The sequence below is a fragment of the Eretmochelys imbricata genome, chromosome 12 (genome assembly GCF_965152235.1).
Source record: "Eretmochelys imbricata isolate rEreImb1 chromosome 12, rEreImb1.hap1, whole genome shotgun sequence".
In the NCBI taxonomy this organism is placed as follows: domain Eukaryota; kingdom Metazoa; phylum Chordata; order Testudines; family Cheloniidae; genus Eretmochelys; species Eretmochelys imbricata.
This window is the reverse complement of record NC_135583.1, coordinates 26,068,145-26,189,930: the sequence shown is the minus strand read 5'-3', so window position 1 is coordinate 26,189,930 and position 121,786 is coordinate 26,068,145. Positions and strand designations below refer to the sequence as shown.

General features: G+C 40.5%; 2 protein-coding genes across 6 annotated transcripts; both read right to left on the bottom strand.

Annotated features, from left to right (window-relative positions):
* Positions 1-295: 295 nt before the first annotated feature.
* Positions 296-55,430, bottom strand: CMTM4 (CKLF like MARVEL transmembrane domain containing 4). 2 transcript variants are annotated; one of them, XR_013347602.1, is made up of 5 exons: positions 54,765-55,430; positions 26,511-26,687; positions 12,237-12,335; positions 10,062-10,998; positions 296-9,396 (listed from the first exon to the last, which is right to left on the bottom strand). XR_013347602.1 is itself a non-coding variant. In XM_077830776.1 (4 exons), the coding sequence occupies exons 1-4, from the start codon at positions 54,948-54,950 to the stop codon at positions 10,825-10,827; spliced, it is 636 nt and encodes a 211-aa protein (XP_077686902.1). In that variant the 5' UTR covers positions 54,951-55,430; the 3' UTR covers positions 296-10,824. The 2 variants fall into 2 exon arrangements, 1 of the variants encoding a protein (XP_077686902.1); XM_077830776.1 differs by having other exon boundaries at positions 296-10,998.
* Positions 55,431-73,434: 18,004 nt separating this feature from the next.
* DYNC1LI2 (dynein cytoplasmic 1 light intermediate chain 2) lies at positions 73,435-121,165 on the bottom strand. Of its 4 annotated transcripts, none has more exons than XR_013347605.1 (14): positions 120,954-121,165; positions 119,943-120,016; positions 119,462-119,554; positions 119,017-119,133; positions 112,689-112,919; positions 91,960-92,129; positions 90,603-90,696; positions 89,880-90,015; positions 88,901-89,012; positions 85,123-85,182; positions 83,950-83,991; positions 83,314-83,403; positions 80,525-80,641; positions 73,435-76,466 (listed from the first exon to the last, which is right to left on the bottom strand). XR_013347605.1 is itself a non-coding variant. In XM_077830794.1 (14 exons), exons 1-14 carry the CDS (start codon positions 121,046-121,048, stop codon positions 76,363-76,365), a joined length of 1,563 nt encoding a protein of 520 aa, XP_077686920.1. In that variant the 5' UTR covers positions 121,049-121,165; the 3' UTR covers positions 73,435-76,362. The 4 variants fall into 4 exon arrangements, 3 of the variants coding, with proteins under 3 accessions (XP_077686920.1, XP_077686922.1, XP_077686921.1); XM_077830794.1 differs by having other exon boundaries at positions 83,286-83,403; XM_077830796.1 differs by having other exon boundaries at positions 83,286-83,403; positions 119,541-119,554; positions 120,954-121,002.
* Between the last annotated feature and the right edge of the window lie 621 nt (positions 121,166-121,786).

Below are 121,786 nucleotides of genomic sequence, written 5' to 3'. Positions count from 1 at the left end.
CCTTGGCAACTAGGCTGTTTGAGCTTTCTGCTACATGGAATTTACAGGGACTACTTACGTGTTTGTTTGTGTTTTAACAACTCTCTTATCCACAAAGAATCTCTTTCCTGGTGCTTTATCGTCCTCACCAATTGAATCACAACAATTTTCTTTAAGCATCCAACTAATAAACCAGTTTACACCTGCTGTAGTGGTAGATGGCAATTTCAGATAATCATCAGCAAAGATGATAAAAAACCAGCCAGGATACCTAATACTGAATTTATACATTACATTTACAGATGACAACAAAATGTTTTAAACACTTTAACATGTCCATTTATTAAACAAGAAATCCTTCACAAATGATTCCGTACTATACTGATCAGAAATTAGTGTTCAGAAAACTATTTTCCCTACATACAAAAATACAGATTTTACCACTAGGAAGACATAATCAGAAGAGTACCATGAAAATCTGGAGAGCTCATTATCTATCAAAAGAACAAAGGGAAAAGCTAGCCAAGAGACAACAGCGACCTCAAAAGGCAGCACAAATACTACATTTTAAATTGGAAAATTAAAAAAAATTACTGTGCCCATATACAAAACACTGAATAAGCAAAATGACATTTAAAACGGATAAAATACACCATTTAAGCTGTGTTATAAAGGCATGTGTTTTAAAAACATATAGACAAGATCAAACAGCAAGTTAGAGATTGCCTTCTATATCACATTAGTAAATTTATTACAATCCTTCAACTTTTGTTTATACTAGAACATTAATTAAAAAAGAAAAGAAGTGCATAACATAAAAGAATATCAATTGCCTCTATAAAACAAGTTTAGGAAGCGTTTGTTCGTGTATAATTTTCTTGCCTTTAAAGTTGTCCAGAGCATCAATAGAATTTCTTTGCATGAAAAGCCTGACAGCTACTACACTTACTGTATCAGGTGAAATTAGTTATTGATACTGTGAAGAAGGTGACACCAGTTTGGATTAGAGGGTAAGTACCTGTGCTAGAAACTTTCAATATTGTTTGTTGACCATCTTACTTGTGGTTTTTTGCTGATCTAAAAGAGATATAAGAGCACCGACCAAAAATACAGTTAAATTGTATCAGATTGTAAATGAACTTTAAACATAACATTTTGCTTGAATGCAATTTTCTTAAAACTAAGAATTCATTTGTCAGAACGTGCTTTTATACATGAAGGCGAGATAATCACATGGGGGCCCGAGCCTACGGTCCTTGAAGTCAATGGGGAGTTTTGCCTGAGTAAGGGCTGCAGAATCAGCCCTGAATTTGGAGTGGCACATACGAAAATGCTTAAAGTATTTTCCTTGGCAGAAAATTACAATTTCCTTATCCAAAAGGGGAAACACACAAGGGTATCACACAGGGGAGTTTTGCGAATATTAAAAGGAAAAGTGGACCAACTTTGCCCAACCCAGTAGTCTGCAAGTTCAAAGACAGATAGTTTTAACTCTGATTTAACTTACACACAGATTTGAAAATTAAAAAAAAAAAAAAATATTCTAAATGGAAATTTCAGAACCTCCTGCTGTTCATATTTACAACTATGGTAGCATAGGAATGGATTTCCTGTCACTTAAAGTCTTTCAGCCAAGACAAGATATTTCTTTTTAAAATTTATATTCTAGCTTAAGTAGTGGTCTAGATGCAGGAATGTTTGGATCAACCTCAGTTGGGGCTCAGATTCAGCATCAGGGTTGCATATGCATCCCACAAATGGGGATCTCTTCAGGCATGTCTTAAAAGGGGGGAGAGAAGTATTTTCAAATATATTTCTCCGTTAGTCTGAGTTGTTTTCACTTTTCAGGTTAACAGTTTTGGGCACAGCAGAGCAAAATAGGTACAATTTTCCTGTTCCACCTTGAACTCAGAACTTTACTATTAGTGTACAAAAGGAAAAAATGGCTGTGGTTACCATTAAGGCTACTGTTAGTGACAATAAAACACAAAGCTGGAAATGTGTTAGTAAGGCATGTTACAAAAATAGTGTTTACTGGTTTAATACATTACATTTCTGTCTTTATGACTGATAAAGTACTTATACCAAACATGGAAGGCACCCTAGGTGAAGTAGTTTTTCCAATATTTGTTTACAAGTATGTGAAAAGACATAACAAATGTCAACTTTTCAAATCAAAACTGAGCAATAAAGTGAGTAATAAATACATACTTTACTATTTTATTCTGGGTTCCTGAACCCTTACAAACTTCAACATATACAAACAGTTTCAATGGACACTAATGTAGAAGAGGAGAAACCTGGCCAACAGAACACCTTTCAAGTAGCTATATCATTCATTCTAGGATGTCCTAAGTGTTGTATTTTAAATATAGCAATTATTTTAAAATGCATTAAATTGATCACAATACAAATAAAAAGTACTCTCTCACTATAGGTCTGCAATGTGATTTAAAGCTGCATGAATGGTAGCGATAAGATGCACTATCCCTCCACAATATCCAATCACTAGGAACCAGTAAACATTCAAGATCTAAAGTATAAAAAGAAGAAAATTGAAGATAGCCAATTTTCAAAATACAAGATGCTAGCCGGAACCACTTTAAACCTATAGACTTCAGGAACAATATAGCATTGCTAAAATATTTAGACTATTATACTTTTGGGATTAAAAGATTACTAAATGTACTAAAATCAAACTAGTTATAGATATTTCCTTTCAAATGTGAAGCTTTCAACTAAATATGTCTATTCAGACATTTGTCTAAAAAACAACACCCTGAAATTTACCATGTTCTGGATACTCATCAGGTCCTTGCAAGTCAAAAGAAGCAGATGTTTATATTTCATCCTGTTCCCTCAGTATTTCACATTCAGAAGTTATTAATATAGTTGAAGGGACCAGCCCCAACAAAACCCCAAAAACCTGTTTACAAGATCTGGACACTGCCTTTTCAAATGCTCTTAAGTCTTCATTATGAATTTATGACTATTTCCATATCCTTCACTATATGTTAATTAGCTTTTACTTAGCTCATGAAATCTATGGGACTGAAAACCTTTATAGTCAGTTCAAAGCTCTGTGTTATAAATTTGTCAATCAAGGTAACTGCCTATATTCTATATAAAAACAAAATTAAATATTTTCTTTGCCAACACCTGTGACTAGTTATAAAAAAAATATTTATTAGCCCATAGCTACTAAAAAGACAAATTTTCACTAGATCATTCATCCAGCAGAGCTGAAAGAGTTCCAGTGGGATTGTGAATAGGTAACTATAGCGTGTGGCTGCGCAAGATGTACTTCATCACATTTTTGGAGAGAAATGGGTGACTTTCACTTAGAGGCATAAAGAAGAACACTTTTGAAACCTGCATGTCCCTAAACAAACTTGACCTGTGTTATCGATTCTAATCAAAGCATATCATAAAATCACAGCCTGAGTAGATTTTCTTTTAAAAGTGTGTTTCATGAACATCAATGGCTACATTAGGGACAAAGATATTTTTCTTTTAACTTTACACAAAAAATAAACTTTAGGGCTAGACTGTATCCTCCTACTCTCCCAGTCAAATTTGAAACCTCTCTGCTCCTGTGAGTGGATGATGGGTACTATGGCGATAGTAAAGACAGTGCTAATAAGAAAAATTCTAATGAAGTATCCAACCAATTCTTGAATAAGGAGAAATAATTCGTAAAGAGCGATTTAACTTAATCCTGCTTCTGAGTCTTGGTAATTTCCCCTACTGAAAGGAAGAACTCTCTACCACTTTTATTAGCAGTTTTCAAATACAATTTCTTTCCAGATCCTTACTTTGACAAACATTACAGCATTCTGCTATTTTCGTACATATTTCAGTTTCCTTTCAAAATGATATTTTTATGACCATGAGGCCTAAAATGGGTTTAAACACAATAGTTAAAAAACAACCTTCTATCTCTGCATAATGTGTCTGATCCTTAGTTGACTCTAAGGCAATCCCAGCAGTGCACCACATTATGCATAGGGCTCGTAGCGAGGGACTAAGTATCCTGATCTTGCAGAGACCTACACACTTGCTCAACTTTACACAATGTAAATAGCTTTGATTTCAATAGGACTACGCAGTGTGTAAAACTTTGCCAGATCAGTGCCTAACATGGGGCACATTCACCCTTCTGGTGAAAGCAGTACTTGCATTCTGTAGTGACTCCTTTGACCAACCACTGGCTTTTAACTGAGTTATTCGATAACCACACTGACTGATATAACAACACAGCTCTGACACAGATTTTAAAGTATACTGTTCACAAGCACAGAATCTCTCTGATTTAGTATCTTATTTCCTGATTAGTGATGGGATGTGACCTAGGGGTTGGGAACAAAAAAATCCAGATTTCCAAACCTGTTTCTACCATTGACTCACTCTCTGTCTCCTCTTCTGTGAAATGCAGAAAACACCACCCTTCTTCTTCCCAAGGGCATTGAGGATTATTAATTTCACACATCACTTGGAAAATAAAGAGTTATGTAAAAGCATTAACAGATTTTTCTTAGGTTCATGGTCAGATTCTACCAGACTATTTATTTGTCCTAAATATCAAAGACCTTTGGCTCTAGAGGTTATCATGTTTATGCTATTTAGACTTGAAAAACTGTTTAGTCTTTACATCACATCTGAAGGAGGATGGCTGATGCTATTTTTAATAGTGTTTGAAATGCAGCGTGCCTCAGGCTTTTTGTGACGGGTGCTCAAGAACCACTGTAATATTAATTACCACCCCCAGAAAGGAAATGGATGAAAGAATGTTTATTAAAAAGAGAGTCAGAAAAGAAGATACTAGGCACAGTGGTGGGGAGATTTAAGACCGGAAAAAGATTCCCTGTTGAAAAACAAAGTTGGTATTGATAAAATTATGTGATGTGGGTAAATTAAGCACCACTTGCACTGTCTCAAACCAACGTAACAGAAGGGATAAGTAGCATAAGGGAAAATCTTCACTTGTTTAGGGAGGCCAAACTGGACATTTCATTGAAAACTTTAGTGATTAATTCTATAATCCAGTTGCACAGGACTACCTGGGTCCGTTGTCTAGAACAGCAACTCTCAAACTGTAGTCCAGACCACAGAGCTCTATCTAGTAGTATGAATGAGAGTATTGTAAGACCCAGTGGATCTTGCAGTAACAGGGCAGGACCATGCCAGGATCTTTATCTTACAAAGCAGTCCCCAGAAAGAAGAGTTGAGACAATCACTGATTTAGAAGAGACTGAAGATAGCCAGCTGTCCATCTCTCCCCACTTCCCACCAAAATTAACTATCAGGTACAAGCAGAGAGAATAAAAATGGTCCAGACCATTTTAAGTGATGGGCTACGGAACTAAGCTATGTGATACAAAACCTAAAAGGAAGAGTAGTTCCCTTGTTAATGGAAAGTTAATTTCAAACAGAGCTTTATCTGCCAATCCTGATGGAACACTAAGGCTCTTTAAAGCTCCTTTCTGATGTCATTCACGTCTTTGCCTAACAGACAATCTACCACCAAGAAACAAGAGAGTAATAAACTTTGCTACCACAGCCAACCAAGCTATAACTTGTATTCAAAAGGCTACAAGGACTGGATGGATAGCACAGACATTGTGGGACCAGGGTCACTGTTTCAGAACCATCAAGTGCTAGAGAGCTTGGGGTCCTCTGAAGCATTGGCATGAAATCTCACAGCTAGTTGTCTCTCTCTCTGGAAAAGAGAAAGGATCTTCAATTCTTTTCACCTCTGTGCCAGTGCTTCTGACAGAAGACATGATTTACAGGAGAAACACAACTAGGCAGGGACTTGGGTACACCACACAGCTTCCAAATTTCTGGAGGGAGCAAAAAACACCAAATTAATCTCAAAGGGAAGCACTTAACTAAATAAAGAGAAAGTGCTGGACAATCTGCCCTCATCTTCCTAAAGGCAGAGCCAAACCCCATTTAGTTTGGTGGGGAGGGAAAACAAAAACTTCCCTAGTGAAACAAGATAATTATTAGGTGATTTCCATGGGGGGGGGGAGAGGAGGCAAGAAGAACCACCTTCGCTACTAGGCAAGTAAATTACCAAATACTCTGTTCCTACTAGCTTTCTTGCAACATTATTTCTATGGTAGAGAGTGGTTTCCATGTTGCTATAGTTACAGAGAATGTGACAAGATGAGCAAGTGGCCAGGCTGACAAAATTGAATATGGTATTGAGAGAAAGCCGTGTAAGGAACTATTTAAAACAAACAAACAAACCAAACCAGAAGTCCGCACGTGTAGCTGCTACCATTAGTTGTCTATTTCATTCATTTTCTCTTATGGGTCGAACCCTACCAAATTTACAGCTGTGAAAAACATGTCACAGACCGTGAAATCAGACCTTTCCAGTGAAATGTAGCTATTGGAGGGGAGGGAAGACGAGCAGGGCTGGGGGAGCCTCGGCGGGGGGTTCCTACCATGCACTGGGCTCCTGCTGATAGTCCGGGTGATGACGGACAGGACTTCCTCTTCCCCTGCACAGCTGATCTTGGGAGGAGATCAGACCCACCTCTAGGTACCTCTCCCGGCTCCAGAAAGATCCATTGCCATGCTGCCCTCAGAGCCCAAACAGCAGCCACCAAGCTTCCTGCAGCCTAAGGAGGTTCCTGGAGATGGAGGTGGGTCTGATCTCCCCTGTGCTGCTGGGACCGCCCTGGCCAGGGGCTCCTAGCTGCTAATCCCAGCTGGTCTGGGGAGGGACAAGACATCCTCTTCCCCTGCATAGCAGCTTTGGAGAGGGAAGAGGGAGCGATCAGACCCACCTCTGGGTGCCTCCCCCAGCTGAAGGAAGCTCCACAGAGCCCAGCTCTGAAGGCAGCGCAGAAGTAAGGGTGGGAATCCTACGACCCCTCCACAGCAGCTTTGCAACCCCCCAAATCTCATTTTGGGTCAGGGACCTTAACAGTTTCAACACTGTGAAATCTCAGACGTAAACATCTGAAAAGGTGAAGCTGACCTATTTTAAACCCGCCCCCAGCCATGAAATTTACCAGAACGGACCGTGAATTTGGTAGGGCACTACTTATGGGATGTGCACAGATGTGGCAAATTTTCCCTTCAGCTACACATACACACTGAAATACATTGGAATAGCATATCTGAGGACAGGATTTGCCTCGGAAAGAATGCCCAGATGCCTAAGACAATTTCAAGCACTACATTTCCACATCGTTGGGAAATGGTTTAATGGTCTGGTTTTAATTTGAGCTCTATTTACAATGTTGTGGATCCCTTTGTGGAGCAAAGTAGCTCTCTTGTGACCGAAGGGAAGTGGTCCCTTTATGTTTAACAAACGGTTCAAAGTGAGACTAACCAGTAGTAAAGCAAAACCATAATCTGATAGGGGGAAGCACTTTAACATGAGTTTCCTGTTCAAGTTTCACAAAAGTTAAACTTTCTGCCCCATTTTTCACATAGAGGCCAATATCAGTATTTGCATTTTGGTTATTAGTTTTTTTAAATGTGTTGGCAAGATGCTGATATTTCATTATGCCACAGTACAAAATCCAGTCTGGAAAAACCAAATCACTGTGTACATACTGTAGGATATCGATATATGAATTTTAATTTTCTATCATAAGCCAAATGAATGCATCCCCTTCAAATTACATGACATTCATAAATAACGTTTTCCTAGACTAACAAATCTCTAACTTACACTTTTTTTTAAAACTATCTATACAACACTAAAATCATCTTTGGCCCCGAAAGTAATAAGGAAGTTACATCTATTTTTCAGTTTGTTTACAGTTATTTAAAATTTGTGTTCAGAAAGCAGGTTTTTAAAATTTTTATTCTGTCCTAGCTCATCTCAAAAACTTTATATCTTCTTCCATAATTGTGCTGACCATGTAATCATGGTGTAAATAATAAATAATGATATTTTGTACTCAGCACATCAAAGCCATTGTATCTCATGCGTAACCATATCATACATTTGCTATTTGATTGTACAATATACTATACTAGAGACCATTACATCAGATTACTGGGGAAAAAAAGTAATTCACATTAACTAGCCAGACCAAGCATGCACTTTAACAGAAACCTTCTGTGATCTAACTGACAAAGTGCTATGCAGTTTTCCCTCCTTTCCCATGCAGTAAAATGCACATAATGTTAAAAGATACCAAGAAAGTACATAAAATTGTAAATGGATCACTCTCTAGATCTCCAAGTAACCAGAACATTACTTAGGGTCAGAAATTAGCTAGAAAAGCACAAGGGGACTGTATAATATATCATTTCATTCCTTTTACTGATCAGCTAACAGGATACACTTTTGCTATGTTGAAAAGTCTGTTGTTATACCATACACTGGATTCCTCTATTACTTGTCTTCAGCAGAAGTATTAATATGGTGCTGGATAATGCATCCTCCGAATCCCTTTTTTGAGGGTTTTGATAACATTTCAGTATATTCCTTTAAACTAAGCTGCAAGTCTACCCTAAAGATCACTGTGTTTAGTTTTTAAGGTTTATGGATATTCTTTTTTTTTTCTTAAACCACAGCATCTACAAACTACCCCAATTATATCATCCCTCCAACAGTTGGCACAGCATGCTGAAAAACAGCTTACCTAATGGGCACTGTGCACACCACCATTCAGCACTGCTAACCATACTGAGTTATGGGTCGGTTTTCATGTGACACCCCATTAAAGCTGGCCTTCACCAGAATTAATTAATAAAATGGCTATGTTCTTAACCACTCTAGAGGATCATTAGAACTTGAACTATTAGACTCTAAACTCAGCACTCCCTTCAGTTACAACTGTCAGTGAAATGTAAAATCTAACATTAAATATGGTAATATGATAAAAAGACCACTATCAGATTTTAAAAAACCCATCAATTTCCTCTAATCTAATTATTAAAACAGAATTTTAGAAAAATCTAGTTTATGTGGAATGATTGCAAAGAGCAAACACGTTGGAGAATGACAAAAGAGAAACAGTTTCACTTTCTTGTTTTCATGCATCAGCACAAGTCTTGCTTTGCCTGAGAAATGAACAGTGCAGAATGTTCAGATCTAGAGCCTTGCCTGTTTCGTTTGGAATTCCAAAAATAAAGTTTCATGTAAACATTTCTATTAACATTAGGACTGGTAAAACTCTGTTAGGAAAAAAAAAATCTCCATTTTTCACTTAAAATTGACTTAATAGTGTCTTATATTTATGATTCCAACTATGTATTTGGTGTAAACATCAACCCATATTGGGAATAGTTACACATGAATACAATGCTAAAAGTCTGTGGAATGAACTCAGATCTGGTGTGAGTGTATACAACTTCACTGACTTCCATGAAGATTTTACTCATGTACATCAGGTTTATATCTTGACTCCACTAGGGGGTGGCGTGGTATTGTGTTCCCATCTACAATAAATGAGAAAGCTGTTGTAAACACATGTCCATATGCCAACCCATTATTACATGGGACACACATGAATCACAGAGCATATAAGATATTGGTGAAGTTTCCCTAATAAAATTATGACTGAGGTTCTAGACATATTATTGCAGAATTCAAGTTCTCTAACCAGAGAATACAGTCTTCTCTTCACTGAAAGTTCAATGGAAGTGAGAAAATTTGAGCTAGGAAAATGGTCTGTAAACATGAGAAGCAAACAGAGAAAAACAATAGGTTCAACCACCCATACGTCCTCATTACCTAAAATTAGCTTCAAAGGAACATTATAAAAATGTTTTATAGCTATGCCCAATTTAGGCATTAAACCAAATTATTTTATCTACTACCAACCAATTTTAATTTAACAGAACAACCAATCTAAAACCAGAATATGCCATAAAATGTATTTATCCTACACAAAACACAACTCTGTAGTCTTGGAATACCCTACAATATATACATCATGCATTTTTGGTGGCTCCCGATTTCCTTAAAATTCCCAGATGACAAAACCTCGGAACAAAAATTGAACCATGTTTGGGGTGTAGAGTCTATTACTTGACAAACCCCCCAAAAGTATTTAGTGAATGAAAATCATGTAATACATATTCAAACACGAGTAGATACCTACATACTAGTGTTGGGCTGTGTTGACTGTGCAGCAGGTGAAAGAGCTAGTCTTTTACAGGTAGGAGCCCCATTTCAAAATCTGGTTGAGGTCATACATGAAATGAGTTTGGTGGTTTTGGTATAGTCCATAGTGTGTCTGTCCATATCACCAATCCACCAGCCCAAATATCTGACGTGATTGCCTGTCTCAGCTACAAAATGCACCAAGGATGGAACTGTGGGAGGTCTTGCAGGTGAGAAGTGAATTGCATTGGCAAAGCTGCATGAGGAAGTGTATAAAGTGTTTGTGTATGCTAAAGCTGGCTTATGTTATTGCTATTTGTCCCTCAATTTCTTTTCATATGCAATAAAATGTACTTAAGTTTTGGAGGATTTCTTTCTTTTAACAGAACAATATAGTGTTGATCATAACATTCCTACTGGGTGATGAAATAGTGGCAGAGTACACATGTCTCTCTAGAGCTGATACCTGGAAAGAAGTACTATACAGATGTTTAATCTAAAATATTAACATACATCAGATATATATGTAATCATTGTATATAGATCATGTTTTTGAATGACCAATAATTATAGCCTTCAAGCCAATAGCTGAATAAATGTAGATTGACCTCTCTCTCTGTACATATAAATGGTCAGCTTATCTCTGCCAAGACTCTTCCTAAAAAATGAAAACTTCAAACTATATAAACTTCACTTGATGAGACAAAATAAAACGTTGATGGTTTCTATCCCCTCTTTGCAGTCCCACTCAGCTGTAGTTTTCACACATCCAGACGCTGAATCTCAGGGTGGTGATCTACTTCTCTTGATTCTGTCCGAGCACGAATGTAATCACTTGTCTGCCGGCTGTTCTGCTGTCTGCTGTTCATTCGCCATTTTTTAACAGCTAAATACATATTCACAGCATACACTATCATCGCCAAGAAACCAAATATCTAAAAGAAACAGCAGCAAAACTTTGTCAAAGGCAATCTTCCAAATCAAAAATGGAAACAGTTTCACAACAAAACCCTTAGAGCTTGATGTTGTACTTAGCATTGACACGTGGTTGTGGCCTATAAAAATCAGCTCCAATGCTTTTTATTTTAAAAGAATTTTACCATTTGTGAAAGGTACTGGATTAATTATCTTAAAGATTGAAGGTCTCTAGCCACAGAACACCCTTGACATTGGCAATACAAGACAATGTTCATGTCAAAGGGACCTCTAAACAAGACAGAATAGTTCTTTCCCCATTAAATCCTCGACTTTTCTGCTGGATTTAACAAGGATGCCAAACACAGATTGTGGATCTTGTGAAACTGAGTGAGAGAGAAGCTACCAACTTATTGCTTATACAAACACTCAGCAAATGGTAGTGATTTTGATCACTATAGAGCTAACCTGGCCTCAAGACAGTGATGCAAACATAAATGACCTAGTGCCACAATGAGAATTCCACTCTCACTTATCTACTATGCTGTGAAGCAATGAAAGTTAAATAATGCTACTCTACCATATGGCACTGAATGGCAAGGAGGGAAGAGATCATTGTCCCAAGTTCAGGCCTCTCAAAGCACAGGAAATAAGGAGTTAATTTTTACTTTTCCTCAACTTCATCCCTGCAAAATTCTGTGGAGTAATTATTATACCCAGCCTTGCAAAACTCATTAACATTTGCCAGTTCAGGCACAAATCGATTCACTTGCCCTTATGATGGTTGTGGTAATAAAAAATGAATACTCTTTTACTCACCCATAAAAGAAAAACTTACTAAAGAGTATGCAAGGAGAATTTTGCAAGACTTTCTGTAACAACTTTAAAATGAACCTGATTTCATGCATAGCTGTAACCTTTTATTAAAAGTAATAAATAACGTATTTACAAATGACCATTCAAAGTTATAGAATATCTGAACAACTAAGCCTAAAACTTAGTTTCTTTGGCTCTTACCATTAAAACTTTTGGGGGGAGAGTCTGGGGGAGGGTTCATCCAATATCACCTCATGTCATAGAGGGAGAGCGGATTTCCTTGAAATCAAAACATCGCTACTAGCCAAAAATATGTAGACGATAACCATTAAAAGTGTATAGAGATATGTGAGCAAGGGTGAGGGAAATATCCAATGGGGTTCAGGAAAAAGTCACCCTTTACTTCTGATGAAAAATAAAGACATTTGAATTGTTTTCTTACCACAGCAGCAATTTCTGCTCCAGTTTTATGGTTCAAAGCAGCAAGTACTACAGATGCAATGAAAAAGAAGAAAGTGCTGAGTCCAGTGTTGACAAGATCCTATAAAAATAAAGTTATTAGAATTACACACAATCATCCTTTTTTGTTTTACTCTGAATGGACGAAACACAGAGGAAGATCAGAACAGAATCTGCATTAATACTTCCCCCAACTTTTACGTAGTTTATCCTTTTGCAAAAAAGGCAATGATACCTGTCCAGGAAGCACATTACACTCAATACATACACGTACACACAAATATATATATACATGCTATGTGAGCTCAATTTGCAAATCACTGCAGATTCAGAATATGTTACACCAGTTTCTACTCAGAGTGAGTATTTAGAAGCAAAAAAGCACAGCTCGTACAAACAGTGAATACCACTATTTTACTACAGCTGACATTAAAGAAATCTGCAGCATTCCAACTGCTTAACCTTAATGCAGCTCTCATGTGCGACTCAAACTACTGCTCTCTTTCAAGCCACTGGAGCCAGACAGCGTCTTATTTTTAAAAGTACTCCACACTTTATGGCACTATATGAACAGTGCAGAATGTCTGTATTACATGCTCTCTCTCTCTCACCCACACACACTCTTATTAATATAAATGTATTGGATAGGCAAGTATGTAATATTCACACACTATTTATCTATATTGGTCCATAAACACACACCTATTTATATAGGTATTGGACAGGCGTGTATGTAATATCCAGACATTATTTATATATGTCCATAAAAAAAACCCACATACTCTCTCCAAGAGGTTACCAGGATTGGAAAGAAATCTGTTTCTTTTTTAAATGTAGAAACACTTGCAGCAGCAACATATACAATTCAACTAACTAGACTATGTGTTGCTTAGCAATGAAGTAATCGTGCGGCTAAGCTTCCAGCATTCCAAATCAGGTCATTAACATACTGCTGTGGACACTACAAATTCTAAACCACCAGCTATTGACAAGAGGGCTATTTTCTTCAATACTGCATTCAATTGCCAACAGTTAAAAATCACAAAAGCAAGAGATAAAGTACCAAAAGAACAGAGTGGTAGAATCATTTAATTTATACAGAATCCCTAGTGTGTTATTTAGGGCACCCTCCTGCATCATTTTAAGGGAAAGAAGCCGTTAGTGTTGCCTTGGAATCTAGCTGCTCAGACAGCTAGTTACCACCAGTTCTCCAAGACAAGCAGAGTGCAATTATGAAGGTAACAGAAAAAGGTGAGGGAGATAGGGGCAAGGAATAGTGTTGAATGCAGCAGCTGAGGACAGGGCAAGGTAGGTAAACTGAAGGAACATGAAGTAATTAGGGGAAGGGAATAACAGAGTAACTGAAGGGACAGAAGGATCAGCTTTGTACAACCAAGGCTGCAGTGCAAACCATAGTTTCAAATTCAAATGTGGCAACTGATACTTCCAAAACGTTTTATACTGTAGTTATTTCAAACGTGCCCACCACTGTATTATCTGTAATTAAAATGCACAGAGTTGTCCATAGTGGCCTCTGCTGTTAGTCTTTCCTACATTCAGCTGCTTTGCTTACTGCCAATTCCCACTCTCCATCATTTATTGCAGCAACATTTTTGCAAAAAAGCAAGTCTCGTTCAGTGCTGTAAAAATGGTTATGCTTGGACTCAGACATATTTCTTCAAGTGGGGCTTTCCATGGACAAGGGCCCTTGACTAAGCTCCAGGAACCTCAAACTTTGACCTGGCCACAGTTAGCTACACTATGAAAGCAGCTGTCACTGTGGGTTGTGAAAAGATGTGGCAAGGCCCCAAACCCGTTTCTGCCTGAAAGGCCAAAGATTTGAAAAGAGCATTGGAAGGAGACATTATAGAGGGTGCAAATCACTGTCACATGCGCAAATCACATGATATATGTGCTCAGCTGGAAAAATTTCTGAGAACATGGGCTACTACTTTCTGTACAAACTGGGGTTTGTGTTTTCTTCACTTTCAGCCCAGGTACAGTAAATTACAATGAGGTGAATACAAGGATCGCTATGGCCAGATCCTCGTCTAAAAGGAAGAGACAGTTTCCTGACACGTTGGAGGAAACACCATTGTTCACTACCGTTGCAACCTGTATCCAGAATCAGTGATGACTGCAGTAAGACTGCCAGGCTACCTGGACAAATGGAGGGACAGGTCAGTGACCAAAGATATCAAAATGCTTGCATGTGACTAACACCTGTCTAAAGAGTAGCTACCTCAAAGTATACCCAGGCAAGCCTGAAGTGATAGTGGTTATATTTGCCAAGGAGTATTACAACCAAGATCAGGAGCCTAGGCATAGATGCTGAACAAGTATACATGAAGGCACAGTTCCTATCTTGAAGACTTTACCATCCAAAAAATAAAGATGTCCACTTACTGCTTTCAGGGAGCAAGCAGCATTTCACAACCTCTCCAAGTGGAGGAGAAAACAGACACTACTGATCCCTAGTATGAGAGCTGCTCAGTACTAGTCTTTGGGTCCTGTTTGAGGGGAATGACTCAAGTCATCATAGTGTTGCACTGTCCACTTCAGCTAAGTTTTGTAAAGAGGTCAGTAACACCTAAGCCTGATGCTATTCAACATTTTCATCAGTGATCTGGAGGTAAATATAAAATCACTTCTGATAAAGTTTGCAGATGACAAAGATCAATGGAGTGGCAAATAACGATATGGGTAGGGCAATCGCTCAGAACAATCTGGATCGCTCAGTGAACTGGGCCCAATCAAACAACATTCATTTTAATATTACCAAACGTAGAGTTTAGCTTTTTTTTTTTTTTTAAAAAAAAGGAAAAACAACAAACAACTGAGAGGTGACTTGATTACAGCAGATAAGTAGCCACACAGAGAGAAGGTACTAAGAGTCTCTTTAATTTAGTGCAGTATTTCCCAAACAGTGGGTCGTGATTGGGATGGCTGTAGATAGTTTGTGGGCCCAGTGCAGAGGCCCAGCTGGTTGGGTGCAGTGGGGGTGGTTTGGAGTTTGAGAGAAAGTCCACCCTACAACGGTGGCTCCTGACCTTTTCGGGTGTCGTGACCTGGTTCAGAGATTCTAAGGCCAGAAGGAACCATTGTGATCACCTAAGTCTTACCACCTGCAAAATGCAAGGCCACAGAACTACCTCAAAATAATTCCTAGACCATATTTGTTAGAAACACATCCAGTCTTGATATGAAAATTGCCAGTGATGGAATATCCACCATGATCCTTGGTTAATTGTTCCAATGATAAATTATTCTTTGTATTCAAAATGTACACCTTATTTTCAGTCTGAATTTGTCTAGCTTCAATTTCCAGCCATTGGATTGTTGTTGTACCTTTATCTGCTAGATTGAAGAACCCATCATACCTTTCTCTGCTGGAGTGAAGAGCCTGGCTCTTTGCTCTGGGCACTGAGACCTAGCATACGAGGCCTCAGCATCACTAACTCAAATTTGGTGCAGCCACTCCTCCGTCATGATGGATAGAGCGGGGACAGGCCAAAATACCCAGAGCACAGCCCTACAGGATGAGCTTGCTCTCACCCAGGCTCTCCTCCACTCCAGGCTGTAATTAAGATTGTAGTGTCGCGGCAGAGATGCTGCTGCAAGTGGTTGGTGCCAGTATGGGCATAGTGGTTGGTCATCACAGAAGGATGAGGACATTGGTCTATGATTTTGTGCCCCCCCGCCAATTCCTCATGAAGTTGGATCTCGGTGGGTCACAAAAAAAAAAAAAAAAAAAGCATTTGGTGGGTCGCCTTAGTAAAGAGTTTGGGAACCACTAACTCATGTACAAAGGCATAACCAGAACCAAGGGCTGAAAGCTGAAGCCAGACAAATTCAAATTAGAATTAAGGCACACATTTTTAAACAGTGAGGGTGATTAATCACTGGAATACACTGCCAAGGGAAATGGTAGGATATCCATCTCTTGATGTCTTCAAATCAAAACTGGATGTCTTTCGGGAAGGTATGCTTTAGCCAAACAAGTTATTAGGCTCAACACAGGGGTAACTGGGTGAAATTTAATGGCCTGTGGTATACAGGAGATGAGGCTAGATGATCGATCTCTTGTGACCTTAAACTCTGTACCTGAACATCCAAGTAAAAGGATACGGAGTAGCACAGGCAAGGAGTTCTGCCCTGCCCATAAACAGAAAGACCAGTCAGTGCCTCAAGACCAATCGCCATGTCATAGGCTAGTCTGAAGTCTGACTGTGAGAGGTCTAGGACAGAATGTGAAATGCTGCTGAAGTTTGGCTGTCCCTACATTTCTCCATGAGTTTTCCTAGGAAGGAGAGCTTGGAGGCAGGGTGGTAGTTGGAGAGACTGTCTAAACGGAAGAAAGTATTTGTTATCATATTCTATTGAATTTTTCAAGGAAGTTATCAAGTTTCTCCCTCTGAAAAAAGCAGTGCTTCTCATTTCAAATGAAAAACATGACAGCCTCAAACTTTAAATGCTAAAATCTGGTTTGAAAAAGCTAAAGCCCAAAGGAAGAGAGGAAGCTATGGTGAGGATTCTAGAAGCAAAAGATGTTTTGTAAAAAAAAAAAAAAAAAAATTATATAGTAAGATGACAAAATGAGTAACCATAACAATAAAAAAGAATAAACTAATTGAAAAAAGATGTAGTTTCAAATCCGGCCACGATGTAACTGAAGTTTTTACCATTGTATTTATAGACAAAGTAAAACCACATCACACAGATAGAAGAATTTCAGCTGAAATTACAGCAAACTCATGAGACAGCAAGTTGCGCCATAAAATGGTGTTCAAAGCTGCTGTCCATAACAGAATAAACCCTAGGATCTGAGTCAAATCCACTCTAGTCTGCTACTGCTCCTTTACTCTCTCAGGAATAATTTAATGACAGATTGATTTGCTGTTGCTTGCTCATGATTTGTTATCTAATGGTCAGATTAACTGTCCTAATCAAAATGAAAGAAGCATCTAAAATTTGTTAGATAGTGACACTTTCAATGTAGTATCCACGGGGCAGGTATTTGACTAACAACAGTAGGTCCACAGGGCTTATTTTCAAAAGTCTGATCCCCATTGTATGCTACATATTTAGCACTGTGTCACATTTTTTGTGCCCACAACTGACAGAAAGTACACATATTAGTAACTAGGTGGCAAACTACCTGATGTGGATGGGTATTGGTCTGGCTCAAAAATCTCAGCAATGCTGAATGGCAGAGCAGGAGACAAGAGCGGGGGAGCGATCTGGAGTTATTATTTGTAGTACTACAGTACCTAGGAGACTAAGTCACGGATCATGATCCCAGGTGCTGTACAAACAGAACAAAAAGACAGTCTCTGCACCAAACAGCTTACAATATAAGACAAGGACAACAGATGGATACAGACCAAAGGGGGGAGTTCAAAGAAACAAGTCAGTATTTGTCACCATGATAAACAGTGGTCTCAGAACGCCAGCAGCCGGTTGTCATTTTTTTTAAATAGGCATCGTAGAAAAGGAGAGTTTTGGGAAGGTTGTGAAAGACAGTAACGAGTTAGTTTTGCAGATGTTTACGGAGGTATTGCCTTAGAACAAATTATACTCTTCCAGGCAACTGTACAAGCAGGAAATTACAATAGCGGCTGCGCAGATAAAGGTCTCATTAAAAAATGTTGTGATCCAATCTTCAGTCACACTAAATTTAACTGTGTGAGACCTACATTACCACCCATTTTTTCAACTGTGAAATTAAGACAAGGTTTTACTTTAATTGCATTTTTGAGTCTTCAGACTTCTTCAGACTTCCTGAGGGAGGGCTGAATGACATAAGCAGCAGAGCAGGGCACAACAAAGCAGTGTCCAGGCACTGACAAGATGCTCTAATGTGCTATTTAATCATCCCATAGTCTTTCACGTTTAAGAGTCAAGCATGGACAAGCAGAGGGAACCAGAGGCCTAACTGGAGTGGAGAGACTGAACAGAGGCTGTGAATTTGAAGAAGTCTGTTGCTGCTGATAGGCAGGAAGTAACTTCTGAAGAGCTGCAAAGGAACGGATAGGGAAAGAGCCTTTCCATTAAACACTCCAGATTGGGTCCATTGCCAGGAGCTGGCTCTCTTGCCAGTGGTGGGAGCGGCAGCGGCAGCCACGTGCCCTCACCCACTCATCTCCAAACCTGAACACATGTAATTTTCCAGGAGAAATTCTGGATGAAAACAGTTAGACTGCACAAGCCATCAGAAGCTATGTAAAGGCAAATCACGTATTTTTAAAATTCATTTACAAGGATACTTATTTTATAGGGGCGTTTTTACAGAATCCTTCTCTTTGCCATTCAATTCTTGAAATCCAAAAAGCTTACATTTAACTATTTTAACTTCCATCTAAATGTATATAATCTGGAAAAGAAACCTGCATTTCAGTGGAATGAGTTTGTCAAAAACCTGTTATAGAAGTTTGAGGTCTACCACTCTCCAAGTTAGTTTCTGCAAAATAGGGAGCTAAAACTAACATTTCCTTTTAGCTTCATTTTCATTGTCCAATGTCTCTAATTCTTTCCCCAAACCATCACTTTACTTTACAAGGTTTGGACTGTTTTCTCCTTGTTCCTGTGTGTAGCTATCAATTTGACGTTTATACGCATACCAGTCAGTCTGCTGAACACACTCTCCCTGATCACCCCATAATTTTACTGCGTAGTCATGTTATTAAACATCATATGATCACTTGCAGTGCAGTTACTAATGGAAACATGGTTTTCAAAGTAAAAATAAATCGTATAAAGAAACAACCAAATTAATGGTGTTAGAATCCAATTCCCACCCCTCTCACCTCCGTATTAATTTATTTTTACCCATGCAACAAAGAATGTATTCAAATACTGCAACTAAAAGAATTCAGGATTCATGTTAGAAATTTGTCCAAATGGGATGGGGTCCCACCCCTGGCAAGACAGTCAACAGCCAACATTTTCAGAAATGACTAATGATTTTGGGAGTTCACCACTTTCTGAAAATCAGGCCACTTTAAAGATATCTCAAATTGGGCAAATAGAAAAATTAGGTATCCGAAAAATCACTAGTTGCATCTGAAAATCTTGGCTAGTATTTTAAGGGACAAGACATGATTTTGTGCCATTGGAAGAGGCGATCAGGGTCCGATGATATCGTCCTTATATAGCTCTCGCCATTTCTGGGTGTTTGCATACGCTTTGCAGGAAGCAGTGTTTCTTGTATAAGAGTGACAAATTGTGCCGTTTCACTGGCTTTGTTGTACACATCACTAGCAATAGAAGCCAAGTGCTAGTAGTACTCCTTGCATTTAAGCTAAAGTTTTACTAGGGCATCCTTAGCAGAAGAACGCACCACCCATGACAATTAGAAAATTGTGAAACATCTAATGGGGATGGTGCACCTAGAACACAAGCCTACAGCATATAATAAACCCTGACAATGGCTCATAAATTAAGAGCATGAAAATGATGTATCTTCTTAAAGGACATCGCTGTGACAGATATGGCAATTTCCTGCAGTATCCTGGATAAACTTTACTGAATTAAGTTAAACTTTACTCAATAAAGTTTATATATCATTTTGGGCCAGGGATTGTATGTAATTCCATAGGGGAGGAGGACTACAGCTCTCCAACAACTAAAAATAGTGAGCAGCGATTAGTCAAATTAACTCAGATTGTAACACCTCACAAGAGGTACCACTTCCTGGTGAGATTTGCATATCCTGATTCAAACTGGATTCTCTAGCAAACCAACAAAGAAAGGACTTTTGGATAAACAGCCTGAGTTTAAACTGACTCAGCGCCTGATCGCGCAAATGGACAGGACCTTCTATCCAAAGCACTGTACCAATCCTTCCTGGAAAGGGTTGGAAGAACTTGACCTATTGATGGGTGTGCTTGTTCTGAGCCCAGGTGGTTATGAACTTGTAACTGCAGAAAAACCCCTTGGTGGGTTTGAAGAATTGATCACCAGTCAGAGCCATTTTTGGAGCTGGGGTGATTTATGGTAAGCTTACTAGCATGAGTGCAGGTTATTTTATTGTTTTTAATATGTTTTCTCCATAATGCTTTCACCGTAAGAATAAGTGAGCTTGCTTAGGAAAAGCTTATACCTATGGGCAATTATGCTGTTTATAGCCTTTGAAGAGAAGGCAAAGCAGACCAGCTGAAGCACTCTGACTTGCTGGGGAATTCCCAATGTAGGCAGCAAACTGTGCAGTCTGGAAATACCCCACTCAGGTGGGAGAGAGAGACCCATGTCTCTGCCCAAGAGAGGTATGAATGGGGAGCCCAAATCCTAAGAACAGGTGCCTCTGCAGGACCATGGAGGCAGAATACAGGTATAGTTGCCCTGAACTGTGACAACCTCTTTCTTGGCAGAAATAAAGATTAAAGACAACTTTTGCAGGTTCCCATTCAATATCTAAAAGTAGAAAAAGTCTGGTGTTCTTTAAAAGTCTCCTCTGTGATGCTCTTTAACCTACAACTTTGTAATTGAGATATTTAAAGCCAAGACTGATATAATAAAACAGTTTCTTCAGAGCAACATCACTTATTTTGCTGTCACCTACTTGGACATTTGATCCCATTGTTCCCCTCTGCAGCTTTTCTAAAAAACTCTACAAACCTGCTGAAGCATGTTTTCAAGCAACATGAATATCCAGTGCTCAATCTTCATGTTCAATGAACCTGTGTTTGTTAACTGGTATCGGACACAGAATTGAGGGAAACAAGAGCCAACATTGCAATCCAGGCAGATTTGATGTTAAAAACCCTAATACATGCTGATCTTCTAATATGCTTGAAAATTGCTGGCCTTGTGTTTGTTTTAGATATAAACAAATCACTGACTAACATGAATAGATATAACCAAAGTCAGATACTCAACAGTATAATAAACATTCTAGTTGGAGCAACTAGTTATGTAAGCAGAAATTAAATGTGACATACTAAGTCACAAAAAAGTCCATTTTATTAATAGAATAACTAAAGATCTGTATCTGCAACAACTCTGCTTATATCCCCTCATCCAAGAGATTGCTGAACTTTAGCATGCTGGACTGCCTGCTACAGCAATTAATGATGATCTGCAAACTCACCACCCCCATCTTTACTGAGGAAGTTTTGATTTCTCTTAGTTCTGACAGAGACATTGTGGCTTTGGGAAATTATTGTAAAACTACTGCAGATCTCTGTAGTAACAATCGTCCTCTATGGCAACATAGGACAAGATTCTAATACTGAGACTATATACCTGGTAACCCAGGTGCAGGGCTTTCAAAACTTCTAGATTTTATGTTCTTTTGTTACATTTTCCACTCTTGGTCCTAACTAGTCATACAATCCTTGTTTGTGTTCCATGTCACTGTGTGTTTCAACATAGTTCTGCCAAACTATGACCCTCTGTATGCAAACCCACAACAAATTCCACTTGTACCTCACTTATGTATTTCACCCTGTCCAAGTAGCTTATGATTCAAATAATAAACAGATAATGAACACACTTTGCGAAATGTAGTTATACTAACCACTTTGTTATGAGTAATTTGTTTGAAACATTTCTAAGCAGTTACAATGCCTATGGGATATCTGGAACATGTGTAGAAGCATACATCACATTCCTTGATGCTACGTTCAAGTATCCTTGCAAAATAGCATGAACATCTCAGCTGTGTATCACTGAGGGAAATGGAAATTTCCATGGTCATTTCCCCCAAGTCCTCACATCTCATGGTAATGTTGATAATCCTACGCAGTACAGAGGAATGACTGATCCATTTTTTATCTCACTGTCACAGATATACAATTTTTAGCTCTTTCCAGAGAAGTTTCTTTCCTAGCTCCAGAAATCCCACGTTCCTTTCATAGACTGCATCTCAGTAACATTTAGGTGGCAGTTGCATTTCTAATTAGGATGAAAACAAAACACTGTTGCTGAAATGGCTGAAAATGTAAGAGCCACAAAATGATGTATTTTGTAATATTTGCGTATCTATGCTAGATGTTAGCAGACTGGTGCATTTTTACCATAGACAGAGGAGCATTTTTTCTTATTGTAGCAAACACTGGTGTTGCTAGTAAGGATTACTGTCACTAACAGGCTGGCCTAGTTATGGATAAGACTGGTGTAAGGGCACAGATGCAAATTTGCTCCCCAAAGAAAACACGATATTTGTATGCTGTACTCTTATGCTGTAGGCTATGGGTTTCAAGTACTATTTCAATGAACAGATAGAATGGGGGTTAAAACGAAGACAGAGTCTCAATGTTTCCGGATATTAAATGAAAAAAGGTTATTTACTGAAAATCTGCATAATCTCAGTTTGCTACACCCAACCAGCAGCAGCTGATGCATCTTTGCTGGCACAGATGCCCAGTTTGCTACCATCTATGGCCCATGGTAAAATGCTGGGGCATTGATCAACTGATCCATAAAGAAAGACCAATTTTTACAACATACTACAGGGCCCATGGGAGTGGACTAGATGACCTAATTATTTTCTTCTTTAATTTCTAGGTTTATTGAGGATAAACTGTTTGCACAGGAAGTTTGTTATACAGATGGCTGCATCTCAGATAAGGTTAGGAAAGAGTCATAACACTACAAATTACTCAAAAGGCTAAAAATAATGTGGCATGTTTGAACCTCTGTACTGCCAGAGCAGCCTCTGTAACTATGTTACATTAAACTTCAAAAACCTTCAGTTAGTCTTTAGATAAGGAAACACCATCCTGAAATTGATGATTAACTGAACAGGTACTGAAACTAATGAAACTTTAAATAGATAGGAATATGCATGGGCTCCTGAACACTGTTGAGAAATGATGAAGGTTGTCATTATTGAAAATGCTTTTAGTAGATTGTGTCAAACATGAAAGGTGGCATAATTCCTAAAATAACTGTCAGATTATAGAAAAAGCACCACAATATTTTCTCTGAGAAAAAAATGTAAAGCACACAATCTGCCACATGAACAAAATACGGTTAATGTGTGTGTACAGCCTATATTAGAAACACCAAACATATTTCATCTGAAATTGCTGAATTGCATAAGACAAAATCAACGTAGCCAGAAAGCACAGATAAAATTCTTCTTGTACTACAGGGGCATCCTAACTTTGCCCAACTGTGCCAGGAGCTTGAAGGCCTCAATTTGCATGCATACCAGAGCAGCCAGGAGCTATCCTAATTATTAAGATTGCAGCGTAGAATTCTCCAGATCACAGGTCCCAACAAACTATCCTGCAGGTGCTTACCTCAACATGGAGAGCTGGGGAACAAGGATGGTCTTGGATTACTGGGAGTCAGCAATTTCCAGGTCTATTTGCAGCTCTGCCACAGACTTCCTATATAACCTTGGAAAATTTGCATCTGTGCCCTTACACCAGTCTTTAACCCTTCTGAGGACTTGTCTACACTTGCAGCACTGTGCTGTAGTGCTTAGTGAAGATGCTACCTATGCCAACGGGAGAGCTTCACCCATCTGCATAGGTATTCCACATCCCCAAGAGTGATGTAGTTATCCTAACATAAATTGGTAGTGTAGACCAAGCCACAGTCTCAGTTATTATGTGGGTTATAAAAAGTACTTATCTCACAAGAGTAGTAGTGCAAAGTTTACTTGGTGTTTGTAAAACACACTGAAATACTTGAACAGAAAGTGCTATAGAAATGCTACTGAAGTATTACTGTATGTCTCTGTTGACCACACCTAGGTAGTGAAGCAAGGGCATCTGCAATCCACTCCATTTGTGGCCTTCAGGCTGCGCTCTGGCCACTCAATACAGTACTGTATACCTTATACTTCACTAAAATAGTACCTATGGGCAGACAGACTTCAGCATAGTGTTTTAAGACAAGACATAGAAATTTGGTCAAAATACCCTAGTCAAATCAGTTGAATACTAATAGTCTATCACAATTTCATACAAGGTAGGTCCATGCACTACACTGTCAGGTATTGCTACAAGCTCTCCCATGTCAAACACTACTGTGTATGTATGCAAATGTAGGGGAAGTATCTTCAGTAAGAATTCTTACTAAATCCAGTACTACAGATCATAACTACAATATAACTGAGATTATACCTTTTAGTTTGGGCAAATGGAATAAAGCCCTAAAATAAACCTTCAGTTCACTATTAGAACAGCAATACAACAAACTGAAAACCCAAACAAAACGCTCTATTTTTAGTTAATAGATTTTAAATCCCTTCTTTTCAAAGATCTCTATCAGAGTCTTATGCTAGAGATGGATTTCTCATTCTGAGTACAACTATATTTGTCATCACTTGACTATTCAAACCAGTAAGTACCAAGAGTGGTTGAAAGGACCTTGTACTTAAACAGTTCACATTTACTGCATTATTGGAGGGGGTTGGGGAGGGGCCTCAGGTCGACCTTCTCTACCCAAGTGCATTCATGATCCAGTCAAAATCCTCTTGCAAGCAGTAAAAGCACTAACTAACATGCAGGGCCAAATCCCACCATTATTTATGCTTATCTATACAAAACCACTGAGGTCAATGGAGTTACGTGGCTGTACACGAGGGCAGTTCTGATCCACACATGCGGATTTATTTCTATCAGAAATTTTTTAAAAAAAAATAGATGTTCGGGCTTCTTCAAGAAGCAGTCTTTAGCTGAGTCATGAATACTATCTGTATTACCCAGCAATCATTGTCAGGCTTGCTTCAGAGTAATACGCATGAAATCTAGTATTTACGCTACATCCTAGGCAATAATGAGGTCATCATAAGCAGAGCTGCCAAGTCTTATTTATCACACATGACTTTCTCGTGCACTTGGCAGCGCTACCCGACATTCCCACCTCACAGTGGAGACATCATGCATCCAGTTGGGCTACAAGAATGGCCTGCCATTGTTACTGTTGATTGTCAGGGGCCACTGTGGTACAAGCAGCCAGCCATCTCCCCTCTCCTTGCTGAATCATGGGTAGGAGCAGGCAGACCAGAATGGAGACAGAAGATGAGGGGCCCTGACACAAGCCCCATGTTTCCCCAACTTCCTTTCCTCCCAAAACTCATTCAGCTTACTACCCAGACACTATTCACCCTTATCCACCTTCCGACCCAGTCACTTCCTCAGCACCCCCTAGTATCCCCAGCCACTTTCCCCCATGCAGCTATGCATCCCCCAATTGCCAGTTTTTGTGCATCTCCATTTCCTACCACTAGCATGGTTCAGAACTGGATGTGTTGATGTTTATGGATATATGAAAGTTGTTTGCAAATATGCAAATTGTCTGTTAAGTAATTTGGAAAAAATGTCACACACTGAGCAGCAAAAATCTGGCAGCTTTGCTAAGGTTAGGGATGGCTGATCCACTGGGACTGCAGGCCTAAATGTACAACTGCAACAGCAACTTATAGTAGATTACTACAGTGCTGGTGATAAGACAGAACAGAGGCCAGAACAAAGGAGCCTATAGACTCATTTCCTCAGATGAGCTGCAAACAGATATGTCCAAAAGTTAATACAGATGTAGGTGCTCAGTGGATCTACATGCTGACATACGTGCTCATTTCAGGCAACCACGTCTGAAAGTTAGGCTCATAGCAAGCAAGAAAATGAAGATACACATTCATTCTGGGTGTGTTTCTGGCAATTTTTTCCCCACCCCCAAATTTCTTGTATTTGTGAACATGAAGACTGCTAGTCTGTTTCTTATAGTCTCTAGGTATGTAACCAAGTTAACTCAGTTGACTTCTTGCTGACAGTGCAATTTCCCCCCATAACAACACAATGCTTGCATTCATGTTTACAAGCGATTTAGCATATACCCTCACTCAGAGTGTCAAAAAACAGCAGCAGGTTATTACAAACGTATTTGCCATACATTTCAACAACTTTTTGTATTGATTTACAGATCTAATAAAATGGATTTCTAATTATTTTTTGGACAGCATTTCTCAAAGTTATACTGTTTAAGAGTATTTTTTCCCACCTCAGACATAAATAATAAATGTTGGGACCGCTAAAAAGGCTCTCTTTCAGAGGAGGAGAAATTGCTAGAAGACAATTCCAGATTTATTTAATTTAACATCCCATAATCTCATTACATTTTCAAAGACTCACTACGCCGTGGGTGTTCATATTGGACACAAGTAAGATATATATTTTACTCAGTATACATAGCATTTATTCAGGATCTTAAATTTCAGTAAAAGACGGGCAGAGTTTAAAGAACAAACTTAAAATGTTTATTCAGCTATTTTTACAATATGAAGATTTGGATGAGAACTTACTGTAAGATTCCAGTTGATCTGTGGTATTCTTGTGTGAAGATTTAGACTGAACATAAGCAATAAAGCTCCAGTAACTACAAATGCGCTACAGCTCACAAACTCAAAGAAATAAAGGCCTTGGCAAGGGGAGCATTCCATGATGGTCTCTATGCAGATGAATGCAATCAGTGCCAAAACCTAGGGAAAAAAACAAATGGAAAAAATATAAATAGATTTCCACATTTTGAAAATAGCCACAAGTATTCCTGAAATTTCCATTGGGAACATGATCAGTTTACTCTCAAGAATGTACAATTTTAGTTTAGAATAGGGCACTACTTGAAAGCAAGAATAAATGGAATTAGGGCAAGACTTTTTGGGTACTTCGTGTATTACAAAACTTGTAGTAACAAAATTATACTGATCTAAAGTCAACGAAGCCACTGGTCCTGGGCTATCGAAAAAAGAACTCTCTTTTCTAAGCCCAACAGTATAAAGTGTAAACGATAAAGCAAACATTTTATTTCCTTTTTAAATTCTTCATATGTCTTTTCAGAATTTGTCTTTTAAATTCTTCATATGTCTTTTCAGAAAATATCCAACTGATTTTGCTTATTAGTACCAACAACATCCGGATCAATACCATTTTAAAATGCCTTTTCCCATTACGTTTATTTCAAGGGTCAGTCAACTTAAAAATCTAGTCAGTTTAAATAAAAATTTTAGAATAGCTTCAAATGTTCTCCACGAACCTCACCCTATCGTTATGATTTGAAATTCCCTACTTCTGCAAATACTTAATTTCCCTCCCCCCCCCCCCCGATCCTTTGTTGTTGAGTTACAGCCTCACATAAAGAAAAAAAGAGTCTAAAGTCCTGATCCTGCAAATGCTTACACTCTTTAAAGTTTGTGCAGGGAACAATCCCATTGAATTCAATGAAGGTGTAAAGTTAAGGACATGCATAAGTCCTAAGTGTTTGCAAGACTGGTGCTTAGCTGACTATGCAGAGGATAGAGTGAAATATACTCCGTAAAATGAACAAAACTAAAATATTAGAAAAAAGGAATCTCTCAGATATAGTAGTCTTAACCATAATAGGTATAATTCAGGCATAAATGCAATTTTCATGTTGACAATTCCCCTTTAAAAATAACTTGTGGAAAAAAAATTGGGCAGGTGCCTTCTTGGTTCTTTGTATGTTGTGAAAATTTGGGAACTTTATCTGTTCAGAGTAAGAATCCTGGTTTTACTATGAAATTATTAGAAAATTGCTTTATCAGGGAAAGCCTCTAGGTTGGAATCCATCCCTTACTGACAAGGACTGAGTACCAACAAGGCACAATGGAGAGTCATTAACCTTAACAACTGCACTCTGACTGAACCACTGGTATGCTAAGGAGGGCGGCTGGAGCAGGGAGAAGTTATTTCCTTCAGCTTGTCTGCAGTGGGCTGAAGAAGCGAAGATGGAGAACACCAGCAGCAGAACAAAGGAACCAGGTGTTGGTAGGGGGCCGCAACAAACTTGAGAGACTCTCTGAGGCAGGGACAGGAACTTTGGGCAGGAGAGGGGAAAGAGAGAAGCAGGTTTTCATACCAGGGAAAGCTGTTTAACTGCAACTGGCCAGTCAGAGAAAGCTGACCTAGAGGGAGGCTCCGTGTCTTTGAAGGGAAGTCATAAGCTGGAGAGGAAGGATTGTAGTCACCCCAGAGGATTCTTCCCAAGCCCAAAGAACACTTCAGAGCTGTGAAAAACCTGAGGCAGGGAAATGCCTAGAGGTGTGTTTATTATTTTACATGGATCTGTGTTTCTCATGCTATTAGGTAAAGAATAATGGTGTTTTAGAATCCTGTGCCAAGTCTATCTGTGTCTGTTCACTTCACTATCACATGCCCCTGAAGAGGTAAACTGTAAACCCAGGGTTCCAACATGGCTGGAGTTCTGGGAGAGAATATGTTTAAACTGCGATGGAGTCTAAGGGGCCAGCACGGTCCCAGGGGCTAGGCAGTTGGTCTGTGGGGTCTCCGTTCTCAGAATGGGATGCTAGACAGAATCTGTATCCCAATAGCATGCCGAGAGACCCCACACCAGGGACAGTGTCTGGACTCCATTCCGACTCTGGAGGCTTAAAGCACAAGGGGCCCAGTGAGGTGGATCCCCTCATAGCAGTCGAGTGAGTGTCCAACAGGAGTTGAACCAGATCTGTGTCATATATAACGGCCTGAAAGGATGTTTGATTTTGATTACCCACCTCACTCCAAAAAAAAGGTGTTCCCTCCCCCGCTTCTCAGAAATTCTGTTTAGCCTGGAAGATCCTACAGTGACTAGAGAACTAGCAAGATAACATCACTAGAGTCCTAAGAGATGAAAATTAAGCAACTATGGGGAGGTGGGAGTTTTTAGTCAGACTGTTTAAACTCTATTTCTGTGTTAGTTTCTAAATGTAAAACACTAGGAGAAATATAACTTTCAAGCCTTCTTTATATATCAAACAGCAAAGAGTACCAAAAGACTATTGGACCCATAAGAGAAGGGGAAATTCTATCCCCACTGAACTTAATTGCAAAACTTCCAGAGACTTCAATGGGGCAATGCTGTGCATACAATTCTCTTCCCATATTCTTACCCTAGACTCTAAACACTGAGTCAGTAATTACAACTTTGGCAAACACTATATAACTCTATTCCAAGCACACACTTTTCTCCTCTGGCCTGCCTCAAGGCTAGTATCACCAGTTTCATCAGCTCAGTCAGGCATGATCAGGACTTAATCAGACTAGCACTTTTTGAAGTGCTCTCCCATTTCAGCTCTCACAACAATTTCTGTGAGGTCCTCACATCTGTTGTAGTTAGAAATGTTAAGTTAACCAGGGCAAGTCAGCTATGGGATCGTAGGACTTCTGCCAAAAGGAATGAGTTGGTGAAAACAGAATTGTTCATGTCCAATATCCCTTCCTACACTGGTTTTAGATATCCTAGATGATTTTCTGTAATTACTGCCTAATGCCTTTAGAGATTTTAAAAAAAGAAAAACATGAATATTTTATGTTCTGTTCTTTGTTCTCCCTCTATAACTTCTCTAAAACATGATCCTTGATTAAGGCAGAGACTCACCTCTCCTCATCTGAGAAACCCTATTGTGAGAGGAAAGATGGTCCAGTGCTTAGGGCACTAGCCCGGGACTCAGGAGACATGGGCTCAATTTTCTGCTTTGCCACAGACTTCCTGTGTGAACTTGGGCAAGTCTCTGGTTCCCAGTTCCCCATCTAAAACAGAAATAATAGGACTTCTCTCCCTCAAATGGATGTCCAGGGTAAACACATTAAAACTTGTATGATACTAATGTAATGGGGGGCATATAAGCACTTGCAGGACACGTATAAAACTGAAGAATTAAAGTTAGCCTAAGTTTAATTAAGAAAATAACATTTTCTTATAGTTCGTGGCCAGGAGGGAAAAGGTCCTAATCAGCAGGTCAATGAAGGCTGTGAGAATAGTAAGTATTACCTGTAGTATGGGAAGGACATATGGTTCCAAAAGTAAAAGAACTGCAGTAACAAGACAAAGAAAAACAATCTTAAATAAACAAGCTCAAACCTTTACCACTGTTCTGCTGGTAAGCAAGGAGGGAGGAAGAAGATAAGAAAGGAAAGGCCTTGGGAAGAAAGGAGGCTGTGAATCTTATCTAGATTAACACTAGACAAAAGGGTAAATTGTCTCAAATTGGTTTTTAGCTGAAGTCACTACAGTAATTGGCAATGCCATCACTTGTTTGTGAAAGGGTATAAAAAGCAAACTCTTAAAGGGGTCCATTGCTAATACCTGCCTGACCACGTTGGAGCCAACCAACATGGGTCTAAGCACCCCAGGTTTAGCCTGTTTGTAAGTATCTTGATCAAATGCTTATAAATGTTTTGTTACTGTTTTGATGTAGTAAATTGCTTATTATTTAGGCTTTTTAGGTATGTTTACAGCTGTTGTATAAGTACCATTTGGCTTTTGGATTTAATGAAGGAATTATTTAATTTAAATTTAATTTATGGTTAAATTAGTGTTTGATGGTTTCTGTATCAATATCAATAATTTCAAGGAAATTCATATTATGTCTTGTTTCTGTCTACTTCTTCATTGTGGTGTGACTATATGTTTAGATTTAAAGAACAACATAGGCACTTACTAAGACTCAACTCAATCCAACCCTTACGAACACAATCTCTCCATCACTACTACAAAAAACACCTAAGCAAAAAAGTCCAGTCACAAAAAGTCACAATCAATTTCTGCTAGCTCAGGTATGTCTACACATGTTGCAATCACAGGTATGTCTAAACAATATTCTAGAACTGAGCACAGTGTAAACAAACATGTTAAAACACTGAATATAACTGCAAGGTTTGGGTCCAACCTTGAGGTTAAATAGCAGAAAGAAAACCTGTCAATCACAGTGGCTATATACAAAAGTCAAACTTTGATGTGAAGAGTCTGCTAAACTAAAAGCAGAATAGTCTGCCGGGAGGTGGCCTGATCTTGCATTATGAACACATAATAAAGTCTAACATTACTGTAAATAGCTGCCTCACAATTGACACTAATTTGAATTACTAACTTCAAAGGAAGAGAGCGCTTTTATGAACCTTCAATTTATTCATGAGCATTAATATCAAGCTTTTGCAACTAAACTTGAGCTGTTAATTGGCTAAATTTTAAACTCTTTTAGAAGTTCCATTGAACAGCCTCACACATCATGATTTATATAACTGCAGTCGAAAAACAGCTCCAAGAGCCTTTTTAAAATGCTTTCAAGTGTTTTATATTATAATAAATGTTTTTTACAACATTCTCTAGATAGATTACAGTACATGATTCTGTGCAAGTCTAACCCCATTCCTAAAGTATACACAATACATAATTGTGCCACAGTAACCAAAAAAATTCGATAGGAGGGGCTAAAAACTGGGTCAGATTGATCATTACAACCGGCAACTACCGTGCAGCATATGGAGTCTTTTTGTTCTGCTGATGAACTAATTTTCCCATATGTATTCATCTCAACAGTAAGCTTAAAAGGAAACCATCGCCTTTATACAAAATTAGAGACAAACATATGGTAAAAGACACCTAGGATGATGAATTTTGCACGAAATGTGTTAATTTCCTAGTCCTGAGTTATGACGTATAAGAAAGTACTAAAACTTGAGCAATTATTACTTGTAGACTGCACTTTATTAGGAGAAAGGGCATTTACATGTGACACACACTCTTTTAAGTAAAGTGCTATACCTATATAAATGGACTGAAAACAAAATCATGTGGTGTTAGCATAATCATTTAAGCAAAATGTTATTGCATTAACTTGGAATTATGCATGTTTTCTTAGTGGGCCAACATTGATCTTTCTTGGAGGAAAAACAGGATTAAAAATTGATAAAAAGGAATTGCAGCTGCTTCATCTTAGGGTACAAACATTGAAAGTAAAGTTAAAGGTGAGACTTTCAAAAGCATTCAAATGTTGGCATAACTCTGCTCCCACTTAATGGAATTTTACCACTGCCTTTAATGGAAGAAGAGTTAGGCCAACACCTAACCTGTGAAAAATTGGAGTATCCCTATTCTCAGATCCAGTGCATGGCCTAAAGCAGTCAGGTTCACCCATTACAGAGAAAGTCCTTCTGAGCCCCTGTACCCTTCAGCTGGACCATGCTCAATCACTTGAGATGATGCACGTGCAATTTGGTCAGCACAAGGAGCTGCAAGAGGCTTGCACATGTTAAGTGAGAATGGAATCTTTCAAAATTTTAGCTGCTGAAAGTCAAAGAAGTCTCTAATGAGCACATGGAAACTGCAGCTTTTCAAAGCCTTAAAACTTGGCCAAATTGGGCAAATTTTCATAGGGATGGCAAAAGGCACAACCCTAAAAATAAATAAATAAATAAATAAATAAAAAGTCATTCCCTGCCAAATTTCAAGTTTCTGCTCCAAAGCATGGGGTATTAGAGCAGTTCAAAGAAAAAGGTCACAGGAATATATATTTTAAACCATGGGCAAAACAGTATTTCCCCCCAGTCTTGTTTTCAGAAACAGCTGAACCATTTTGCCTAAAATTTAAATACATAAATAAATAAAATAAATTAAAATTCTGCCAAACATGAAAAATTTAAGTTCAAACTGTTAAAGATTAGCAAAGTTAAAAGCAACTGAAAAACAGCACTGTATAATGGGATATGTCAGACAACGCTAATAGTTAGTGCTACTAGCCCAGCCTGAAATAAGGAAAACAGGAGTATAAAATGTCTTCAGACACTTAGTTTTATAGAGAAGTTATTGGAGAATAAAAATGTAAGGATTAAGCTACAAAGAAAGTGGAGAGGAAAATTTTAAAGAAAAGTACGTTAGTGGGCAGAGGGTTCTTTCAAGCTTCCTCTACCTGTTGCAGGCAGAAATCTTATGTTTTTCAGTAGAGGGCCAGAGGATTTTGAAGCTATGTTAGTCTATGGGCAGGTCTACACTACAGCCGGGATTGACTCTCTGAGATTGATCCACCAGCGGTTGATTTAGCGGGTCGAGCAAAGACCCACAAATCGACAGCAGATCGCTCTCCAGTTGACCCCTGTACTCTACCCCCGACGAGAAGAGTAAGGTAAGTTGACAGGAGATTTTCTTCCATCAACTCCCTGTGGTGTAGACCCCATGGTAACTCAACCTAAGGTATGGTGACTCCAGCTACTTTATTCACGTAGCTAGAGTCGTGTAGCATAGGTTGACTTACCGTGGTAGTGTAGACATAGCACATGACTGCCAGACTGGCTGCACAGTGCTCAACTCTGCCCTACACTAAGACTGGTTGCTGCAATAAACTGCAGCTTTCATTCTATTTTGCAGTGGATTTCAATATGTGGGGTTTTTAAAATGCTGGACTCTCAGCATAGAAGAAAATTACTCTTGCAAAGGAGTCAAATGCCCTTGGCCAAGTAAATGGATTACAGTTGCATCAGTTACACATACAATAATTTATTTTGTCTTAAGTGAAATAATAAAACCTGTAGCAACAGACACCAAACTTGAACAGGAGCTTTTTGAAGATTATTAGTGGCACATTTCCCTATCAATGATAAAATTTACTGTGTGCTTTATTTTTGCGTATCAAACAACTTAAGCACTAAAAATAAAGGGTGGTTCTGTAACGAAAACAAAGTAAAAAGCGCGTTTTCCTGTTTATCTAAAAGCACCACAGAAAGCCTTATTGTCTGGTTAAATGACATAATTGCACATGATTTCAGAAAAACCACAAAATGGCCAGCATTTTTTCTGCCTGAAAAATACCCACAAAATTTTAGTAATACTGTCACACTACCAAGACATTTTTTATTTCCAGACTGTTTAGATTAGTGGTACAGTACAATACATATATACAGTATACAAGGAATAAATTGCTTTTACAAAACATTTAAAAAATCTAAAAAAAATAAACTTTTTCTTGCATTCAAATACAGATAAATTGTTTTCATTTTACTTGACCCAGTGGTCCTAACTCAATGTATGAAATCAAGTCTCACGCCTTGTAAAGCACATGCATTTCCCACATTTAAAACAGCTGGTACAAACATGAATATTTTGGATATTATGACTAACACAGTACTGCTTCTCCAGCAAAAAAAACACCTTTTACCCTAAGCAGAAGTATGATTGATTTCCTGCCCACTCCTACTCTGTATCACTAAGGGTATGTCTACACTATGAAATTAGGTTGATTTTATAGAAGTCAATTTTTAGAATTCGATTTTATACAGTCGATTGCATATGTCCACACTAAGCGCATTAAGATAGTGGAGTGCATCCTCACTACCATGGCTAGCATCAACTTACAGAGCAGTGCACTGTGGGTAGCTATCCCACAGTTCCCGCAGTCTCTGCTGTCCATTGGAATCCTGGGTTAAGCTCCCAATACCTGATGGGGCAAAAACATTGTTGCGGGTGGTTTTGGGTACGTCGTCAGTCGCCCCCGTCTTCGTGAAAGCAATGGCAGACAATCGTTTCCACCTTTTTTCCTGGGTTACCCATGCAGATGCCATACCACAGCAAGCATGGAACCTGCTCAGCTCACCATCACAGTTGCTGTTGTGGGCAAGTCTCCTGCGGGGGCTGCTGTGATCTAAGTAGCCACTGCAATCATTGCCGTTCTGTTATCAAGGGTAGAGACTCTGGGAAATGTGCGGGCCTTTTTAGATTTTAGGTGCATCATATTCCTGTCCTTTGTCGCTGATGAAGAAGTCTTGCAGCCATACAGTCCAGTCCGGTTGGTGCTGTAACACCCAATAGCACTTCTGTGTTTGACACATGTAACAGCTTCAGGGCTCTTGCTCTTTTGCCTGGGCCGAGGTACTTTGCCCTACCAGGATCTCCAAGCATTCGACACAGAAGCACCTGCAGCAGCTGGCATTGCTACCCAGCAGCAGTGTGGGTGCCTTCGCAGCAGATGGTGCAGTAGGACTGCTCGCAGTCCTCGTCCATGGTGTACGGCTCCACCGCTTCTGCTGCAACTCTGCTCTCCTGCGCTCCTTGCTCCCATGGTTCATGAAGCCTGGACAGTAGTAAGGAACAGTTCAACTATAGGCTGAACAAGTGCAGAATAGTGGTAGAATGTGCCTTTGAATGTTTAAAAGCTCGCTGGCGCTGTTGGTCAAACCTGAGCTGTAGCTCACGAAAGCTCATGCTCAAATAAATTGGTTAGTCTCTAAGGTGCCACAAGTACTCCTTTTCTTTTTGCGAATACAGACTAACACGGCTGTTACTCTGAAACCTACCATTCCCATTGTTATTGCTGCTTGCTGTGTGCTCCATAATATCTGTGAGAGTAAGAGGGAGACATTTATGGCGGGGTGGGAGGTTCAGGCAAATCGCCTGGCGTCTGATTTTGAGCAGCCAGACACCAGGGCGATTAGAAGAGCACAGCAAGGCACGATGCACATCAGAAAGGCTTTGAAAACCAGTTTCATGACTGACCAGGCTTCGGTGTGACAGTTGTGTGCATTTCTCCTTGATGCAAACCTGCCCCCTTTGTTGATTTTAATTCCCTGTAAGCCAACCACCCTCCCCCCTTCGAAATAAAGTAACTATTGTTTTGAAACCAAGGTTTTCTCTTTATTAATTAAAAAAAAAAAGAGATAACGGACAAGGTAGCCTGGGTGGGGTGGAGGAGGAGGGAAGGACAAGGCCACATTGCTTATTGTAGTCACACTAAAAATCAAACTGTTTAAATGACAGGCTTCTGTTGCTTGGGCCGTCCCCTGGAATGGAGTGGCTGGGTGCCCGAAGCCTCCCTCACCACGTTCTTGGGCGTCTGGGTGAGGAGGCTATGGAACATGTGGAGGAGGGCAGGTGGTTATACAGTGGATGCAGCGGGGGTCTGTGCTCTTGTTGGCTTTCCTGCAGCTCCAACACATGCTTCATCGTCCGTTTGCTCCCCCAACAGATGCTTCATCATGTCCGTTTGCTCCCCCATTAGCCTCAGCATCACGTCCTGCCTCCACTCTTCGCTCTCACTCAATTCTTTCCTGGCTTCTGCCACTGAATGCCTCCATGCTCTCCCCACAGTCATTCTCTCACTCATTTTCAGATGGCTGGCTCAGGGGGTTGGGATGTGGGAGGGGGTGAGGGCTCCGTCTGGGAATGCGGGCTCCAGGGTGGGCCAGAAATGAGGAGTTCAGGCTGTGGGAGAGGGCTCTGGGCTGGGGGTGCAGCAGGGTGCTCCAGGCTGGGATCGAGGGGTTTGGAGGGCAGGAGGGGATCACGGCGGGGGCAGGTGGTTGGAGTGCAGGGGAGATGAGGCGTCCGGCTGGGGCATGCAGGCTCTGGGGTGCAGGAAGGGGCTCCGGGTTTGGGGGGAGGCTCAGGGCTGGGGCAGGGGCCTGAGTTTACCTTGGGAAGCTCCCAGGTAGAGGGGCTAAGGCAGGCTCCCTGCCTGTCCTGGCTCCACGCTGTGCCCCGGAAGTGGCCAGCAGGTCCAGTTCCTAGGCGGGAGGGGGGGCCAGGAGGCTCTGCGTGCTGCTCTCACCTACAGGCACTGTCCCCCCAGCTCCCATTGGCCAAGGTTCCCGGCCAATGGGAGTGTGGAGCCAGTGCTCAGAGCGCAGGCTCTGCACAGAGCCCCGTGGACCCCCCACCTAGAGCCAGACCTGCTGGACGCTTCCGGGGTGCAGCATGGAGCCAGGACAGGTAGGGACAAGCCTGCCTTAGACCCACAGCACCACCGACTGGACTTTTAACAGCCCGGTCTGCAGTGATGATCGGAGCTGCCAGAGTCCCTTTTCGACCAGGCATTCTGGTTGAAAACCAGATACCTGGCAACGCCTAGATGGGCTTTGAAGAAATAGACACTTTCCAGAAGCATGACAAACAAACCCAGAGGGACTGAGGGACAGAGGAACAAAGACATGGTTTCATAGAAGGGGTGTCGTTTTCTAAATGTGGGACCAGCTGAGGAAGATGCAAAGGATGCTCAAGAGTGGTGAGGAACCTGAAGCAGGGATGGCAAACAGGTGTTTTATCTAGGTTTGTACATCTCTTGTGCTATCTAAAGTAAACAGAAATTGATTTGGGAATCTTTTGCAAAGTCTGTATGTTACATGCTTAATCTACATTTCACTTGTCCCTGAACTGTAACCAAAATGCTCACAAAGGTTGGAACTATGGTAAAGGGTGTTGGTAAGCACCTGCGGTGTTTATGGTGGTCAGCACTGATTCCGGGGGCAGGTCCATTAAGATAAATTTGGGGTGATCATGTTCTTGGGTCCCCATCCCCTCCCATTTCTTTATTTACACAGACATTACAAATGTTTGGCGGAGCCCTGAGCCTCACGGCCCTAGAACAGGGCCCTGCTCTCACCCTCCACCCCCCATTTCCACTTTCTCGTCAGCCCTGACTGGGGGTATAAGTATAAATGAGGTCCCATTTCCATGGAGGGGAAGCAGACAGAGAGCACATGCCCAGGATGTGTGCCAGAGAGCCTACTCAGACTCAGGAAGTTTAAAGCACACAGGTCTAGCCTGATGGGACCCAAACACAGCAGCCTGGTGAAAGTCTGGCTGGAGGAGCTTTGCCAGGGCTGTGACACTGACATTAATCCAAGTGTCTTATTTTAGCAGGACTCAAAAAAAGATTCTTGACTGAGGTGGAAACAGATTACTTTTAAAAATGTAAATCACCAATACAACTGGAAAGAAAAAAGTGCCCAGGTGCAGAAATGAGTTAGTTTCTGTTAAACAGTGTTCTGCATACGGTTTGGAAGCTTCTCAGTTCTGAATGTCCTTGTTTTTCCTTCACTGGCAGACTTGTTCCATTTTAAATAGTATTCATAAAATAGTATTGTGCTATAAGGGAATATTTAACTTCCCTAGTGGCCTAATGTCAGGGAAATTTTTAATGTACAGACACAGCTGTTTCCTTCATCATGAACCCAAATAACTTCCCTAAACTTTTGGCATGTTACAATTGTACATTATTCTAAGTAAATCCTCTAACATTGTATACAATAAGTTGTGATTTTTAACATCACAACTGTCTGCATGTGGAAGGCTACAGGTTTATACTATTGCTGCATGCCTTCGGCCTTTTGGAGCTGTCACCATTTAGTTCAATGCCTAAGACCAGAACTTTGAACCAACAGCCTCTGTGGCTAATGTACCTATTGGAATTCACCTCCATCACTATATTTGGACCTTCGGGTCATCCATCTCTGCAATCATGATGATCTGTATTAGGATCTTGAATCCATAGTTACCTGCCATCACCCATACTGTTGTCTACAGCAACAAAGATGCTGATATTTCTCCTTTGAAATTTCAGGAGGTGCTACATTTCACTCACAATTGTTCTTGCACAACTCATATCATTTTGCTCAGAAGACCAAAGTTTTGTCTTGTCTTGTTTTGCTTAGTTAAGCCCCACCTAAAATCAACCATTTGTCCGAGTAAAGTTAAAGTCACTCTCCCATTAACTCAAATTTTACTTTGTACCAGTTCTGCCTGCAGTTTAACCATTGAAAACTATTCAAATTTTTTGCCACAATTTGAATAACATTGGTCTACACGTCCCTCAAACACACACAAACGCTAGATACAAATTTGTCACAAGGGTGTTCATACATTGCTTCAGTGTTGCATTACATATTGTCACAGTTATGCTGATTCATTCCCTTGTCTCTTCTTCACTCATGTCCAGCTGTAAGAGCTATGACATCTGAAGAATAAAATGTTTTATCAGAAGTCCTATTGCACTAGGCATTACCGAAAAATAAGAGACAGATATATGGGATTGGAGAGTATTTTTATTAATGATCACATACATTCCCTGCTAAATAATAAGTTTTGAAAGTTTGAATACTGTAGTTCTGAAATAGTATGAAATAATCGACTATCATAAAGTAAGTCTAAATAATTGGCTTCTTCCAGGATTCTTTTGAAACAAACGATAGTATCTCTTCATAGTGATCAAATTAGTACAGCTTTACTTTGCCATTTAAATCTGAGTTACCACTTGGAATTAAGACTCTAGGCCCTAGGCTGATGAAGAATGTGTACATAATGGTGCAGACTCAGTCTTTCAATAAGAAGAGGTGGCCAATTGCTCTATTCCTTGATGTCAGCTGCCAACCAGCCTGAAAAAAGTAGCGGTACTGGTTTCTGAAGGAGCTACCTACCTGCATGCCAGCTTTATTGAAGTAATAGGGTATGATAACAATTGACCACAGGACGGAGAGAGTGGAAAAATGCAGTCTACAAGACTGAATTAAAAACACGTTACCATTAACACTCTTTTTTACAGTATTAGGAGACACAAGGATGGTTCCTATGTAAAGCTTCAGACTAATTGTGATTTTATCATCAACTGCCCTGTCTTTACATCTTCTATATTAACTAGGAAAGATGGGCAGCTTCCAGGAATAAACGGTCAATATGACCCTTGCTGATGATTAACAGAATCTATAAACTTCAGAAATAATATCGGTGTCTGAACTAAAGCCCTGTGATGTCCATGGCAGTCTTTAATCAGTTCTAAAATGAAGAAAACATTTTAAAATCTCAATATTCTTCTGGACAAATTAGATCATAGCAATATAACTTCATTTATATTATGAATTATTGCCTGCACTCTGTTTTATCATTTAATTTGGAACCCGTTTATAACACAATATTGTTTTCTCCATATATTAAAAAACAGAGGTATAGGCACAATACAGTTTTTCATTAGATACTGCTAAAGGCAAACAGTTTAAAATAGGTATCCTCATCCTCAACACTTCTGCTGTGTACTCAATTTCATGATCCAAATAAATTCTACATTCAGTTTAGTATAGAACATTCAAAAAGCAACATAGGACAATTCTTCTGCGGGAAACAACTCTACAACAGCAGTAAATGCACTCGATCTCCATCTCCATTCCCACACCACCTCAACCCAAACTTCTCTTCACAGCATCACAATATTAACTCTGAAGAATGCACTTTTTCCCCTTTTCAAAATTATTAGACCAACTGTTTAACATCCAGATTTGATTTGTAGATTAAGAAAAGGAAATTCAAGAGGGCTGTGGGGATCAGAAGATTGTTAAATGGATATTACAGCCATCCACCAGTCTGCAGCAACCAAAAGTTGCAACTATCTGAAGGTCATTTTAGTAGCCAAGGAACTGATCCAGAGCCCAGTAAAGTCAAAGGAAGTCTTTCCATTTACTTTAATGTGCTTTGAAAATGATTAAGTGCCTGGTATCACAAAAATGACTAGTCCCACCGATAATTAATACATAAAAATTAACTAAATGTTGTTTCGTAATGATACTGAAAATTGTAAACGCTTTTTCTTGGAAAAATATACAGAAATAAAAATCCACTAGGGGCCACAAACTACAAGGACTGAGTTAGCATAATTCCCACTGCTTTCAATGAAAATTGTGTGAGGAGGGCTCACAGGACGAGGCCCTGTGAGAAACTCAGCAAGTTGCAAAAATATGCATTCGATGAGCACACTATACGAAAAGAACTAGCGTATAACCATTTCCTTTTAATGGTACTACAGTTAACGGGAATTTCTTTACATTTCTTTCCCTGTTTTTGATTAAGCAGCTATGAGAAATAATTTAAATCAACAGATGTTGGTAAACAGACATTTCAGCAGACACACTGAAATCGATGAAAAAATATACATTAATTACAGTCAGTGAGTGCAGCCTCCCTCCAAGGAACTTGCATCTGGAGGGATCAAGTGCCACCGGTCCTGCAGCCAAGCAGAAAGCCCTATGCAGCCCTGCTGTCATAGGAGTGAGTCAGAGGGGCTGTGACAGCAGAGGGCTCTCTGTGTGGCTGGTAACATTCAAGTCCTGCAGGAGCAAGGGAAGCTGCAGTCATCGTGGGGTGGAGCAGAGACTCCCAGCTAGGAGCAAGAGGAGAAGGACAAGCCCCTGGCCTTGGGGGAGGCCATTCTGCTGCTTCCTAGGGATAGAGCCATTCAGCAGTGGGGAAGGGGGGTTTTCCCCCACAGCTAGGGGCTTATCCTTCTCACAGTCCTGGCCGTGGTTGTCTCTGCTCAGCCATGCCAGGACCTTACTCTTCCCCAAACTTTGCACCTACAGGGATCAGGCATCACCAGCCAATGGCAGCAAAGGTTAGGTTGATCACTGTGGGGTAGGGATTGTATTCTATGCCACGAAGGTTAACAGCAGCTCCTCCAGGAACTAAAAACAGCACAGGTAAACTGCTCCAGAGAAGTACCACCTCTGGGATGGTTTACATATACTGGCTCAAAAATGTCCCAGATGCCCAAGGAGACAAAGAAAGGGCTATTGGTACAAAAGGAGTTTAATCTGACAGAGAGGCCTTCTTTTTGACTCAAACACATGATCTTTTGCCAAAGCAGGGACTCCGCTCTGCTGAAGGACTGGAGGCACAGGATCCTGCTGGGGTCTCCATAGGACTGACAGGGAGCTACTGTTAAAGCATTTAGATCTTTTTAATGTTTCATATGTTTTTTTTCTGCAGGTTTTTGTCCTTAAATAAATGTATTCTGCTTTGATAGACCTGCATGCTGGCATACGTGATTCACAGCGCTTAGAGAGAAAGCTAAGTGCAAGGGCTGGACTCTTGGTCAGATCAGCTAGGAGAGTCACACTGAATTTCAGGAGAGCTGTAGCCTAATCCCCCAGTCAGAAGGGAGAGGGGTGAGAGGCCCTGCCCAGGGAGAGGTGACAGCTAGAACCTTAATAGACAGTCCCTGAGCAGACCATGAGGGAGAGGTGTGGGTGTGAAAGGGGCAGTTACCCTGAAACTCTGACAACACACATACACTGTTGGAACATAGTAAATAAATTTGCGCTTGTGTGATTGTTAACAGAGTATATGATGTCAATCACTCATTCATTCATGGAATCCTGAAGTCAGTGCCTAGAGGGAGCAGAATATGTGTCTTCTCAATTAATTTAAACCAAAAAGCATTCTCTATTTTGTTCTTTAACTCTGAAGCCCAGAGCAGGTGAAACTGACTTTCAATGATTTTGTTTTAAAATGTATATTTTTAATGTTTAAATAATGTATGTTTCTGTTTAATCAGGAATAACAATGTTTAGTTAAAAACAAAATGTAAAAGCTTTGCAACTCACTTCTCAACAAACCAAAGAACTCTTTTAAAGCACCATTTAAAACTAACAGAATCACTTTAATCTCTTTAAAAGTCTTGTTTAAGATTAGTCATGAGTGAATATCAAGCATCCATCCTACCAATGCTATACTAAGAAAAGATTTTAATGGATAAACAATCAAGAACATAAAGTAGTCCAAAAATGGATCCATTAAAGCAAGAATTTTAACAATAAAAAGGAAATGGTGCAAAATGTACTTGTAATCCCAAGCATCCTAAAACTGCAATCTGATGGCCCCCTCAGATGCCATGCCTTAAAAGGCTAAACAAGTCTAGACACACTGGTAAAACAGAACATTAAAAAATAGATGTAGGCCACAACATTAAAGAGCACTGCCAGCTGTGATGGGAATGCTTAAGGCCTTCAAGCTTGCCCTGCCTCTTACACAGCTGTACAACAGAATTAGTTTGGATGAGAAAGCACTATATGACAGGAAAGACAATCTTATCTTATAGCCAGTAAATCACAGTGCTGCCAATTCCTGATTTTATCACAAGTCTCACGAGAGTTGGTGTTTCTCTTAAAGCCTTAGCTCCAGAAGGCACTTGTTAGATAAGAATCTCAGATTTCATTACAAAAATTAAAAGTAAGTTTCTACTCACAGAGTTGCAGAGAAAAGCTTGAAAATGTGACCCAAATGCACCCTTAAAGACTTAAAAACCAGAAGGCAAATAGAAAATCCAAAATGGTGTTTGTTTTTTTAAAAAAACATCTCTGATTTTTGAATGCTTGGAATTGGGAATATTGAAATTGAAATGACAATTAAATGTCCATGAACATTCACCTACCAAAAATTAGATGAAGGTTTCTAACTACAGAAGAACATCAAAGATACGAACAGCAGAGTTATGGACTGACTGGTCAACCGGATACCAGGTGAAACTGGAAGTAACCAATCAGGCAACAGCGGAGACAAAAAATAAAAAAAGCAAATACTGTACTATGCCTATATTGCATCTTAAAGGTAGGCACATCTGGGCTGCCTGTTCCCAATCCTACCCCTATCGCCACCCCTACGCATGGGGTACCCACTTACTGCTAGGAGTTGAAGATGCTGAGATTCGCAGGCAAAGCTCTGAGCCCCCACTGCCAGCCCAAGGCAGCCGGGGCCCTGCATAAAATGTGGGGGAGCTGCAGCACCCTCCTCGCACCCACAGTTCCCCGCCTATGCTGTGAAGTCCTTAACGGTTAAACGTTTAACCAATACAATTTTAATACTTTAACCGGTTACTTTTTTTAAAACGCTATTTACATCCCTAAAATAAATGTACAGTTCTTTGTAGAGGCTGACAGGTCACTGAAGTCATAGCCCTTGGGAGAGAGCAGAGCAACAAGGACTGGAGTAACATCAGACTTGTGGGGATAAGTACAGTAAACAGAAGAGGGACTGCAAGCCTAGAACACCGGTCTGATGTAAGACTATACAAATCTGGTTTGCTTTTTCCTCATGCAAGTGACCATTTCAGTTATTGGTATCAAAATATTTGTTTTTACATGTTGGGAAAACAGACATTACACTTCCTTACAGGATTTTAGACTGAGTTTTGATCTGCAGTTTTTCTAAGTATTTGAAAATCAACAAAACTTACGTTGTTAGTGATCTTCTCATCCGATATTGCAGCTTAAAAATGTGAATAATGAAAATTTCTAGTATGAAAAAGCTTGTAGCTGGTTCATAAAATAATATGCCAGTAGAGAAATTGCCAGAACATCACGAGGGAACAGTTTACACTAAACAGTCTAATTTTCTAGCACTATAAATTTGACAGGATATAGCAATACCAGTACTAAAGTCACATAGAGGCAGTACTTCATGCAATTCCAGATGTAAGTATGGGATGCATTTTCATATATTGGATAAATTGTCACTATGCTTTTAAGCTGTTCCTTAATGAAGGGTACTAAACAAAATAAAGTTAATCTTCAATTTAGACTATATGAAGTTTAGCTCACTTGTAAGCTGAACAAATGCATGAAAATATACACTTTATATTTCAATTAAGCTGTAAAACCTCACATACAAGCTTTAGCATCTGAATATCATTTCACAAATAAAAAAGTTCTTTTTGAGTACATATCAAAACCTATGAGTAAAACCTCACAGGAATGTTGTAATTGTCTAACAAATACTTTTTTAAAACTCCAAGCATTAGAAACACAGGGTACTCAGAGGATTAAACCTAGCAGAAATGTTTAACAACAATGGACCTAAGACACCAGAACAACCTTAACTCTGCCCCTGTCGTGGTGCCCTGAAGAAAAAGAATCCTCTGGGACAATTTTATCTATCCATAAACTGCTTCATCTAAATCAGTTATTCTTCATCCTATGTTACAGCTTCACTCTTAGTCCTATTATGGTTGGATATACTCCAGCTTTTGTTCATCTGTATTTTACAAATATGCCTGATTCGACAAACAACATACTGCAGGCCATCATTCTACAGGCTTTATTAAGACCTATATCCTAGTTATACATGTATCTGTAAACAGGTAGAGCTAGGTTATCTACATATGCAAATATTGTAGGCACATGAAAAGAGCAAATGTTAGTGTGGTATCAATGCATACACTTAACTGGCATCATAAATACAAGTCTGTACAAACTGTACAGAATAATCTCCAAATTTATGATTCACCCTCCAGAGATAAAAGCATTTATTTAAAAAAGATGTTAACGGGAAATGGACCAATGGCAAATCACTAGAAAAGAGTGAGGGGGAATTCGATAGCAGCCTTCAACTACCTGAAGGGGAGTTCCAAAGAGGATGGAGCTAGGCTGTTCTCAGTGGTGACAGATGACAGAATAAGGAGCAATGGTCTCAAGTTGCAGTGGGGGAGGTCTACATTGGATATTAGGAAAAACTATTTCACTAGGAGGGTGGTGAAGAACTGGAATGGGTTACCTAGGGAGGTGGTGGAATCTCCATCCATACAAGTTTTTAAGGCCCAGCTTAACAAAGCCCTGGCTGGGATGATTTAGTTGGGGTTGGTCCTGCTTTGAGCAGGTGGTTGGACTAGATGACCTCCTGAGGTCTCTTCCAACCCTAATCTTCTATGATTCTACGACTATGAGTACTGAGACTTCGAAACTTAAAATGTTCATAAGTCTTTCACTTTAAAGACTTTTGCATGAAGGATTTTTTCTAAAACATCTTACAATGCTGGGTTCTAATCCAGCAAACAAACTGTGTGATTAAGAGTTCTTAAAATGAGACCCTAGCTAAGAAAGAAACAAAGAAGGAAAGACAAGAGGCTGATGTAACCACGGGAACAAAGTTATGGTTGTGTATGCACAGTGACTGTGCATTTCCATACCGTCAAGTCTCTGCACTTCATAAATACCATCTCAACTCAAATTATCTTTATTTTTTATTCCCCCTCCCCTTAAAAAAAGTTACTGATATGTACTCTCAGACTTATTTCAACTTGATGATATTTTTGCTTGAGAGTTTACTTAGTTTTCCAGAAGTGGAGGCTTTCATCTAAAAAGTCAAGTAGATAATATAAATATTTATATCTAGTTTAACACGGCACACACATACACTTCTATCTTCAATATTCTTGCAAGTCAAAAGGACAAAAGTTGAGTGACTTACCACTCAATTAACCTGGATACAATACTTTAAGCTTCTCCAATTTACACCCCAAGGGAACCAGCTTCACATATATAAATTAACACCGAAATTCTGGGGCCAAAATCTAACAAACATCTGAGTGGAACTTCTACAGACGTCAAGGGGAGTTCCATCTGTACTAAAAGGCAAAATTTGGTCCCATATTTTGAACACTTTATCAGACATGTGGATACTAAGCAGTAAAGGCAAAGGAAGGTTAAAAACGTTCTCTCACTTTCAGACTATATTCCAAAATCATCTTTCATTCCAAAAATTTTCCCTTCTTATTTGGAATCAACCTATTGCCACCATGAATTCTTACCTATATCCTGCCTGTGCTGAAATCCTTATGTTTGTGTCTTAATCACACTCCATCTGCAAATCTTGCTCCTAAAATTTTTCTAGATCACTATTCTAGGTCCCTTAGCTAGACAAACTCCTACTCCAAGAAGTGGAACCATATAAATTTCATATCCTCTACCCTGCTGCTCCATAGTTAATTCAGAGATTCTGAATGCAATTCAAAGATTCATTCCTGATAACTAGAGGTCTCCAAGGTCTTGGCTTCATCCAATCTCATCAAGTCCATAGCTCATTATTACTTCCCCTGGAGTCATGTGCTTGCTCATCCAGTCTCAATATTTTAATCACAGTTTGCCTCTTATCCAAGTCCTTGTTTTTGCAGAATTGTCACTATGCATCCTATTTTCTTACAGGCAGTTACATTCAAAAGTAAGTTAAATTAACACCCATAAATTAGGCGCTTGATTCTCTAGTTTATACTTCTAAGTTTAAGTTGCATAGGCTTATGGATTTTTTTTAAAAAACTCCTTATTTTTGAGAGTTGCTATCTGTACCTGAAACCATATTTCAGCCTCAGTACCATTCCATTAAAAATACTACAGTGCAACTTTGGATCTCATATTATGGGTATTTGCTGTTTCTAAATAGAGAATGATTAACATGAGATGATAAACAGAAATAATGAAAACCTATAAATTTGCAACTGGAAGGCTTTTCAAACACATGGTTTCTACGTTTTTCTTCAGAATCTTTTAGCATTACACTTGTATGTAAAATGGAATAAAGTAGCTGTCAGAGAGATTACTGTTCTTTCACTGCAGTAATCATCACTTCAGAGTAATAATAATTTATTGTTTTTAAGTACATCCAGCATCAGCAGGTACAAGAAAAAATATAAACAGTTTGTCCATCTAGATGCGTCGTTGTTACTAACCCACCTCCTTCACTAAGGAACAAGAGTAAACATTAAACCCTATGCACCGCATTTGTACCAGAAATAACCTAACCTCCACCCATTGGTGGAGATTGCAGCATTAGAAGCAACTGCCTGCACTTGCCATATGAAAAAATTCAAAAGTGAGTCATTATCAGAATATCAAAAGAGAAAGTACAATCCTCTGTTCAGTTACAATCTAATAGCAATGGCTGCTATTATGAAGTGTCAGCAACTCCATATAGCTGAGTTTCCATTGTATGTCTAATTTTATCTCCACAAATAAAAGCCAGTTTTATTGACCCCAAATTATTAGTTAAGACCCAACAGTAAGCTAGACTTTTTTAAAGAAAACTTGAAGTGAACTGGACACAACTATGACATTAAGAGTAGCCTTGTGACATTCAACTTGCTGCTATGGAGAAGAAAAAAAGGGGCGGGGGGAAGGGAACATAAAACCTACCATAAATCTCTAATCTTTTTCCTTATAGAGATAGATCTCAAAATATAACTAAGTCACTAAGAAGGCTCATCAACGAAAAATAATTTTTCCACCAGAAGTCTTACAAAGGGAACCAAGAGAGTAACTTTTCAGAATACAGTCTTACTTTAACCACACTCTTCACTATGGTAATATCCATTAATCCTAGTAGTAAATCTATTTATAGGAAAAAAATATAATAGCAACCTCAGCCAAAGAAAATAATTTCTTCAGAGACGTAGGTTTTAAAATGACAGACATTTAATATACAGTAGGTTGGAGCGTATCTATCACCATATTCCAAAAACAGACAGAATATTTTACAGCCAAAGGCTGACATTTATTCTGTATTGTTGCTAGGTGGCAAGAATGTCTGGCAAAGCAGAAGGAGAGACTCAATCACCCCTCTCCAAAAGCTTCTCTTTTCTAGCTGCGATCAGGAGCTTTTAAAAAAATAAAAAAAACTTGTAAAGAGTGTTATTTTGTCTTTCCTTCTCCTTGACTAACTTCTATGGTAAATATGAACGTAAAAATCTTATTGTATGTTAAAGTGGGCTCAAAACCTTAAAAAGGTTTTTTCCCCAAAGGGAAATTGTCAAAAGAATTTCAACGAAATGAAAGAGATGTGATTTATCCCAGTAGGATTACTAAATGTGTTTACAACAGAGATATTTTTTATCTGTTAAAAAAAAGACTACTGAAATCTCACCTCAAAGAGACCATTTATAAGACTGACGTCACAAATGCAACCAATATTTAGGATAAGTGTTGAGCATATCCTATACTAAACAATAAAATATCAGCTCTAGGGAACCATTACTATTTTTACAGTGCCAAAACTGGACTAGGCACCTTACAGGTAAGGTGACACTGTCCCTGCCCAAAGAGCTTACACTCTAAATAGAGTAAAAAGCTATACTTATGAAAATTGAAAGTAATATCTAATAACTGAAATTAAAATTAGAAGCAAAACCAAAGTAGGAATACAAGAACTGTCAACTCCAAGGTCCAACTAATCCAGTATCACATCTGCAATAGTAGAATCGGATGTTCCAGGGGAAGGTGTAAGAACCCCATAGTAGGCAAATGTGGAATAATCTTCCCCCGCATTAGACCTCATCATAATCTTTAATAATTAAAGACTGATTTAAGCCCTGATTCATGAGGTTTAATATCCATTCCGACATTTTTATTATTATGTATGACAACTCTAGACACTCTTGATCTCCATATAGTGTCCAATCTCTTATTGAATATTGCTAGTTTCTTGTCCTCAATGATTTCCTGTGACAATGAGTTCCATAATCTAATTACATGATGGTGTGAAAAAGTATTTCCTTTTATGAGTTTTGAATTTTCCACTGTCTAGTTTAATTGAATGTTCCCTTGTTCTTGTGTTATGAACCAGGGATAATGGAAGATACCAGTTTACCTTCTCTATATCATGATAAAAATAAATAAAATAATGTCCCCTCTTATTACCTTCCTTTCTAAATAGCCTTGGGCTGCATTGGTAATGATGGTAACCCCTGTAACAAATCTCTCCTACGTTGAACAACCAGCAGAATGGTTAAGATAAAGTAGATGTAACAGGAACAAAGATGGAACGTTGTAAAAAATTTAAATCCACCTGAAGAGAAGGGCGCTCTCACTGCATCAAGGTGTGAATTACTGACTCACCTGTCTTTCGTTTAGAAATTAAAGTCATTTTTCTCCAGAGTGTAATTACTGATTTCTCAGATAGCAATTAGCTTTAGTAAATGGTAAAAAGGTTCAGGGGATACCACAAGATTATATGATGGTGTAGGAGGATTCAGGTTCTCAATACTTAGATAAAAATTCACAGTCATCAAGTCATAAGAAACGAACACCATAATGCTGCTCCGGTGGCCACATTCAGTTCCAGCACTGCAGTAAAACTACACCCACTGATATAGCTCTGATGTTGACAAAAGTGCTTCGGGGTTGAGGTAGCTTCCATCATTCAGGGAGATGGTGTTCCTACACCAATGGAAAAACTCTTCTGTTGGTGTAGTCAGCATTTACACTATGGAGTTACGTTGACATAATACACCAATGTAGCTAAACTGATGTAGTCCCCATAGTGCAAACATACCAACTACAGTATTTGGGTGATGGGAAAAGAAATTTAGGCTGCACATAAAGAAAAATGTCTTAATTGGGAGATCTGTTCAATGGTGAAATAGTCTCTAGGGAAAGTGGAAATCCCCAACTGCTTGAGAAATGTATAAGGAGACCAGAGAAAGCACTGAAAATAACCACTAAGGAACACTTCTGCAATAGTCCCCAAGGATGACTGCATGAAGTCTTAAGCCTGATAAAGAAGTATTCCACTGAAAAGTCACCAGGGAGATTTTTTTCTTCTGAATTTTAATTTCACAGAAGGAAAAACGTGTTATAAGCACATAGAATTAGACTGGCTTCTCCTTGCCTTTAACTTCAAGTTTAAACTCTTTGTCCTCCCTCAACTTCGATGGTCTCTAGAACTCAGCATCTGCCGTCCTCTTCATTCCCTCTCTGTAAGGTCACATAATTAACTGTTCCCTTCATATTTATCACTCTTTCTTCACCTTTTCTTCCTTACAGCTCTCTCTGCTTGAAATTTCCTTCCTTACACAGACCAACACCTCCAACTCACATTGTGATGTTCGGGGGGGAGGGAGGGGAAAAATGGTGTTCTCTTTGCTCTCACACTAGTGTAGAAACAAAAGAACATTAAAGATGCAATTTGGATAATATAGCCATCTGTGAGAGATTTTTTGGAGGGCGGGATAGGGATTAAATCCTGTTTGTATGGAATTGTGAGAATTTAAATATGATTGAAATGAATTATTAGTTAAATATGATTGAAAAACCTAATTCTTAAACACTTATTTCTCTCTATATATAAAAAAAAGTTTTTAATCTTTATCTGGCTCCTTTTTTTTACTTTTTCTCTAGTTTTACAGGTATATTAATTCATGATTAAACAGATCAATCAGAGTTAAACATCAATAAAAAATGCCAATGGTATCAAAATAAGATTTCCCGTGGTTATACACTCAATTTAGAAACTAGCAAAACTGCAGTAATTCTAACCTTTTTATTTTTTTTTTTTTTGGGGGGGGGGGGAAGAGGGTCAGGGTAAGGAAAAAGTTATAAAACATGAATCACATCACCAAATCCACCATTAATACAGCAGTTTGTGGTATATGCATTGATGTATTAAATTGAAGATTTTAAGAAGTTATAAGACCTTAAAAATATTCCCTGATTTATTAACAAAAAATTAAAATATTCTACCTGCCTTAAATGTCACACTCCTGTTTCATCAATGACATTCAATTACCTAACAATATTCTGAATCGATTCAGACTTCTTTTGAGGAAAAAACAATAAAGTTCTAGAACTATGTGTACTATTTTCTTCAGTCACATTTCCTTCCCTTCCCTGTCCTGCTTTTCTTTTGACAAACAAAAATTTACATTTGATGAGCAATCATTTCAGCAGTAATGCCAGAGTTAAAACCCATGTTTGCTCTGGGTCTCTGAGTTATTAATATGAATTAAATAAATTCTCTTTTATTTGCAAATATCCAGAAGCCAAATATGCCAGGCCATGGTAAAGCATCAATATGCTTCAGACCCATGTCAACAATCTCTGTGTGTCTTGGTAAATTCTGGCCCACTGTACATGACAAACAGACGACTATCAAAAACACACAAAGCATTTTTTTAGTTCCACTAAGGTTAGTCCACACACACCTTTTCCTCAACAATGGACTAAATGAAGCAAAATATTTGCTAAGCAGATAAGAAACCTCTTACGTTTGTAACTTAAGTACAATGTGTTCTTCCTATTTCTTTCCTACTGGGATTTTTTTTTAAGTTCTTTTATTAAACATACTGATTATGCCTCTGGGGCTTGCTCTTTCAAACAAAATCAGAATTTAGAAACCTATTTATAGTCTTCAAATCTTCATTTAAATTTCAAATATTTAATATGACATAAAAAAAAAGTCTATTGCAGTAACTGCAGGAAGAGCAAATAGTAGATCAGAGAAACAACAAGATTATTCCAGCATGTTAGAAAACACCACCCCCATCACTTCTTCTTCCAATCCCTCCCCCCCCCCCCTTCTGTAGCTAACAATTCAAAACAGGTGGATGTTGCACACTGATGACAGTTTCTTAGGGCCCAAACCAACACACACATCACTAGTCCCATTAATTCCAACGGGGGGCTACTCTCAGTGGTAAAGCTAAGCAGTGTTTCAGTGTTTACAGGGCATGGGGCTTCAGATGCTCATGGCCACCTCCTACAGAACATGATGTATTTGAGGGGGAGGTGAAAAGGGAGAATATATTAAGTGTTCTTCTTTATTCAAATATTCGATCTTGTAACCTATTTGTAGAAGTATTCTAGAAGCAACATATTTTACAATCATTTAATTCAAACCTCTGATTTGAAAAATTAACACCTGCCTGACATTGAAGCAAAAATACTCTGAATATTTTAAACTAAGCCTGAAAATATAAGCTCTCTGCTGTATTATATTTTTATATTTCATATGCATACTATAATTTCTGAACCTCCTGCCAACAATGTGCCAGTATGGACTCCAAATTACACAAGTAGCCACTAAAGTGCTTCCTCTCTCAGTGAGATAAGAGAGAAAGGAAGAAGGAAAAAATACTTCAGAACAGATCTCTTCCCTGATGCACTGCTCAAACAGTGACAAGAAATTGTAAAAGCAATTTCTAATTCATTGATTAGCATCTCCAGGAAGATTGCGGAAAAAAATCTCTAAATTTAAATTTGCAATTATCAGAAACAGAACTGGCAAAATAAGTCCCACTAATGAAGTAAAGCACATGGAAAAGATGAACAGTAGAATCCCAGGCACGCGCGCGTGCGCACACACACAAAAAAAATTGGAAATCACCTAGAAAATCACGAAAGAGACACCATCATCTTAATCACACTTCTGTTCAAAAATATTGAACAAACAATTGTTAATACATGAAGTTTGTTATCTAAGAGAAATTAGAAAATTATTTCTCTATTTCTTCAATTTGTTTTCTTTATGCATTTGACACCACTTCAGTCAGTTAGGGCCTGAACCTGCAAGCACAAAAGTGAGTAACATGTATTCAGGCAAGCAGTGCCCATTGGAACTACTCCTGTGAATGAAGTTATTCACCTGTATGTTTGCAAGGTGCAACCTTTCATTAGTGTCCTCTGCTTGTGTGTGTCTTCCACAAACAAACAAGGAGAGAAAAACAGTTAAAAACTAAAGCGTATAAAACTACAAGAATTAGGACTTCTTACTGGTACAATTTATTGGATTTACAGTTACTTTATCCTTCCCCCCCTTTCTTCTCCTGCTGTTTATTTTCTCTACCTGTTGAATTCTGCCAGAACAAAAGTCCCAATCCTGCAAAGATGTAGGCACGTGCTTTAATTTATATGCTGCAAGTAGTCATAGAATATCAGGGTTGGAAGGGACCTCAGGAGGTCATCTAGTCCAACCCCCTGCTCAAAGCAGGGCCAATCCCCAATTTTTGCCCCAGTTCCCTAAATGGCCCCCTCAAGGATTGAACTCACAACCCTGGGTTTAGCAGGCCAATGCTCAAACCACTGAGCTATCCCTCCCCCATAAAAGTCCCACTAAAGTCAAGGGAACTACTCATGCATGTGCTAACTTTACACAGAGTCTGCGTACGATTGCGTAGATTGTCAAGTCTGAGCAGAGCCTGTCCTTTTACTGCACATCTATACAATGTGTAGCACAATGGGTGACTGATCCTTGATTAGTCACCATCTGGTCCTGCAAATCAAATAAAAAAAACAGTTCAGCAGTGGGATTAAAGGGCAGGTGTAGGACTTAAAGGTTCTGAAATTCATTTATTCACCTGACTAGAGTTCCAGTTGCAGTGCTGCCTTAAGTCAAGTAGGAGTACAACCCATATAACAGAGCAAAATTTGGGCCTTTACACAGCCAGCTATACAACTCCTTCAATAATCAACAAAAGAGATACCAGGATGGTACAGGTATGCAGGTGTACAAATCCTACCTCTCTTCAGTCGTATTTAAATAAAAAATAATATTCTTCTTAAATTAAAAAATTTCAGGTTAACTCGTTACCTTCATAAATTAGACAAACACTTGCAACAACATAAAATGCTATGTACTGGCTGGTAACAAATCTGTACACATACAGTTTGTGCTGAATCCACTCTCAAGCAATTCAGGAAAGTGAAAAAATGGGATCTGAATGGCATTTAGGAAAACAGATCGTTTTAAAAATGGAGTTTGTGGCCTAAACACATTTTAATAAAACTTTCTAATATACAAGAGATGACAGCATTAATATCATCCTTCCACTTGACCTGAACCACTGTTCTTGGGGTCCCACCTCTACTATATAGAGCTCTAACACGCAAAGTGGTATGTTGTGAGTTTATACACCTTGACAACCAAAAGTACACTAACAACTGAGTATCACATGTACACATAGGTGAATCCAAGCTAGTCTGGAGTTAGTGAATACACCTATAAAACATCAAAAACACCCTCTCACACACACCTTTGATTCAGCTAGCCAGAAACAATGGGCGAATTGTTACCAGATGATGGATCTATGGGAGGCAGAAAAGGGACTCACAAACTTGCCCCTCACCTGCTGCCTCATATGTCAAAAGATCAAAAATCCCAGGTCTCTCTCAAAAATAAGACCATCAAGTAACCATTAGCAAAAGTAAAACTACCCCACACCACGAAAGGGGGGTGGAATTTCTTACCAACGCCGAAGGGATTTAGAACACCCAACACCAACTTGTTACAGGTTTCTTTGAACTTCCCAGACTAAGGTGACCTAAAGGAGGGGGCAGCGCTAGTACTTAGCAGCAGGACCATGCAAGCAGAAACCTTGCGTGGAGGCAGGGCGGGATGAAGGGCAGGAAGGTTAAATTCTCACCTAAGGAATGAAGCGCTGCAGAGCTCGTCCTCCCCCTCCACCTGTGAGCCGCCTGGACTGGAGAGAGCTCGGGGCCGGGAAAGGAACAAGAAACTGACTCCTCTGACCGTAAACCCTCCCGCCCCCGACACATACACCCTGCTCGCCCCACAGCGGATGGAGGCGCCTGGGCAGTGCGGAGAGGAACAATGCCCCCGGGGGGTAAGGATCCGGAGACCACTGCCCTCCTCACGGATGCCGCGGCCCGTCCCGGCCTGCCCGAGGCGCTGTACCTACCACCTCGGTGATCTTGATCTTGCCGAAGGCGCCCCGCAGATAGTCCAGGTCGCAGCGGAGGCCGCCCAGCCCGTGGCGCTGGCTGACGGGCTCGGTGGTGGGCTGGTAGGGGCTGCTGGCCCCGGAGATCATGGAGGTGCTGGACGCCTCGCCATCGAAGCCTTCCAAGTCCTCGCCGTTCCTCATGGTGCCGCCGCCCGAGCGCTCGGAGGGCGGCGCAACGATCCCTGCCCGTCAGGTCCCGAGCCGCCGCGGGAGCCGGGCTCGCCTAGCGGAGCGCCGGCAGCATGGCAGCGCGGGGAGCTGGCGCGGGCTCCCTGCCCTTAGGCGGACGGGCGCAGGGAGAGCGGGGGCAGCATGGTGCGGCGCCCGGCCCCGCTGCTCTAGCCCCGCCAGGGGACGCCCCGAACCCCGCCTCGGGCACCGCAATCCCCTGGGACGGCGTTCAGCTCCCGGGGCGCCGCGGTCCTGGAGAGAGGAGCCGCCTCCCCGCTAGTGCCGGGGCCGGGAGGGGCGGGGGGCGCCCCAGGCCCTAGCTGGACGGAGCCTCCCCGCGCTCCCTAGGCCGGCCGGGCGCGAGCTGCCCTGCGGAGCTCCCCTCGTTGTCCTACGCAGGGGCAGCTCCGGCCGGAGAAGCGGTGGTTGCTGCTGCTCGCTGCTGCTGCTGCTAGCGCCGCCTGCTCCTCCCCCTGCCGCTGAGCGGAAAGGGCGGAGAGAGCCCGCCCTGAGGCGCGCCGGGGCCAGGAGGCGCCTGCCCCGAGCGGGAGCGGTTACCTGAGCCGCGGGCCTGGTGGGGAACAGCCCCTGTCCAGAGAAAGGGCCGGGAGCGCGGGCACCACCGGGAGGGTCGACCCCCTCCTCAGAAAACGGGTCAGGTATGGCCACCGCCCGGGGAACAGCCTGCTCCCCCCACTCCCTTCCCACAGGGACTCCTGGCCCCCGAGAAAGGGCTGGGCACAGGCACCAAGCCTGGGGGAGGCCACTTAAGGACAGCGCGTTGAAAGAAGCAAAATAAATGTGGTTCCGAGTAGTCCACGTCGGTATCGTCCGGGAAGAACGATTCGTGCCACAGGTGTGGATGAAAAGGAGAGAAACCTGGGAGGCAGAAGATGATCCTGGGGTGAAGACAAGCCCCTGCCTTTCCTTAGTGCTCCCCACCAAATACCCCCAAGCACCTCACAGACATAAGGGCCTCAATGTCTCTAGGAGAACAGCTGGTGGGATGATCCCACTTCTACAGATGGGGCAGCCAAGATATAGGATGCCCAAGGTGACCCAGGAATCACCTGGCAGAGCTGGGCAAAAAAACTCAGCTCTACTCACTGACTCCCACTTTGTCTTGCACCACACAGCAGGCCAGCTTTCCTCTGAATAGGAGAGCAGACTGCAAATCACACACTATTTTATAAAGTGATGTGATGTTAATATTTCAAACAAAACCTCAAAGCAATAATGGGTCACAGACTGTATGTGCAGGGGTCACATGAAGGAAGAAAGCTTTTTATACAGCTCTAGGGTGACCACAGCTGAAATACTGTGTGGTCAGTTCTAGATACTTTCTTAGTGAATAGGAATATGAAGAAGAGTAACAGGAATTAAGAAGCTGGAAGGACTTATTTATAGAGAATTAAGACCCCAATCCTACAATGAGAACTGCGAAGAGAATGGGATGCACACACAGTATTCATTGCAGGGTTGGGGCCTAAACATTATTGTTAGTTCAGTGATGTCCTATTTTACTAAAAGGTTGTTGTTATTCTTATTTGGCTTATGCAATTTGGTCAAGCCAAGCCACAGTGTTCTTATCAACGATGTTCAAGGCACGAAGAATTCCTGGAAGCTGCCATTTGCAGTCCTCAACAATGTGTCGTGGTTTGTGGCAGCCCACATAGACATAGTGGACTATCTCTAAAATGCCACCGAAATTCTGCTGCTGTACAAATTCCATGTCCGGTACGAAACTGGTTCAGAAGGCTTCATTGCCTTTGTGTAAATCAAACCTGGGCTGACATTGAGTGGGATCCAAGACAAGGTAATAATTTGTCACTTACTTTGCGAACCATGAAACTCATTTTGTGTCCTCTACCATAAATTCTTCACCCAGTAAATTTATCCCCAGCGGGCAATGTGAGGGCAGACGACCATGTGATGGATTAAACAAGTCTTTAATTAACGGAACTGTCATAAATATAAAGGGAAGGGTAAACCCCTTTGAAATCCCTCCTGGCCAGGGGAAAGCTCCTCTCACCTGTAAAGGGTTAAGAAGCTAAAGGTAACCTCGCTGGCACCTGACCAAAATGACCAATGAGGAGACAAGATACTTTCAAAAGCTGGGAGGAGGGAGAGAAACAAAGGGTCTGTGTCTGTCTGTATGCTGGTCTTGGCCAGGGATAGACCAGGAATGGAGTCTTAGAACTTTTAGTAAGTAGTCTAGCTAGGTATGTGTTAGATTATGATTTCTTTAAATGGCTGAGAAAAGAATTGTGCTGAATAGAATAACTATTTCTGTCTGTGTATCTTTTTTGTAACTTAAGGTTTTGCCTAGAGGGGTTCTCTATGTTTTTTTTAATCTAATTACCCTGTAAGATATCTACCATCCTGATTTTACAGGGGGGATTTCTTTATTTCTATTTACTTCTATTTTCTATTAAAAGTCTTCTTGTAAAAAAATGAATGCTTTTTCATTGTTCTCAGATCTAAGGGTTTGGGTCTGTGGTCACCTATGCAAATTGGTGAGGCTTTTTATCCAACATTTCCCAGGAAAGGGGGGGTGCAAGTGTTGGGAGGATTGTTCATTGTTCTTAAGATCCGAGGGTCTGGGTCTGTAGTCACCTAGGCAAATTGGTGAGGCTTTTTACCAAACCTTGTCCAGGAAGTGGGGTGCAGGGTTTTGGGAAGTATTTTGGGGGGAAAGACGCGTCCAAACAGCTCTTCCCCAGTAACCAGTATTAGTTTGGTGGTGGTAGCGGCCATTCCAAGGACAACGGGTGGAATACTTTGTACCTTGGGGAAGTTTTGACCTAAGCTGGTAAAGATAAGCTTAGGAGGTTTTTCATGCAGGTCCCCACATCTGTACCCTAGAGTTCAGAGTGGGGGAGGAACCTTGACAGGAACATATGGCATATCATGCAATTTCGTCATGAGCTCTGCAACACTTTCGTCTCTGCGAACACTGGGCAGAGCAATATTGCAGAGAACTGGTAACCAAGGTAGAGAAGATTTAAGTGTGCCTGAAATGATATGCATGGTGGAATTAAGTTGTAAATTGATCATCTTTGTCCGAGATGAGCGAGCCCATACTGGGCCGCAGTACTCCGCCGCTGAATAACAGAGAGCCAAGGCCTAAGCGCATAACATTTGGGTGTTGATGCCGCATGTCGGTCTGGCCAGTTTTCTGAGCAGGTTGTTGTGCATTTTGACCTTAGTCGTTGTCTTGTCTAAGAGATGAAGGGGGAGGATTATGAGATCAGTTTGCAAATATTTACGAAGGGTAAACAAGAAGGAAAAACAGGAACTATTTATGGTAGTAGATGGCAGTATAACCAAGGCGCTATCTACTCTGTGGTACGGCAGATCAGAAAACAAATCATAATGAACTGTAGATAAAAAATGGGAAAACATCTCACAGTGTTTTTTCTTTTTTCCAGACTCCCCTACTCTGTGACAAGCTAAACTTCAATTCTGCAATAGTCTGGCACAGCAAACTGGCAGTTTTACAATATCATTTAAGTTAAAAAGATTAAAGATTTAGGGTGGGATTGTCCCAAAAAAAGTGAAAAACTGGAAAATCAGTGGAAACTGAGGTCCAGATCCTCTGAAAGTACTTAACTTCCTTTGGGCAGTTTTGAAAAATCTCACCCTTCAATAAAGATTTAAAACTTCAATTTAAGTGTACATGTATTAAATACAAAATTTAATACAAATATATGAAGTCAGTATAGTGGCCTATGTGTTGTTTTGCTACTAAATTCGACTTATTTTGTGCTGTCCCCTCCACACTTTCAATTTTCATTTTGCCATAATCTTTTGTTTGGTAATACATAATAGTGCAATAAATTTCAGTTGGCTATTACAACCATTTGGGAGGAGACTTTTGGCATCCCGGGCAGGATCAGAGGCAATTAAGTTGTGTGGGATAACCAGATTTGTTGGATATTTTACTGCTGATCAGCAGTGATATTTAACAAGGTTGAAAATTTTCTCAGTTTTCTTTAGGTTTCAAAGTTGATCCATTGAGATTACAGGGCAGTTTAAACCTCTTAGAACTACAGTTACAGAATGTCTGTAAACTAAAGAAGACACCACTGCATTAGTTTGTACTCTGAACATTTTCAGCAATATCTTCTGTGAGGGCTAGAAATATTTTTAAGTGAAATTTTAAAGTGGGAAACGCAGTTCAAAGGCAAGGGGTAGATTTCACAGCCACAAAAATCACTGTCTATGTATGGACTTAGGAGAGAGAACACATTCCATTTTTTCTATAATGTACACAAAAATTCTGTCATATCCAAGGAGAGAGATGCAACCTAATCTGCCAAATAAATGTATATAAATGCAGCTGCAGATATTTTCTAAAATCTTATATATTCAGAGAGTGTGTGCACATTGATAGTACTGTCAGAGTGACTGAACTGAGAATTCAAATGTGGAGGGGCTAAAACCCTTACATGGCCTCTCCTATGCAAAATATATATTTGCAATTGATACCATCAGGTATATTCCAAAAGCAAATATTTGCTCTTCTGATATCTTTATTATCCAGAGATTTGAGTTTTCATTGGCAGTTAGTGATGTTTTAGCAGTAGCCAGAGAAGGCTGGGCAATCCCCCTTCTAATTCCCCACTTTCACTTTTAACACCTGTACAGCAAAGTTCTTGTTTTTTTTCGTGAAAAGAGATAATGAGTGTACACCGGATATGTGATCCATAGAAGGCTTGATTTCTAGAAAGCAGGCAAACTCATTTAGGTATCCATCCCATGCAGAGGAAGGGGCAAGAAAGTATGTATTGAGGAGAGAGGGAATGATCCTACAACAACTCACTCAGAGTCCACTACAGAAATATGAACATGGGCAGGAAATAACACAACAAAATAGCCATAATTAATAATAAGAAACCCGGTAGAAACTAGGAAACCGCACTAATATACTACAGTAACCAGAGTAGACAACTAGCAATATTAATACTGTTACTCAAAAGAGTCTGTTTTCTCCAATGTCTGCAAAGGAACAATAATCAAATACAGAACTTAAAATAAAATTATCCTAGAAGTTACCTTTTTCTAGCCTTCCTTTCCTTACCCTTCCCATCTCTCACTCGTTCTCTGCCTTCTCACCATTTTTTCTCATTCACATTTCTATACAGTGTATACTCTTATATTTATTAGTCGTTTCAGGATTTCACCTTCTGTAGGACTCTCTCACTCCACCATCATCTGTCAGCTGTCTTCTTCCCTTGACCCACTTGGATTTCCACACTTAGGATTTCCTTCTTTGCCACCTTTGTTCCTTCCCCTGTCCCCCAGGATTTTCCCCCCACTCCACCCTGGGATTCTCCCCTCCCCTCTTTTGGATTCCCCTTTATCCTCTCTTTCCTTCACTCCCATGGGATTCTCTCCACCATCCCCTCCATTACTTTTCTGGAATTTTCTTCTCCCCTTTTGTCACTCCTTACAAGGCCCCAAGAAGCAGGACCACAGTGATAGAAGAAGAGAGATGGCAAGAGGCTGGGGACCCTCCAAGGCAACAGGTAAGTCTGTCTTACTCTTCATGCCTTACTCTCCTTCGCTGCAGGGTTAGCAATGTGAGGAGGAAGAGACTGATGCTGACAGGCCAGTGGGGGTTGCAATATGGCTCCTCTGCACTCTACGGTGGTGCTGGAAGTGGCTTGAAAAACAGCTTTTCTGCCTCCTCCCAAATGCTGGATAAACTGGGAGGCAACAGGACCACAGGAATAAATGCAGAGCTGTCCTACAAGACTGTTAGATCATAGAATTGTCTCACAAAGGAAATAAGAACATAAGAATGGCCCTATTGGGTCAGACCAAAGGTCCATCTAGCCCAGTATCCTGTCATCCGACAGTGGACAGTACCAAGTGCCCCAGAGGGAATGAACAGAACAGGTAATCATCAAGTGATCCATGCCCTGTCACTTATTTTCAGCTTCTGGCAAACAGAGGCTAGGGATGCCATTCCTGCCCATCCTGGCTAATACTCATTGATGGACCTAACAATAGTGGGATTCCCATTGCCTGGGACATACATGCCAAGCATGGCAATGTGCTAGTTAAAATCCTGCACTGGCAGGGACTGGACATGATGGACTAATAGGTCTTTTCCAGCTCTAATTTCAATATTTCTATGAGTCCACAGGGAGATCCAAATAGATCTCACAAAGCTCCTTTGCTTGTGGGAAACATCAGAGCTAAGTGGTTGCCGCTGCATGGTAGCTTCATTCTGAATTCTGTTTAACATAAATAGGTTCCACAGCTGCTCCTGAAACACTGCGGCTTTCACAGCTCAAAGGGACATTGTTAATGCCACATTTATAATTTGTTAAGGAGTGTGTGGAGTGGAATATTTACAAAATTGCCATGAACAGAATGGTTTAAAGCAAAACATTTACAAAATCAATTAACATTATTTTGAATGATCCCTTGTCATTTCAGTCAGGACATAATAGCATGCTGCAGGAGAACCCGCCGCCCGCTGCTGTTGGGGAATGTGAGTAAAACACAAGTGGGAGGCCACAGCCTTCCTGTGTGGCGTTGGACCAGTCACTTAACTCCTCCATACTATCGCTCTGTGAAATGGGGAGCAGGGGGATAGGGAAACTTCATAGTTATAGAGCATTTTGGGAGCCGTGGATGAAAGCACTGAAGTGCCCAGTATTATTTATGATCAAAAGTGAGCAAACATAGGGAGAAGAAAGCATGGTTAATATTCTTTCCATTCTGGTAATCTCTGGTTATTTCTAACAGTGGTGAGGAATGTTTCCTAACAAGCTATGTTGACAGTGTCCTTCTAACCCATGGTTTAACAGACTGGGCACCAGCATGCACACCAAACCCTGCTTGGTACCACGATCAGTACAGTACAGTGTGCTTCCTGGATTGCCGTAGAGGGCATGGAGTCAATACTGAGCCATACTGGGGGGGATTCCTTGGCATTCTTATGGAAAGGCGGGTGAGCTGGCTTCCCTGGACCAACTTGGCAAATGTGGGTTTTGCCGACATTTAACAAAGGAATCCTTGCCTGACACAGAAATTTTGCTATATAGTGTTTGAAGACGCATACATATGTATTAAATGTATAAAATACATTTCATATATTGATCCAGGGTAAAATTTATTGCGTTCATCCAAAGCAGATTTTGTTACTTTAAGATAACTTTTTAAAAGAAGATTGTGACCTCTTTGGGGCAGAGTCTGATTTCAGTGTGTGTGTTACATACATAAAGGAGTTAGCACAGTGAGACTCTGATCTATGACTGGGGCTTCTAGACACTACCACAATACAAATACTAAATAAATAATAATAAGACCACTGCATCTTTCCAGTATGATTTGACATCCGGATGGAATTTAGCAATACCTTAGTAGGAAACAAATAATAATGCGGGAGAGGGGAAAGAGGGACGGAATTTGATGCATGGATCTACAACCAATGGATAAGACTGAAAAACTGAAGGGCAGTTATCGTTCCAGGAGAATAAAAGTTATAAAGGAGAGAATGCTGAGATCAGGCACCGACCCTGGTCAAAGATTCATATGAGCACAGAATAGATAATCCAGCCTTGGACAGAATTAACTGTTACCTATCAGAAAGTATCTCCAGTACTATGGCTATAGCTTAAAGCCAATCAATAATCCAGTCACAAAGAGCAGAGGGAAGAGAATCCATAACTGTATGTTCCGTACCCTTATAACTGAACAAAATAGCTCTTGTGTACCAGCTGTTCATATATAAGATTTACAGCCTTTGGTAAACATGTGGACAACTTCAGATTAATAGAAACCTATATAAAAATGAAGCAAATATTAAATATATTGAACATCACAATAATTACATTAATTACGTTTTTAACATTTTCAGAGCTAAAATATTTGATTCAGTTATAATTAAATACAAATGTCAACCTAAAAACTAATTTTAAAAGTTGTATTTTTTGGTGTTAATGCATTTGAAATATTTTAATGATTACATATAAAATGCTGTAGATGTGAATAGTGCTTATTTCAGGGAAAATGAAATTTGATTTCTGAAGCAGTTAGAACCCAATTCAAACAGGAAAGTAGCATCCATGTAAGTACTTGAAAAGAGCTGAGAGTTTCTTTAAGAAAACATGCTAGTATTTCCACATGACCTACTGAAGGGAAGGAGCACTGGTACGCTGCCAAATTCCAAGAGAGCTGAGCAGTGATTAGAGTTTAACTTCAGCATAGGAGAGAAATGTTTTCCTTTGATATCCCAACTCTAAAAAATTCCACAGCCCTCTCACTTCTCAAGTTCAAAAACATCCAGTAAATACCAGTAAAGGAATTTCACTTGGGAGAAACTTCCAGTGTATTTCAATTTCTTAATTCAGCAAAACTTCCAATAATTTTTCACGCCATGCAGACACATAGCATGCCAATTTATGTGTGTGTGTGTGTGTGTAATTCTGTAACCCTGAGCAGCATGGGAGCCCGGCTGATTTTTTTGCTAAATCAGATTTAGAGATTACTACAGTATAGTGGTAAGGACAAAGGCCCCCATCCTGCTCTCACTGAAAGTTTTGGCACTGACCTTCCATGGAAGCAGAACTGAACCATGGATGGAGGCTGGTGCAGCAATCCAGGATTAACTTGCAGGGGAAGAGTGCAGCTCACAGCTCACAGCTCTAGCTCAGTCTCAGTTTGCTAGGGCTGTGGAAGTAGCAGACAGAACCCCCAGGGTGGGGGCAATGCTGTGTGTCACTTGGTGCTGATCCCTCTGGCCAACTCAGGAGCAGTTTTGATGGACCCTGTAGAGAACTGAGTTCAGTCCTCAGCTAAAGGGCTAGGCAGGTTGACAAGGGCAGGGGAAAGAAAGTACTGTGGGGGAAAAGAAGGATCCAATGAGGATCCTTGAAAGGCTCAGACCTGGTTGAAAATTAAATGCTCTTTTCTCAGACCTACAGGTCTGCCTAACTTACCTTGGATATGTACTGAACAGCTTTCCAAGGATATAGAATAACAGACGGCGTTCACCAGTGTCTGACAGGCTCTTTGGCCAGATAGCCTCATCAGAGGTTGCACATGTGACTTGTGCCTGAAGGTTCTGCCAAATATAGGCCTTAAAGGAAAACTGCATTTAATTAGTTCATCCCACCTTTTACAAGTTCACATGGTAAGCAGACCTGTTCTCAGTGCATAAATAAGTGAGGGGCTCAGCTGCAAAACATGAATCTGGATTTAGATGTAGATTCCTTACCCAAACAAATGAAAAGGCCTGAGAGGTTTGGTTCTCTCTATGAAAATGCTATTGGTCAGTTACAATAATCATTGTTTTACACATTTGTATTGATTTCAATATTTTACAACGCACTCATGTTAGAGTATAAAGAGAGGCTACCGACTAGGAAAGACAAAGGCAAACATCCCCAATGGAGTTGCCATAAAGTCACATACAAAAATTATTCTCAATGGGTCAAAAAGTTCAATAGATGTTCTACTCACAAGACAAAAACATTTAATTTTAGGAATAAATCCCAGGATCTTCAAATAAATTCAGGAATAATACGTTGTGCAAGTGCAGATCCCCTAATAGAGAGAGCTAGTCAATCCTATTCATTGTCATACTCTATACGCTGAATCAGCTATAACCCCTCTACCTGTATAATTTGAAAAGAGCTCTTCACCTTTGTTTCAGCCCGTCTGAGCTGAGTAAAGGGCCAGAGCAGCATAAAGGGGACCTAAAATCCCTCTGTGCAGCTGGGGGCGGAGTTCCCCAATGCAGGCACTGGGGGAGAACAGCTGCCCTCCCAGGACCCCCTCACAAGCCCTGGCGTGTATGGAGTATGCTGGGGAGGGGGGCTGTAGTACCAGTACAGCAGAGATTTCAGGCCGTGCTTTGGCTCAAAGGGCACATGGGATGCTGCTGTAACATAGCCAGTCCCCTAGAGCTGTCTAAATTATGCCAGGGGCCTCTGCAACTCCCAGAACTGCCCAGGGTCAGGAAGGCCCATGAGTGGCTTCAAGCCACCATAGGCCCCTCCCGTTCTGGGCTGCAAGTTCTGTGCTGCACCTGTTAAAGCAGGGGTGGGAAAACCTTTTGGCCTGAGGGCCTCATCTGGGTATGGAAATTGTGTGGCGGGCCATGAATGCTCATGAAATTGGGGGTTGGGGTGCAGAAGGTGGTGAGGGCACCAGCTAGGGGTGTGGGCTCTGGGGTAGGTCCAGAAATGAGGGGTTGAGGGTGTGGCAGGGGGCTCCAGGCTGGGGCAGAGGGTTAAGGTTGAGGGGGTGAGGGCTCCAGCTGGGGGTACAGGCGCTGGGGTGGGGCTAGGGATGAGGGGTTTGGGGTGCAGGAGGATGCTCCAGGCTGGGACTGAGGGGTTTGGAGGGCAGGAAGGGAATCAGGGCTGGGGCGCAGGAGGTCAGGGGTGCAGGCTCTGGGCATCGCTTACCTCAAGCAGCTCCCGGAAGCAGCGGCATGTCCCCCCTCCGGCTCCTACCCGGAGGCGCAGCACTGGCCAGGTGGCTCTGCGCACTACCCCATCCACAGGTGCCGCCCCTGCAGCTCCCATTGGCCGTGGTTCCCGGCCAATTGGAGCTGTAGGGGTGGTGCTTGGGGTGGCAGCAGCATGCGGAGCTCCCTGGCTGCCCCTATGCGTAGGAGCCGTAGGGTGGACATGCTGCTGCTTCCAGGAGCCACGCGGTGCCATGCCACGTGTGGAGCGGGGCAAGCTCCTGACCCCATTCTCTGGCTGGAGCGCCGGAGCGGGTCAAGTGGGAGCCTGAGGGCCGGATTAAAATGTCTGATGGGCTGGACGCGGCCTGTGGGCCATAGTTTGCCCACCCGTGTTAAAGGAACAGCAAAGAATCTCACCTATGTGTTTTAAGTAATGGTAGAAGATTCAGAGCTTTTGGGGATGCCTTTTTATCCTTTATCAGTAACTGTCCAGAAGTTCCAATATCTTTTGAGCACATCTAGCTGCCTCCCCTTCAAAAAAAAAAAAAAAAAAGCAGCACCACAATTAGTTAATTGGATTAGTTAGGACCTGATTCTGCAAAGATTTACAGATATGCCTAATTTTATACACTGTTAGCACTGGAACTAGTCACAGTGTGTAAATCTTCGCAGGATCAGGGCTTTCTTTTGTATAGAGCTTGGCAAAGCAGGGCAAAGGGAGAGAAATCTACTACAAAAGAGTTACATTTGAAAGTGTTTCAATAGAGTTCAATGGGTCTGACACTTCCCCACTGACACTGTCATTCATTATCACCCTGAAAAGGTATAATAAATATTTGAAACAAATATAGCTCCTTTCATCTCCAAGGACTGCAAAGCACTTGCAAACTATACACACTGTTATTCACACGCCTCTGGGGTGAAGGCAGCAGACAAGTGAACAGCTACACAACCATGAGGGGAAAAGACAAAGACAGTTGAGGAAAAAATTCCTACTCTTATGAAAAGTGCCATGGGTCCTTTAATGGTGCTGGAGAGCAGGCAAGACCTTGGGTTAGAATGTTTCCTCTGAAAGAGTCCAACAAAATAAAGTGTGTTGAAAAAATAAGTATATTCAATAGCTTTCTAAAAGTGGGTTGGGAAAGGCTGCAATGCTTAGTTTATTCCTGGCAACCAGTGCCTCTTACCTTGGGAAAATATGTACCATTGGGTAGAGAAAAAAGGTAGTTTTCCTTGAACAGTCACATGAAAACACAGGCAGGAAGGGCAAGGTCAGAAAGCAGTATGAGTGCAGTCATGCTCTCCATGTGATGTGTAGTATTTTTATAGTGAGAGAATGAAAAAAGTATATAGGATACAACCAAGCTTTTGGAATAAAAGTTCTTTGGCGGGGGGCGGCGGGGGTGTAAAAGGTGGGGGGAGTTGATGGGAGGAAGCAAAATTATGTAAACCATTTTATAAGCTGTCAGAGTTTTAAAGGCTCCATAGCAGGTTTGAAGAAGGATGAGGTTCATTTACTACATTCTTTCTTTCCATAGACAAAAGGGGCCAGTGAAAATGATTGACTGCAACTGTTTTGTAAGAGGTTGGTGTTATGTAACAAATCCAATTCGTTCACTGCTCAGATGGAGAAATGCAAATATTTGTTTATTTTTAATGGGACTGCTGTTAACTTCAACATCATTCTTCTGTCTCAATGTATTTTAGCTACTATTGTTACAAATGACACCTAGGATTACCGTAACTGAAACAGACTAGAGAAAAAATATTTCCTTGTTTTTTCTGTGTGTTTAATTTCTACATTTGACAGTAATTTTTGTACAGTTTGGCTGTTTCCCCGGTATAGTAATTTATGTTGTTTATGTGAGTCTTTCACACAGCAATGGGGAGAGGGGAACATTTAAACAAATAGGAAAATAGCAGCAAAACTGGCTGAGAGAGACTGAGGCAGGTGTAGGACCTGAAATCTAGTCAAATTAAAAATGAAAATAAAAGTAGTTTAAAGTTAGCAGAAATCTTTAAATGTGCGTGCACTGTATTAGTTTGCCATTCAAATTCAGAGGTGGTTTGAGGAGGATTGGTAGCCTTTTGCTTTCACCCCCAATAAGTGGCATTTGCATTGTTGCCAAGAGAGCGCTCCTGCTGACAATGCGCTGTTCACACTGGCACTTGTCTCAGCAAAACTTGTGTCTTTCGGGGTGGGGTTGGAGTTAACACCTCTGAAAGACAAAAGTTTTGTCGTTCAATTGCCAGTAGACCTCCTCCCTATCTACTGCCTTCCGGGGTGTGTGGATTACTCAGACTGCCAGGAAAATCCCTCCTGTCTGCTTGTCTCTTTCTCTGCATGTGGGCATAGCAGGAGCCTGCTCTCTCACTCCAGCCAACCATCAGAAAGTGGAGTGTCTTCAGTGTGTTGTGAGTACATAGCCATCATTTGAAGAAAGTGAATCAGTAATTAGGAACCAGGGCAAATCCTATGTTCTTCAAATGTGTAAATAGCTGGTTGCTTGCTTTGTATGCCTCCCTCCCTCCATCACTGTGGTGCTTACCTCACTCTCCCTGCCTCCATGATTATCTCCATCCTTCCCTTCAGGGATTCCTAGTTTTCCTTTCTTTTCCTCCTCCATTGTCCTATTAACTCACCCCCTTCTATCACTTCCCCTCACTCCACATAAAAAAGCCTCTGCTTCTGGGGGTGCTATGGATCTAACAAACTGAGTGCCAGTCACCCTGAACCCTTTGCTTGTATGTTCTATCCCTTTCCCAAAGAGTTTACAATCTCATGCCACACTCCTGTGAACATTTATGCAACTGGATATCTTTATACCGACATAAGTAATTTTACTGAGTTAATGGGATCGCACACAAGGAGGTTTCTAAGACCAGCCATACTGGGTCAAATCCATAGTCCATCTAGCCCAGTATCTTGTCTCTGGGAGTGGCCAGCGCCAGAGCTTCAGGGGCTGCCTACAGAACAGGGCAAGTTGGAAAGTTCCAGAAGTCTTCCCCTCCCAGCTTCTGGCAGCCAGAGGTTTAGGGTCACCTCCAAGCATGGGGTTACGTCCTACGTTCCCTGTAAGTTGCGTGGCCATGCAGCAGCTCTCAAGGGCAGTGCAGGCGCCCCTCCTTCGGCCCAGCCCAGGCCCACCGGAGCTGCCGGGGACAGGAGCCCCTCCTTTGGCCTGGCCCAGGCCCACCGGAGCAGTTGCAGCCGGGGAGAGGCGCCTGTCACCCAGCCCTGAGCTGCTGCGGTGAGAGAGAGGGCTGGGGGAGTCCTCTCTTCCCACTGCAGCCTGCATCCCACACCCCTCATCCACGGCCCCACACCAGAGCCTGCACCCCAATCCTCTGCCCCAGCCCTGAGCCCCCTTCACACCCCAAGCCCCTCATCCCTGGCAACACCCCAGATCCTTCACCGCTACCCGGAGCCCTCACCCCCTGCACCCAACCGTCCTGCACCCTAAACCCCTCATCCCCAGCCCCACACCCCCAGCCAGAACCCTGGCCCCCCACACCCCAGCCCTATGGCCTACCCTGAGACCCCTCCTGCACCCCAATCCCCTTATCCCCAGCCCCACCCCAGAGCCTTCACCCCTAGCAGGAGTTCTCACCCTCTGCACCAGCCCTGAGTCCCCTCATGCCCCCCCCAAACCCCGCACTCCCAGCCAGAGCCCTCATCCTCATTGATAGATAAGTTCATGACAGAGAGTCTAAGGGTATGTCTACACTACTCAGCTTTTATAGAACCCAAACCACCAAAAAAGAAAATCAACCTTCGCTGGTGGCATCTGACACAGATGATAAAAATGAACATGTGTCAGTCGGCACTGCTTTGGATTGTTGTGGCAGAACCCATCATCAACATGGATGCATGTCCCCTGGAATGGTGGTTGAAGCATAAAGGCACATACAAACCTTTAGTGCATCTGGCATGTAAATATCTTGCGACGCCTGCTACAACAGTGCCATGAGAACTCCTGTTCTCACTTTCAGGTGACATTGTAAACAAGAAGTGGGCAGCATTGTCTCCTGCAAATGTAAACAAACTTGTTTGTCTGAGCGATTGGCTGAACAAGAAGTAGGACTGAGTGGACTTGTGGGCTCTATAATTTTACACTGTTTTATTTTTGAATGCAGTTTTTCTGTACATAATTCTACATTTGTAAGTTCAACTTTCATGATAAAGAGATTGCACTACAGGACTTGTATTAGGTGAATTGAAATATACTATATTTTTTTACAGTGCAAATACTTGTAATCAAAAATAAATACAAAGTGAGCACTGTACACTTTGTATTCTGTGTTGTAATTGAAAATTAATGTATCTGAAAACATAGACAACATCCAAAAATATTTAAATAAATGGTATTCTATTATTAACAGTGCGATTAATCATGCAATTAATTTTTTAATCACTTGACAGCCGTAAAATATAGGAACTGAATTACAGCAATGTATTAAGCGGTGTTAAGTTTGGTTACACCATGTTCTGAGTGCCTCCCCTCTAGATTTCATTATGTGACCCTTCTTCCCTGCTGTCTTTTAGACTGTAAGCAATTTAGGTCAATGGCTATCTGCATTATATTCTTGCATCATGTTCAGTGCCAAACATTTCTATGCTACAAGGTTCTTTTTAGAATGTCAAATTTTCTATCAAATAAAATTATATAAAGGATAATATAAATCTGATGTTTGCCCCTCAATATACAATGTCAGTTTTTAAAAGTGCATATTTAAGGGTGGATAATAAATCTGGTAAGCTTTACACTTTAGATATCATTGCAATTTCCCTTCAACAAATACTCATTTCTCATATTAAACAGGTTATATTCAAGAATGAGTTAAAGCTGCTAAAATAAGTAAAACTAAAAGCAAAAGTCAGAGCCAGCCTTATGCACATGCAAAGCTAGCAGCTGCTGGGAGTTTCAAGTCCCGTGTATGATATGCAGAGATCTCCTGCAGCAGGAGGAGGCAGCTCCTCACTGCTTCTATACTCTTGGCTGTATAGTAGCCCAAGTTTAATGATGGGCTTGAGCAACACTGTCAGATAGCCAGCTCACAGAGCTGATTCTCCTCCTGTACAGCTAATATTGACTGCAATAATGTTTTGACTGCCAAACCCCACATTCGCTGATGAATGCCTTATTTGTTCTAAAAAAAATATGAACTGAAACCTTAATCTGAATGTAATTTTTCAGTTGTCTTTTGGGGTCTGTCAAAGTGTTTCTTCATTAATTTGATGGTTATTTAAAATTTTGCCTATTTCCAGCTACATTCTCTAGCAAACAATGTTATTCCCTGGAGACGTTTTTCCTATGATCACCAAGAAAAAAAATCAGTAAGTGAACATGAATTAGAGTAAATGTTTACTAAGATTTTTAATGTATTAGATGGAGGAAGTAAAAACATTTAAGTTTGGCTTTGTCTGGATGAGAATACAGGAGTTAAAACAGACAGGAGTCTGGAGTAGTGTTCAGTAGTAGTCACTACTCCTGTGTATGAACTGAAGAGAGACACTGGATTTATGGCTTATTACAACAATCTGTAACCTGCTTAGCCCCTCCCCCTAGCTTTTTTTCTCTTTTCTTTTCCCCCTCTGACTGGAGGGGTGTTTACGGACCATTTCACCTTTGAAATGTGTTAACTGCTTATGCTAAGCAATCTGTTCCACCTTCCATTAGCTGGTTTCAGAGTAACAGCCGTGTTAGTCTGTATTCGCAAAAAGAAAAGGAGGACTTGTGGCACCTTAGAGACTAACCAATTTATTTGAGCATGAGCTTTCGTGAGCTACAGCTCACTTCATCGGTGAAGTGAGCTGTAGCTCACGAAAGCTCATGCTCAAATAAATTGGTTAGTCTCTAAGGTGCCACAAGTACTCCTTTTCTTCTTCCATTAGTTGTGACACTGAGTACACTTCCCAGACCTAAAGAGCTGTCTAAGTTCAAAAGGTTGTTTCTCTCACCAACAGAAGTTGGTCCAATAAAGATATTTCCTCACCCACCTTGTCTCTTCAGTGAAGACACTCCTGCTGTTTGCCAGGCTGAGACATTTCTCTTTCAAACTGTGGTTAGCATGGGAAAATCTGCTTCTTTATACCCAGAGTATGATACTGATCAACAGCAGCAGGGTAACAGGCACGATAAGGGCATTCTTCCTTTTTTGCCAGTGTTTTCACGCTCCTTTTGAAAACTGTCACTTCAGTGATGCTGCAGCTGGAAATGGAAAACTCTTCTAGTTGCCTATAGTACAAAGTTCTGTGCACAAGAATGAACATACTGGGTAATTCTCTTACTGCTAATAAACAGTTAATGTTCTTTCTAAATTTCATTGTATTGGTTTCGCCTATTTCTTTTCAAGGTTTGCTGTGCTACATTCTTTACTGTACATTAATGAATTAAAATTAAAAGTGAGACATGCTTAAGTTTATCCTATATAATCAATAACTCATATTATTGCTGCACAGGGCTTCAGAAGGATTGAATTCAGCAAAAACTCTATTGTAGAAACCCACCAATCTTGGCGTGGAAGGCAGCTATTTTAATGGGAAAATGACCAAGGAAATCTAACATATGTTGGAATAGTCAGAATTTTGGTGAGTGACAAATAATGGAACAGGTGTCTAAGGTATAAAAGCCAGTTTTCTTAGAGATACTGAATTCTTGGTTATTTCTAGAAGTGTTTCCCAAACTTGGGACGCCGCTTGTGTGGGGAAAGCCCCTGGTGGGCTAGGCCGGTTTGTTTACCTGCTGCGTCTGCAGGTTCGGCCGATCGCGGCTCCCAGTGGCGGCGGTTCGCTGTGCCCGGCCAATGGGGGATGCAGAAACTGGCGTGGGCCGAGGGATGTGCTGGCCGCTGCTTCCCACAGCCCCCATTGGCCAGGCACAGCAAACTGCAGCCAGTGGGAGCCACGATCGGCCGAACCTGTGGACACGGCAGGTAAACCAACCAGCCTAGCCCGCCAGGGGCTTTCCCTGCACAAATGGCGTCCCAAGTTCGGGAACCACTGCTTTAAGCATAGGAAATCAAGTAAGAAAGGGTGTGCACTGAAGCCAAAACAAAATCAACTTTTAGTAGATTGAAGGAGGGACAGCTCTCACCATATTAGCCAAGGAGAGGGAGTTGTGGTGAACTACTGCTTGCTCAAGACAAGGAAAGGGGAGTTCCTCACTGCTTTTAGCAGAGAATGGTGAACTGCACTGCCCCTGCAACTCCTTACTTTAACCCCTAGTAACTTGGGTTCTAGTACTGCTGACCAAAGGCCAAGTCTACACTTGGAACGCTTGGCTGGTATAGCTGTAATGGTATACTATACTGGCAAAGCACTCCTAGTGTAGATGCAGCAGGTTATACTGATAAACTGTGCTTTTGCTTATTCCAGCCCCTGTTCCCCACCCCCCGACCAAAATAAGCTATACTGGCAAAACCCGCCAGCTATGTTGGTTAGGGCATAGGTGCTGACTCTGTGGGAGCACCCACAGAGAAAAATTGGTGGGTGCACCCAGCAGCTCCCCCCCCGCCCCGCAGCTCACCTCCACTTTGCCTCTGCCTCCTCCGTGAGCTCGCCTGCTTTTCCCCCCTCTCCCTCCCAGCCCTTGTGCCGCAAAGCGGCTGTTTCGTGTGGCAGGGAGGAGGGGGAACATGGCATGCTCAGGGAAGAGGCAGGGCCAGGGCGGGGATTTGGGGAAGGGGTTCAATAGGGGCAGGGAAGGGGCGGGAAAAGGGTGGAGTCAGGGCGGAGCCGGGGGCACGAGCATCCACTGGCACCAGGGAAAGTTGGCGCCTATGGATCAGGGATCACAACATAGTAAAAATGTGTAGTATACCCATGGCCTTACTCATGTAAACATCTCCCAATAAATTCAGTGCAACTGTTGCATGAGTAAGATATGCAATGGGACCCTTCGATAATAAAGCCAGTGATGTTTCTCAGCTATGTCTGCTGTTCCCTACATGCCTTGAGATTCTGTCCCCTTCAATAAAGTACTAGAATTTGTCTTGTCTAACAAAAAAGGCACAACATTTTAAGCAGTCTGGATTCGTGTTTATTGAAGCCAGTAACTAAAGACGTCCTCATTTTTGCCAGCACTAGAAAGCAAGATTCCACATGACTGCATACTGCACCTGGTTAAAGCCATACAACTGGACTAAGGTTTGTGTTTGATACATCTGCAGTCCTAACTGTAAGTTAAAAAACATCAATAAACTTAGTATACAGGACAGTTAACTTTCATTTACAGCATGTATATTGTTAAGTTCATGATGTACAGAGCAGTCACCTTCAACGTAGTTAAATTAAATAAAATATGACAAATTCTGTTCAGTTTAAACAGTTTCTAAAACGCCAATAAAAAAGTGCAAACTTAAAATCAAGCAGCATAACCATAGCATTTTTATGGAGGGCCAATCCTTAACCTTTATACTTGCCTTATCTTCAAGTTGATAAGTTATTTTATTTTCTTGAGTTTAAACAGAACAGTAGATGCAATCACTATAATGCATATAAATAGTCATATAATAGTTTTAACAGTCCACCATACAAGTGTATCCTGCAAATAAAATTAATTTTATTTTAAAAGGTAAAGGCTGTTTGCAGTTTGGCCTTTGGTTCCAATGCTTGAAAACACCAGAAAAACAACTGTGCAGCTCTCCAAAGTTGCTAGACTTTGGCAAACAGTGGACACTACTACATTACTTACAACTTTCTTCCAATGAACTAGGAGCATTGACTTGCAACAAAGAACTAGAAATCAAACTTCTGTTTTGTTGGAAGCATCTCTTTACACAACTGACAAATTGTATAATACGTTACTGGCTTTTGCTCAGTTTTAGTAGATCTAACAAATTATACTTAAATTGTAACTTTTAGCCATATTGATACAGAAAGTGCTTATCAGTTCAAACGACAAAACATTAATACAAATATGCAGTTTTGAACAGGTTTCATTACAACTGTATACCATTAGAAACACGTGCTTTTTCAATTTATGTGTCTTGCTTTTGATGTTTTATTCCCCAATCTCAATATCACCAGGACAGTATGCAATTGCTTCTTCTGGTGTGGTAACAGGATTTTTTATTTATTTTTTTTACTTTATCTTGTCACTGGCACCTGTTACACCAGGCAGTACAACCACACAACCTATCTGCTGTCCACAGCCTCTCAGTTTTCAACCATTTAGACAAATGTGTAACTCAAGGTCATAACATTAAAAAAGTAAAAAAATGGAAAAAATATATTTTCAAGAATAAAACTGGCACAAGTAACATGCTTTTATGTTAATGTTTGTCAAAGAGGCAAGTAAATACTCTTAGCTTTCTAGATAATGTTTAGACAGACATAAAAAACAGGAAAAAGCCAGCCTCTTGATTTAACATAGGATTTGAAGTTATGTCCAGGACTGTGTTAATCATTAATCTAATTCTGTATATTTAAGTAATGATATATATTAGGGAAGCTATATCCAGACATCAGATTTAGTACAACAAACACGTTCATATCAATAAAAAGTAAACTGTGTCATTCAAATTGTGGTTTTTTTTCCCTTCAAAGCACAGAATATGCTTGATACAGTTAACTTATGGTAGTGTTTATGTGTAAAACAAAATATACTGTGATAAAATCAAAGTGCCATTTCAGTAACTGAAGAAGTGTTTTACAGAACATTGGTTTGTAGTGACCAAGGACACTACTCCATATAGCAACACGGGACAACTGCAACTTTCCATTTGAAAATGCTACATTTAAGGAAAAATACAAACTGAACAGTCACTGGTTCTATATTCTTCAGTGTACACATTCATACTCTTCAATTTATTGTTAGAATTGGAGAGTCTGCTGCAGATTGCAGCCTACCTGGCTGGAACAAGAACCTTGAAAGTCTATAAACTTACATAGGTATAAGGCAGGAATCAGTCTAAGCTTGGTAGCCATTGCTTAATTACAAACAAGAAGTATTTGAGTATTCTGTAGCACATTTCATTATGGGAAAATGATATGTCACCCACCACTCTTAGGCTAGCCTCTTGGCATTTAAAAAAACAAGGCAGGAGCAATCAGAAAACAGGATTTGAAATTAAATACAATTGTCAAAACTACGGATTTTAAAATAAAACCAAACAGTGACTGTTTGTACTACAGTGCACAATAAGTTCCAGCACCTTCTAAAGACATCACACTCTGTGCCAGGCACTTGGATCTAAGCAAGTTCTAGTTTCTCCCTGTGTTAGCTATACCAAAAAGGGCATCCCCCCATTTTATACATCTTTTGTTAAAGACGCAATTTATAACAAGAATAATTCCCATGATGCTTAGTGTTTGGCTTGGAAATTCTCTAATTTTAAGAAGTCTTTTTAAACAGTGATTATTTGCCCTATGTTGACCACAGGATTTAGTAACTGTGTTCCCTCTCCAGACCAGTCAGCATTCTTTATTCCCACTGAGCCAAATCTTGCGTCCCCCTACTAGTGCTGCATTTCCTACCTGGATTTCTCTTTCCTCTATCTAATTAATGCTGTGCTATATCACCACCTTTCCAAGTACACCAATGTGTTTGCTAACGTACAAATGGCCAATTCCTGTAACTCTGAAAAGGGATTTCATGTCTTTCTTGCTTTGCTTGCAGTCAGTAGTAATATTGCAAAAGGAATTCTGCATTTTGCTTCTCTGTGCTCTTCATAACAAGAAATTCAGCTGCTGATGTACCTGCTTATCTCCAAAATCAAGAGAATTGCCCTATATAAACTCTAAATGGTTATCTTATACAGAGGGATTTTATATGCAAACTTCCTGAATGTGCACTTTATACTGGGACAAGCCAATGAAGTTTTAAGTTCATTTCCCCTGTCCCAAGAAAACTTATAGCATCTGCCATAGCAGAAAAAACCTGGTCTGATCAGATCAATATACATAGTTATTTGGTCATTTACATATACATTTTTTAAGCGCTATCAAGCTTCATTCTCTGTTGGAGAGTTTGCTGTTACCATGGAATCGGGCTTGCGAGTCATTCTATCCAGTTCTTCTTGAACATTTGTCAAAACAGTCTTTTGCCCTAAAGAGAAAGGACAGATAGTAAGTAATATAGTTGAAATGCATTGTTTGAAATATCAGCAGCACAAATATTTATAATAATTGTTTCAGTCGGTATTTTATTTAACTTCTCATTATTTCATCCATCTTGCTAAGAACATAGGGCCTAATCCAATTTCCAGTTGATGCCTATAGAAAGGCTCCAAATAACTTCAATGAGAAATAGATTAGGCCTTAAAATAAAAGAGACTGCTGTATAATTCAGCTTTTAAATATGTATGATGTACATTGTTATGACAACTGAAATTTTAACAGCAATCATGTTAAGATGTTTCCTCCAAAAAAACTAATAAGTAAACAATTCTTCCATCATTAGGATGATCATAGTATGTTTGTCATATCGAAGAGTATTTTAAATGGAAATCTTTAAGTATTTAATAAGTTGCACAAGAAAAAAAAATCATGATATATGTGGCACTTGCTACAAAGTGTTGTTACTTTGGTTTTAATCACACTCATTGTTTCCTTCATTATTAACTGTATTGATCTCTCTCAGAAATCAAAAGTTTAATTCACATTCTGCATTTTTCCTGTTTTCCTTTAAGGGGCACAAATTGCACATTCTTTAATACCGCATGAAGTGTTAGAATTTAAATGTGCTGCATTTATTAATTAAAATCAACAGATACTCTAGAGTAGATGTACAAATGGGAGATTTTGCCATTCTGATTTTTATACATTAGGAGTAGTATTCAGTTCAGTTATAGACAAATCACTAGCAATTTGTAGTTAGTTTTATTTTCTTCTCTGTTTATGCTTAATATATGAATTAATATTCATTTGTTAGTCTGTTTGTATCCTGGTTTATCACTGTCTGAATATGGACTTGTATATGATATAGAATTTTTTTTTAAGTTAAACTACACAAATGCTAAGGTATAAAAGCAAGGTTTTGAGACAGGCACTCAAAATAAAAAAGAGATTAATTATATAACTATGTACAGCTTCCTCCAATAGTCTTTTTTTCATAGCCAAAGAATTTAACAAGCATCTGTTTTCCAGCTCAGAGATGTGTGTAAAATATTAGGTGAATTTTTCCCAGCATACATGCTGAAAACATTAAGTGGCAAGGTATGACTGCTCAGAGATTTAAGTGTTTTTTCCACAGTACAAAGGCACGACCAAGTTAAAAACAGCTATCTTTAATTTTTGCAAAGGGCTAAAATACAAATGCAAGTTGAAATCGCTTAGCAATATTCATATCAGCAGTACGAGTACTGAAGCATCTGTTCGAACAGTACTTATTTTGAAATTAGTTTGTGCGCACACAAATATTAATACAAAGCCCATTTTTCTTGCATCCTATGAACACCTTTGAGTTAAAAAGGCACAAAGAAACCCTGCTCACAAAACAGAACTAGGCCTAGGTTTGAAGACATCAAAAAGTAAATAAGATGTGCCAGGAGCTGGCTGCAGGAGGAGAGGCAAAGACTGTACGAGCAGTATCTGCTGAAATTAGGAACTTCTTTCAAACATGAGCTGAAAAAAGTTTTGGAAAATAATACAACCCAAAACCATCCTGATGGACTGACATCTGTGGCATTTTTCTCAACCCAAGACATAACCCTATAATTCCTCCCACTGAAAGTTAACACTGACGGATCTCTTCAAACAATACATTGGGAATAAGTTTACTACTTAAACAAATGTACTGAAGAAAGTGAAGTTCTGACATTTTACACTGTCACTTAATTGCTACTTTGATTAAAATAAGTTAACTACTCTAAACAAATCTGACTGCTGTGATGTAAAGTGGTTCAACAAAACTGTCTGGAAAAAATCTCTGTCTATATTTTAGCAACTAGTGATTTTGGGTACCCAACTTGAGGCACTATAAAGTGTCTTGACTTTCAGAAAGTACTGAGAATCCCTCTTCTGAAAATTAGACCCCCTAAGGGGTTTTCGGGTTGGTCACCCAAAAATCACTACACCAAGACTACTTTAGCATATTTATTAGTGTAGAATAGGATGCCATAGAATAACACATTTTCTAATTCGACCAACAGTCAGTGTCATTTCAAGATATGCTCCTCAAGGACCATTTATTGAGCTTTCCTTGAATTTTTTCCCCGTATCCTCAACATCACTGCCTCACAAACCAATGTTATTAGGAGTGCTGAAATTTAATTTTGTGCTGCTTGAAAAGAATCAAGAGCACCTACTGTCAGAGAGGAGGTAAGATTTTTCTTGTAATGGAAAGTCCATTGTGTCATTTTCAAAAAGCTATTTATTTTAGGTTTAACGCCCACTTCTGCTACATAATGTACTAACACACATTTTACTTTTACACTATCCACCCATATCTCATATATAACTGTTGACAATGTTTATTTTATAGCTAGTGCCTAGTAATGCCCTCTGGATTGAGTTTTCAAGAAGTTTCCATTTTACTGTTGTTTTTTTCCATAAAAATGTTAAAAAAGTATACACCATTTGAATTGAAAATTTTTATGCTCAATCTCTGCCTGAAGGTTTTTTGTTTTAATTTTTGAGCAAAATCCTTGCAGCCATTTGAGCTATGAGAGGATGCAAAATAATATAATGGGAGGGAGAGAGAAAAACCTTTGAATATTTAAGTTATACCTGCAAAAAATTACATGCCTCTACTGCATGATAAATATTCTATTCTAGTTCCTTTATTACAGTTATCATATTGATATCAGAGTGCCTAAACTTTTTTTTTTTTTCCTTTTAAGTTCAGGAAGTTTGGGGTTTAGTCAGCCCTCTGAGGATTTAAACCTGTGGTAATATTGAGTGACTTGAGAAATTTGGAAAAAAGAAACAGGAGCCATATATTTATCCACTGCATTACGAATAGTTTTTCAAAGTACAACGAACCATGAATTTAATGGAAAAAGAAGAGAGGAAGCCAATATCAAAGTTGAAAGGAGACATGGTTAGAGCAGCAGTAAAGGAAGGTAATCTTGGGAGCTGCCTTTTGGGTGGAATTATTATGCAACTATGTATATTAGAAAACTGATTGCATTCATTTTTATGATGTAGGTGCCAAAATTCCTGAAGGTTTAACTTTTCTATTCCTTCAACCTACTGTAACTGCTCATTAGAGCCACAACTACATATATATGATTGAGTCCTTTGATCAAAGTTGTCAATTGCTTTTGATGATACTTTAATTAAATACTTACTACCGCAACTTTAAGACATTCCTTCATATTCGTTGCTATGTATTATTTTAAATATGAATGCCAGAGAGATTTTAGGGATTTGATTGGAAACAGCAGCCTAAAACAAATAAGCTTTAAATTTCTTCCTCTCAGGTAAGTAGTAGTGAAGTGCCACATAGATAGAATTCAGAAATAAAGTTTAAATTCAATCTTCTTGGACATTCTATAGCTATTCTTGAACAAAAAAACTTCAGAAACAGACTTCAAAGAGAAACTACAGAACTAAAATTCATTTGCAAATTTAACACCATTAATTTGGGCTTGAATAGGGATTGGGAGTGGCTGGCTCACTACCAAAGCAGCTTTGCCTCTCCTGGAATTGACACCTCCTCATCAATTATTGGGAGTGGACTAAATCCACCCTGATCCAATTGGCCCTGTCAACACTGGTTCTTCACTTGTGAGGTAACTTACTTCTCTTCATGTGTCAGTATATAATGCTTGCAATCTGTAATTTTCACTCCATGCATCTGAAGAAGTGGTTTTTTACCCATGAAAGCTTATGTCCAAATAAATCCGTTAATCTTTAAGGTGCCACCGGACTCCTTGTTGTTTTTAAGGTAGATTAATACCTTCTGAATACAATTAAGGCTCAGTGCTGCTTATTTCCCAGCAGTGCAACTTCATTGAAAGAGTCAAGCTATAGCAAGTTTAATAGCAACCCCAAAGTCTGCAAAACTGTAATAAGAGACTTTTTATCCTGGCCCATATCATATCCCTCAAGCTCTGTTATTTGACTGATCAGCTTAAATAATAAGCACACTGATTTAAATGTGGTCCAAGTAAAACATTAAAAATATGCAAAACATCCTGCAGTAACACAGATTTTCAGTACCTGATTTTTTGGCTGTGGTCTGCACTCCTCCAGCTCCAGGACTCCCAGGAGGGCCAGTCTTTTTACTCAAAAGACTGTTAAAGAAGCTAGCCAACACACCTTCACTTGCAGCATTGTCTAATTAAAAAACAAATAATCAATAACAACTTATTACTTTTTTGAAATCACAAATTCTAAAACATATGTACTCCTACACTTCTCCAAGTTTTAGGAAAAAATGTTACACACACACGAGCCAAAAGAGAAAAATCTCAAGTATAGGACAGACTGTCTCACTTATCCAGCCCCTATTTGCTGCTAGCTCCTCCTTTACCACCCTCCACACATATTTGCACTCTGGCACAGGAGGCATGTAGGGACAGGGCTGTAGCATCGATTGCCAAGGACGATTCTGGGAAGCACGAGCTCCTGAAGTAGCCCAGAATCCCAAGGTGTAAAGGTGGGTTAAGGCGACTTGTTTCTCTCTGACTGTGCCCTCTGTGCTGAGCCTCTTAAAGGTGCAGCAAAGAATTTCAACCTAAATCTATGCACTTCAGCTTTTCCTTGTCTAGATGGGAAATGTAAGTCTCATGGACTAGATGGTGTCTATACACATCAGGTTTACCTAAAGATCTGTTTGCAAATTAACTGTCCTAGTACTTCAGCTGCCGTTCTTCAGCCTCATCCTAAAACGGGAGTGGAATTTCTATGGAGAGTTTTCAGTAAGTTTTGTATGCAAAGCTGTATATATTGCAGATGTGCCTTGAAATCTTCAGCTAGCTAGTGTCAAATTAATATTAATGCTATAAATGGAGTGTTGAAAGTTAAGACTGAACTGCTCAGTTTTCATTCCCTCCTTTCCCCCCCCCCACCGCACACACATATATATATTTGATTTTAAAGAGGCAAACAAACAAGCTTACCAATGTTACTAGGCTCTTGAATATTTGAAGTAGCAAAAAGCACTACTGTTACAATAGTAAGTAAAAATTGCAAGTCATATATAAAACTAATAAAGGCTAATATAGCCAGAGTTACATGAAATCAACTCTCCCCATGTAGTATGCAGGACAAAAAATATGAAGATATATTGTAAACGTGTAAGCCTAATAATACATGTTAAGCATGCTAAAGCTACACTATTACCATGGTTTCACTCAATCAGCCTAACACATCTTGACGTCTCCACAGCCTTGTCTTCACTAGGCTTTTAGAATGCATTAGCCAATATGTGCCAACACCGCTCCTTTATATTCTAGTCTAGACAAAGCCTAAACCAGTTTTAATTCATACCTTTTGTTATTTCAGTGCAAGTGTGTGCATAGACACTTGTTTGGAATAAAAGTGTCCTATTTTAATTATGCCTAAATTGGTAAAAATTGACAAATTATATCAAAATAGGACATATCCCAAAATAAGTGTCTACACACAAATCTGCACTGAAACTACAACATGTATGAATTAAAACGAATGTAGTTGTAATGGTGAACATTTGTGTTTAGACAAAGCTTTAGTTTGTTATGAATTCACCTTCTGCCTTTGAAAACTTCTCTGGCCAAATACTTTGTATTTGTACTTTGAACACCTTCTCTGTACTTTGGCCAAATCCTACAAATCTTGCATAAAAACTTTTATCCTGGCTACTCTTTTCATATTTTAGTTATAACATTTAATTGGGAGTCCTTAAAGCTCAAACAAATTTAAATAAAGTAGTAGCTTCAATGTTTCTCTGATCTGTTTTATTTATTATATGTTTAGGAAGCGTTTCCCTTATCTCTTCAGTATGCTCTGCCCTACATAACCTGGGTTTTGCTTCTCTGAGTTAACTGCTATTCTCAGTTTGACTACATGCTTTCAGGACTTGGATGTAACAAGATATTGTGTCGGGACAACTCTGCTTCCTCCTTCACATGTTGTGGTTGCTGGCAGAAAGGTTTCCTGAGTACATCTAAGACCCAAAGGAGTTGAATACACACGGCTCAACATAGAGCTATGCTGAATGAGAATCCAGGAGCCAGACATATAGCAATGGTTGTGACATGGCAGGAGATCAATACGCTATTTTGACAAGAGCAGTCTACATGGTCAAGTGTATGAGAATGGCACTGAGGAATGCCCCCTTTCCTACCCCCCTCAGTGCATGTGTGGGAGAGAGAGGGAGAGGAGTCAGCCCCGGGGACCCCAGTAGGGTAGGAAAAATGGAGCTCCATCTTCCTAGGAATATTTTTAAGTACTAAACTCTGCAGTACTATGGAAACTAGGGTCCCATACAGGAGTGGGTGGGTGAAGTTCTGTGGCATGAGATGTGCAAGAGGTCAGACGAGATGTTCATGATGGTCCCTTTTGGTTTTAATGTCTATGAGAACCCGGGAAAAGAGAAGGTAAATTCTGGGTCCCAGAAGGAACAACTGAGACAGAAAACATAAAACTAGATGTTGGATCAGATGGCAAGAAAAAGGGCAGGGGGGAGAAGGCGAGGGCATAAACCAGTTGGCTGAAACAAACAGTCATGTTACACTGTTTTAGGTAACTGCTAAACACCAATGTATTTGAACTTTGACCACCTAGACAACAGTGCAGTGCTACTTGAAGCAATGAGTGTCTCAAAGACAATTTGGAATTCAAAGGATTTGACGTCTTTGTGTGAGTCGCACGAAGCGTAAAGTATCAGTGAGTCAATCTCAAAACCAACGTACACAGGTTTATCAGGAAAGAATACATTTTTCCCTTTTTAAAGGGAAACAAAAAATGCCTGGTAAAATACCAAAGTTGCAATGCATACTTTTAATATTTGGATCTGGTTTCTTAACTGATGTTATTGGTGAGGCACTGGGTACGTTGACAGGACCAGCTCTGCCTTGGGTTCTTGGGGATCCTGCAGGTCCTCTTGCAGGAGATTCCTTAGATAAAAACAGTCCATATCCAAGTAAGTGAATTAACAGATTAATTTATGACCATCTATAAATACTGCACTACATACAAAGCTCCTACTTTTACCTTTTTTGATATTGTGATGTATATACACACTTTTACCCTGAAAAATTATCAACTACAAGAGCCAATCTTGGGAGAGTGCCTCTGCACTAATATACACGATAATTACCACAACATACTCTAAATTCAACTTATCTCCAATTTCCACAATTATTTAATGTCATGGTTCCACAATTATTTGTTAAAACCATTCTGTCACATTACATCTGAATACCTACAGACACTTTACAATTTCCGTTGCACTGGAAGTTTTTTTTATTAGGTCATGATTGCATTTATGAACTGCACGCTATGCCTCACACAGATTAGAACCATGCACTATGAAGGAGGGCTCACTTTTGGTCATTCAGAGAAGAAGCGCTAGTCTGTACCTTGTTTATAGGCCATATGAATAGCTTCCTAATCTAGGAAATGTGCCCCCCTTTCTTGAGAGGCTACTAGTGAATACTTACTGATGCTCTTGTAGGTGTGGCTGGCTGCTTGGCAAGTAAAGACTGCAAAGACAGTACAGTGATTTGTAAATATACCTCAGCAAAACTACACACTTTTCAAAATAAAAGCAGGGAAGCAGACTTTGGTTAAATTAACTCATGGTCTTCCTGTAACATTTAGATACATTGCCAAATTTTACCAACAGAGGGCACTACAATTAAAAGAACTAAATACTGTGTGATAAATACACAAGAGCTTCCTTATACAGTTTCACTAAAGCATCTCAATCCTAACCTATAACATTCCTTAGAGCTCAGTTTAGAGCCTCTCAAGCACGTCCACCCAAACACATACAACTGTATGGGACTGGTATGTTCTAATTTCTTTACTGTATATATTTATTACTTAATACACAGCATGTCTGGAGGCTGGCTTTGTTCATGCCTAATACCTTGAAAGCTCATGCCTAAGTGTTCGCTTGTATATTAAAGCCTCTGATGAATGAATTTTAATTGGGAGGTTGGCTACTGCATTATTATTGATGTTTTACAAAACAATTTCACATCACTTTTAGGGTTTACATATCTGTGCAGCCAATTTCAAACATTCTGCTATTACTTCTGCTCCTATGTTAATACCATTTATTTTTCTTCCCTGCTGTATGAATTAGCATTCATTTGTACTTTTCTGGTATTTTCTCATCAAATGGGAAAATATGCCAATGTAATCCCAGCATGCCACACCCATTCACAGCCAAGCTTCTTAAGGTACACCTAATATTTTCAGTTATGGCAAACATCCAAAAAGGTCATAGGATTCCATTTTAGAAGACACAGGCACACTTTTTCCAATTCAAGTGCCCAAAATTAGACAACCATATCCATACTTCAGCACCAAAAAGTGACCCTTATTTTTCAAGAGTGCTGAGTATCCCCAGCTTCTCCTGGCTTCTCAACTAACAGGTATTCCAAGTCTGAAAATCTTAGCCATACTTTCTATTCATATGCATGGAAGTAAAATAAAAATGGACATTTCTTATGCACTCAAAGTTTTATGATTCCATTTTAATCTGCAAAATAGAATAATGGATACCCGCTCAAAAAATGAAATATTAAAAACAATGTTCTTTGCCCTAAACTTCATATAACACTGAAAAGTTCAAAGTGAAGCAAGTTTCATTTTCATGTTCTTACCTGCTGCTTCATAAGAAACACTTGCTCATCTTCTGCTGCCAACTCTTTCTCATGGACTAACTGTTGAACAATGCATTTCTCTTTACAAACAGAATGTGGTCACCCAAACTACAAACAATTACAGCAGCATATAAAAACAAAAGCCTAACTTCAACCCATTTCAACTTCTTACATCCATTCAATCTTTTACATTCATTCTATAACTTGTGGCTTATTTCAGGTGCAAAATTACTTCTAACTGGGCAGTAAGTTTGCTATGTCCTTCTGTCTGGAATTTTTTTTAATACTTAACAAGTGTAAAATAACAGTGACAGGATTTGATATTGAACCTGTGTAAACTTCAAGAACAAACATTTATATACATCCCTAATCCATGCTTTTGCTGGTTAAATAGGCCCAGCTGTAGAAATATTTTAATTGTTTTCTTTCAAGAAAGGAGTGTATAGAACTAGTTCAGTGCTGTATTTACATGCAAATATTTGATATTCCATCAAATACCATCAGCTTTTTAATATCTGAAGCAAACTATTTCATGCATATACCTAAACGGTGTAGCCAATTAGCAGCTTCACTGCTGGGCATCCACACCTGCACCTATGGTGCAGATGCATTTCACAAAGTTCTGATGGGCAGTTGAACCCATCAGAACTGAACACTCACTTGCCCAGTACATTAGACCACAATAAAGACGTGCTGCTTTTATATTTTTAATAGATATCTCTACCACTTTAAGCAGCAAAGAAACTATTTCCAGTAAAAGCTTTGGGTTTAGAATGACTGGCCTGGAACAGTTGCAAAAAAACATTTTCTGAGGACAATTCCCTGGATGAGGATCTGGCAGTGGGCTGTATACATATTTGATAAATAATATTCATATTAAAATGTACTAAAGCCGGCAAAGGTTTGATGTTCAAAGAGGATGGTTGCCTGAACTTTGGAGGGCTGCCTCTCCCATCCCTCCAACAACAGAGCAATAGATTCCCCCGCCTAAAAAAAGAGTTGCCAGTGGTGTGCTATAACTTTAGCATCTTTAAGGGAGAACAATAGGCCCATTCCCCTCTCCTCCTCCCTCCCTGCAAATGTCTTCAAATGACCCCACTCTTCCTTTCTTTCCCAATTTACCAGGGTTTTAGATGGGACTGCAAACACTCAAGACAGGAGGTAAAAAACCCTGGAGAGTTGTCAAATATGGCCTGAAATAGCATTTAAAGGTTTTACATATTACTTACCCTACTCCAGCCCCATTAGAAAAGAATGCATTCTTCCTCTATCTGTAATAAGTTACTTGACCACTGTCCAGACAATTAGCAGTCTACAGAATATTTATTTGTACTCCTAGATTGTGCTCCACATCTACTCTACAAATAGAATTTTGTAGTACAGAATATATTTTGGTGATAAACTAAAACAAGTAAGAGAATACATAGGGGCCCTTCTGTAGAACTGAAATTATGGACTCAATGTGATTTTTGCATGTGCATGTGATCTGAAGTTAGAATTTTAGGTAAAATTAGTATTTTGGGGGCTGCAATTTAGCAACCATTAGTGTTAAAAAGTAACATTCTGACACAAACGAAAAATATGTAGACCAGTGGTTCTCAGCCAGAGGTCTGGGCCCCCTAGGGAGCCATGAGCAGGTTTCAGGGGGTCTGCCAAGCAGGGCCAGCATTAGACTTGCGAGGGCTCAGGGCAGAAAGCTAAAACCCCACCAGGCGGAACTGCAGCCCAGGGCCCCAAACCTACCAACCAGGGCTAAAGCTGAAGCCTTAACAATTTAGCTTTGCAGTGTCCCCCATGGTATGAGGTACTGGGCAACTGCCTGCTTGCTACCCCCTAATGCCGGCCCTGGCTTTCATATGCAGAAAAACAGTTGTTGTGCCACAGCTGGGACGTGGAGTTTTTATAGCATGGGGAGGAAGGAGATGACTCAACAAGGAAAAGGTTGAGAACTAGGCTGTCAAGCAATTAAAAAAATTAACCGCGATTAATTGCGCTGTTGAACAATAATAGAATACTATTTAGTTAAATATTTTTGGATGTTTTCTACATTTTCAAATATACTGATTTCAATTACAACACAGAATACAAAGTGAACAGTGCTCACTTTATATTTATTTTTGATTACAAATATTTGCACAAACAACAAAAGACAAAAAACAAAAGAAATAGTATTTTTTAATTCACCTAATACAAGTACTGTAATGTAATGTCTTTATCATGAAAGTTGGACTTACAAATGTAGAATTATGTAAAAAAAAAAAAAAACCCTGCATTCAGAAACAAAACAATGTAAAACTTTAGAGCCTACAAGTCCACTCAGTCCTACTTCTTATTCAGCCAATTGCACAGACAACCAAGTTTGTTTACATTTGCAAAAGATAATGCTGCCTGCTTCTTGTTTACAATATCACCTGAAAGTGAGAACAGGTGCTTGCATGGCACTGTTGTAGACTGCGTCAAAAGATATTTACATGCCAGATGCGCTAAAGATTCATATGTCCCTTTATGCTTCAACCACCATTCCAGAGGACGTGTCAATGCTGATGACAGGTTCTGCTCGATAACGATCCAAAGCAGAGCGGACTGACACATGTTCATTTTCATCATCATGAGTCAGATGCCACCAGCAAAAGGCTGATTTTCTTTTTTGCTGGTTTGGGTTCTGTAGTTTCTGCATCGAAGTGTTGTGCTTTTAAGACTTCTGAAAGCATGCTCCACACCTCATCCCTCTCAGATTCTGAAAGGCACTTCAGATACTTAAACCTTGGGTTGAGTGCTGTTCACATTGGTATCTTCTTTGTATTTTGGCAAATTTTGCAGTGAAAGTGTTCTCAAAATGAACAATACATGCTGGGTCATCAACAGAGACTGCTGTAACATGAAATATATGGCAGAATGCGGGTAAAACAGAGCAGGAGACATACAATTCTCCCCCAAGAAGTTCAGTCAAAATTTAATTAAACGCATTTTTTTTTTAACAAGCATGATCAGCATGGAAGCATGTCCTCTGGAATGATGGCTGAAGCACGAAGAGGCATTTGAATCTTTAGTGCATCTGGCACGTAAATATTTTGCGACGCCAGCTACAACAGTGCCATGTGAATACCTGTTCTCACTTTCAGGTTACATTGTAATTAAGAATTGGGCAGCAGCATTTCCCGTAAATGTAAACAAACTTGTTTCTCTTAGTGTTTGGCTGAACAAGAAGTAGGACTGAGTGGACTTGTAGGCTCTAAAGTTTTACATTGTTTTGTTTTTGAGCGCAGTTATGTGACAAAAAACTACATTTGTAAGTTGGACCTTCATGATAAAAATACTGCAGTACAGTACATGTATGAGGTGAATTGAAAAATACTATTTCTTTTATAATTTTTACAGTGAAAATATTTGTAATAAAATATAAAGTCAGCACTGTACACTTTGTAATCTGTTGTTGTAATAGAAATCAATATATTTGAAAATGTGAAAAACATCCAAAAATATTTAATACATTTCAATTGGTATTCTACTGTTTAACAGTGCAATTAATCGCAATTAATTTTTTTAGTTAATTGCATGAGTTAACTGCGATTAATTGACAGCCCTATTGAGAACCCCTGCCCTAGACCACTGGAGAATGTATGCCAGTACTTCAGAAGCGGTTTAGCATTTAGAAGAAAAGCATATTACTGTACGAGCTGAAGTTCTATATTATTAATAGTCAATATTAGCCATCCAATTATGGTGAAGTGATTTGTAGTTTCTTTACACTGAATTTCAAAAATTAACTCTTTTATACCTTTCTTACTGGAGGTTTTACAATGAAGTCTTCATATGCATCTTCTGGTTTCACCGTTGTGAAGTTTTCATGTAAAATAGCAATTTTCTTTTCATTGTCCCAACCAGCAGGTCTACAGGAAAAAAAGTTTTAGGGCAAGGTTTGCTTTTTTAGCCTCAAAAGATTATTGGCACAGCGCATGCACATTTAAGCAAGTAATCTTATTACCATACTTCTGTATTTCCTCTGTAACAGTTTTATGTCATTAAGAGGTCATTGCACAGTCCTCACTCTGAAAACACAGGCTATGCTTACCAAGATGTTGAGATGGCATAATCATTCTGGGTAAATAGCCACTATGCTTTTTTACGCTAATGTTGAACACAAGAGTGTTAGACTATAATAAACCTAGGGACTGAGCACTAAAACAACGTAAGTACAATTTTTTTTTTCTTAAAACCAAGACAGTACCTGCTGGAGAACCAGTCTAGTGTTTCCAACTTCCTTCCAGCATGCTAATGTGACTATTAGATATCAGATTCTTTACAAATTTACTTCATTTTGCTCCTAAAATTAAACAACCCTTTCAATTAATTATCTTTAGCCCTGTTTACTATGGAAAATAGTACAAGTAAATGATGCAAATTATTCCTTTTTTGTGAAATACAGTTTTGGTAGGCAGACTTCTAACCAGATATTGAAGTATTTCACAGAATGAGACAATGGGGGGCGGGGGGGGAGAGCTATTATGGATCTAATGATGAATTGTTTATGTGGGAAGAATTTTTCATTCTACTTTAACAAATTTAAATTCCACACATTAGAACAGAATATTTCACATCCAAATTGCGATTTTATTTTCTGTTGAAGAATTAAATGCACTAAAGCTTGGGGTGTACAAGCTTCACTTGTATTCATAAGGAAATACAACATTTCAACATTTCAAGGGCGACAGACAGAAACAAAAAGTTTGACAAATATATTTCTTACATCAACTTACATAAAAACTGCATCCTTTTCTACCACTAAGGCAGGTGTGGTAAAGTGAAAACCATATGTTTTATGTACAATGTACTTATACAACAAGTCAAGGTTCTTTTCTTCCTTAACTGATGTATAAATCAAGGCAGCTCCATCTAATTACTTCATTTAAGGAAAACTATAAAGTGCAGTACTTAAACATTAAATTCAACTGAAATAATATTTGAAGTCTGCTATTGAGAAATAGCCAAAATTTTCAGAGTAGGCTGCTACTAGCTCAATGGAAACTGTAGGTGTTCAGCACCTTTGGGAGGGAGGGAAAAAAGAGGATGAGAATCATGTCACTTAGGGAACAGATTCAGCTTTTAAAATGTTGACAATATAGACACCAGAAAGCTGTTTGTTTATATATAAAGTCATAGGATGCAAGTTTAGTATGGAAATCCACATTCTGGGAGAAAGAGCAGTGTGGTACATCTCAAAACTGAAGTCCCTTGCCAAGGAATGTCTAGATCAACTGTATGGCTTCAGGGAAAAAAAAACAAAAAAACTTGACAAATCTCTTAATATATTTTCATAACTACACTCCAAATACTATATATTAAGTTACTAAATACCAGAAGTTATTCTGAGATGTAGTTTCTCCTTAGGTTATTTTATTTTCCTCATTACACTATAATAAAATACATTTCCTATCTTCCAGATTTTATTCTGCCACTATCCTCAGATTAGGAAAGGATACACTGTAAGCAGAATCTACGAATGTGTGACTGAATGAAGTCAAAGTGTTCTTCTCTGTAGTCATGTTCCTTCTCTAGTACACTCACTGCATCACACTGGAGGAAAAAAAAAAAAAAGCAAAGCCGCTTAACACTTCCTTGCATATAACCTGCATTTTCTTCAAGTAGAAATATACAGTAGAATCTCAGAGTTATGAACACCATGGGAATGGAGCCACTCTGACATGTTTGTAACTGAACAAAACGTTATGGTTGTTCTTTCAAAAGTTTACAACTGAACATTTACTTAATAAAGTTTGAAACTTTACTATGCAGAAGAAAAATGCTGCTTTTAGCCCTCTCAATTTAAATGAAACAAGCACAGAAACCGCTTCCTTACCTTGTCTAATCTTTTTTTTTTTTTTTTTTTTTTTAAACTTTCCCTTTACTTTTTAGGAGTTTATGTTTAGCCCAGTATTGTACTGTATTTGTGTGTATGGATTTTATTTATTTATTTTTTTGGTCTCAGGGCTGCCTGATTGCATACTTCCGGTTCCAAATGTGGTGCGTGGTTGACCAGTCAGTTTGTAACTCTGGTGTTCGTAACTCTGAGGTTCTACTGTACACATCTTCCCTTGTATCAGCATTCAATTCACACTTTTTGCTGGGGAGACCACACTAATTAACCAATGGGTAAAATGCTCACAAGCTACCAAAGACAAAAAGTGCCTTCATTAAAAGTTAAAGCCGCAACAAATATCCATTCTTTATAACTAGAAATTGAGTTGATGCCATAAATGTGTATTTTTGAAATGCTATTTTCATTAAGTCATTAGTTGCTAAACACCTTCTTATGTGGTAACTCAGGTAACTCATGTGACTGTATGATGTACAAAGATAACTTGAAAGTAGCCTTCTCAATTGACTCTTTTTTACATTAGAAATTCAGATCTCATCTACCACCCACAGACAATTTAAGGAAAGATTGAGATACTATGCAAGTGAAATCTGATGGAAAAAGGAAGCATTTATTTCAAATGCCTCAAAACACTTGGAGAATATATATATATTTTTTTATAAACATAACATTTTTCCTTTTTCAATTAAGGATGGAGGAAGTCCACATTTTAGACCTCTAATATGTCCTTCAGCCAAACTGCAAAGACTAGACTGATCTTTTTCAATCCTTCTATGGTAAAAAGAAAAAAGTGTTTTAGATTTTTAATTTTAAGTCTAGTTTATACACCAAAAGTTAAAAAAAAAAAGTTTTTCTTCTCTAAATCCAGAACTTTCACTTTCAGCTTGCAAACATCTGCATCAAACATATCTTCCAAAAGGAAAAGTAACTAACCTTTCTAGTAAACTCAAGTTCAAGCTCACCTTTGTACAAACCACAAGCACAGGGATCCCAAGATTGTGAGTCAGAACATTCTCTCCAAGTGGCAAAGTAACATTTTCATCTTCTTGGCCAGCTGATGAAGGACCTCTTCTCTGTGGTGATCCTTGGTAACCTTCTTCCGGTTCCACATACTCCTGGAATTCCTTTATAACTATGAAAAAAGATCTTTGTAAGGTGAGAGACGGGAACACAGTCTTAAAATTTGTATTAAAGTGAAAGAGTTTCAGATAATTATATGTTTATGAGCGGCTGGGACATCTTCTCAACAACCTTTTTAAGGTGACGCATGAATTGAGAACAGAATCTGAGCTTCAAGAAATTGTACAATTTCTCTTGAGCCAAATAAAAAATAAGATTTTGGAATTTGGCTATTACTAGCTTTCATCTTTTGAATCCAAAGCACATCTGCAATTTAAATATAAGGGCCAACATTTTCAGGAGTGTTTAGTGATTCTCGGTGCTTCAATTTTTAGGCACTCACCTAGACAGACTGTGGAAGTTTGATTTTCAGAAAGTGCTCAGCACTTATCCTCTGAAAATTAGGATCCTTTAGGATGTCTCAACTTAAAATTCAACTTTTCTAAGCATCAAACCTCTTAGAAATGAATATGAAAGTTTGTAAACCCAGATTTACTTAATTTTATTTCTGTATCAAGCTATCAAATAGAAGCACTTAATAACCCTGCTAATGTAGCACTTTGCAAAAACAAGTTACAGTATAAGGTTTTGTGGCTGTTCTCTTAAAAAAGTTGGCATATATAACAAGGTCTCACCACTGACTGAAGTATAATAATAATAATCCATCCATTATATCAGTGGTCCCCAAACTCTTTATGTTGCCCCTCCCCCACCTATAATGGAATCTGTCTGGGCCCCCTCAAGAGCCATGGACGTGAACAGGGCTGGGAGCCCCAGCTGGGGTTGCAGCCAGGAGTGGAGTCATGGTGGGGAGCAGGGCCAGAGCGGAGCAGGGCTGGGTGGTGCTCCCTCCCCACCCCCTGTGGGGGTTGGCCCGGGCCCCACTGCACCTTCCCCCAAACCTCTGTGCCCCCCTAGGGGGATGCGCCCCACAGTTGCGCCCCACTGCATTATATTATCATGGTACTCCTCTGAGCATGTAAGGAACCATGGTAATATAAAGTATGTAAGGAAAAGTATTACATGAAATTCTGTACATTAGCTAATGTTTTATTAAAGGAAAGTGATATTGTTCCCCAGATTTTTAAAGCAGTGGTGTTTCTCATCTCTAAAGCAAGTAGTGCTATCACCACCAAACAGTGCACTATGCTGTTTTGGGGGATTAAAATCATGCAATATCAAATAAGCTTCCATGCCACAGAACAATCCAACAACTTGAAGTGAACTCTGAAATTATATTTATGGATAACTTGGACAACATGAAGATATTGAGCTCTATGTTTTGTATTTACAGGGAGAGCCACTGGAAACATGAAAATAATCATAATCTTAGTGGTAAAAAAGGGGAATTAATGTGACCGTTGATACTCAAATCTAGAAACAGTAAAAAAAAATACCGTTGAGATCACAAATCTAAAGTACACGTGCATAAAATTTAAAGAAAATTAGATGCACAACTACTCAAACAAGTGATTTCTAATTTGATATTTTAGGGGCCTTGCTGAACAAAAACTTTGTTTCTGAAAAGTGGTTTCAGGCTCAGAAAAGCTACACATTCAATTCAGGTACTGAAGGTTTAAACACAACATAAAAAAAAAAAGAAATCTAAAAGTTAAGAGCTGAACACAGAAGTAGCACTCAAAGCAAACAAACTTCGTAGTATTTTTAAGTGTGCACTGACAGAAGCATCGAGATTAAAAGGGCTGTTCTGGCAGTTCAGGCCAAAAAGCCCCACATGATTTCTTTCTGTGCCTTACATCAGACAGTTCACTGTAACTTACAGCAAAACTTGTATTCACTACAAGCCTACTAAAAGAGTTACCATCTATAACTGCAAGCAAATGCTATTTAGCCACACCCTTTGGAGATACATTCTGCAAAAAAGCTTAAATAACAAGTACAGAAAACACCAAATTAAACAGCCACTCCTAGTTTACAAAGCAATTCATTTTTTTGCTGTTATTGTCTCTTACAGGAAGTCAAACACTATCTGCACACTGAATGCATGATTATATTCAAAGCTATTTTTAGTATGTGGCACATGAAATCTAAATCATCTGGAAAGGCCTCCATTTATGTAGCAGAGCTGCAATGAATTATGTAGAAAAATGAGATTTGGCAAAGATCGTGGTTCTGAAGACTTTTTTGAAACTGAGTATTAAAATAATTCAAAAATGCAAAATGAAAATACTTGACTCATGCAATACAGCAATACCAATTGATATTCTGAGCTTTGTGAAGTAGAAAACCTTTGAAGAGATAATAAACCAATGCTCTCAAAACAAAACCACCATAAGCTTCTCAAGAAGAAGGGTGCCCTCCATGACTGAAGAAGTTGTGGTAGGAAGACCAAGGAACGAGGACCCCAACACTACACCGTTTGCTACCACCATGCATCCTGGATAGCAGGGGAAGAGGGAAGGGAAACAGTCCACTACTTACTTTCAAGGTGACATATTGAGTTTTTCAGCCACCAATTCCAATTATCACCATTAACTGAACTGGCGGCCAAGAGAAATTCAGAAATAAAACTTTATTCGAAAGCTATTAACTCCCCTCTCCATTTAAACATTAGAGATTTGAGACAGATCTCCCAGCAGAAAACTAACATCCCCAACTGCATTTTGCTATTTAGAGGATCTTCCATACTGCATTGCTATTTGAAGAATAGTTATTTTTGTTCCAAACTAAAGTGAAACCCTCTCACGTGCATGTGGAGGCGAGGGCAATACTGGTATCAAGGAAAGACTACTTTTTTGCACCTTTGCGATCAAACCACATGGAACTTTAAATTCCAATACAAGTATGGAAAGCACCACAAAGACTACGTACAGAATATACAGGAGTATTATGTATATTTACACGCACAAGTATAGAGGAAGTAATTTATTCCAAAGCATTTAACAGGGATAAAGACCAAAAAATATGCATCTCATTATACCACTGAATAATCAGTTCACGGTTTCTCTCATGAGAGAAATGTGAAGTGATGTAATCCTTCATGAACACAAACATATTTTTGTGGCTAATAATAATAAAGAATAAAAGGATTCCTTTCTTCTGCACATAATCTTACACTATTGGTAGGTTTAAACCATGATGGGGTAACTTGACAATCACCATAAATATATTTTATACTGTTCTGTGCTCAGTTTAAAATATTGGTAACAAATCAAAGCTATCAGTGATAATCTGCTAGGTCAAGGGTGGCCAACCTGTAGCTCTGGAGCCATATGAAGCTCTTCAGAAGTTAATATGCAGCTCCTTGTATAGGTGCCAACTTTCCAGTGTGCTGGGGGTGCTCACTATGCAAACTCTGCCACAGGCCCTGCCCCCACTCCACCCCTTCCTGCCCCCTCCCAAGCCTGCAGTGCCCTCACTCCTCCCCCCAGAGCCTCCTGCATGCCACGAAACAGCTGATCGGGAGGTGCAGGGAGACATTGATCGGTGGGGCTGACAGTGGGTGGGAGGTGCTCGGAACAGGGTAGGTGAGCTGATGGGGGGGGGCTGCTGACGAATTACTGTGGCTCTTTGGCAATGTACATTGGTAAATTCTGGCTCCTTCTTAGGCTCAGGTTGGCCACCCCACTGCTATGTCAAGGGTTCTCAAACTTCATTGCACTGAGACCCCCTTCTGACAACAAAAATTACTACACGATCCCAGGAGGAAGGACCGAAACTTAAGCCCGCCCAAGCCCCACTGCCCCAGGGGAGAGGGCTAAAACCCAAGGGCTTCAGCCCCAGGCAGGAGGCCTGTAACCTGAACTCCACCACGCAGGACTGAAGTCCTTTGGCTTCAGCCCCAGACCCCAGCAAGTCTAATGCCAGCCCTGGTGACATTAAAACAGAACTGGGACTCACTCTGGGGTCTCGACGCAGAGTTCGAGAATCGCTGTGCTAGGTTGTGTCCACATGGTGGTAGAAAGTTTTCTTTACAAAAGAGTGGATTTATCAAAAATCTTCAAATATGAAAAAGCCGAAGCCTTTCAAGACACCAAATGACTTCTATTACACTAATAAAAGCCACTGAATAAAAGCAATATGGACCCTCAGGGCTGAGTTAGTAATTATAACAAAAAATCTACACTAAGAGGTTTGGAGGGCCCAAGCCTGCAGAGGGTGTCCAGCACTTAATTCCCAAATGCCTTTGTAGGATTAGGCAGTGTGCAGTTATAAGTGGAGATGAACTGGTGTAAAAACTATTAAGAAGCTAAAACTATTGGCTGTTAAACTTAGATATACTTTGTTTCTGAAATACCAGTCTCTTAAATGAAACACTATCAGTTGCTTTGTACAGCTCGGATTTGTGAGCACCTGTTTGCCAAATTCTGGAGTCTTTGTTCTTCCTTAAACTAAATGTGTTTTTTTTTTTTTTTTTTTAAATGCCAAAGATCAGCCCTTAAGAGCAAGCTGCATTCATATGAGACAGAAAAAACAAAATTTGTTTAAGAACATTTATTTCAGTTTCAATATACAAAGGAGTCCTTTAAGACACCTTTAGATACACTTAGTCTTTGATGGCTCAAACCACACTAGCAGAATAGTTTTTCCGGTGGGGTATTAATTCTTTTGCAGACTCTGATAGGAGAGCATATACAAATCCAAAAAGTTAAAACAAAAAACAAAACAGTTAAGCGGTTAAAAATATAGTAACTATCTGCCATTCAAGAAAATGACACAAGGCAGGACAAAGATTCACAAAGAAGGAAAGCATATGTGTACTAGTTATTTTAAATGTCCTGCCATTAGTAAGCTTCCATTGTCTAAACCTACTGTAGCATAAGATAATGTTCAGTATATAGCCATCCATGCAAAAAAAAAAAAAAAAACCAAAAACAAACAAACAAACAAAAAAACCCACAACCATCCCTCCCAAACAACTTGTAATTTACAGGATTGACAACACACCCACAAATTGAAATTTTTGCAAAAAATTGACCCATGCCAGACTCTGCTGTGCACACCACTCCTTTATCCATAAGGAACACAGAAGAGAACTGTCTGCTTCTCTTTTTCCGAAATAATTTTACAATTTACATTTATTTAAATTGTTACAATTTACAATAATTCTCTGTTACACTGAAAGAATATAGTAAAAATAATGGTAAAAACAGTAAGTTGTGAGTCCTTCCCATTCACCATTAGATAAATTAGACAATTTTTCAAGGTCTGTATTTATGAAAGCACGTATTCCCGGGTAATAACCCATATTATGGTAAATATTTTAAAACACTGTTTTGCAAATATTCAAGAAAAACAGGTAATGCTAAGATTAGCTTCCACAAAATGAATAATCACTTTATACGAGATTATATATTAGTTAAATCGCAAAATATTGATAGTTATGAACCACTGAAGCTGTTCCACAGTGAGTGACTTCTTAAACAGGTACTCAGATACATCCTGCCACATTCTCTTGCCCTCCTCAATGAGTGCGCAAAACCTGTTCTGAAGCTCCTATGCCAAGCCTTTTTTGGAGGTATGACAAACCAAAAAGTTAGTGGGATATTCACAAGTGAAAGCCCCCACATTTTTTGAGCCTCAGCATCTCCAGAATAGTTTGCCCAATTTGCCTCAAGTTTTCCAGAAGATTCTACCCTGACTGAACAACATATGAAGTATCAAGTGGAACAGTCTGGCTTTGGCAAAGAAAGATCTGAATTATCATTATGGTACCAGAGTACCTAGGAGGCACAGATGAAGTCATGGCCCAGGACCCCACTGTGTTAAGCACTGAACAAACAGAACAAAGACGGTCCCTGCCCCAAAGAGCTCACATAATCTAAGTATAAAAAAAGAGACAACAGATGGATACAGGAAATTAGACAGCAAGCACAAGGAAACAAGGAGACAGTGTGAGTCAGCATGATGGGCTGTAGTCTTAGCATACCAGTGGACTAACCATTGTCAAGTATTTTGTAGGTATCATGGCAGTGAAAAGTTTGAAGGAGGTCAATGAAGTGAATGTTTATGGGGAAGGGAGCTCCCAAGTATGAGGGGCAGCATGGCAGAAAGCACAAAGGTGCCTGTTTGAAAATTTCACAAGTGGGTGATGGAGGCTGTCATCATGGGCCCATCAGAGAAAGAAGCTGAACTTTTGATACTGACTGAGAGATGATAGGTAGGATGGATAGGCAGGAAAGGCCTTGGCAGTGAAGACAAGCAGCTTATGTTTGATATAATAAAAAATGGGTAGCCAGTGGAGAGGGAAGACAAAGTCAAAACAACAGGCTAAAAGAGTGATCTTAACAGCAGCATTCTGAATGGATACAAGTGGGGCAAGATTGCCTTTGTCAAGGCCAAAGAGAAAGATACTGCAGTAGATGGATGCCCTGATTGTCGGAGCCCTGGGCGCCTGGGACCCCTGCAACGAGCGTGTGCTGCGGACCCTGCAGGATCAGTCCACGCTACACACTGCTCATGCAGCACCTCATGGTCTCAGGGACAGCTACACCGAACACATCACTGGACACCGACAGTAGGAGGAGGCATGCGCTGGAGCAACATCATGCATTGACTACGAGAAAGGGACCCAGAGACCATATGAACTGGAACCATAAACTCACTGAACGTTATATCTCACCAAATGAGGGTCAATCCATCCTCATCATTGTATCCACATATTATACTCCAAACCGGAACATAGCGATTATACGAACATACTTTCATATCTCAATGTCTGTACTTTGACCCGTTAACCTTTTACCCCCAATCGGAGATATTGCAGTTTATGTATTCCTTACACCATCCAATCTTAAACCGAACTTCGCACCCCTTCATAATCTGTCCGTTATTCCTTGATAACCAGAAACATCTATGTTTAAACTCTGTACTCACTTTTTTTTTTTTTTAAACATCTTAATAAAAAATTTTATATTGAGATCTGAGAAAAGAGCCTGGATGAGCGTTTTGACTGTGTGGACAGATAGGAAAAGCCTTATCTCAGACGTTATGCAGAAAGAATCTGCAAGATTTTGACCAGGTTTACACTTGGAAGCGTGGACGTATGTTACATCAGCAATACTGAATCTACACTAGGTGCTGCTGTCAGCATAGCTATGTGGGTCAGGCAACCACATTTCATCAACCCCCTGACCAAGACATCTGCTGCCAAAAGCACTTTGTGTGGACCAGATTTAACACAGGCTGGATGTGAGGATCTAAGGAGCTCTTGAGTCAAAGATGATGGCAAGGTTACAAGCAGGAGGGTGGTGTTGTCTACATTGATCAAGAAAGGTGGGAGAGGAGTTGGGGGAATAGGAACAGTCATACTGGTTCAGACTAATGGTCCATCTATTCCAGTAACCTGTCTTTCAACAGTGGCTGGTGCCAGATGCTTCAAATGAGGATGAACAGAACAGGGCAATTTATCAAGTGATCCATCCCCTGTCATCCAGTCTCAGCTTCTGGCAGTTAGAGGTTTAGGGAAACCCAGAGCATGAGGCTGCATCCCTGACCAGACTGGCTAATAGCTACTAATGGACCTATCCTTCATGAACTTATCTAATCATACTTTTGGCCTTCAAAACAGCCCTGGGTAACAAGTTCCACAGGTTGATTGTATATTGCCTGAAGAAGTACCTTCTTTGTTTTAAACCTGTTAACTATACACCGAACTTAATTAATTAATGCTTTTAATTTCATTGGGTGACCCCTGGTTCTTGTGTTATGTGAAGAGGTAAACACTTCCAAAGTCACTTTCTCCACATCATTCATGATTTTATAGACCTCTATCATATACTCTTAGTTGTCTCTTTTCTAAAATGAATAGTCCTAGTCTTTTTAATCTCTCCTCATATGGAATCTGTTCCATTCCCCAAACAGTTTTGTGCCCTTCTCTGTACTTTTTCCATTTGCGGATTTTGTTAGATGAAATGACAAGAACTGCATGCAGTATTCAAGGTGTGGGCATATCATGGATTTATATAGTGGCATTATGGTATTTTATGTGTTATTATCTAGCCCTTTCCTAACAGCTTTGCGAACTGGGACCGCTAACAGGGAGTTTCAAAAGGGAGTTTGGAAAGGGGAGTGGAAAGGGGCGAGGTACACTTGCCATTCTTTAAAACTTTCAACTAAACTATAATCAAAACTTCTTGATTTAAACAAAAACCATACCATTAACCTAGGTAGCTGTAGGAGAGAATGCAGGCAGAAGCCCAGCAGCAGAGTGGGGGCTATCCTGTTTATTGCACTCAGTGTAGCATGTATGATTACCTGCCCTGTGGGTGGGTGGAGTATGTGTGCATTTGGTGCAAGGAGCTCCTGGCTCTCAAAGACCGTGTACTGGGTTTGGAGGCCAGGGTGGCTGAACTGGAGGAGCTAAGGGAGGCAGAGAGGTATGTTGATGAGGCTTTCCGGGACACTGTAGATTTGTCCCATCTCCAGTTGGACAGCCCCTGCGCTGTTAAGGAGGATGAAAGGCCCAGAGAAGAACAGCAGTCAACAGGAACAGAGGGAAACCTTCCCATAGTTGGGAACCTCCTTCCAGATGATGCTGGGGTATCCACTCGCACTGAGGTTACCTCTCCAGGGGAGGAAACTCCAGTCATTAGGAAAAGGCAGGTGTTAGTAATGGGAGATTCGATCATTAGAAACATAGATAGCTGGGTTTGTGATGACCGGGAGAACTGTATGGTGACTTGCCTGCCTGGTGCGAAGGTTGCGGATCTCTCGAGGCATCTAGATAGACCTATGTGTAGTGCTGGGGAGGAGCCAGTGGTCGTGGTACATGTAGATACCAATGACATAGGGAAGGGTAGGAGAGATGTCCTGGAGGCCAAATTTAGGTTGCTAAGAAAGAGACTGAAATCCAGGACCTCTATGGTGGTATTCTCAGAAATGCTTCCAGTTCCATGCACAGGGCCAAGTAGGCAGGCAGAGCTTCAGAGTCTCAATGCGTGGATGAGATGATGGTGTAGAGAAGAGAGGTTTAGATTTATTAGGAACTGGGGAAACTTTTGGGATAGGGGGAGTCTATACAGGAAGGACGGGCTCCACCTAAACCAAAGTGGATCCAAACTGCTGGAACTTAACATTAAAAAGGTTGCAGAGCAGTTTTTAAACTAAGAGATGGGGGAAGGCAGATTGCTGCAGAGGCGCACGTGGATCGGACAGAGACTTCTCTTAGAGGAGAGTCTACGGATAGAGATTCTTTAGGTTTTAGTCAGGAGGAGAAGATGGAAGAGGATGAAGTGGGCCAGATCAGACGAGAAACATTCACATAAAGAATATGACATCAGAAAAAGGCAGACAAATAAACAGTAACAAGTTTTTAAAGTGCTTGTACACAAATGCTAGAAGTCTAAAGAATAAGTTGGGTGAACTAGAGTGCCTCGCGTTAAGGGAGGATATTGATATAATAGGCATCACAGAAACCTGGTGGAGTGAGGACAATCAATGGGACACAATTATTCCAGGGTACAAAATATATTGGAAGGACAGAACAGGTCATGGGGGGGGCGGGGAAGAGGGTGGCACTACATGTGAAAGAAAATGTAGAATCAAATGAAATTAAAATCTTAAATGAATCCACATATTCCATAGAATCTCTATGGATAGGAATTCCATGCTCTAATAAGAATATAACAGTAGGGATTTATTATCAACCACCTGACCAGGACAGTGACAGTGACAATGAAATGCTAAAGGAGATTAGAGAGGCTATCAAAATAAAGAACTCAATAATAGTAGGGGATTTCAATTATCCCCATAATGACTGGGTACATGTCTCCTCAGGATGAAATGCAGACACAAAATTTCTCGATACTTTAAAGGACTGCTTCTTGGAGCAGCTGGTACAGGAACCCACAAGGGGACAGGCAACTCTCGATCTAGTCCTGAGTGGAGCACAGGATCTGGTCCAAGTAGTAACTATAACAGGACTGCTTGGAAATAGTTACCATAATATAAAAACATTTAACATTCCTGTGGTGGGAAGAACGCCTCAACAGCCCAACACTGTGGCATTTAATTTCAGAAAGGGGAACTATGCAAAAATGAGGAGGTTAGTTAAACAGAAATTAAAAGGTACAGTGACTAGAGTGAAATCCCTGCAAACTGCATGAACACTTTTCAAAGACACCATAATAGAGGTTCAACTTAAATGTATACCCCAAATTAAAAAACACAGTAAAAGAACTAAAAAAGTGCTTAACAACCACGTAAAAGAAGCAGAGAGAGATAAAAAGGCATCTTTTAAAAAGTGGAAATCAAATCCTAATGAGGTAAATAGAAAAGAACATAAACACTGCCAAATTAAATGTAAAAATGTAATAAGAAAAGCCAAAAAGGAGTCTGAAGAACAGCTAGCCAAAAACTCTAAAGGTAATAACAAAATGTTTTTTTAAGTACATCAGAAGCAGGAAGCCTGATAAACAACTAGTGGGGCCCCTGGACGATCGAGATACAAAAGGAGCACTTAAAGATGATAAAGTCATTGCAGAGAAACTAAATGAATTCATTGCTTCAATCTTCATGGCTAAGGATGTTAGGGAGATTCCCAAACCTGACCCGTCTTTTGTAGGTGACACATCTGAGGAATTGTCACAGATTGAAGTGTCACTAGAGGAGGTTTTGGAATTAATTGAGAAATTCAACAAGTCACCGGGACCAGATGGCATTCACCCGAGAGTTCTGAAAGAACTCAAATGTGAAATTGCGGAACTATTAACTATGGTTTGTAACCTGTGCTTTAAATCAGATACTGTACCCAATGACTGGAAGATAGCTAATGTAACGCCAATATTTAAGAAGGGCTCTAGAGGTGATCCTGGCAGTTACAGACCGGTAAGTCTCATGTCAGTACCAGGCAAAGTAGCTGAAACAATAGTAAAGAATAAAATTGTCAGACACATAGAAGGACATAAATTGTTGGTCAAAAGTCAACATGGTTTCTGTAAAGGGAGATCATGTCTCACTAATCTATTAGAATTCTTTGAAGAGGTCAACAAACATGTGGACAAGGGGGATCCAGTGGACATAGTGTACTTAGATTTCCAGAAAGCCTTTGACAAGGTCCCTCACCAAAGGCTCTTATGTAAATTAAATTGTCATGGGATAAGAGGGAAGATCCTTTCATGGACTGAGAACTGGTTAAAAGACAGGGAACAAAGGGTAGGAATAAATGGTAATTTTTCAGAATGGAGAGGGGTAACTAGTGGTGTTCCCCAAGGGTCGGTCCTAGGACCAATCCTATTCAACTTATTCATAAATGATCTGGAGAAAGGGGTAAACAGTGAGGTGGCAAAGTTTGCAAATGATACTAACCTGCTTAAGATAGTTAAGATCAAAGCAGACTGTGAAGAACTTCAAAAAGATCTCACAAAACAAAGTGATTGGGCAACAAAATGGCAAATGAAATTTAATGTGGATAAATGTAAAGTAATACACATTGGAAAAAATAACCCCAACTATATATACAATATGATGGGGGCTAATTTAGCTACAACTAATCAGGAGTAAGATCTTGGGAGTCATCGTGGATAGTTCTCTGAAGATGTCCTCGCAGTGTGCAGCGGCAGTCGAAAAAGCAAATGGGATGTTATGAACTATTAAAAAAGGGATAGAGAATAAGAAAGAACATATCTTATTGCCCTTATATAAATCCATGGTACACCCACATCTTGAATACTGTGTACAGATGTGGTCCCCTCATATCAAAAAAGATATAAGGGCATTAGAAAAGGTTCAGAAAAGGGCAACTAAAATGATTAGGGGTTTGGAACGGATCCTATATGAGGACAGATTAAAGAGGCTAGGACTTTTCAGCTTGGAAAGGAGGAGACTAAGGGGTGATATGATAGAGGTACATAAAATCATGAGTGGTGTGGAGAAAGTGAATAAGGAAAAGTTATTTACTTGTTCCCATAATATAAGAACTAGGGGCAATCAAATGAAATTAACAGGTAGCAGGTTTAAAACAAGTAAAAGGAAGTTCTTCATTCAGCGCACAGTCAACCTGTGGAACTCCTTGCCTGAAGAGGTTGTGAAGGCTAGGACTATAACAGGGTTTAAAAGAGAACTAGATAAATTCACGGAGGTTAAGTCCATTAATGGCTATTAGCCAGGATGGGTAAGGAATGGTGTCCCTAGCTTCTGTTTGTCAGAGGGTGGAGATGGATGGCAGGAGAGAGATCACTTGATCATTACCTGTTAGGTACACTCCCTCTGGGGCACCAGCACTGGCCATTGTCGGCAGATAGGATGCTGGGCTGGATGGACCTTTGGTCTGACCCAGGATGGCCATTCTTATGTTCTTATATCTCTAATATTCTGTTTGCTCGAAGTGTAACGGCAGCCAAAAAAGCTGATGTTTTAAGAAAACTATCCATAATGATTCCAAGATCTCTTTCTTGAGTGGTAACAGCTAATTTAGATCCAATCATTTTGTATGGATAGCTGAGATTAAGTTTTCCAATGTGCATTACTTTGCATTTATCAACACTGAAATTCATCTGCCTTTCTGTTGCCCAGTCACCCAGTTTTCTGAGATCCCTCTGTAACTTGTCACAGTCAGCTTTGGACTTAACTAGCTTGAGTAATTTTGTATCATCTGCAAACTTTGCCAACTCACTTTTTACCCCTTTTTCCAGATCTTTTATGAACATGCTGAACAGCACTGGTCCCAGTACAGATTCTTGGGGGATACTGCTATTTACCTCTCTCCATTGTGAAAACTGACCATTTATTCCTCCATGAGAGGACCTTCCCTCTTATCCCATGACTGCCTACTTTGCTTAAGAGCCTTTGATGAGGGCCTTATAAAAGGTTTTGTGAAAGTCCAAATACATTTAATCTACTGGATCATCCTTGACAACATGTTTGACACCATCAAAAAATTCTGACAGATCTATGAGGCATGATTTCCCTTTATAAATGCCATATTGACTCTTCCCCAACATATTACGTTCATCTATGTGTCTGATAATTCTGTTCTTTGCTACAGTTTCAATCAGTATGCCTGGTAATGAAGTTAGGCTTACTGGCCTGAAATTGCTAGGGTCACCTCTGGAGTCTTTTTTACAAAACTGGCATCACATTAGCTATATGCTACAGAGACTAGTTTAAGCAACAGGGTACATAACATAGTCAGTAGTTCTGCAATTTCATATTTGAGCTCCTTCACAACTCTTGGATGAATACTATCTGGTACTTATTACCATTTAATTTATCAATTTATTCCAAAACCTCCTCTACTGACACGTCAATAGGCTACAATTCCTCAGATTTGCCACCGAAAAAGAATGGCTCAGATAACAAAGACAGATGCAAAGAATATATTTAGCTGCTCCGCGATCGCCTTGTCTTTCCTGAGTGCGCCTTTAACACCTTGATTTTTCAGTGGCCCCACTGATTATTTGGCAGGCTTCCTCCTTCTCACGTACTTAAAAAAAAAAAAATTGCTGTTAGTTTGTGTCTTCTGCTTGTTACCCTTCAAATTCTTTTTTGGCCTACCTAATTATACTTTATTTGCCAAAGTTTAAGTTCCTTTCTGTATTCCTCAGTAGGATTTGACTTCCCATTTTTACAAAAAATGTCTTTTTTGTCTCTGCCTCTTTTACTCTGTTTACTGCCAGGATGCCATTTTTTGGTCCCCCCTTTTTTTTTTTATTTACTTAGGGTATATACGTCGTTTGAGCCTATAGTTTCAATACTGAGAGCTGTTTCAACCTTGCTGAGATTGATCTGACTGTTACAAATCCTTGAAAAGATGTCAGAGAGAAGCTTCCACAAGCTGGGGGGGATACAAATAATTTTATATTAAAAAAATCTGATTTTTTAGTTACATTAAATTATTTTTTTAAATAAACCCACTTTAAATTAAATTTGAACTTTACAACTTAAGTCTTAAAGTTACATTATATTAAAATAATTTAAATTAAAAATAAAAAGAATACTAAGCACTACATTTGCTCCTAAGTTTCAAATAAAGCTAGACTACTGAACTGTTTCAACTCGCTGGCTGAGCATCTGGAATCAGAGTTTGCTGACATGCTAAGCCAGCTTTTGACATCAGTAGTCATCTCTGAAGGTGTAAACAGAATAGTTTGTTTCAATTTATTGAACTAGTTCAGTTAAATGACTGATTCATTCAAAATTAAGAAACCAACTGAGAGCTGAAAAAGCAGGAAAGCTTATTTTCCTCTTTCAACCTGTGAACAAAAGCTATGTGTGAGTGGATGAGATCTACTAGTTACAAAGTCTCAAAGGATTTGGTAACCCAAAACAATCAGTTCAATTCCCTAACTACAGATACTTCTTCCTTTGTTAAATAAATCAGTTTTAAATGCAAAACATGTTTTGATAAACTTTTTTGTTACACACCTCTACCCCGATATAACGCTGTCCTCGGGAGCCAAAAAATCTTACCGCGTTATAGGTGAAACCACGTTATATCGACCTTGCTATGATCCACCAAAGTGCGCAGCCCCGCCCACCTGGAGCACTGCTTTACAGCATTATATCCGAATTTGTGTTATATCGGAGTAGAGGGGTGTGTGTGTGTGTACACACACACACACACGCACCCCCCCCCCCCAAATATGGTGATTTTCATAAAAAAAATAAAAAGCTGTGGTGCATTTTTAACTGAATTTGAATTTCCACCCAAATGACGATGATGGAGTCTCACATCGATGTTAACATACAAGGATTCATCGAACATTTTTGGTGAACACGTATATGTGAGGTCAGACCAATGTGAGAACCACAATATGGTTACACGTGGGACGGACAAAATTGTCCATGACCGTTGCAGACGTTACAGTTCCATAGGCAGTGTGACAGCATTTCAAATGCAGAATTGGCCTTGCCTATGTGATGGGTAACATTAACTGTGGCATTCTGTGACAGCACACTTGCTCGGTAGTAAAACTTCTCCATGGACTTGAGAGGAGAGTGGTTAATCTTAAGAACTGGGTAGACATGCACATCCCCAGCACAGGTTAATACAGTACTTCAGTTTTCTTTAGGCTGATTGGTTGCATGAGCAAAGTAACCAGTTATAAATTGAATGAGCAACCAGAGTGCACAGTCACCAGCAAATAAAAGTTCCTTAACGAGTCAATCTGCCACTGCGCACATGAAAGCATTGAAGCTTGAACAACTTCCCATCAGTGTAGAACTTATAAATACTCCTCTAACAACGCAACAAAATACATCCATAAGCACAGCCCAAAAAAAGGTGCAAAAGTGTGGGAGCAATAACAAAATCTTGTTTGCTGCCACTAGTGACCAGAAAGGGGTCTGATATCTTGCCATTTTCCACAATTCTGACCATCAACCCATTATGGAAGGACCAAATGACAGAAATAAACTTTGCAGGGCATCCAAAGATTAACAAAATGTTTCCAGAATCCCTCACGATTTACAGAATCAAAAGGTTTAGCTAAATTGACTGAACATCATATAAAGAGCAGTTTTTCTTCTGGCACTTTTCCTGGAGCTGATGGAGTAGAGTCGTTCATTATAGACTAGAGAAAATGTCATGTTTGTATCCTTCCTGGGTGTCAGAGCAGCCCTATCTAGGGTGCTGTTTCTTCAAATGGGGAAGAGAATGGAAAAAATCCCTAAAAAATACTTGCTCCTCCCAAACCTTTTGTGCTAGCTGATTGAGGCTCATGGGGCATAGGCTAAGGGGTGTTTAATTGCAGTGCAGACATAAAGGTTCAGGCTAGATCCCGGGCTCTAGGACACTGCAAGGTCTGAGCCTGAACATCTATACCACCCCCTAGCCAAAGCTCCACAAGCTGGAGTCAGCTGGCATGGGCCAGGCAGAAGTTTTTCATTGTCGCATAGACATACCCCCAGAATGCCATACCTGACTGGTCATCCAACTTTTCTGCAATCTAAATATAAGGAAGATCCAAATAAATTTTGCAGCTTGGAATATTTGTATGCTCTGACAGAACTGAACACAGAACTTCTACACTCAGTAGAGTATTGGCATGATACAATATAGATATTGAGGCACTCAGTGAGACAAAACTTGCTGGTGAGTTGCAGCCAGAAGAAGTGGGTGCTTATTACATCTTTTATTGGACTTGCAGATCTGAGGATAAATGCAGGTGCTTTGGTGTGGGGTTTTGCCACTTGCTTTTTGATTGCCTGCAAAGAGTCACTGCCAAATGGTGTCAACGACAGACCGATGCTTCTCCACACTGGCCTTTGTGAAAGCTCACTATGTTCTTACCATCAACACATACGCTAAAAATGATCAATCCGGAGGAGGATAAGGAGGACTTCTATCAAACCCCTGATAGTGTCATCACATAAGTCCCATGTAATAAGCTGACCACTCTAGGTGATTTCCATGCTAAGGCTGGTCGTGACTGCATCCTGGGGTGACGTGATAGGTTGTCATGGAGTTGGTAACAAGAACTCTAATGGCTTGCTACTACTTTCAAAATGTACCAAGTACAACCTAGTCGTCACTAAGTGTTTCAACAGACCAACAAGTATAAGATGACCTGGACGCGCCTTAATTCAAAATAGTTACGTTATTCTATGGCAAAGAGAGCTCCATGATGTCCCCATATCAATACTTCAAGCCTTGAAAACTGAGACACTTAATTCCAACAACAACTCATGGAAGAATTTCCCTTAGTGACAGAAGCCTCAGTGGATGTAGAGCTAGCCTGGAAACATTTTTGGGACTTGACATATAATATGGCTGCTGAAGTTCTTCGCTTTGTTTAAAGGGAAACATCAGGACTACTTTGATGAGAATGACCCTGAAATATGTCAACTCTTGAACTCACTGCATGCTACCCAACAAGCCTACGTAGTGGCCAAGGATTCAGTAGCTAGGAAGGCTGCATATCACTGAGCAAAACAGATGGTTCAGACCGAATTCAGCAAATTGAAATCTGGTGGTGGAGTGTGGCAGGGTACTGATTGAGAAGCCTTTACTCAGCTCCTGCCACTCCAATCCCAACAAGGGGATGGAGTGGGGCTAGGTGAATACCTTGGTGCCTGCCTGGTAACTGGCCGCTCCTGCCAGTCTTATTAGTCCGGAGCTATAAAGGCTGTGAGGAAGCCAGCGAAAAGCGGAAGAGGAAAAGAGAAAGGTCAGGAACAGAAGGAAGTGGGAGCCTCCTAGTCTGTTGCTGGCCAGGCCTGTTGTAGGCAAAGTAGCTGTGAAGCCTGTATATAGTTGGGAATTGGTGGTGGGAAACCTTCTGAGAATAAACCTTCATAGATTCCATTCAGAAGAGACCAATGCATTCACTGATTCTAGTCTGATTTCCTGTGTAATACAGGCCACAGAACTTCCCAAAAATAATTACTAGAGCATATCCTTTACTCCTGAGGAAATTCTGTGCCAAAAAATTAAAAATTCTGTGCACAATATTTTAAAATTCTGCAAAATTCTGCAAATTGTATTGGTCAATAAAGAAATGTGGCTCCAGCATGGCAGTGGAGAGCACAGGCCACCGGCTGCATTCAGGTGGGAGATCACCCTGAAGTCCCCACCTTCTGCAGTTCAGGGATTCAGCAGTGAGGCTGCATCTGATCCTGAGACAGTGCAAGGACTGGGCCTGCCCCAGAAACACCCTGGGGCCCTGCCCCTCTGTGCCAGGTGCACCAGGTGTGGGCGGGCAGGCTCAACTCAGCAGGATCCAAGTGTGGAGGGATCCAGGTGTGGGGTGAGAGGTTTCTGTGTGGGGCAATCTGGGTGTGGGTGGCTCAGTGGGAGATCTGGATGCACAGGAACTCATGGTGGGGGGTAGGGGGTGTTTGGGCTGCAGGGGCAACGGGACTCTGCAGGGGATCCAGGCGAAGGTGGTAGGGGCTCAGCAGGGAGGGTCTGGGTATAGGGTCTTAGGGTGCTGGAGAGAGTGGGGCATGATAGGGTGGGGGTTCAGGTGCAGCTGGTTGGGGGGGGATCAGTGGGGGGCTCAACGGAGGGATCCAGGTGTAGTGGGGTAGGGCTTGTCAGAGTGAGCGTTTGATGGGCCTGCTTAACGGTGGAGCCCCAGCTGTTGCTAAGGGGGCGCCGCATGCCGGGCTCCTGCTTCCTTCCGCGATTCTCCTATCCCATTTTCTTCTCCATCCTCCTCCCCTCACTTCCACATTCCCCCCCCACCCTATTCCACCCCCCTTCCTTTCCCACTTCTTCCCTGCACCTTACCCAACTCCACAGCAAGCACTCACTGTTGCACAGAAAACAGGAAGGTTCCTAGCACACAGAAGGGGAGAACTGGCTCTAGGACCGAGGAGGTAGCGTTCAGCTGCAGAGTCAGCAGAGCCAAGAGGCAGCCTCTTTCATCTGGACAGCTCTGTGCTTTCAGAAATGGGGAGGCATGTAACCCCATGTACTCTCCCATGCCTTGCCTCTGTTTGGGGGGGCAACCCCCCCCAAACTACGCCATGGTTGCCCAGCCCCCCTAGCCCCGCGCAGCTTCCTTGCTCTTTTCTTCAGGGAAGCACAGGAATTCTGTGGGCATGCAGTCCCACAGAATCCCCCCAGGAGCATTCCTTCAGAAAAAACACTAACTCTTGATTTAAAAATAGTCAGTGATGGACAATCTACCACAACCATTGATAAGTTGTTCCAGTGGTTCCTCACTCTCAAATTTAAGCCTTATTTCCAGTTTGAATTTCTCTAGCTTCAAGTTTCAGCCATTGGCTTGTGTTATACCTTTCTTTACTAGAGAGAAGAGCCTAGTATTAAATATTTGTTCCCCATGTAGGTATGTATAGACTGCAGCCAAGTCACCTTTTAGCCTTCTCTTTGTTAAGATAAATAGATTAAGCTCCCCGAGTCTATCACTATAAGGCATGTATTTTCGAATCCTTTAATTGTTATCATGACTCTTCTCTGAACCCTCTCCAATTTATTAATATCCTTCTTGAATTATGGACACCAGAACTGAACACAGTATTCCAGCAGTGTTCACACCCATGCCAAATACAGAAGTAATACAATACCTCTCCTCCTATTCAAGATCCGCCCCATTTATTCATCCAAGGATTGCCAGCATTGCACCTGGAGCACACGTTCAGCTGAGTATCCACCATGACCCCCAAACCATTTTCCTCGGACCTGGTCCACACTTAAAATTTAGGTTCACACAGCAGGTGATCAGGTCTGTGAAAAATCCACACCCTTGGGTGCTGTAGCTATGCCAACTTAACCCCCAACATAGACACAGCAAGGTCAATAAAAGAATGCTTCTGTCGACCTAACTACTGTTGCTTGGGAAGGTGAAGATGCTACAGCAATGGAAAATCCCCTTCTGTTGCTGTAGTCTGCGTCTTCATTACAGGCTTACAGAGGCATAACTCTGGAACCATACCAGAGCACCAGTGGCATGGATGTGGCCTAGGTAACTTTACTCTCCCATCCAGCTACAGAATAGTTCTCTTCTGAAGGCTGCATCTCACTCATATTGCTCTCTAGCTTGATGGCTTCCTTACATGCTGTATTGTTTGAATTGCTGCTTACCTCCTTACTGGGGGCGGGAGATGGGCTTTCTCCAAGACTGACACCATTTGATGTACCATCACATGAGTCTTCTGGCCTTATTTCCTAAGAATTCACTCCTATGCATCAGTCCTATTACACTATATCTTCTCATCTCAGTTGGAAATCTCTTAAAAATCTTTAAGAGCTTCCAGATATAGAATTACTGCCACACTTGGAAAAAAAAGCATTAAAACTATTTTCAGGACTCTAGCCTATGTAACACTGCATCCAACTCTAAACACCAAGCATCACTCCAGCTTTTTTAAACAAACATATGCACCAAGAAGACCCACAGTTTGGTGAAGATTTTAGCAAACAACCCTGCCAATGACAACAACATTCTAAAATGACAAATATATTTAAAGAGTTCCTCTGAGGATATTAGCCATATGAATATATCCTGAAGCTTTTTCAAAACAGGAATGTAGTTCTTTAGAAAGCACATTACAGGGAAACCACTAGCCTCAAAATGACAGTGTTTTAGTGTACCCTTCCTCTCAACATCACACTTAAGACAGTGGTTGTTTATAGCCTACAAAATCCTATTAAAGCATTCTTTCACCTAGATCATAATCCAGAGTTTGACACTGGAATATACAACCATGGCTACCCAACCCTAAAGAACAGGCAAGTAGAAGTGAATTACAGAAAGTATATATTTGTATTATATTTATGTACACATAGCTACATATGAAACAGTGAGTAGAGAGAGAAAAGTGTAAGTTTGTTCAAGTAGCTTTTTTTTTTAAAAAAGCTTGATGATATTTAAAGTTGGCTGATTAAATACTGATCTATTTCAATGAAAGCATGAAGGCTCAAATACAAGGCAACTTGAAATATTACATCCTTTACTCAAAGAGTGATTAACTCAACTGGTATTCTGATAGTGAATACAAGCAAAACCTGGAGGAGTTCTTTAAAAACTTGATAGACAGTCCATTGATTTAACATCAGTGTTACAGTCAAAACTTGAAAGTTTACATTTAGCTATCTCCTGCTTTTAAGTACTGTGCACTAGGGAAGCAGTGCAGCAAGGCATGGTTTAAACAAACTGTCATTAAGATGCAAAAAGCCATATAAGAAAAATCATATTGGACTTACATTTTTGTTCCATGTCTCTCATCTCTTCTGGGGGAATTCTCAGCTTATCAATGTGCTCACGTAAGACACTGGCCCATTTTTGTAGAGATTCCATAACAGTCCATGGTCTAGACATATCTGCCACAAAGACTACTAAGGTCTCTTGTAGATTTTCTGCAGAAACAGCAAACTTCAAGAGCCCTTTATGATACAGGTCTCCATCTAGAATCCAAACATTACAGCGAGTCTGATCTGAAAAGGAAAAGGGTCAATTATACCTCAAACTAACGCGCTTTTTGCTACAGCCACATTAGTCCATCAGTAAGTAGCAAACCAACATGGTATTACAGTGCCAAATTTAAGATGAGCAGAAGTTAGCTACCAGCAAGTCTAGCCTGTTCGCATTTAACATGATGAGTGTATATGTACCGCCCATCCCTTAGGGGAAAAGAGCACCTACAAAGCAATTTGGCAATGTCCTTGTAGAATGAGTTGTTGTTTTCTGTAAGAATCTTGGTTTTAACTTAGCAGCAAAGAGGTATGAACATCTGTATTCTCTTGCTTTTCCTAAGTACACATTTCATTTTTATAAAAGGATACTTTCTGCTTAGTGTGTTACAATCATTCACTTAATACATTATACAGCACTGCTGAATTTGGTATACGTATTCATACCTGGACTCCAAGAATGTCACGAGATCATTACAGTTGTGCCTATAATTAAGGCTTCACCGTGTTAGGTGCTAGTATCTTTAGTCAGAATCCTGCAAAGTACTGCAAGTCTAGCATGAGAGGTTAAAACACACATTTCTAATAAATTTGAAAATGCAGATATCAAAGTAATCAGTTTATGAACAAACCCAACTGGAATTGCAATATAATTTAACGCCCACTCCACCTATACATCTAATCTTTTATGCAAACCAATATTCTGCCAAGAACACTGAAGTATCTAATATTAGCAATCATTGGTCTCTACTCTTGTAGCAAGATTTGTTTTCACGGCAATACTTATTTGCAACATGTGAGAATTCGAACTTTCTACTGAAGATCTGTATGTATTCTAAATTCAGTAGACATTTTATGTCACGCGCCCCCTCGAACCCCTAATGTAATCTGCCTGCGCCTCCCCAGCAGCTGCGGACGGGAGCCGAGGCTGTGGGCAAGCCACGGCTGGAGCCAAGGCTATGGGCGGGGCCAGAGCAGAGCTGGGGGCAGAGTGGTGCTCCCTCACCATCCCCTATGAGGGCTGGCTTGGGCCCCACCGCACTCTCTCAAAACATTCCCCCACACCCCCTTAGGAGGGCATGCCCCACAGTTTGGGACCATTGTTCTAAGATGACTTCACATTTTGTTTTTTAAAACTCAGCTGGTGCACGCTGCACTTTAAATAATCTAAAGTATAGCAAATGTGGCCATCCTCACATGTTTAAGCCAATGAATCACACACCTGAGACTTCATCAGGACACTTTAGAAAGATGAAGAGGATAAAAGACTGAGCACACGGAGAACATATACAGTTAAAACCCTTTTTTAAAATTGTGGCTCTAAAAATTAAGAACTCAGGAAACGGTCAGAAAGTTGATTTACTGCTTGACTTTGGTTCAGTTAAGTTATCCAAGTACCATCAACCCAGAACATAGGTCAAAAGTTATGCTTTTAATTAGATTAAAGATGTCATCTCCCATCTGTGCTTCCTAGTAGTATCCACTTACTTTAAACAAAAAGAAAAGGAGTACTTGTGGCACCTTAGAGACTAACCAATTTATTTGAGCATAAGCTTTCGTGAGCCACAGCTAACTTAAGTAATGCATCCGATGAAGTGAGCTGTAGCTCACGAAAGCTCATGCTCAAATAAATTGGTTAGTCTCTAAGGTGCCACAAGTACTCCTTTTCTTTTTGCGAATACAGACTAACACGGCTGTTACTCTGAAACCTTACTTTAAACAGTTACTCGTCACAGTAACTGGTACTTAGGGAGCTTTGTTGCTGCATATTCCCACTGGAGAGATATGCCTCCCCCAGACCCGATCACGCTTCTGGAACTTCTAGAAAGCAGTGCCCATTGGGGCCACAGAAGTATTCTCAAAGCACTGAATGTTTGGAGAGGAAATTATAGAAAGGCCAAGCAGTCCTACTGCCTCAGTCCCTTCTGTTAAACCCAGAAGTCCTCTGAGAATACAGAGAGGAAGTCGGGGTGAGTAATGTTAAGCAACCATTTTTTATTTTTTAGAAGTGTCATCTGCATTTCCAGTTGTGGAAGTCTAGCAAATAGTATAAGCTCCAGGAAGGTGGGCGGAGAATTTTTAATCAAACATGAATGGCAAAATTACTTTTTGAAAGTTAAGATGACCAACTTGTTCTAGATACAAGTCGAGTGGTTTTGTATACATCCAGGCACACGCTTCCAGTTAGCAACCCCACAGAAACGTTTAAATCAATGCTGACTTAACTATGGTAGCGTGAGCTCTAAGACTCTTAATAATAAATCATGTCTCATTGCACAGCCTAATCCACTGAGCACATGCCTAAGAAGAAATGGCTTTATACTGATTCCCAATGGCTACACAGTCTTATTTATCTGCTAAATGCCTTAGTCCCATCCAAACAGCAGCTCAAAGCCACCTTAGCATCCAGTATATGGAGACTAGTTTACCTAAGTAAAATCAAGTTGCTGGGAAGAACACTAGAAGTCTAAATTGTGTCAAACTTGGACACCTTTTCAGTTTAATGAGAGATGAAAATGCAGGATAATTTATTCTGTGTTCAGTGGGATGATCAGTAGTAAAACTTGCAACTCATATTCCTTTATAAACAAGCAGTATAAAGAGCATTCTTGCCAGGGTTTGAATAGAGTGTCTATCAATTTTATCAGCGTCATGGCAACATCCCACCAGTCAGAACCTATTCTATGATAGGAAGATGTTAACTAGATCTTTCAGGAAAGTTCTGACAATGAGATGACTGAATAAAGAATCAAACATTTAGCAGATCATACACTGAGATGCAGACAAGTACAACTTGTTAAGATAAAAGGAGGGCAAATGGATTTACGGTACAATAAATAAAAAATAAAATGATGCATGGAGACAGAATATGGAAACAGTTTTCAGGTAGTAGGATAACTGAGAAAACCATCTCTGGTGAATTGTTACTCCAAAGGGGAAAAGGCTCTCTCTATTGCAGCTGAATCTCCTGCATTTACATGTGGCATATCAGGTCAAAAGGTAGTCAATCACCCACGAAGCGAAGCAGCTCCAAAATGGGTGTCCAAAAAGACAAGATCGTCGTCCTGAGCTGGCAGCTCCAATGACACCAATAGGAGCCTCCATTTCTCCTGTGATGAGAGGTATGTGTACTAACAGCATATGTCTCATGCTGGAGCAACTAGCCCAGCCAGCACACATCTGTGATACAATCTTTCCCAGAATTGCTCTGCAGTTAAGACTACTAATCTCTGTTACAAACAGCAACGGAACCATAGAAGAATGGTCCTATTTTAACCATCTACCATGGTCAGAATCTGCTTATATTGCCCCTGCAGCATGAAGCAGTCTGATAGCATGCTCTTTCTCCATGTTATCTGTAGTGTAATACACTGTGCATCAATCCCACACAGCCTTTGTCTCCTGCCACTTCACCGCTTGCTGATGTAATATTCTGCTGTCTTGTCCATTATCACTTAATAACGCTGCCTTTGATCAGTGGCAGAAAAGATTTTAAAAGCCACTTTATAAATAAATATGCTGTAACAGAGATATGTGGAGCTCATCTTCCACACGTTCCACTGATTACATCAGCTTTTGACAATGTGCTCTCTTGCCTAGTTGAGATGTATTGGTGGTGATTACATAGCCAAGGAAAAGAAACTGAAATGAACTACATCACAATCCCTAGGAACTCTCACCATTTGAGGGTCTGGTAAACTTTTAAAGGAATACAAGGCTTCCAGGTCATTCACACTGAGTGAATTTTGCTGACAACCAATGTTCAGATGAGCTGAAGTGTTATGTATGTGGAAGAAACAACATTAGCTTCAGGTACAGGCTCATTGAACTTGGAGGATCCTCTTGCTTGCCAAGTGTCCCTGAACCTCTTTTATGGAATAAATCCCTGGCCAATTATCCAAGAAAAGGACCACATGAATAACTTGGCACCCAGGACAGATGTCAGTCACTCCCAAGAATTGGGCAGAAATCTCTGATGTGGTAGAAAGGACAAAGGTAAGAATAACAGTTCCAAGGTAAGTGTCTAGAGCCTAACTATCTATAGCTATTCTACTTGAAGTTGCAAGAAAATGAACTAAATGCTCAAATGGGATTTTGGAGGGAGGGAAGAGAAAAGAAAAGGGTGAAAGAAGGAAAGTAAGAGTTTATCTGGCTTTGGACTCATGAGCAATCAAGTTTATCATCTTGCTTTTAAAGACTAAATTAGGTAGGGAGGGAAGATGAGCCAGCTCTCTGCCCAACATATTTTGCATTTTCCTCCCAAGATTAAGACTCTTCTGGACCCAAGTCTGGAAACCTGAAGATCCCAGATAATGGTCTCCAGAACCAAAGAAAGATGCAAAGGCCATTCTCTTCTTGCTTCAATTAAAAAGTTCCAGGGACCTACCGTTGACTTGGTGCCCTTCATTTTCCTCCAGCATCTTGTTGGTCTTGAGGAATCCTTTCTTTTGACACAGGCCTGAGTCCCTGATAAAAGGCAGATGACCTGACTCAGACGTACTGTCTTAGAAAAGATATTGATGCTACTGTACAAGTCAAAGTCTGAAACACCATAAGCTTCTCATTGGATGTTACTGAACACTGCATTCTTCTCACTCCCCAGTTCCTTTGCTCTCTTGTTCTGCTCCTCAGAAAGGCAGCCGACTAAAGAGGATGTCTCTCCAAAGACGAAAGTGGTACTTTGCCAGTTACCCAGGTCGATAAGAGAGACTGAGGGAGCAATCCCTTCCTGATGGTTGAAAGTACTGTTGCAGATCCCAAATTCCTTCCCATCTTCCTCTGAAGGAGGCAAGCAGTCAGGAATAATGGCCAACAGAAGAGGCAATACTGCAGACGTTAGTATCCATTTGGGTGGCAGAGAAGGTAGCAGTGAAGATAACATCTTCACTGCTTTGGGAAAGGCAGATGGGTAAGCTGCAGCAGGTTTTATGTTTGATTAATTATCTCCAGACCCCCAGGCGTAAGGAGAACCACCTCTCCCAGCAAGACCATAGCCCATGGGTCAAATATAGTACGACAGCCTGAAGACTTCTTTAGCTGTCTTTGGATTCAAGTAGTATGACTCATCAGGCATCTTTGGCAAGGAAAGTACAGAGCCTCTGCTGACTATTGATGTGAGCATGAGGTGTGTCACTCCTATACACAAGCAGCAATGTGGCCAATGCACTTCCCCCAAGGTCCTCTATTTTCAGGGGCAGAGAAGCAACACCATTATCACTTTCATCCGGAGAGCTCAAAGCATTTACAAACAATGGTTGATATCAATATTCCCACTTTATAGATAAGAACACTGAGGCACAGACAAGTAAAGTGACTTGTGCAAGACCAAACAGCAGCTCTGTGGCAGAACACCAAGCTCTCCTGACTTTCAGACCAGTGCTCTACTTCCTGGACGATGCTGACTCTGTCAGTTAACTTGTCTTTTGCCTCCAGTGTGCTGGAGAACAGTTGCAATGGAACTAGCAACAAGTTTTGGGAAGTGGGAGAGGAGGCCAAGAGAAAAGACAAGCCTCAGTTTGGAGAAAAGGAAATATTGGTTCTGTCAGTGGCTTAAGATCTCCTTTTCACTCACCTAACCATGCTTACTGGAATTTCTCCTTATGTAGACGATGGCAACAACCTAACCAAAGACACAAGATACAGAAGATTCTTACCTACATATAACTTAGTTTAAAAAGTTTTGGCTACAAAAAGAAGTTATGAAATCCATATTTAAGATCCTGGCTGCTCTTGGATGTGTTAAGAAACCTTCCTGTAGCTCAAGACTTGGTATGCACCTTTATTTGAGTGTAGGCAGGATGAATAATGTACTAGTAAAACAACATCAGCAAAACGTCATCCTGCAAGTAAATGGATCCTCTGAGAACAAGTTGTTCTAATGTATTTTTCCTTAAAGAGCCCAGATTGTGAGAAGGGCAGAGAAAGACACAATACGCTATGCGTGAAATGCATTTTTCTTTTATGAGCCATATCAATTTCTTACAACGTATACAACAAGGGAATGCTGAACCAGCTACTTCACTGTAATCTAAAGATACACCAGGGACACCCATAATGATTATGAAAATGTGTCAACTACTCAATTGCAGCAAAAGACTACATGTAAAAGCATGTAACTTACCATCTCTGTCTTCATCGTGAATATTTAGGTACAAATATTCCAATCCTCTTCCTTTCTTGCTGTGCTCTGCTCCTTGTACTTTAGCCATAAGTGTTGTTTTACCTGAACCGTCATCACCTGCCAATCAGTTCGTACAGTAAAAATATACATTCAGAAGTTTATTCGTTACTGGAAAGATTTTCTAAGCAAACTTAAGAGATTAAAATTTTTTGTAAAGGGGTCTTGTGTTTCCCCCTTCCTCAAGTTTTGGGGCTAAATTTGTCAATTTATAGGTTGACAAGTGAGAAGAGCAGCTGCACTGTTCAAAAACATATTCCATTAGTTTGAATATAGAATCTAACAGCATGATGCTAGATAGTCCACTAGTCTGGGGACAGGGACATCACATAAAATTCATGAGGTGCTATCTATAGCTTAACATCAACTGATATATCTGATATGCCACCTCTTAATTCCCAGTATAAGCAAAGCCAGTTCCAGAGCAACTTTTCAAGTTCCACCCAACCTGGGGATCCCATACTCACTACATCGTGGCTGCCTGAAAGAAAAGATAAAAATTATGATCACCCATGATGGGCCAATTCTACCCCAACAAAATGGCCTCATCTACACATTTAAAGTTATTTTAAAAACAAATTAAGTTAAACCAGTGCAAATGCAGATCTATATTTGCCCTGTTATATTGGGTTAGCTTGCACCTACACATTTACCAATGCAAGCTAAACCGATATAAGTCAGGTTTAAAGTCAAATTAAGTGCATCAATTCATGGTTTTGTCCGTACAAAGTTTTGAACCAATGTCATTAAATCATTTTAACTCCGCCTCCTCCCCCACCCCAAAAAAACCTGTTTTGTGTGTGAACCATGCTTTATTATTTCTTAGAAATCATAGAAATTGCTCTCCACTGCTTGAAGATACTACTCACCAAAAACAAGAATGTTTTTGCCTGATGGTAATTTAGACCTGGACCGGGTGGAAACTTCACTCAGTATTGAGGACCTATGGGGACAGCACCACTTGTTAGTTTGCCAGTGGGGCACCCAAAAAGAAAGATCAGGTAAATGTCAGCTCGAAAGCCCTGATAAGCAGATATTTAAGCAGACCTGTCAAATGTCATCCATTCAGAAAAGATCTCTAAATAAAAAATATTCAAGACAGATACCTTGCTTGGATAATCTGAAAGGCAGCTACCAGAGCTGCTCACTTTTAGGACGTAAACTGTTGCAGTGTCTCAATGACACATTAGCAAACCGTTTTTTTACAAACTTGAACCTCTAATGAAGAGGCCTCCTAATTGTAAGAAGACCTAAAGCTGTGACTGCCTGACTGGTACTAACCTATGGTGAAGGCCTTACTCTGTCGCCTTTAACACCAGGAGATGAAATATGACACATCACTTAGTGGTGAAAGCGAAGGGGTGGGAGACCACAGAGCACCCCCGGCTCTGCGATGATTTCCTATGTGACTACACGCAAGTCATTCTCCACAGCCCATGTCCCCACCCAGGAAGTGCAGAAGCGACCTGTGGCCAGGGCTGCCGAGCGGCTGCAGTCCCTGAAATCCCTAGGGCGCAGGGAGAGTCCCCAAGGGGCCCAGTCCAGGACAAAGCGGGTACGAGCCCACGCGCGGCACCCAGATAGCCAGTTCCTCCTCCCACCCACCCGCACAGCGCAGGCCGCGCCACTGCGCCGCTTCCAAGCCGCGGGTCAGCTCCGGTTGAGGGCTGACAGGGGCCGGGGGGCCCAAGCTGCATTAGTCATCAAGAGCAGGCAGGCGGCAGGGCCGCGGCCAGCCTGCCACCCTGCTTCCCCGGGAGTCCGGGAGAGGACCTGGACCCGGACCCGAACCCAGCCCCAGCCCGCCCCGACCCCCTGGGGAAACCGCAGCCCCGCCCGACACTCGGGAGCAGCCGAGGCCAGCCCCCGGCCCAGCTCACCACAGGTTCTGCCCTTCCTCCTCCTCGCTGGGGATCTCGGCGGCCCCGGCCGCCTCCGGCCCCAGCAACTTCTTCTCCGCCAGCACCGGCGCCATCTTGCCAACAGCAGCCACGGCCACCACAAAGAGTGACCTCACCCGGGCCCGCCGAGGACCCGCCTGACTGGGCCGTCCCGCCGCCGCCTCCCACCCGGGAGACACCGCGCCCGCTCCCCGCACAAACCCTCAGCACAGTCGCCTGACAGAGTCCTCAGGGCGGGGCCCGTGCAGGGCCCGTCCCCGGACCGCGCGCCGCTTCGGTCAGGCAGCCACACGGGCAGCTATGAGCTCAGCGGCTGTGAAGAGCCGCCGCCCCGTGTCCCAGGGAGCAGCGCCCCCTAGTGTCCGCAGGGCTCTCAGACAACTGGATGCCAAGTCCGAAAACAAAGCAATGGAATTCTGAGACATCCATCTTTATGGATCTTTATGGATCTTCATCCCTTTTTACTGTGCTCCTTACCACGGATTCGGCAATGTTGCTAAGGACGTGGGAAATCAGTGGTTCTTAGGCTTTTCCTTGCCCCAGTTGTTGCTGGTGAATAAGTGCTGGCAGAGGCCACTTACTTCTGCTCACCCTAACTTCCAGTTGCTGAAGAGGAGAGAGGTTGAGAGGAGGAGTTTTGCTTTTTCTCTCCCCAGTCCTTGCTCTGAGCTGCTAGGTGAGAAAGAAGAAGTTACGCACCTTGTGCAATAACGATGGTTCTTCAAGATGTGTGTCCCTATGGGTGCTCCACTGTAGGTGCGTCTGCGTCCCTGTGCTGCTGATTGGAGAGCTTCGGTAGCAGTGTCCATTGG

What these genes read in the sequence shown, in the direction of transcription:
- CMTM4 (XM_077830776.1), bottom strand. Translation starts at nt 54,950, where the DNA reads ATGAGGAACGGCGAGGACTTGGAAGGCTTCGATGGCGAGGCGTCCAGC. An exon ending in AGATCAAGATCACCGAGGTG is followed by an intron (nt 26,688 to 54,764) that starts GTAGGTACAGCG and finishes TTTTTTCCCTAG; the next exon opens with GTTTTGGCACTGATTGCATT. An exon ending in AGATCAACTGGAATCTTACA is followed by an intron (nt 12,336 to 26,510) that starts GTAAGTTCTCAT and finishes TTATTTTTATAG; the next exon opens with GATCTTGTCAACACTGGACT.
- DYNC1LI2 (XM_077830794.1), bottom strand. Translation starts at nt 121,048, where the DNA reads ATGGCGCCGGTGCTGGCGGAGAAGAAGTTGCTGGGGCCGGAGGCGGCC. An exon ending in GAGAGACATGGAACAAAAAT is followed by an intron (nt 92,130 to 112,688) that starts GTAAGTCCAATA and finishes CTTTTTTCATAG; the next exon opens with TTATAAAGGAATTCCAGGAG. An exon ending in CCACACCTACAAGAGCATCA is followed by an intron (nt 83,404 to 83,949) that starts GTAAGTATTCAC and finishes TTTTTATCTAAG; the next exon opens with GAATCTCCTGCAAGAGGACC.